Source organism: Entelurus aequoreus, linkage group LG20 (genome assembly GCF_033978785.1).
Source record: "Entelurus aequoreus isolate RoL-2023_Sb linkage group LG20, RoL_Eaeq_v1.1, whole genome shotgun sequence".
Classification (NCBI taxonomy): Eukaryota; Metazoa; Chordata; class Actinopteri; order Syngnathiformes; family Syngnathidae; genus Entelurus; species Entelurus aequoreus.
The window spans coordinates 324838-467775 of NC_084750.1; the positions used below are offsets into that span (position 1 = coordinate 324838).

The following is a 142938-nucleotide window of genomic DNA, read 5'->3' on the forward strand; positions in this document are numbered from 1 at the left end:
TCACGAGTGACCGGTGCAATGGATGCCGAGTGGATACAGTTAATAATGTGAGAGTCCAGTCCATAGCGGGGCCAGCAGGGGACCCTCCTGCATGTAGACACGTCGGGATGCAGAGACGTCACCGACTGATGAATAAGGAGTGGTCACCCCGGGTGCCGACTTCATGTGAAAGTCCAGTCCATTAGGAGACCAGCAGGGAATCATCTTGAATGTAGACAAGTCAGCAGCGCAGAGACGTCACCAACTGATACAAAGAGAAATGGTCCATCTTGTGTCCCGGCTTTGAACAGCTATTAGTTATCCGTGGTCACCTGATAACCTCTCCACGCAGAAGAGGGGGGCAGAGCAGAAAAGAGAGACAGCACATCAACTGGTCTAAAAGGGGTCTATTTAAAGACTAGAGTATACTAATGAGTTTTAAGATGGGACCTAATGCTTCTACTGAGGTAGAGTCTTATATTATATATCCCGGCAAGAAATCTGCGTTCAAAGAACTCCGGCTTATTAGTGATTCCCAGAGCCCAAAAAAAGTCTGCGGGCTATAGAGCGTTTTCTATTCGGGTTCCAGTACTCTGAAATGCCCTCCCTGTAACAGTTAGAGATGCTACCTCAGTAGAAGCGTTTAAGTCCCATCTTAAAACTCATTTGTATACTCTAGCCTTTAAGTAGACCCCCTTTTTAGACCAGTTGATCTACCGTTTGTTTTATTTTCTGCTCTGCCCCCCTCTCCTTCATGGAGGGGGGGCACAGGTTCGGTGGCCACGGATGAAGTGCTGGCTGTCCAGAGTCGGGACCCGGGGTGGACCGCTCGTCTGTGCATCGGTTGGGGACATCTCTGCACTGCTGACCCGTCTCCGCTCGGGATGGTCTCCTGCTGGCCCCACTATGGACTGGACTCTCACTATTATGTTAGATCCACTCATTATCTTCTCCGCTTCTGTCATTATCTTCTCCGCGGTTCAGAAAATGTTGACTTTGATTGCACTTAATCCTTGAAATTGCCACAAATGCGCCAGTATTGATACGACAAGAATTGAAGCATGTTTACTTTCGGGTTTACTTCCGTGAGCACTACAGGACGTGCAAAGTCATGACGCCATATGTCTGTATTCGGGTCAGTTTGCATTCACATTGGAGTCTGGACACATTATTTTTGTAATGTGAACGACTGCATAAAAAGATTAGATTTGACCAAAAAAAAAATCTGAATTGAACATCCTACCCTGCAGTGTTGTGAACGCACTGAATGTAGTCTCAATGCTGCTGTGGTCTGGCTCCACCTTGCTAAGGTAACAGTGAAAACGTGGACCGGATTTTTAGTCTAGTAATAGGGGCGTTACTGATGGAACGGATTGGATTGGATAATAAGCGCTGACAAAGGGTCTTCAGATGGTTTATAATCATGGTGAATAATGACAGGTTATGTTAATATTTATTGAAACTCATATTCCTGCATATTCATTTTATTTATATTCATATTACATTTTGTGTTTTTTTTTTGTAAAATAAATAAATAAATAAAATCACACCAAATTATTTATGGGTCTTAAGAATATTATTTCCCCCGACCTATTTATAAAAAAATTAATAGGCCCAACGATGCCAAAGGCAACATGTGCATGGACAACATTTATTTAATGTGATCATAATTCGGATTAGAATGTTACTGTCTACATGGACCCTGAAAAAATGACTACGACAACCATTTTCATGCATCACACCTTAAATCGGATTACTTTGTCATGCGCAGCACATATCGTAAACGGAAAGGTGTTATTGTTTGTGCTCTGGCGCCATCTTTTGGATGAGTCTGCGAACTGCAGGTGCTGTAGACGAAGGAGAAGCAGTGACTTCCACTGTAAACAAACATGGTTTTGTGCATTACTGCGTGTCTGAGTTGTCACTTTATTTATTTATTAATTTTTCATTCAGTTTGCTATTTTTTTTTGCCTCTCTTTTTGAAAAGGAGCTGATCTGTGCCCTCCATGTTGTGATATGTACGGGTTGTCACAAGTCTTCATGTTTCGGCCGGAGGCCAGCAATTATATGACTAAATCCAATCAACCTTCCCTAGTCATGGTGCAAAAAAAAAATGCAACCACCACAAAATGTCAACACACATGGTCACACAACACAACTTCACCTTTGCCCCCGGTGCCGCTCACACTGGTGAATGAATGATGAATGATAGCTGGTGGTCGGAGGGGCCGTAGGCGCAAACTGGCAGCCTCGCTTCCGTCAGTCTACCCCAGGGCAGCTGTGGTTACAAATGTAGCTTACCACCACTAGGTGTGAATGAATGATGAGTTCCCACTTCTCTGTGAGCGCTTTGAGTATCTAACAATAGAAAAGCGCGATATAAAATCTAATCCATTATTATATATATATATATATATATATATATATATATATATATATATATATATATATATATATATATATATAGTTACTTTACATGCAATCGTCTTTCAGCCATCTATCAATTTTTTTTAGCCCAATGCGGCCCTCAAGTCAAAACGCGAGCTATACAAATTGCTATTATTAGCTAACAACACTTAAAGATAATGCCATGCATGTGTTACGTATGTACGTAATTATGTCACTATGGACGAGAAGCCATGAGAGGGCGGGATATACTGTGTAAAATACATTGGAAAGTTGCCGCCCTCCAGGCATCTGTTTAAATGTTGCAAACAGCCCCTTTAATTGATTCATCTAAACAGGAGGAATACACACATTCCGTCAGTCGGCATCCCAGTGACAGCAAGCATTGTACAGTAAGTGATTTCTTAATGATTACTGTTTGTTGTCTCTCATGAAGTCTGCCATGATTAGTAGTGTTGTTGAAGCAATACGCCTGTCAAATTAATGTGCCGCCACATGCTCAACATTTCACCAAAATATATAAATATTCCATGTTATTATGAATGTTACTACATTACATATTTATTTACATCATGTATATAACAAATTGGAGGTGTTTGGATATTTGTAGAGTACTTCATATGCAGAAAGACTCCTATTGACTCCAATGTTTCAGTAGCTGACTTTTATTTATGAGTTAAAATGCAAAAAAAGAAAGTAAATCAAATCAAATCAACTTTATTTATAAAGCACATTTAAAATTGACCACAGGGGTAGCCAAAGTGCTGGACAATGGGCAGGTTAAAAGATAACATAAGAGAAACGAGCAAACACAACACAACACAAACAGAGCACGATAAAAAATAAATACCTAAAATAAATCGAACATAAAAACAGGTTCACAGCAGGTGTATTATGGGGCGCCATGGAGAGCAATGTTTTCTTGTCTTACATAAGGATTGTGAATGATAGGCAAAATTACCCCCAAAAAGTGCAGTTCCCCTTTAGAGGTTTGACAGTTGATTCCAAATCCTGCAGTTTTATTTACTGCTGCTGTTCTCACCAGGACACTTGTGTTCCTTACACTGGTACTTATAAGAGAATCTTTCACCACACACACTGCAATTAAACACTTTCTCACCTGTGTGTGTTCTCATGTGTTTTACACATGCTGATCGGTAACAGAAGCTTTTGTTACAACATGAACAGGAATATGGTTTTTCACCAGTGTGTTGTCTCATGTGTCTTACAAGTGTTGAGTGGTCAGCAAAGCTTTTGTTGCAGCTTGAACAGGAATATGGTTTTTCACCAGTGTGCGTTCTCATGTGTCCTTTCAAACATTTATTTTTTGCAAAACCTTTACCACAGACTGAACATGAAAAAGGTTTTTCACCCGTGTGTATTCTTTTGTGTCTAACAAGTGCTGATTGGTCAGCAAAGTTTTTGTTGCAGCTTGAACAGAAATACTTGTCTTCACTAGTGTGTGTTCTCGTGTGTTTTTTCAAATTACTATTATGTGTAAAACCTCTACCACAGATTGAACAGGAAAACGGTTTTTCTCCAGTGTGTATTCTTGTGTGCGTTATCAAATGTGCCTTCTGGGAAAATCTTTTACTACAAACTGAGCACATAAATGGTTTGTCTCCAGTGTGTGTTCTCATGTGTACTTTTAAATCAGTATTTTGTGGAAAACTTTTACCACAGATTGAACAGGAAAACGTTTTTTCTCCAGTGTGCATGCTTGTGTGTGCTATCAAATGTACCTTCTGGGAGAATATTTTACCGCAAACTGAGCACATGAATGGTTTTTCACCCGTGTGTATAATCATGTGTACTTTCAAATCGGTATTTCGTATAAAACCTTTAGCACAGATTGAACAGAAAAAAGTTTTTTTACCAGTGTGTATTCTTTGGTGTATTGTCAAATTACGACGGTGTTTAAAAGTTTTGTCACAGTGAGAACATGTAAAGTGTGTGTTGTCAGTGTGACATGTTTTATCAGCTTTAGAGTCTTCATCATCAGTGTCAGGAGAGTGTGACGTTGTGTCGTCATTATCTGATAGTGGAGCTAAGATCTTGTCTGCTTGTGATCCTCCACAGTGGTCTCCATCAGCTTCTGTTGTCATGTGTTGAGTTGAGCTGCTGCTTGGAGGCTCCACCTCTCTCTTCCCCTCACTTTCACCTTTGACCGCATCATCTTCACTCTTCACAATCACAACAGTCAATGGCATCTTGGTGACATCAACCTCCTCCAGTCCTTCAAGATAGTCGCTGTGTTCCTCGTCTTCCTCCTTAATGTGGGGCGGCTGTGAGTTCTCGTACTCTCTAATATAAGGGGGCTGTGGCTCCTCCTGCTCCACTCTGGAGGTCCACTCCGGCTGTTCAGGGAGAAGATGTTTTTCACAGACGTCTGACGGACACAAGAAGGCAAACACATGCTTTAGAAAAGTCCAACTTCTCTCACTCACATGAGACATTGTCCTGCACCAGCATGTGTTCTGATAATGTCATCAGTCACCACGTTGACATTCAAGCTGTCATAACCATACCGTACATCAGGGAATAACAGCAGCAATATAACAAATTATGTAAAAAAAAAAAAAACGAAATGAACAGAGCAGTAAAACCTTACATACAAACAAGACGGCTGCTCGTACACGCAAAGGACATAGTAGAACATGAAAAAAAAGTTACATTTACAAAATTCAGTTCAGGTTTGTTCTTGCTTTTAGAGTCCTGTCTTTCGTGTTGCGTTTATTGACTATGTGCAGGGTGACATCTACTGAATTGAATTATTGCAGTGGTATTCTGTGAGGCCAAGGAGCGGTTTTATTATTTCAATGAGCGCTTTTGATAAATGATATGTAACGGAACCTATACCGTCTGCTATTGGGCATAGTGGAGAATCTTTTTTTGTCAATTTTGGGGGTGCCGAAAATTCTTAGGCTGATATTTGCTGTGGATATCAAAAAATATTTTTTATTTTTATTTTTTGCTTTCGACTAATGGTTTGAGGAGAGTATTGAGCATGTTTTTCTTTTCCTCTGTGGGACATTTTTTTTACTATCTCATGTGTGTTGTAATCTCTCAGAATTGTTTCCATTTGTTTTTCATATGCATCCGTGTCCATTATCACTGTAGTTCTTCCTTTGTCTGCTAGTATGATGGTGATAGTTTCGTATTTTTGAGTCTAACGATAGCCTGTCTTTCCTTTTCTTTAATGTTGCATTGTGGGAGTTTTGCCGTTTGGCCACGCCTATAAAAACAGCTGATAGGTAACACGTCGCAGTGGTCAGGTGACCCTTTTGAAGAAGACTGCAGATGACAGTTGAAACAGGTAAAAACTCCATCTTTTTTTATTTTTATTTTTATTTTTTTATTTTTTTTTTAATGTCCTGCCCAGCTTCTCGGGCAAATCATATAGCAGATGTAGATGCCCATATCGGCTGTTCAGATTTACTTTACAAAAGAGAAGTGTAGGATACTTCTCTTGTTGCCTTACTTGTATTTTGACTTTATTAAATGTATTTATATTATCATTTGGTGCAGCCGGGCCGGAGCAGGAGGGGATAGAAAGAGAGAAAAAGGAAGACAGAGGGGGGAATTGTGGGGACAAGAGGGGGATTAGACAGAGAGACAAAAACAACAACAGCAAACACAACAACAACAACAACAACAACAACAACAACAGAGCAACATCAGCAAATACGACATGTACAAATATGATGGTAAAAGTAATAGCAAATAAGCAGTTAGCGAAAAAAAAAAAAAAAAAAAATACAGAAATGACAATGAGCATTATTACACTAAAAATGGAGCAATATGAATACCAATAGAAATAGTGCTATTGATAATAAACAATACCAGTACTTTACCTTTAAAAAAACTCCATCTAATATACTGAAAATATAGTCTGGCGACAAGAAAATTTGAAACGTATATGAATAAGAAGACATAATTAACCTTTTTGAGCAAAGTGATGTTATTGATGTGAGACTGTAATGACAGTGAGCCATCCAAGATGACACCCAGACTCTTAAACTGAGTGGAGGGGACCACAGGGGGAGTTGTCGATAGTTAGGGTGAATCTGTTGACTTTGGAAAGTGTTGATTTTGTACCTATGAGAATTATTTCGGTTTTAACACTGTTTACTTTGAGGAAGTTTGAGGTGAACCAGGATTTTACTCTAAATAAGCAGGAGGTGAGGGAAAAGGGTGGAAGTGTGGCATTGGGCTTGGTAGAGAGGTAGAGCTGGGTGTCATCAGCGTAGCAGTGAAAGTGGATGTTACATTTACGGAAGATATGGCCAAGGTTGGGGAAGGTAAGTGATGAAGAGAAGGGGGCAAAAGACAGATCCTGTTGTGACTGCGGAATGTTCGGATTTAAAGGATTTGAGCTGTAGGAACAGTGTTGATGATGCCAATGGACAAGAGTCTATTGAGGAGAATCGGATTAAAACAAACAAAAAAAAAACCTTTCACATTGCCATTTTGGGGTATTGTCTGAAGAATTTCGGGGACATAAATGAACGTATTCCATTTTGGAATAAGGCTGTAACATGAAAATGTGGAAAGAGTGAAGCACTGTGAATACTTTCCGGATGCACTGTATCAGACACGTCTTTGGCCCAAAAAAATCCTTATTACATGCGGTATTTATGCATGTCTATGAGAGGTGGATGGATATGGTGTCCCTCAGTGCACGGTAGTCTGTACTTGGGTACCCCCGCTTCTTGTAGCTGTTTGTCGAGGCTTTGCAGTGGTGGGTAAGCAACCATAAGCTTTACGTCGCGGGCAAACGATGGTGGTTATAAATAAATAAATTGAGGAAAGAAGGGACGTGTTGGTAATACCTAACGTGTCCTCGCAACTCGAGGACTTGTTTGGATGTGCACACCAACGCAGATTTGCTGTGGAACTCGTGGTGTACCCACTGGTTCATTTTACGGGTTTCGGGGAACAAGCGGGAGTGCCTAAAGAGCGGCGAGGCATGTGTCCGTGTTCCGAGATTAAAATGTGTGCCTGTTCGCATCCTGTGGGTCACTTTGCGGTTGGGGAGGGCACCGAGGTAATAATGCTTTCATTTTTCTTAACACTTTCGGCAGAGAGAGGCAACCCACTGATCTACTGTAAACCTCCGGTGTCACTCCCTCTTACTCACTCTCGCATGAGTCCACTGTCTTTCGGATGTCCCCTGGTGGTTGGCTGACTGTTGTTTGTAAAAATGCTTGACTTGAAATTAGAGATGTCCGATAATGGCTTTTTTGCCGATATCCGATATTCCGATATTGTCCAACTCTTAATTACAGATTCCGATATCAACCGATACCGATATATACAGTCCTGGAATTAACACATTATTATGCCTAATTTTGTTGTGATACCCCGCTGGATGCATTAAACAATGTAACAAGGTTTTCCAAAATAAATCAACTCAAGTTATGGAAAAAAATGCCAACATGGCACTGCCATATTTATTATTGAAGTCACAAAGTGCATTGTTTTTTTTAACATGCCTCAAAACAGCAGCTTGGAATTTGGGACATGCTCTCCCTGAGCATGAGGAGGTTGAGGTAGGCGGGGTTGGGGGGCGGGGTTGAGGTGGGGAGGGGTAGCGGGGGGTGTATGTTGTAGCGTGCCGGAAGAGTTAGTGCTGCAAGGGTTTCTGGGTATTTGTTCTGTTGTGTTTATGTTGTGTTACGGTGCGGATGTTCTCCCAAAATGTGTTTGTCATTCTTGTTTGGTGTGGGTTCACAGTGTGGCGCATATTTGTAACAGTGTTAAAGTTGTTTATACGGTCACCCTCAGTGTGACCTGTATGGCTGTTGACCAAGTATACCTTGCATTCACTTGTCGGTGTGAAAAGCTGAAGATATTATGTGACTGGGCTGGCACGCAAAGGCAGTGCCTTTAGGGTTTATTGGCGCTCTGTACTTCTCCCTACGTCCGTGTGAACGCCGGCGTTTTAAAAAGTCACAAATTTTACTTTTTGAAACCGATACCGATCATTTTGAAACCGATACCGATAATTTCTGATATTACATTTTAAAGCAATTATCGGCCGATAATATCGGAAGTCTGATATTATCGGACATCTTTACTTGAAATGCAGCGCAACCTCATTTTTAACTGTTAAAATCGCAGACGAACACTCTCGTTTAATCGTCACTGCCAAAATTGTGATCACAAATAAAATTAGATTAATTGTGCAGCCCGATTGTCACTAATGGACGCCAAGACGTGACAGAAAAGCAGCGGACGAACTGGTTTGCTTAACCCGGCAGTAAGACGCCAACGCGCGCAGATCAGAGATAAAACAAATTATGAATCACTGATATACTTGTCTGCTGCGATATCAGAGATGCAGAAGACCCCGCCCCCCACCATCACTAAAGACATTGGACCCCTTCAGCCTGCAGACCACCTGGAGTCACAGTTTGTATTTCTGAGCCGCCGCAATTTTTCAGCTATATGTTTGCCAGCAAAGAACGACATGATGGTTACACTCCTGCACACACTGATAGATGGAAAAAAGGACATCAGATTCATGACTAGTTTATGGAAGTGATGTTAGCTCTACCTCAGGAGTGATGTCATATTTGGTTAGGACAAATCCACAGGTACACTTTGTCTTATCCACCTTTGTCTTACTTCCAGCTGTTCACAAACTACACTTGAATGTTACATGTAAAATTAATAGATATCAATACTTTTTCAGTATCTGTCTTGAGGAGCAGGAAGGTATCAGTTTCTGATTGGAAAAAACATTGTGTTTTCCAAATGCAAGACAAAACAGAAACTGATTCATAACAGCGGTGTCCGTGCACGTCAACAAAAAATGGTTAAAACCGAGGGGGGACACTGCAGAGAGGGATTTTTGTGTAAATGTCATCAGATGTCTGAGTTGGATCAGTAATTATATCACTAATCGTTTCATTCTGACACATGTTGCGTTGTTCATTTAGCATTTTCTGTATTGTAAGATCTGAATTGCCACGTTCCGCATTGGCAAATATAGCAGCATTGCTCATTGAGCTCTTATGTTACGTGAATGTGGAGATAAAAAGCAAGTATATCTCCACCTTTAGTCATAACTGTGGTCCCTGAATGAACATCTGTTACAAACATTGTATTAGATGATATGTGGATGTTGTGCTTACTTGGACTGTGATGAAGCTGTGAGGACTCAGGTGGTATGTCTTCATGTTCTTCAGTCTTCACAGAGACAACAGTCAGTGGAAACTTGGTGAGATCAGCCTCCTCCTGCCCTAGAAGACACTCTCCCTCCTGACTGATCCACACTTTCTCCTCTTCCTGTTTTACATTAAGGTGATGTGGCTCTTCCTCCTTAATGTGGGGGGTCTGCTGGACGTCTGTTGGGTAAATAAGTAAATAAGATTAAGCGAGAATATAAATAGTTTTTGACTGACACTGTTAACCCAATGAGATTGTCTTCTTGTGTGTGTTGTGTTAAAAGTGTGTAACTAAACAACCAATAGAAACATGGGAAATCAGTGTTTCCCATAAACTGCCAAGATACCTGTGGCGGTGGGGGCGTGGCTATGGGCGTGACTATGGGCGTGATCACCATGACATCATCGAGTAATTTGCATAATTTACTACAATGATATGATTTTCTCTAAAAAGGCTAAAAAAAATGTATACTTACTAATTAATAATAACAGTTTTGCTTTAAACGTCCATCCATCCATCCATCCATCCATTTTACAATATAATTACAACACTTTATGTACATATTTATATACAGATTTGAACAATAAGTTATTCACTGAAATATATTTATTAATTGTGGTTCTTACAAAAAATATATCTTATAAAAATATAAAAGCTAAAATGTCTCTTAAAGCTCTGCCCCTTTAATTCGTGCATACTAAATAATTTAACTTTAGCCTACTACTACAACCATATTATTTACCAGCAACATAAAGTGAAACAGAGGCAGAGGTGTCCTGCCACAGTCAGTAACAAATAAACAGAAAACAGTAGTGGTGGTAGATAGACACAAAGCTTCATCAAACATCTGATCCACTGAACAAAGAGCTCCAAAAATCTTGATCCTACACTTTTCTTTTGTAAAGTAAATCTGAACAGCCGATATGGGCATCTACATCAACTATATGATTTGCCTGAGAAGCTGGACAGGACAAAAAAAATAAAATAAAATAAAATAAAATTTAAAAAAATAACAATAAATAAATAAAAAAATAAATAAAATTTTTGTGGCGGCCTTAATTCTTTCATGGCGGGCCGCCACAAATAAATGAATGCGTGGGAAACACTGGAAATAGTTTATTTTGTCCCACACATAAGTGATTTTAGGGATTAGCCAGCATGGTTCAAAACATTCCTAAAAGACAAATCAGAAGTGAGTAACCATTTTTTTTCTGTATACATGTTTGTCTATTACACCTAAGCCTTATTTCTAACTTTAACATTGCAATGGTTTAGTCCTTACCATTAGCTAAATATCATGGAAATAAAATAAAATTCTCAAAAATGCTTAAAAACATTCCTAACATGTTTTTGTCATTAAGTCAATTAAGTTTATCGTCTAAGTGATTTTCTTGGCTGGTCCAAAAGGAACTCTTACAAATCATGTGTTACTAAGTAGTGTTTTTATGGAGTATGTCCATCAACAATTCCTCTTTAGAGCACAGCTCCCACATTCACTTGGAGACCATCTACGACACGCTGAAGGAAAGTCATTCCTTTATGTTCTTTTCATAAATCAACTGTTGACTACTTTGCTTATTGGAAGATGATTGACAATAAATGTTTACTTTCACTTATTGATGCATGTAGGTCAGAATCAGGAAGTGAAATTCGCCATGAAACTATGAATGATACTGATTACAATGTCAAATATATTTGGTGACTGTTTGAGTTTTGTGTAAACATGTTGATACAAACAGAGGAACATCAACCTCTCATAAATATTGTGTAAAAACAAGCAGTCCATCATATTCACTGCCTTTTTGGCAGAATAGGAACGCTTTAAGAAATGGCTTACATTTTGCCAGAAGGAGATAAACACAATGAATACATGTTGAGGAGGTTCATTTATCCTACTGATGTGTATTTAGAAATAGTTAATTTATATAGGCTAGTAAGGTAAAGTTTTGTACCTGACAAGTCTCAGCTACCCTGCTTCTGCAGCCTTCATCAGAGGTGTCACGTTTGGTAAACATCCAGAGGACAGGGGGCGCCCCTCCCTACCCCCCGGTGCACGCCAGATGTTATATGGATTTTTCCATTCAAACTGAGGTGGTGGAATGGAAAAATCCATATAACACATCACAGACGACATCACGCTAACATCACGTGACACCTCTGATGAAGGCTGCAGAAGCAAGGTAGCCAAAACTTGTCCGGTACAAAACTTTACCTTACTAGCCTGTATAAATTATCCATCCATCCATTTTCTACCGCTTGTTCGGGGTCGGGGGGGGGGGGGGGGGGGGGGGGGGGGGGTTGCTGGAGCCTATCTCAGCAACAATCGGGCGGAAGGCGGCGTACACCCTGGACAAGTCGCCACCTTATCGCAAGGCCAACACAGATAGACAGACAACATTCACACTCACATTCACACACTAGGGCCAATTTAGTGTTGCCAATCAACCTATCCCCAGGTGCATGTCTTTGGAGGTGGGAGGAAGCCGGAGTACCCGGAGGGAACCCATGCAGTCACGAGGAGAACATGCAAACTCTGCACAGAAGGATCCCGAGCCCGGGATTGAACTCAGGACCTTCGTATTGTGAGGCAGACACACTAACCCCTCTGCCATAGTGCTGCCCCCCTATATAAATTAACCATTTATAAATACACAATGAATACACCGTGTGAGCGTTGGACAACTGGACCAAAATAAGTGATTTAAAGTTGGGTCAAGGCAAGTTCGTGGACTGTGTGAATTGAAGTGAATTATATTTATATAGCGCTCTTCTCTAGTGACTCAAAGTGCTTTACATTGTGGAACCCAATATCTAAGTTACATTTTTAAAACTGTGTGGCGGCACTGGGAGCAGGTGGGTAAAGTTTCTTGCCCAAGGACACAACGGAAGTGACTAGGATGGCGGAAGCGGGGATCGAACCTGCAACCCTGAAGTTGCTGGCACCGCCGCTCTACCAACCGAGCTGTACCGCCCCGTGGACTGTGGACGTTCCAATGGCGACGGATGACTTGACGCTAGTACTACTACTTGTTAAAGCTCACACACTGACACACACACCATTATTAATGATGTAATGAGGTAAAGTCCTGTGAAAGAAAGCGATGAAGGAGAATGTGTGTGATTTCTACTTGAAATTGACCACAGTGTGGCTTGGCGTGCCGAGGCCACGGCCACTTATGAATACGCAAATAATTTTGAAAGTAGCCACACACTGCCCGATGAGGACTCAGTAGGATGTGCTTCTTTTTCCTGTGGTGGAAAAAAAGACAGATTCTAAATTTTTCTTTTTTTTTTAATTTTTTTTTTTTAAATAGTCGGGCATTAGGAACAAAGTGAAGAAGAAGAAGATGGACGTACATCGCCAAAACAGATGAGCGTTTGAAAAGATCATCGCCGCAACTGTGTTTCTCCCACTCTCCCGTGGTAGTACGGTATTTGTGCATACGCAAGCTTTGTACATGAGCCCCCGACTATCTCTGTTGTTTATTTTTTCTTTTATTTATTTATTTACAGACAGACATAGTTTTGTATTTCATTATTGTTTCTTTTGTTAATATCAGAGTCCGTCCTGCAAAAAGGTCATCCCTAGAAGCACACATCTTATGGACAGGGACCTGCAGTTAAAATATACATCATCATAAAATATACAAAATACAGTACAATACAATAGATTTCAAAATCTACCCACCAAATACCCATTTACAATTTCATTTATAAATGAAAATGCATCTTTAAATCTACCAAATCAGTCTCAATATCCTATTATTCAAATTTGATTAAAATGTTGCATCTTGAAGATCTGCAATAATCTCATCATAAATAGACTAAAATTATGCCACTAATGTGAATTCCTCGACCATAAGGTGTGTGCTAAATGTACTAAGCATAAAATCGCAATAAATTTAGCTTAAAACGCTTTTTAAGAATGTTTAAAGAATGTGATTATTTTATAGAGCTATCGATCTCATTCCAGATCATCGGGCCTCTACAGGCTATACTAAAGCTTATACACTTCAGATGACGATTTTTCCCTCTTAATAAAGGTTTACTTCTAGTGTTATATCTATGAGAAGTAGTGGTCACTGGAATGAGCTGGCAGAGTCTAGAATTTAATCCACATACATTATACATAATCCAAGCACTGTGGAATCTGTTGCACTCAGTACGTTTCAGAAGATTGTACCCATAAAAAAGAGGATTTGTTTTTACTCCTATTTTGTAGAATAAATTGTTAAACTTTAGTTTTAGTCACCTCTCAATATTTTAGACAGCCTTAGAACTTAAGAATCTGCCCTCCTAAAAGGGAGAATCCTAACCCTGGATGTCCACTGAATCCCAAACGGCCGCGGAATGGCTTCACCGCGGGAGGGCGCCGCCATCTGCCGTGCGGAAATCCCCACCGCCTTTCTGTTGCGGCTCCGTCGTGCAGCGAAATAGCACATACTTTTATAAGATCTCGTGAATTCACGCGTAATCACGTGGTAAGGGAAGTTGTAATGGAGCAAACCACAAAACGTTTATACTTTGCTTCCAGAGGAGCAGAAGCAAATAAACTCGGTCCTGTCTTCATAAACCACTTTATATTTATATATACACATTAGGGCTGCAACAACTAATCGATTAAATCAATTAAAATCGATTATTAAAATAGTTGGCGATTAATTTAGTCATCGATTCGTTGGATCTATGCTATGCGCATGCGCAGAGGCAATTTTTAATTTTTAATTTTTATTTTTTTATAAACCTTTATTTATAAACTGCAACATGTACACACAGCTGAGAAACAATAATCAAAATAAGTATGGTGCCAGTATGGTGTTTTTTTCCAATAAAATACTGGAAAGGATAGAAATGTAGATTGTCTATTTTATCCGATTATTAATCGATTAATCGAAGTAATAATCGACAGATTAATCGATTATCAAATTAATCGTTAGTTGCAGACCTAATACACATATATAAACACACACATATATATATATATATATATATATATATATATATATATATATATATATGAACACACACACACACACACATATATATACATGTATATTAACATATATAAACACACACATATATAGATGTATAAATATATATATATATATATACATCCTATACATATATGTGTACATATTATATTAATATAATGGATATATAATTTAAATAATTGGATATTAAGAGTATGTGAAAGTTTGACCGCTTTATATTTTTCAACAAGCAACAACAAAACAGTAACATCATCCCAGACAATCGGTCCTTCTATATGATATTTGACACAGGCCTCCACATCCCCATTTATCTGCCTGGGATATGCCTGTACATGATACTTTAAATTGGACCTCAAGAATCAGCATGTCCTCATTCATTTGTGTCAACAAGATGAAATGAAGTCTGAAAACTTTTGTCCGTCGCCTCCCATTTGGACCTTTCAAAGTGTAAATCCGTCTTGAGGACTAAGTATTTTATTTTGAAAGTAAACCGCATTCTTTATTTTGTGTTTGTGCATGACTTCCTGACCAACACTAGCAGATTTGAGCAAAATTAAACTGAATTGTTGTGGAGTCTGGCAAGAAAAGAAGCTCTGCATATATTTAGCGCTGCATATATTTAGCACTAGAATGCAGAACAGCAACGGCATGTCTGTGACGTTCTGCAGGCGGTGGAAACTGTAACATTGACTTCAATAGTGTCTATTACCATGAATTGATTTACGTGGACCCCGACTTAAACAAGTTGAAAAACGTATTCGGGTGTTACCATTTTGTGGTCAATTGTACGGAATATGTACTGAACTGTGCAATCTACTAATACAAGTTTCAATCAATCAATCAATATGAATGTTCTCATTCATCCAGGTCATTGTCATCCCAGGACATTCAATCGATCGCAACTGGACTGTTTGGTTTGTGTTCAAAGACCTTTCGCCTCTAATCCGAGTAGGCTTCATCAATTCTTGCTCATAGACTTAGATTGGTCGGATTGACTTGAATAAAAACACAAAGAGTCCGCCGGCGCGCATGAGCCGGTCCGCGGCCGTTCCGCATTCAGTGGAAATTCGGGGCATTTCAAGACAATTCACCTTCCTACAGACACCATATTTGATAATAGTGTTAATAATCAAATATTCAGTTAGTAAACATGTGAGAGTAAGAAGTAAACAAACCTGTTCTGTGTAACACAACTTGATGTGTCTTGAAAACAGCGTCGAGTAGTTGATGTCGCTCCTTATCCTCTTTTGTTGGACGAAGTTCCTCCTCGTACTCTGCTATCGTTCTTTCGCACATTTTCACACAATCACAACACTTTACACTCACACTTGATCTCTGCTTAGCGATGCGTTGATAACTTCCGCCTCTCTTTGTTAGCAGCTAACAAGCTAAGCTAAATAGCACGCTAAAATAGACTAAGAAGCTTCAAAGTTCACTGAGACGAGTCAAGATTATCCTGACACGACGAATTAATAAATTGTAGTTTTTTATACGATAGACAACTAAATAAAAATGTAGAAATTAAAGATTAACGCAGACTAAAACCAAAATGCACAGTCTGCATGCTGTCAGAAAACCCGATAAATCCACGCATGCGCAACATGTGACTTCCGGTTGACTTTTTCTTTTTTTTACCAGATATTTATTTGTATATAAACTTGTATATATCATATATAACATACCTATCAATGCAATCAATGTACAAAATGGGAGCAATATTAAAGCATACATACGAGAAAAAGAGGACAATATATGAGAATGTTTTAAGCCTTTGAATGAGATTCACAAAGAGTATGACGTGTTTCCTTATATTTATTTTACGACAAAAATAATACATATAAATGTTGTCTTGTACAGGTACTTATCACCGATTACACTATGATTTTTTAAATTTAAATTAAGGCCTCTACAAGCTCTGCAGCTCAGGTCTGTGTCTGCTCGTGTTTACAATTCTTCATCTCTCCTCTCAATCGCGTGTCTTTTCCATTTATTGAAAGTCATAACGAGAGCGAGCAGAACAAAAGTTTTTAATAAGTTAGTCTTCTGAAGAGATGGAAAAAATGACATGTACTAATGATGATCTGGGCTGCACGGTGGCCAGCTGCAACAGGCCTGGGCAATTATTTTGACTCGGGGGCCAAATTTAGAGAAAAAAAATGTGTCTGATTTTTAGGAACACTAATACGAAACCTCACAATAATGTCTGATTGAATGCGAAAAACGTTATGACAGGCCGCCTTAAAAAACGGAATGGAATTTAAATTTTTTTTTACTGAATGAGACACTCAGAATGTACATGAAAATAAAGAATGTGGGTTTTACAATGTTAACTATGAACGATAAAACACTAAATATATTGACAACATATAAACGCCACACATCCTCTCGATTTACAATTTTTTACAATCAAGCGAAACGCAACAAAAATGCAACATACACAGCAAAATATGAACGTGAAAAAAACGAAAAAACCCTACCTACAATCTGATGCATCTGATATATCACTAAGCTTTGGAACTTTGCTGTAAAAATCTCCTTCCGCGTCTGTCCCTGACACCCGCATTTCAGGCTGGCCGCTCTGGAAACACTCTGTGGAAACGCTCCCCGCCCACACTGCTTGATGCCTCATCTGAGTTGCTGTGACTTAGATTACCATAGTAACTAGTATATCATGCAAAAGCGCAGATTGCAACCATTGAAATACTTTGTATAGTTCAAGACTTACGGTAATTTGAAAACATCACTGCACATCATAATGGCAGCTACAGTTTCCATTTTAAAGATCTAAAACATTTATGTGGGAATGTCCGGCTGGCATAACGGGCCGCATGCGGCCCCCAGGCCTTAATTTGCCCAGGTCTGGCCTAGAATGTACACATTCTGGAGAACTGGGTTAGACTCTCCGTTTAGACACCCTCCGTGTGGAGTTTGCATGTTCTCCCCGTGCGTGCGTGGGTTTTCTCCGAGTACCACATTCCAAAAATATGCATGTTAGGTTCATTTAAGACTGTACATTGCCAATAGTTATGAATGTGAGTATGAATGCTTAATATGTGCCTTGCCATTGGCTGGCGACCAGTCGAGGGTCTCGCACAAGTCAGCTGGGATAGATAGATAGATAGATAGATAGATAGATAGATAGATAGATAGATAGATAGATAGATAGATAGATAGATAGATAGATAGATAGATAGATAGATAGATAGATAGATAGATAGATAGATAGATAGATAGATAGATAGATAGATAGATAGATAGATAGATAGATAGATAGATAGATAGATAGATAGATAAGCGGTATAGAATAAGCATGGATAATTAATATCTGTAATTAATCTACTTCATTTTTAATCTCACCTATATTTTTTCAGTCATGTGTATTACATCCTCGAGGCAGATATGTGGCCTATATAATAAAAAAGTGCCACATGTAGTCATTTAATGTTCATGTTTAATGCCACACATATTGGTGTAAACATAATTACAGTCAATAAATCACACAAACTCATGCAGATTACAACAATAACGTTACCAAATCTGTGATTTACTATAAATGTCAAAGTCATACATGTTTTTAAATACAAATCTTGGTGTTCTTTTGAATGATTAGTGTCCACATTTCACATTTCTGTCATTACATCAGTGGTTTTTAAATTATCTTTGTTTGCACTCTAATATTCAAGATATAACTGAACACAAGCCTACAGCTAGGTGGCAGCAGTGCTCAATCTAATTCAAAGCTGTGTATAGAGACAGTATGGAGGGCTTGGTTTCGGGGGGGGGGGGGGGGAAGCGGGCAACTTCACACAGGTGGCTGTCACCCATTACCCATTTTTGGGCCTCCCAAAAATATCTCTTTCTCCGCTGTGGTCTGTATGGTACTGAGCTGTAATACACTTTTCCACCACTTGTGGCAGTAATGGCAATATGAAACAAACAGAAGAAGTCTGGAGCTAAAGTTTCTTAAGCGCAAAAATTATGACTAAAGTGGTGAAGCTGTATTTTTATTTAAACTTTAATTTTGACAATTTACTTAAGAAAGATATTTGTTATTAATTTTGTTTATTTATTTTAGAACAACATACTTATATGCACATGTATTTTTGTCAGTTATTTGAGTCCCTTCTTAAATTTGGTTAGTACCTTTTTTTTAGTACCAGGTAAGTTCCTGTAAAAGTTTCTGAGGTGGAAACGAACCTATTAATGCAGTGAAATGTTAGTCGATAGGTGTCCCACAAGGTTCTGTTTTAGGTCCACTTCTTTTCTCTGTTTTCAATCAATCAATCAATCAATCAATCAAAGATGATCTATTTAGCCTTAATCACAGGTGCCTCGAAGGGCTGCACAAACCACAATGACATCACTGGTCTGAACTCACATCCTGGGTGCCCGGCTGCAATGGATGCCAAGTGGGGACAGTTAATGCAAATTATTATTATTAAATAATTGTGTGAATGCTTCAAAGCATTCACACATATGGTTTTCTACACCAAAATTCATCTATTTATTAAACTTCTTCAACTTCTTCTTCTTCTCCAGATTTTGGCGCGCTCTACCTTCCACATTTTTCACCCGATTCAAACCGTTCCTACTTCATACTGTTCAGCCTATTCAGGAATCGCGGGCTTTCCTTTGACCAATTCCAAAAATTCCCAGCTTTCCCAGAATTCCGGGTTTTCCGGAACATTTTTCCCATTCAAAATGAATTGGCCATATTTTAGACTTCTGCCATTTCCACATTTTTCAACCGATTCAAACCATTCCACCTTTAACACATTACACCATCCTGGAAATTTAAACTACTTTTTTTTCAAGTTAAAAAAAATTCCAGGATTTTCCAGAATTCTTGGTTTTCCAAAGCCCTATTTCCACCCTTTTTTCTGGCAACTACTCCTTTCACATTTTTCAACACATTCCACCATCCAAACATTTTTCTTAATCAGGACAAATTCCCGGTTTTCCCTAAATTCCAGGAATTCCGTAATACCATTTCGCAATTTAGCATGTTACTGGCGACTTGTCCAGGGTGTACCCCGCCTTCCGCCCGATTGTAGTTGAGATAGGCTCCAGCACCCCCCGCGACCCCGAAGGGAATAAGCGGTAGAAAATGGATGGATGGACTACTTCAACATTTCTTGACGGATTTGGAAAAATTCCAAGACCAACCATTTCAACTCATTCAGATTTTTTTTTTTTTTACAATTTTCAAAAACATTCCAGATTTTCCCAAAATTCCCAAATTTTTTGGAGATACCCATTGAAATCAATGGGACATTTTTCAAAGTCCCACAACTCCCACATTTTTCATCTGATTCAAACTGTTCCAACTTCAAAATATTCAGCCTGTTTTGGAATTGTGTGCTCTACTTCAACAATTTCTTTAAAAATTCCAGGATTTCAGTTAAACTTCAGCATTGAAGCATTCAATGTCAATAAAACAGAAGAAATATGGTTAGCCCCCCCCCCCCCCCCCCCTCACCTCAGTACCCCATCATCATAAACACACAAACAGTTAAAACAGTTGACACTTTTAAATACCTGGGAGTAACCTTGGACAATAAACTCATCTTTGATCAGCAAACCACGGACATTCAAAAGAGAAGTCAACAAAGACTGTCAGCCATCCGTAAACTTAAAGGACTATACGTTGCACATCACCTCCTGTTATTACTGTACCAAAGCATCGTTCAACCCATCCTTCTGTACTGTTCCACATGTTTTTTCACTATGCTTTCTGTAACCGACCGGACCAAACTCACACGCATTACAAACACAGCAGCTAAAATCATCGGCCTACCCACACCCAACATCTCAGATCTAAACAACAGGTCCATCATTCGACTGGCAAACACAATAGTCCAGGATATGACTCACCCACTACACCAATACATCATCCCACTACCATCAGGGTGCAGGTACAGAACTATCAAATTCTGGAGGGCCCGCCTCGGGAAAAGCCTTATCCCTGCAGCTATAGCCACCCTAAACAGCAGGCCCGGCCGACCTGTCTGACAAGCCTGTAAATGTGTTGGTCATGTATGATGTCTTTTTGTTATTTTTGTTCGTGATGTGTAATGTCTATTGTTTAGATGTACTGCAGAGAAAATGAATTTCCCCAACGGGGACCAATAAATCTAAATCTAAAAAAAAAAAAATTCACACGTAATTCCTTCAGGAATTGCCTCATCTACTGAATAAATGAATTCATGATTTACCTCAAATGGGACTGTGCAGTGGCAGATCTTTGACGATGAATCAAGAGATAGGTTTGTTCAATTAGCACTTATATATCTCTCTCGTTTTCCATGTATTAAACTTGTGTATGTGACTAATACAAGCAAGCATCTGTGCAAGAATGACACATATTAGTGTTAATGATAAGACATGAGATCAACTTGTTTAATGTTTAACTGCTTCACGCTTTATGCAAACAGACTCTTTAGTATCGCTTATTAGACACAAGAGTCTCCTGAATGTTCACCTTTGGGTTCTGGGTGTTATCCCAGTGACTGCACCCAGGAGCTGATAAGCTAAGAGACAAAATCGATACAGGGGAATCACCACTCACCACTCGGCAGCTATGAGTGAAGAAATGGAGGCAGGCGATGAGACAGACTGGACGCAGTTGGAACCCAAGGACTCGGTCAAAATCTTCTTGACTGTCTTGTACAGTCTTCTTCTGGTCACAGGAATCCTGGGCAATTGTGTCACCATCCGAGTGACACAAGTGCTGAAGCGAAACGGTTACCTGCAGAAGAATGTGACCGACCACATGGTCAGCCTGGCTTGCTCTGACTTGTTGGTGCTCCTCGTCGGAATGCCAGTGGAGCTCTACAGCGCCATCTGGTTCCCCTTTACGTCGGCGTCAGGCGACGCCGCATGTAAGATCTACAACTTTGTTTTTGAGGCTTGCAGTTATGCTACCATCCTCAATGTGGCCACTCTTAGCTTTGAGCGCTACGTGGCCATCTGTCACCCTTTTCATTTCAAAGCCTTGGGCTGCAAACGTACGTCGGCCCTCATCACCTTCGCCTGGCTGGCGTCGGTACTCGTGGCACTGCCGTTGCTGGTTGCTACGGGAACACAAGGCCACATTCCTTTTTCGGCAGACACGCCTGTCCAGAACTTGACTTTCTGCACAAACCTAAAGGAACGCTGGTTGATGTACCGAGTCAGCATCTTTGTGGCTTTTATCGTCTACATGCTGGTTTTGGTCTGCGTGGCCTTCATGTGTCGCGCAATGATCCTGGTTCTGCGGGGAGTCCCAGGTTCTTTAGATGACGGAATCCCAAGATCGTCGAAGCATGAAAGCTCGAAGGTCAAGATAGCCAGGAAGCAGAGCATTATTTTCCTTGGTAGGTTCCAGCTTTTAAATAAATAAATAATTATTTTTATTGCAGTGATTTATATATATATATATATATAAATATATATACAGAACATTTACCATTTTATTAATCAAATTTACAATATTCTGTATTGTCTCAAGAAGCTAGAAGGAGCTCAGTTGCGTTCTTCTTTTCCGCAAATTGTCTGCTAGTTTATGCAACATTTTTTTAATTTAAGTCAGCTCTTTTGAAAATATCTGATGAATCTTTTAATGACGTATTTGTGTCCCATCTGGACCATCTTTATCCGTGCTTGGTTTGGCAACGCTGAAATAGACAACTCAGCAAAAAAAGATGTACGTACATTTTAAAGCATGACGTCAGTAAGGGTGCGCTCAGTGGCCGTTTGAAGGCAGCATTGGCAGTCCGGAGACTGGAAGGAGTAGTCCACGTAGGAGTAGTAGTAGTAGTAGTAGTAGTAGTAGTAGTAGCAGTAGATGTATTGATGGCAGCACCTGAGGAATGTTTTCACCTGTCCACAAACAATATTGTTGGATTATTATTGTTGATGATTGTCACTTTATTTAATGTTCATTATTCCCACGTAGTAGTAGTGGTTTTGTGCGTGCTTGTCTGCGTGTGTGTGTATGTGTGTGTGTGTGTGTGTGTGTGTGTGTGTGTGTGTGCGTGTGCGTGAGAGTGTGTGTGTGTGTGTGTGTGTGTGTGTGTGTCATTTCAGACACAAAGGTTGGTCTTATGTTTGCAGTTAGAGAAGTTAATGATTGGTCATTTCAGCACTAACTTGTAATCGTTTAGATCAGAGGTTCTTAACCCTTTTCACCTCAGGGCCCGCTCAAATAATAACACTGAATTAGTAATCTCACTCTGGATTTTACTGCTATTCAATAATTCTATCTAACCTATTTAGGGCCTGATTGACTAAAGGTTTGCGCGTACTAAAACTTGTGCTAACCTGATAGCACACACTGAGCTGATCTACTAAAGTTAAAGTTAAAGTTAAAGTTAAAGTCCCAACGATACTCACACACACTAGGTGTGGTGAAATTATCCTTTGCATTTGACCCATCCTGGGAGGTGAGGGGAGCAGTGAGCAACAGCGGTGGCCGCACTCGGGAATCATTTTGGTGATTTAACCCCCAATTCCAACCCTTGATGCTGAGTGCCAAGCAGGGAGGCAATGGGTCCCATTTTTATAGTCTTTGGTATGACTTGGCTGGGGTTTAAACTCACGACCTTCCAGTCTCAGGGCGAATACTCTAACCACAAGGGGTGTGCTGAGTGGATTGTGTCTCTTAAAGGAGCTGAATAAGGAGCGCAATCTTTTGCATCTCTGTCTTTATTAACATGCAAAATATATGCTGATCATCAAAAACGCCCACAAAAGGCCCTTTTCCATTGCAGGAACTTTTACAGGAACCTCCCCATTTACCCAGGTAAATAAAGTTCCCCCTGTGTTTCCACCAAAAACTACCGGGGTAGATTTAGTTCTTCATGAACTTTTCGGAGTTCCTTCCAGCTAGATGGGATTTCTGGAAGGTTCTTGGAACGTTATCGGGGGTGCCTTGTGTTGTCGAACGCTGATTGGTTGAACACCTTTGGGGGCGTTCCTAAAACATATTTTTCAAACGCACAAACTTTCGACTTGCAGGAACGTTTGTGGGGCATCTTTATGCTGAAGAACGCTGATCAGTGGAACTATCTTGCAGTGTTTTTACTCAGCCGTACTTTAAACTATATGCAGTTTATTTTTGTTTATTATTTTTACAAAGTTCATTTCGATACACGAAGCTACGAGAAGTGAACAGACTCTTTTAAACGTATTTACGAGGGAGTATGAAGCCGGACTCGAAGCAACGATCTCAGCTGCTTACTACTTTGACTTTGTTGGATAAATGTGAAATAAAGGAGGCAGCACACACGTGGAACGAAGGTAAATAACACCAAATATTAAGTATTTACTTTATTACATGTTGTAAAAGTACTCAGTGACACTCCATATGTGTAGTTATTAGCCTCAACTCGAGTGAACAGAATGCCAATGCTAACAAGCTAACGCCAGATTAGGGAAGGCTATGCAGAACGAAACTAAGACTGAACTGGCTACAAAGTAAACAAAAACAGAATGCTGGACGACAGCAAAGACTTACTGTGGAGCAAAGACGGCGTCCACGATGTACATCTGAACATGACATGACAATCAACAATGTCCCCACAAAGAAGGATAAAAACAACTGAAATATTCTTGATTGCTAAAACAAAGTAGATGCGGGAAATATCGCTCAAAGGAAGACATGAAACTGGTACAGGAAAATACCAAAAAAAGAGAAAAAGCCACCAAAATAGGAGCACAAGACAAGAACTAAAACACTACACACAGGAAAACAGCAAAAAACTCCAAATAAGTCCCAGCGTGATGTGACAGGTGGTGACAGTACACCTACTTTGAGACAAGAGCTATAGTGATGCATGATTGGTTATGGTGTAAAGTCATATCCAACAATTGCGACGACGACTTTTTACTGTCAACTCAGTTGAGTTTTTTAATGATTTCTGCTGGTGGTGTGCCACCGGATATTTTCAACGCAAAAAATGTGCTTTGGCTCAAAAAAGGTTGAAAAACACTGGTCTAGACTGCGACTGAGAAAAGGTGTTACAGATTATAGACGTGTGCTGCTGGTTCAATACCTGGCACACAGGTAGAAGCACGAATGTGCATAAAATGATCGTCTCCGTGGTAAAAGCAAAAGTATAGTACACGCAAAATCATCACTAATAGTACATGCCATTTCATTTTTTACGTTGTTTTGCGTGTGGTATTAGGAGCTTTGTAAATCAAACCCTTAGAGTTGTAGTAGCTCTTTACTAGTGCAAGTGGCAGCCACCACACATACACACGCACACACACACACACACATACATGCATGCACACACACACACACACACACACACACACACACACACACACACACACACACACACACACACACACACACACACACACACACACACACACACACACACATACACACGAGACCTCTGAAAAATGCCTACCTCTTTAGGACCACCCTTTCTAGATATATAAACGATGCAAATATAAAAAAGGTTAGCTTTTAGTTATTTTTTTTGTTATTTTTTTTTTTTTGTAATTGGTTTTTAATCTTCATTATTTACTTCAACTTATTACAGTAGGTCTCTATAAACATATTTTTTTATTTTTTATTAATAAGGGGGCACATTTCAATTTCTTGCACACACTTGTTATTACATATGTTGGCCAGAGAAGGAGAACTTCAGATTTTTACACACACGTGTTATTTCATATGCTGCCCAGAGGGGTGCACTTTTGAAAAATCCCTAATCTTGGGACCACCCTAATTTTCATAGAATTCACCACCAGGGGTGCAAATGAGACATTCTCTATTAGATGCAATGGTTTTCTGTATTGGGACCATGATTTATGTCCTAACTTGTTCACCGGTCGTCATATGGAAAGTACTTTTCCTTGTTGATGTCTCAAGAAGGGCAGAAATACAAGAACACACACACACACGCACGCACACAAACACACACACCTTTTAGAGGTTTACTTGTGCACATTTTCTCTCGTAAAATTCCACTGACAGACGGACGAACGGGTGGATGGATGGATCAAAGCTTAATTGTCGTACAACGTATGAAAGGAAATCGAGGTTCTCTCAAGGAATGTGTTTAAAAAGTAATAAGTTACTAAAACACTGGCAATACATGTCAATGTTTGAATACACAGTATACTATGGGTCTCATGTACTAAATATCTTATTGACCTGATCACTGACGTACAACAGCGCACCTGTCAGGTAAACATGCACAGTTTTGTTAAAAACGCATGTTGGATCTAAGAAAATTGCATGAATTTTTATACATGAATAATGCCACTGTTTTAATCACATGCGTGAACTCATATAGTCGATTATAAATAAATGTATGTATGTATGTATATTGTAAATACACTCACAATTCACTGCACTCTGAAATTACCCCTGATTTGGCCTCTTGTCTATTGAAAAATGTAATTTTACTGACTGAGCGTAGTGTATTTCTGTCACCTTTTGAAAAGAGTTTCACGTGGGTTTCTCTTGTCTTTCTGACCCTTTAGGCCTGATTGTTGGCTCCCTGATGGTGTGTTGGTTCCCCAATCAAATCCGTCGTCTTATGATGGCCGCCGTTCCTAAATCCCGCTGGACTGCAGCCTACTTTTGGAGCTACGTCACCCTCCACCCGGTGGCCGACACCTTCTTCTATCTCAGCTCAGTCCTCAACCCGTTCCTGTACAACGTGTCCTCCAGACAGTTCAGGGACGTCTTTGTCCAGGTGTTGCGGTGCCGCCTTACGGTCCAACACGTCAACAAGCGGGCCTTGAATTACTCCGGCGTGGCTTCAGCAAGCTCCCTCTAGCCTCTGCTGCTCAAGTCCTTGCGTCGCAGTCAGAAGGTCCGCTGCACTTTAGCAAAAGGTTCCTCTCAGGACCAAAGTGGCTCAGGGATGCGTTTGGATGGTCTGACAGCCCCAAAGGAGTTAGCTGAGGCTCTCACAACAAAGACATGTTAAAAACAAGAACAATGTAAATACTAAACGACTTTATTCATGTAGAAATCAGTGTTAATTTTGAGAGCCTTGACAAATACTTTTTTTTCTAATTTTAGTCATTTAAATTGTTTTAGTCGACTAAATTCCTCAATATTTTAGTCAACGATATTTACAGTAAATTGTCGGCCAAAATATAAAGTATTTTGCATATTTGAAGTTGCCTTGAAACCACTTTTATTAAAGTTATTGCAGGGCATCTCAAAAACTAACTTCACCAGAATTGTATCAATAAGTACATTTCTCACTAACCTCACTGAGTTATTATTTTAGAAGAAATTAAGCATTTTTTAAAAATGTTGAATACTATAGGACTAAAATTGTCATATCAAGAAACAAACTAGTTTCGTTCTATGTTGTATACAGCAACCAGTGTTGTAAATCTAGGGCGTGTATAAATATATTTATATATACATATATGTATATATACTGTATGTATATGTATATATATATATATATGTATATATACTGTATATACTGTATATATATATATATATATATATATATATATATATATATATATATATATATATATATATATATATATATATATATATATAAAATGTGTTAGTTAAGGTGGTGTCTCTCCAGGGGGAAGGGGGTGGGTGGGTGTAAGGAACAGCGTAACTCGGCCTGTCGCCATCACGTCTCCATCTCATCGCTGCCACCACAGCCTGGGGGGTTGGGGGGGCGGGGGAATAGACTATAGACTGCGGTGAAGTAGGCCGGCTTCGTCGCGTGAGGAAGCCTACAATTTTTGGTAGTGTTTTCCGCTCCATATGCTGAATGCCGATATACTATAATAATGCTTATTATATCAACTATCAGAGACAGCTTAAGGAAACTCTTCATTTAACATAATGTCCTTTTTTGCTGCTTCAACACAGCTCAATCAACACAGAAAAAGGTAATGTGAAATAACTTAGTTGTTAACTGTAGGTCAATAATGCTTGTCTTTCTCTCAGACAGACACACACACGCATGCATGCACACACCGCACAGTGAGCTAACGTTACGCTAAAAGCTAATTAGCCTTCACCTCAAGGACTGCGAGCGAGCTGAGCTGCCGCTTATGTTTCTAGAATGTCAACGGGCTCATAGTGATGTTACTAGTAGTTGACTGGGAGGTGTTTATTATAATTTGGGGAGAGTCCGCTGCCTTATGCTTACCTGCTAAACACCTTTCTGCTAACCCCACCACAAGAGCACTGACTCCATAACAAAAACAACAATATGATTAGGTTATATATACATGCGTATATCTTACATAAACAATGTATGAATACATTAGATATCTATATATCTTAGGGACCTATAGACTATATCTCTGTTGCTGCAGCAGCAGAGTTTTTTCTGTCTTGACACTTTGTATTGATATTTTGTATTACATTCTTCCTTTAAATTATGCTTAAGATTGATACACAAACAAAATAAACATTTTCATGAAGTAATTTATTGTTTTTAACACACTTTAAACAGATGCAGTCTTAGCCACTTACTAAAATAAAACATCATACGTCCATCCATCCATTTTCTACCGCTTATTCCCTTCGGGGTCGCGGGGGCGCTGGAGCCTATCTCAGCTACAAAACATCAGGTCAATATAAAATGCTGAATTTATCAACACATTACAAAACAATAAAAACACTTTTTTGACGAATACAAAAGCAATTTTTCAACATGAAACTTGTTGATTTCTATATAAGATAAAATGTTCAAAAGAGACCCATCATAAAAACCATTTAGCATCACAACATAAAGTGATGATGAATAAAGAAGCAATCACTTCTAGTAGGCTCCAGTGCACAAAGCTGCAATCATCAATCAATCAAAGTTGACTTATATACTCGTTAATCACAAGTGTCTCAAAGGGCTGCACAAGCCACAACGACATCCGATCCCAGATCCCACAGCAGGGCAAGTTACCTCGAAAGTTGGAGCTGGGAATGACGTCACAGCCAAGTTGAAAATCAAGATGGCCACATCCACGAAAGGTATTTTTGCGCTCGCATTGTATGAATATAAACAATTTATGGAAAATTATGGACACTTTCTACAACTTTCAAGCACAGTGGATGAGGAGGAAACGGAAGCTATTGCTAGCGACTGACAGCGTATAAATCATGTGAAATAAGTGTAGTTAACACTGCAGTGACATTAGAAGATAAACAAATCGAATATGGATGGTTTACTGCAACAAAAACTCATCAGAAGTGCCAATATAGGATATTATAGAAGCTAAGCAGCCATCTTTAAAACAAACTCGGGGGTGGTGAGAATGCTTTGACTTTCCCAGTTAAAAATCTGACCTCGAGGGGCGTTCCAGTTAAAATTCCGACTACGAGCTCGGAAATTCCAATTCCGCACTACAAATGAGACACACCATATGTGTTTTGTTAACTAATCATAGCATTTTGGATGGCTAACATGAGCTATCATTGTTTATACATTAGATCAGGGGTCACCAACCTTTTTGAAACCAAGAGCTACTTCTTGGGTACTGATTAATGCGAAGGGCTACCAGTTTGATACACACTTAAATAAATTGCCAGAAATAGCCAATTTGCTCAATTTACCTTTAACTCTATGTTATTATTAATAATTAATGATATTTACACTTAATTGAACGGTTTAAAAGAGGAGAAAACACCAAAAAATGACAATTAAATTTTGAAACAGATTATATTCAATTTCGACTCTTTAAAATTAAAAATTCAACCGAAAAAAAGAAGAGAAAAACTTTAAAAAAGAATTTATGGAACATCATTAGTAATTTTTCCTGATTAAGATTAATTTTAGAATTTTGATGACATGTTTTAAATAGGTTAACATCCAATCAACACTTTGTTAGACTATATAACAAATTGGATCAAGCTATATTTCTAACAAAGACAAATTATTATTTCTTCTAGATTTTCCAGAACAAAAATTTTAAAAGAAAATTCAAAAGACTTTGAAATAAGATTTAAATTTGATTCTACAGATTTTCTAGATTTGCCAGAATAATTTTTTTGAATTTTAATCATAATAAGTTTGAAGAAATATTTCACAAATATTCTTCGTCGAAAAAACAGAAGCTAAAATGAAGAATTAAATTAAAATGTATTTATTATTCTTTACAATAAAAAATTTTTTTTTACTTGAACATTGATTTAAATTGTCAGGAAAGAAGAGGAAGGAATTTAAAAGGTAAAAAGGTATATGTGTTTAAAAATCCTAAAATCATTTTTAAGGTTGTATTTTTTCTCTAAAATTGTCTTTCTGAAAGTTATAAGAAGCAAAGTAAAAAAAATAATGAATTTATTTAAAAAAGTGAAGACCAAGTCTTTAAAATATTATCTTGGATTTTCAAATTCTATTTGAGTTTTGTTTCTCTTAGAATTAAAAATGTCGGGCAAAGCGAGACCAGCTTGCTAGTAAATAAATAAAATTAAAAAAAATAGAGGCAGCTCACTGGTAAGTGCTGCTATTTGAGCTATTTTTAGAACAGGTCGGCGGGCTACTCATCTGGTCCTTACGGGCTACCTGGTCCCCGCGGGCACCGCGTTGGTGACCCCTGCATTAGATCTTAATAACAACATGACTGCAATTTTCAAGTTGCTTCTCTTGGATTGCTTTTGTGTATGTGTTTCATTATTTATCATTATTAGGTAATTGTGAAAAATATATACATTTGATACATATGTATATTATGTTAAACCACTAATGGTAACATTAGCTCACTGGTGGCCTTGATATATTATTTGGTTAGAAACATTTTACTTTGAGGAAGTTTTAAAGCGCTGGCTGAGAATCATCATTAAAAACAATGAATATAAAATAGAAAAATATATTACTGATTTATTTTTAATGAGTACTTCATAGTAACTTAAAAGTGTTATGTAATTCATAGCATAAACTGGCTGGCTGGGTCCTGACTGGCTAATCTAAACCTAAATCCAGATTTTAGAGAAGCACTCCAATAGACCTGTAGTCACTATTGGGTCCATTCAAAGAGGACTTCCAAATAAGAAGTTATTTTCCTTTGTGTGTTCCCATGTGTGTTTGCATGTTACTACTGTCAGAAAATCTTTTATTACACACTGAACAACTGAAAGGTTTTTCTCCGGTGTGTATTCTCATGTGTCTTTGCATGCTACTATTGACAGAGAATCTTTTCGCGCAGACTGAACAACTGAAAGGTTTTTCTCCGGTGTGTCCTCTCATGTGTGATTGCATGTTACTTTTGGTAGAGAATTTTTTATCACAAACTGAACAACTGAATGTTTTTTCTCCGGTATGCGTTCTCATGTGTATTTCCATACTATATTTGTAAGAAACTCTCCTACCACAAACTGAACAACTGAAAGGTTTTTCTCCGGTATGTTTTCTCATGTGTATTTGCAAACAATATTTGTGAGAAAATCGTTTACCGCAAACTGAACAACTGAAAGGTTTTTCTCCTGTGTGTTTTCTCATGTGCATGTGCATACTATATTTGTGAGTAAATCTTCTACCGCAAACTGAACAACTAAAACGTTTTTCTATTGTACCCGTTTCCATGTTCGTAGTCAAGTCATTGTTTCTGATAAGGCCTTTTGCCCAAACTGAACAACTATAGTGGGTTTGCACATTATGTGTGTCTTCAACTCTTTTACCACGAACTGAACAACGGAAAGGTTTTTTGCCTGTGTGTGTTCTCATGTGTTTTTGCATTTTACGTTTTTCAGAAAATATTTTATTGCAAACTGAACAACTGAAAGATTTTTCTCCTTTGTGTGTTCTCATATGTCGAGTCAAATTGGAATTTACAACAAACCTTTTTGCACAAACCGAACAACCAAAGGGTTTTTCTCCTGTGTGTGTTCTTATGTGTATTTGCATTTTACTTTTGGAGGAAAATATTTTACCACAAAATGAACAACTGAAAGGTTTTTCTCCTGTGTGTGTTCTCACGTGTAATTCCATATTTACATCAACGTCTGATGTTATGTCGTCACTATCTGATAGTGGAGCTAAGAGCTTGTCTGCTTGTGATCCTCCACAGTGGTCTTCATCAGCTTCTGTTGTCATGTGTTGAGTTGAGCTGCTGCTTGAAGGTTTCATCTCTCTCTTCTCCTCACTTGGACTGTGATGAAGCTGTGAGGACTCAGGTGGTTTGTCTTCATGGTCTTCAGTCTTCACAGAGACAACAGTCAGTGGAAACTTGGTGAGATCAGCCTCCTCTTGCCCTAGAATACACTCTTCCTTCTGACTAATCCACACTTCCTCCTCTTCCTCTTTATAATGAGGGGGCTGGGGTTCTTCGTCTTTCTCTTTAAAGTTAGGGGCATGAGGCTCCTCCTCTTCCTCTTTAACACATACGGGCTGTGACTCCTCATCCTCTTTATCATGAGGGAGCAGTGACTTCTTCTCTTCCTTTTTAATTTGAGGCGACTGTGGCTCCTCGAGGTGTTGTGGAGCCTTCTGCTCCAAAGTGAAGCTCCCCCCCTGCGGTTGAGGCACACTATCTTCTTGACGTCCAATCAGCTGGTGGACGTCTGCAGAACAAAACAGCAAAATAAACACATTTTAACTCAGACATGTCAAATAATAAATGTCTGCAGAACAAAACAGCAAAAGAAACACATTTTAACTCAGACATGTCATATAATAAATAGGGGACAGTATGATGTTCAAATATATAACTTATTTCATCTTGTGAGTCAAAGTAAGGCACTTTTTACTTCACGTTATTTGTACTGGTTAAAGCAAATCAACAACAGAGCATTTTCTTCATTGTGTATAATGTATAAGAACAAAGCCTCAACAAACAAAGTTCAATACCTTGAACTCACCAAATAAAATGGTACTCAGACCAGACTCGGCAGGGAAGTTTCTTTTGTTACATACAGTGAAAGTGTTGAAATACAAGAATCAAAGACCATCGCCTGAAACCCAGATGTGCCTCTAGATCACATGATTGCAACCCAGCGATTATGTTTATACAGTACTTTTTTCTCCAGAGACTCAAAGAGCTTTACATAGTGAAACCCATTATCTACATTTGAGCTACAATTAAACCAGTGTGGGAGGCACTGGGAGAATGGTTAGAGCAGGGGCTCCCCAAACTACGGCCCGCGAGCCGGATACGGCCCCCCAGCGTCCAAAATCCGGCCCGCGGGAAGTCCCAAGTTAAAAAATAAAATAAAATAAAAAACATTTTTACTATTATTTTTTAAAAATTTGTCATTACTAGTCCATTTTCTAACGTCTCCTAGCCACTCAGGCAAATCATATTGTCTAAAAATGCATTTTACCATCGATAACGTGACATGCAGCAAGTGCTCTCTTTAAGTCAATTAGTGCGCGAGGAATATATATATGTATGAATACACACATATATATATATATATATATATATATATATATATATATATATATATATATATATATATATATATATATATATATATATATATATATATATATATACATATATAGTGCGGCCCCCAGACAAATTGTTTTACCCCAATGTGGCCCCGGAGTCAAAAAGTTTGGGGACCCCTGGGTTAGAGTGTCTTGCCCAAGGACACAACGGCAGTGAATCGAATGGGGGGAAGCTGGAATCGAACCTGAAACCCTTAAGTTGCTGATATGGCCGCTCTATACTAACTGAGCCAAAACAGCCTCATTTCTAATTGTAAATTATTCCATATATGAAAACCCTTATATGATATACATATTTGTTTAACATTTGTTCATACCTTTGCTTTTGAGTACACATCAATCCCTCTTAGTTCATATTTACTGGTTCACTTCTGAAACATCTTCTGGAAGCATATTATTATTTACTTTATACATTATTTGAGCAGTTGTGTTTTATACAAGATCATTTACTTTTAAAATGTGTGACTTTATGAATCATTTGTTGGGTCTTGATAATAATTTCCATTAATTATTTGTATTACTCTCTTTTTGTAGTATGAATATTGTTTTGTGATTGTTTATATGTATGTCCCCAGACCTTTACAAAGTTGGTAATGTATACGTCAACTAAAGTTGCTTACAATAAATGCAGTTAATATTTGTTATGGCTGTATTTTGTTCTATTTAATATTTTGTTGTGTTCTTTATATAATTTTGTGTAGATTACATTTTAGCTTTACTTCAATAATAACTCATTTTACTTTTACTCTTTTAATTTCAATTTTATCCATCATAATATGTGTTTTACATATTTGCAATATACAAATATGATATATTTAGTTTTATGGAAGTTTAGTGATAGTTAATTAATGTCGGCCATCTTTTTATGGTCAAGTTCTCTCTGGATATAAGATGAGAGCTAAATCAAGCAGTATTGAAGATGAAGAATGGAAGGTTATTCTATACATAATTATATATAATTACACTCAGTGGCGACAATTAAAGACCACTTTCATCCAGTTCATTTGAGCAAAAGAAATGACGAAAGTGAAATGCTTATTGATTGTAATCACTGCGCTATGTGCATGTGCTTTTACTGTTATTTTCTTACTCTTATTTAATGTGAAAAACATGTAGTGTACAGTATGGGATTGCACAGGGTTAGGATTATAGCAAATGTTTTCAATTACCTTCTTGCAAAAACTACAAAATTTACATTACATATTTTTATTAATCAGATATTACTTTGGATTCTTGGTGACACGCGCAGAAAAGGTGCAATTTTGAAGCAAGGTTTTGTCAGGCCGAGTGTTACTGAGAGTGGAATTACCACGTTTGCTCAGACAAGATAATGTTGTTGTTGGATCTCTCGGCCTCCCGCATAATCTTTACTTCCGACACTTGTCTTTTTCTGGGTCGTGGGAAACTGTTGCAAATGTTTCACGCATTTTTGGCGAGCGGAGCATCCCCATGCTGCACAACATGGAATGTTTACTTGGCAAAAAACTCTTCAATTCAAAGAGATGTCGAGTGAGGATGTGCAGTGTAAGCTTAGCAGCGTCTTCAAGATGGTCTCCAATGTGGCGCCCCGTAGTCACGTGAGGGCTTTTGACAAATCATACCCTCTCAATATACGGCTTTGGTGGAAGTTGGAAAAAGACTTGTCTGCCTGCACTCACACTCGTGTTGGCGTAGAAGCCAAGAACAATGGACTTACCATTAATAAAACTTCATGTTTTAGCAGTAATTTAGTTGTCAGAAGTATTTGATACTCAAGTAAGTTATCAGTAATTTTATGACTTATAGCGGCCAAAATTATCGCGTTTCCTGTGTTTGGGGGCGGGGCTCCCTTAGAGAGTAAGAAGTTGTGGTATTCGGAAGGACTTAAGAGTAGAGCCGCAGCATTGAGAGGAGTCAGATGGGGTGGTTCGGGAATCTGGTCCGAATGCCCCCGGGACGCCAGTCCTTGAGGAGATGTTTAGGGCACGTCCAACCGGTAGGAAGCCACAGGGAAGACCGTGGGTCTCACAATCACTCTTTTCACTAAGGAAACCCCGCCCCCTAAAGCAGGAAAAGCGATCATAACATTACTGATAACTTATTTGAGTACCAAATACTTCTGACAACTACGTTACTGCTAAAATGTTTATTCACGTAAAGTGATGATAAGTCCATTGGTCTTGACTTCAACGCCAACACCAATGTGTTGTGAGGACGGCGGAAAAGATCATCAGGACTCCTCTTCCTCCTATCCATGAAATCGCAAAAAGCTGCTGCCTGACCAGGGCTCAGAAAATCTGCGGAGAGTCCTCCCACCCCCACCATGGACTGTTTCTACTGCTGGACTCTAGAAAGAGGTTCCGCAGCCTCCGTAGCAGAACCTCCAGGTTCTGTAACAGCTTCTTCCCTCAGGCCATAAAACTCTTGAACGCATCATAATAAGCCCCTCAATTCCCCCCAAAAACGGATTAACTCGCTGGAATATAAAGACATCCATAAACGTGAATGCATATGCAAAAGTGCAATATATTTATCTGTACAGTAATCAATTTTTTTACACTACCGTTCAAAAGTTTGGGGTCACCCAAACAATTTTGTGGAATAGCCTTCATTTCTAAGAACAAGAATAGACTGTCGAGTTTCAGATGAAAGTTCTCTTTTTCTGGCCATTTTGAGCGTTTACTTGCCCCCACAAATGTGATGCTCCAGAAACTCAATCTGCTCAAAGGAAGGTCAGTTTTGTAGCTTCTGTAACGAGCTAAACTGTTTTCAGATGTGTGAACATGATTGCACAAGGGTTTTCTAATCATCAATTAGCTTTCTGAGCCAATGAGCAAACACATTGTACCATTAGAACACTGGAGTGATAGTTGCTGGAAATGAGCCTCTATACACCTATGTAGATATTGCACCAAAAACCAGACATTTGCAGCTAGAATAGTAATTTACCACATTAGCAATGTATAGAGTGTATTTCTTTAAAGTTAAGACTAGTTTAAAGTTATCTTCATTGAAAACTACAGTGCTTTTCCTTCAAAAAATAAGGACATTTCAATGTGATCCCAAACTTTTGAACGGTAGTGTATATCTGCACCTTATTGCTCTTTTATCCTGCACTACAACAAGCTAATGCAACAAAATTTCGCTCTTATCTGTACTGTAACGTTCAAATTAGAATGACAATAAAAGGAAGTCTAAGTCTAACACGAGTGTGAGTGCAGGCAGACAAGTCTTTTTACAACTTCGAATCGCTGCACGGACAAACAAATCTTACACGGCAGAAATTACGTATAAAAAGACAGCCAATCAGGCTTCCTGCTTCACACACATCTGATTACAGACACACACATTTTTTTAAACACATGCACACAACTCTTCAGTACGGACACACACATTTTATTACGCACACACAACTCTTGCAAAAGTCACATGTAAAAATACAATGTTTTTGTCAAAACAAAAGCCTATCGAGGTTTTCTGGTTCACACAAATTTGAATACAGACACACATTTTTTACAAACACACACACATCAAAATAAGGACAAATGTCTTTTTACCCACATATAAATCATAAATCATAATACAGACAGACAACTTAAAACACACGGCTCTGATTACACACACACATTGAGATACAGACACACACATTAGTACACCGACACGTGAAGAACAAAGATGTGCAGATTAAGAGATCCGTTTGCAAATACTTTTGCTACAATCATAATTCCATATTCCGCAGCCAAGCAGGCTAAACTGTCAATCATGGACGCCAAGATGTGACAGAAAAGCAGCGACCAAACTGGATTGCTTAACCCGGCAGCAAGACGCCAATGCGAGCAGATCAGAGATAAAACAAAACATGAATCATTTTTTGTTACTACTATACTCGGCTCACACGTACAATGTTTCCAGTTTTTGAATATTTTGAAAATTCCAATCATCCAGGGATGTTTGGTCATGTAACCTAAGCCCCCATAACCACTTTTATATTGTCTCTATATCATTATAGTTAGCTATACCATTGGTTTTATTTATAAGCCATCTAACCACTAATAGTTTTTTAGTCATGTGACCAAGAACCCCAAAACCACGTTCATATTATTGTTGTTGTTATTTTGGGTTGTTTTTTTAGTTTTTTTTTTGCAATGTTATACTCAGCTTGTGTATTGGTTTTTCCAGTTTGTGATTTTTTTGGGTATTTTCATTTATTTATTATAATCGTCAATAGCATTTTAGTCATGTGACCTAGAACCCCAAAACCACGTTCATATTATTGTTGTTTTTGCAATGGTATACTCAGCTTATGCATTTTTTTCTCCAGTTTATTTATTTTTTTGTTTTAATCATCAATAGCATTTTAGTCATGTGACCTCAAACCCCAAAACCACGTTCATATTGTTGTTGTTTTTGCAATGGTATACTCAGCTTATGCATTTTTTTACAGTTTTTGAACATTTTGAAAATGCCAATCATCTTGAGATGTTTGGTCATGTGACCTAAGCCCCCATAACCACTTTTATATTGTCCCTATATCATTATTATACTCAGCTATACCATTGGTTTTATTTTTAAGTCATCTAACCACTAACAGTTTTTTTACTCATGTGACCTAGAACCCCAAAACCACGTTCATATTATTGTTGTTGTTATTTCTGAGTTGTTGTTTTTTGCAATGTTATACTCAGCTTATGCATTCAGCTTATGCATTTTTCCAGTTTGTGATTATTTTTTTGTATTTTCATTTATTTATTATAATCGTCAATAGCATTTTAGTAATGTGACCTAGAACCCCAAAACAACCGATACACTTGTCAGCTGCGATATTCTCTTATGTTATGTGACTGTGGAGTAAAAAGCAAGTATATCTCCACCTTTAGTCATAACTGTGGACATATGTTACAAACATTGTATTAGATGATAATATATGGATGTTATGCTTACTTTGAGTGTGATGAAGATGTGAGGACTCAGGTGGTTTGTCTTCATGGTCTTCAGTCTTCACAGAGACAACAGTCAGTGGAAACTTGGTGAGATCAGCCTCCTCCTGCCCGAGAAGATACCCTCTCTCCTGACTGATGCACACTTCCTCCTCTTCCTCTTTAATGTGGGATGGCTCTGCCTCCTCCTCTTTTACACAAGGGGGATGCAAATATTCATCTTCAATGTGGGGGGACTGCTGGATGTCTGTTGGTTAAATAAGTAAATATTAAAAGTAGTTTTTGACTGAAACTGCTGACACAATGAGATTTGTGTTCTTGTGTGTTGTGATAAAGGTGTGTGATTAAACAACCAATAAAACATGGAAAATAGTTCATTTTGTCCTAGCCACTAAAATGAGTTCAAAAGCAGTCCAGTAAATAAAAAATAAAAACGGGCTAAGAAATTTGGGGGGCGGGCAGCATTGATCAAAACATTTCTAAAAGACAAATCAGAACTTTTTAAACCTCCGGTGTAAAGTGATTAACCATTTGTTTTCTGTATACATGTCGGCCTATTACACCTGAGCATTATATATACCCTTAATCTTGTAAAGGCATAGTCCCACCATATGTTAAATATCATGGATATAAAAAAAACATTGTCCCTAAAATATTCACAATATGTTTTTGTCATCAATTAAAAATACCTTTCTCCCTTTTTAGGGATTTTGTAAGCCATATTGATTACAATGTCAAATGTATTTTGTGTAAACATGTTGATACACTTTGTTACAAACTGAGAGGAACATCAACCTCTCATAAATATTGTGTCTGATACAGTCTAGTTTTCATGTTTAATATAAAAACAAAGCCATGCATCATCATCCTAACAAGACAATTCACCTTCCTAAAAACAATATAGTTAAGAATAGTGTTAATAATCACATATAAAGTGAGTAAACATGTGAGAGTAAGAAGTAAACAAACCTGTTCTGTGTAACACAACTTGATGTTTCTTGAAAACAGCGTCCATAGTTGATGTTGTCGCTCCTTCTCCTCTTTTGTTGGACAAAGTTTCTCCTCGTACTCTGCTGCCGTTCTTTCGCACATTTTCACACAATCACAACACTTTACACTCACACTTGATCTCTGCTTAGCGATGTGTTGATAACTTCCACGTCTCTTTGTTAGCAGCTAACAAGCTAAGCTAACTAGCAAGCTAAGCTAGCAGGAAAATCGACAAAGTACGCTCAGACTAATGTATCTGAATACAAACCATTAATATTTACTATTTAGATATTTAACCTATTACACGACATATGTGTGTGCATGTACGCACTGATTAAGAACCCAGTCTTTCCGTCAAACGCCATCTTGTTTTTCCTCGTCTTTGTTTAGTTATCGCGCAGTGTTGTCAGATCTCGCGAGAGAAACAAAAACCAACACTTTTTCTTCTTTTGATTTTCGTGTTATGTAAAATTACTATTAAAGTATCGGTTCATATCCGGAACACTGGCATTAAACATACAACGGTGTGGCTCGGCGAAGTAAGTGTGCATCAATTATTAATGTCCCAGTGAAACACACGTTGGCCAACATTCATTCCAGGTTTGAGACCTTGTAGACGCCAAAACAGGAGGAAGAAAAAACAAGATGGCGTTTGATGGAGAAGACGTTATTGTGGTTAATAACGTTACTTAAATAATCAGTGCATACATGTACACATATATGTCGTTTAACAGAGTACACATCGTTAATATTTATTTATATCCGGATACATTAGTCTGAGAGCACTGTGACGCTTCTCGTGCTAGCCTGCTAGCTAGCTTAGCTTAGCTTGTTAGCCGCTAACAAAGAGGCGCGGAAGTTATCAACACGTCGCTAAGCAGAGATCAAGTGTGAGTGTAAAGTGTTGTGATTGTGTGGAAATGTGCGAAAGAACGATCGCAGAGTACGAGGAGGAACTTTGTCCAACAAAAGAGGAGAAGGAGCTACTGGACGCTGTTATCAAGAAACATCAAGTTGTGTTACACAGAACAGGTTTGTTTACTTCTTACTCTCACATGTTTACTAATTTTATATTTTATTGTTAACACTATTCTTAAATATGTTGTTTTTAATAAGGTGTATTGTCTTGTGAGGATGATGCACTGCTTTGTTTTTATATTGTTCATGAAAAGTAGACAGTTTCAGACACAATATTTATGAGAGGTTGATGTTCCTCTCAGTTTGTAACAATGTGTATCAACATGTTTACACTAAACTCACACAGTCACCAAATATATTTGACATTGTAATCAATAGAATTTATAATTTCATGGCTAATGTCACTTCCTGATTCTGACCTACATGCATATATAAGTGAAAGTAAACATGTATTGTCAATCATTTTTCAATAAGCAAAGTAGTCAACATTTGTTTTATTAAAAGAAGATAAAGCTGACTGACTTTCCTTCAGCGTGTAGTAGATGGTCTCCAGGTGAATGTGGGAGCTGTGCTCTAAAGAGGAATTGTTGATGGACATACTCCATAAAAACACCACTTAGTAAAACATGTTTTGTAAGAGTTCCTTTTGGCCCAGCCACAAAATGACCATAAAGAACATTATTTTATAAGATGATAAAAACATAGAATTACTGTGTTTAAGTAGATTTGTAATTATATTTTTTTTCTATGATATTTCAATAAATGTAACGACTATACCATTACAGGGTTATGAGGTTTAGGTGGACATGTGTATGTTGCAGGTCCCAGGTAGCCAGGACAAGCAGTCAGATAATAATGTCCTGTTAAACAGGAGGAAAAAGCACACAGAACGTTTCAGTTGTTCACAGACTGGTCGCTCTCATCAGAATTTATTAACAGAAATTACAAATCCACAATTCACTTCCCATATCTTTTGTCACTTTGTATTATCATGTCAATGTCTTTTACTTTATCTTCACCTCTATTTTCATCAAAACACTCAATAAACTATCATTAAACCGTTACTGTATCACTGGAGTTATAATGACCATAACAATACTGTATGCCTTTGCCATATATTTTCACATAACCCACATCATCACTCCAAAACATACAATATAGTGCCCAATTAGACATTATTTCACTGTCTTGTCTTTCTCAGGAATATTCACCTTTAAATTAATGCACTTTTTAGCAACATTCATTTAAACACTTTACTTGTCTTCATATTCTTCTTCTTATAATAGCAGCTTTAAGTTACTGTACTTGAAATGTTCATTGACCATTCCTGAGAGCTTAACTTATATAACCATGTCTAAACACAACAAAATAGCATGTAAAACCTCTTTCAGAACACACACATTATAAATAAAAAAAACATTATAAAATCAATAAGAAAACGGGAGCTCTAATTTGGGAGTCTAAATTAGGATCAGAAGTTCCTATATAAACATTGCACACTCACGTCGCCATTTTGTATTGATTACTGCAGCTGTGCACTGGATTCATTCACAAATACTAACTACAACTCGCAAACACTTTAGAGTTAGGCTCCACCATCAGAATGTGTACTTAAACTTATAAAGATCACATGGATATTATTCAGTGAGTTGATTCACCAAAACTAACCTGTTAAACAGGAGGAAAAAGCACACAGAACGTTTCAGTTGTTCACAGACTGGTCGCTCTCATCAGAATGACAAGACACTTCCGGTCTGCAGGTAATAGCTTTCAATTGGGAAGAAACGCCCTACTGCCCCCTACTGACCAATGTGAATACTGATAAATGTGGAATGACAGCTCCAAAAACGAATTCAAACCACAAAATAAAATAAATAAATCAACACAAAAATGTGACACATTATGGGTGGGTCACATATACAGAATAAAATGGTTACTCACTTTACACCGGAGGTTAACAGTTTTAATATGCATTTTAGGAATGTTCAATCACTGCTGGCTCATCTTTTTAAACGCTTTTCAAATTGCCCCTACCTCCAAATTCCAAGTCCTATTTCTACCTACCTCACCAAACTTACTGTACTAATTTTGAGGTGATTTAGTGGTGAGGACAAAAGGAACTCTTTCAAATATTTTATTTGGTTGTTTAGTTACACACTTTTTAACACAACACACAAAATAACACAATTAATCTAATTGGGTCACAGTGTCAGTCAAAAACTCATTATATTCTCTCTTAATCTTATTTACCTATTTACCCAACAGACGTTCAGCAGCACCCCCACATTAAAGAGGAAGAGTCACATAGCCTTCATGTAAAACAGGAAGAGGAGGAGCCACAGCCTTTCCACTTTAAAGAAGAAGAGGAGGATCTCTGGGTCACTCAGGAGGAAGAGTGTCTTCTAGGGCAGGAGGGGGCTGATCTCACCAAGTTTCCATTGACTGTTGTCTCTGTGAAGACTGAAGACCATGAAGACAAACCACCTGAGTCCTCACAGCTTCATCACAGTCCAAGTAAGCACAACATCCACATATCATCTAATACAATGTTTGTAACAGATGTTCACAGTTATGACTAAAGGTGGAGATATACTTGCTTTTTACTCCACATTCACATAACATAAGAGAATATCGCAGCTGACACGTGTATCAATGATTAACATCCAGGCACCACAGTTATGACTATAGGTGGAGATATACTTGCTTTTTATCTCCACATTCACGTAACATAAGAGCATATCATATCGCAGCTGACAAGTGTGTCTACTGTGTAGTTAAAATTAGAAGGTCAGCCATCACACTGACTTCCAGTCCCTATTAATGTGTGTGCTGTAGCGTGACGAAAATATGTATGGAGGTGGGGACTATTGGTGCAATTAAAATTGGGGCATATCAGTGGCATGGTGGGTCCATACCATGTTGAGACCCCCAAACCCTGAGTGTCTAACATGCAGTTAAAATTGAGGGATGGACGAACAGGGGCCAAGTCAGACAGACTGGAGCCCCATAGAAGCATCCTCATCCCCACGTCACGCCTTTCCACAGGTCAACCCCTCAAAGTTTTACAGGTGTGTGTGCTGTAAGTAGGAGGAGCTGGGAGCCCACAGAAAGCCCCCCCAGCCGATGCAGAAGGCAACCGAAACATACTGCCAGGAAGTCAGCCCCCACAACCCAAGACCCTGGAGGCGTCCCGAGGCAAGCAGAATCCCACAACTATACAAAAACCACAACCAAAATTAAAAAAAAACAGCCCCGCTGTCAGGTTCAAACACCGATGACATCTATTAAACAGACAAGAAGCAAGGAATTAAACAGAGACAGGATTCAATTTGGCTCAATGAGGAGAAACGTCTGAGCTGTACTCCTTGTACAGGCTTCCACCACGCTCTGGCAAGAGGATTGCACGCCTCCTCTTTTATTTGGACTTTCCCTGATTACATGGCCACAGCTGTTTCTAAGGGTAGAGGGGGGTCATAAACAGCCGTTGCCCTCGGTCATAAAACAGTTCAAAGAAAAGATGCCTGGAGCTTGCGTCAGGTCCCGCTTCCTCTCCACTTTGTAGATCTCGGGTCAAGACAAGATCTTCCTGTGGATTACAATAGATCAAAGAAACTGAACCCCTCCTGTCTCCTCCCATCGTACACAGTGGAGTTTTACAAGCCTTCTGCTTGGTAAGATCAAAGACAGCTTTTGTCCTCTCGCCGGGAACTCATGGCAACTAAAAGTTTTGTGATAACTTAGATACAATTATTCTGACACCCGCCCCCTGGCAGGGGATCCTCTAATACACACAACTAAAACAAAAAACAAAACGACCAAACAAATCCACTGCCAGCAAAACCATCAATGCGCACAAAAAGTACCACACACACGCCAAAATCTCCCAACCAAGCTGCACTTCTCCTAACAACCAAAATAAATAGCAGCACAATATGCCGTCCCAGCAGAGGAAACACCAAAGACCGTCCCTTTCCTACAAGAGCCACACCATCCCCATATGCGTGTCCGAACATGCCTTTCCTTCCCCACTTCAATCCACAAACGCTCCAGAACTTTCCCGACTAAATGCAAACCGGGCGGACAATCACTCCACCCCCAGCCCGCCCGCCACCAAACAAAGTCCGCGCCCGCCCGCCTCATCACGACTGTGCAGAGTCTACACTGACAACTTCGTGCAAAAACTGCACAGCCCCCTTGCTCAATGCGAACACCGCATCCAAGCTGCACAGACCGCAATGCGTTTACACAAGTCCAGACCGGAGAACGATGCCTCCCAACAGGGAAAGACGCCAACACATCCCGCCCACATGCCGGCACCTAAGCCAACCAGCAAGCCAACCCCAGCTGGCCCCCAATTACGGCCACCCGATCACTCCAATACAACACAGTAACGACAACCATAGGTAGCTCCATAGCGGCCACCACCGCCCGTCTGCAGCACAAACACCCATAGTTAAAAGCACACCAACCTCATGATATGACATTTCTACATAATTTAGGACAATAGTTTAACATTTTAAACATAATCATACATTTCAAACGTCTTCTGATTTACTTTATTTTTGGGTTCCTGTTTTTCGTTCCTTTTGCTCGTCGAACGTTGTTCTTATTTCTCCTGTTTACTGTTCAATTCTATTATCTGTGAGCAGCTGTGTAAGATTTTACTGCTGTTTTTTTTTTCTAATACTCATACTCAAATTGCTTCTGATTTCCCTGATGAACGACATGGTGACCATCTTGAATGTCAACGTGGTGACTGATGACATTATCAGAACACATGCTGGTGCAGGACAAGGTTTCATGTGACTGAGCAAAGCTGGAAAACCTTTTTATCTTCTTGTGTCCTGCAGACGTCTGTGAAGAACATCTTCTCCCTGAGCAGCAAGAATGGACCTCCAGGATGGAGCAGAAAAAACAGCTTCCCCCCCACATTAAAGAGGAGGAGGAGTCTCGGCCACCCCACTTTAAAGAGGAAGAAGAGGAACACAGCATCAGTCAGGAGGGAGAGTATCGTGAAAAACTGGAGGAGGTTGATGTCACCAAGATGCCATTGACTGGTGTGATTGTGAAGAGTGAAGATGATGAGGTCAAAGGTGAAAGTGAGAAGAGAGAGGTGGAGCCTCCAAGCAGCAGCTCAACTCAACACATGACAACAGAATCTGATGGAGACCACTGTGGAGGATCACAAGCAGACAAGATCTTAGCTCCACTATCAGATAGTGACGACACAACGTCACACTCTCCTGACACTGCTGATGAAGACTCTAAAGCTGATAAGACATGTCACACTGACAACACACACTTGACATGTTCTCACTGTGACAAAACTTTTAAATACCGTTGTGATCTTAAAGTGCACATGAGAATACACACTGGAGACAAACCTTTTTCCTGCTCAGTGTGTGGTAAAGGTTTTGCACGAAAAAATGTATTGAAAGAACACATGCAAACACACACTGGAGAAAAACCTTTTTTTTGCTCACTGTGTGGAAAAGGTTTTGCACGAAAACATGTGTTGAAAGAACACATGAGAACACACACGGGAGAAAAACCTTTTTCCTGTTCAATCTGTGGCAAAGATTTTGTAAGAAGACAGTATTTAAAAGCACACACGATAATGCACACCGGAGAAAAACCTTTTGCTTGTTCAATCTGTGGAAAAGCTTTTGTACAAAGTCAATATTTGAGTATACACATGAGAACACACACCGGAGAAAACTATTTTACCTGTTCAATCTGTGGTAAAGGTTTTGTACGAAGTCAATGTTTGAAAGTACACATGAGAGCGCATATCGGAGAAAAAACTTTTATCTGTTCAGTTTGCGGTAAAGGTTTTGTACAAAGTAACAATTTGAAAAAACACATGAAAATACACACTAGAGAAAAATCCTTCACCTGTTCAATCTGTGGTAAAGATTTTGTACAAAGACCGCATTTAAAAGTACACATGAGAAAGCACACTGGTGAAAAACCTTTTTCTTGTTCAATCTGCGGTAAATGTTTTACACAAAGTCAGAGTTTGAAAAGACATGTAAGATTGCACACTGGAGAAAAACCTTTTGCCTGTTCAATATGTGGCAAAGGTTTTGTACAAGGTCAAAATTTGAAGGGACACATGAAAATACATACTGGTGAAAACCCCATTCCTGTTCAAGCTGCAACAAACTTTTGTGAGGGATCAAAACGGATAACACACATGAGAACACACACAGATGAGAAAGTGTTTAGTTGCAGTGTGTGTGATGAAAGATTCTCTTATAAGTACCAGTGTAAGAAACACAAGTGTGCTGGTAAGAACAGCAGCAAATGAAGCTGCAGGATTTTCAATCAACCATCAAGACTTTGATAACTTTGAGTTTCTAATAACATCAGCACAAATTAAATGTGTGACACTGTTGTGTATGTAACACAATGTTGTTAGTATGCTTCTATCATTAATAGATTATATATTTTAGATGAGTGGTTTTTCAGTCAAGTACATGCATTAATATTCAATATTGTTTACATTTATTTAAAAAGGAACAGCAGAATTTGACTGAAAATGTGAGAGTAAACAGTACAAAACATGTGTTACATACAATGAACATTGAGTGTGTATATATAGATAATCATAATGCCCTTTTATACTTATTTATAGACGTGTGTTTGTATGAGTTTTTGATTTAATAAAGTGTTACACATTTTCATTTGTTTATTTCATTTGTAAATGATTCAATAGATGAACTCCTAAATTTTCAGCCAAGGCAATAAGTCGGTTTCCCATTCAAATTTGTACTCATTTCAGCGAAGCTGATGTTGAAAGTGTATGAAATCTTCTTTTATCCAAGACCCCTGGATTGCAGCCAAAAAGCAACAGCCTTGACCACCTTCCAGTTAAAGTGGAGATCATCGGAGAAGGTATCTGCAATAACCGATAAAAGGTGGGATTTGCACCCCACCCAAAGCATTTGTTGTGGCATGGCAGCCATCAGTTTATCCACATGTCATATACTCGGTTCTTCATGAGGTGCTCAGGTATGTTGCGAAAGAATTCATGATGAAACACAGGACCTATACTATTTTTTTCCTTGCCTATTTATAGAGGTCAGAGGGAAGGCAAGACAAACTTATTTCAAATAGCGGACCTTTTGTGGGATGCAAATGTGATAACCACTACACTATGGAAACTGCTGCAAAGAAAATGACTTTAACAAATTAGTCCCAGTCTAAATTTGTCTGTTTTCAGGCCCACACCAATCATTACAAAACCACCCTTTGTCGCATTCCTCTTATTGTTCCCCAAGTCTTGGTGCAATCAGTCAAATTGAAGATCACCTGCGTATACGCCAGCGATCTCCACTTAGACTGTAAGGTGATCGAGACGATTGCTTTTCGGCTGTAATCCAGAGGTCTTGCATTTCCCACAAAAACGGATTTTGTACTTTTCCCAACATCAGCTTAGAAAAAATTTGTAAAAACTCCAAGGAAAAACAGACCTATAGCGCTGGCTGAGAATCAGACCCAGGTCTCTCGCATGACAAGCCGGTATGCCACTGATGTGTATTACTGGTCTTGTCATCCTCGTCTGGACAGAAGGATGACACGGCAGTGCGGCTGGATCAAAAGAGACGTCGGAGACGCTTTACTGAACTAAAAGTTGCTTTATTACAAGCGAGCGTCATTATACAGGACTGCAGTTCCTGGAGGAGGTCAAGTCAAAGAAAATGAGGCACTCCTGACTTGTTTTTATATTCCCAAAGTAGAGGTGTTTGTTTCCTCTTGGTACTGGACTGCCAACACTATAGGTACGGACACAGTGGACTTAAAATGACTAAATGCTGAGAAATTTGTCAGGAATGAAGGGTTAGAATCCCACCTAATTGTTTTCATTTTTTCGCTGTTTAAAATTCACCCGCAATCCTTATTTTGAGTCACTGACTCTGACGAATGATTTTCACTTTGGAAAGACTTGCATCTGAATTTTGAGTTGTGCAACAAACAGTACTAAAGTACTGTGTTTTACTTCTGTGGGACCATGCAGCATTACTGAGTCCACACATCACAACATTCAGAGAGGAATGCTGTGATTACTTCTCAAAGTTCAACAAGATGATAACTGATGAAATAAGAGGTACATAAATAATCTCCCCATTATGAGATTGAACCCCGGTCTTCGGCTTGACAGGCATAGATACAGTCCCGGTTGTGTCTAGAATAAAAGAGGGCATTTCCTTAGAGTCATCAGGCCTCCGTCAGTTGTAACGACTATGGAAACTTCTTTGAGTAAAACATTGTAATAAACATCATGGAATCAAAAAAAGATGGAATAATTCTCCAATGGATCTGGGATGATTCCCTTTTCATGGTGGTTCCACGGGAACTCCCATTTTCCCTGGAAAACAGTATTTTGGTCAGCAAATGGGTCCATCTTAAAGCTGTAAGGGAATAATGAGATAAACAAGGGGACGTAGTGTTCCCCTTCACACCTTATAGACATTGTTCAAAGGGAGACATTGTTCTGTCACACCGCTTGGAGGCTCCAATGAAGGATCACTAGAATGTCAGGCTTTAAAATATTCAAATTATTATTGCGATATTTCTTGTGAATTTGTTGTTTTTGTATTGACTTATATTCTTTTTAACATAATTTCTTTGATTTATCGTAAAAAAGAAACCTTCTCCAGCCAAGTGACTTTTGACCTATTTTAATTTACCAGTTCATGACCTTTTAATTAATATTTCTGCTTCAACTGTATAACTTCTAATAATACTTGTAGATCATTAATTTAATGTATTTGTTCTTGGGGTTTTTTTTAGGGTTATTTTATTTATTTATCCTATGTCCTGTAAAGTAACATTTAAAGGCTTCTCAAACGTGATGTTGATTAGGAGTTTTTGTTATCTACAAAACATTCTTTGATAAATCTTCTGGTAATGTCAAGGAAAGAATCGTCATTAAAAAGCGATAATACGATGATTTTGCAGTAACCACGTCCCCTGGAATATTGTTGCTCATTGATGTAACCAGACTATGATCTGATATCAAACTGCCACCATATACAACGGTTTATTATTCTAGGAACCAATAAAAAGGGAATTTAAAAAAAATCAACTTGCCTGTTGTCCATTGCACCATGTATATGTATTTTATTTAACAAACACCAGATATCATTAAGATCTAATGATGCAACCATTTCCTGAATTGCACTAAGTGCATGGGCTTGGTTATTAATTGGGAAACACCCTACAGGAATGTGTGAACAATGTAGAGTATTAGAAACAGTAGAACACGTTGTTTTAATGGAATGTACTAAATATAATATAGAAAGACTGACTATGACGGCAAAACTGAGGGTACTGGAGTCTGGGACCTGTGGATGCGGCGCAGAAGAGCCTGATAAATCTTGCAGACACTGAAAATGGAAGGGATCTTGCCTTCCTTCATACTTCCTCCAAACGGTCCATTTGGAATTTTGTTCAAGTGTGACGTCAGCGAATTATCCATAAATTAAAGAAACTTACCTAACATCCTTGCGCTGTGCCACATCTCCACAATAAAACTCCCCAAAAATAATATGGAAGATTTTGAATAATACTTCACTCGAGGAAAGACTATCCTGCACTACAACGAGCTAATGCAACGAAATTTCGTTCTTATCTGTACTGTAAAGCTCAAATTTGAATGACAAGAAAAGGAAGTCTAAGTCTAATGTAATTATAAAATACAACTGAAGATGGCAGTAATGCAACACATATGGATGCCCGCTGCCGTAAAACTGTAAAGAAGAAGAATAACCTGTGGAGGGCAGTGTCACGCCAAATTTCTTTCCCCTACAAATCCCCCCCACCCCCCACCCCACCCTCCACCCCCATTTACTTCCGTGGTCATGTTTCCTCTTACGTCATTGACAGCTATCGATAGCACTTCGGCTTTGACTGCCCGTCGCTGGATGGATACTTCGTCTTTAACAGCTGCTGGAATCAGAAGAAATCGACTATTGTTTTTTTTGTACAGGCGCGAAACAGGACAGTCGCGTGCCGGTTAAGGACCCCGGCAACTTTGTGACTTTATTGGACGCAGCCCCGGAAGTAAATGGGGGGGGGGGGGGGGGGGAGATTTGGCGTGACTGGTCTGCTGGAAACTGAAAGAAGAAGAAGAAGAACGAGGAAAAAGCAATATGGCGCTTGATAAGAAGGCCTAAACGTTGGCATTATAGTTCTGTATTTTTAATTAGTGCATACATGACGTTTAGTGAAGCAAACATTGTTTACAGTTGTTTGTATTCGGATACATTAGTCTGGCGCACTTTGATGCTTCTTCCTGTGCTATTTTAGCTGGCAAATGAGCTAACCTTGCTAGTTAGCTTAGCTTGTTAGCTGCTAACAAAAATACGCCGAAGTTATCAACACATCGCTTATCAGAGATCAAGTGTGAGTGTGAAGTGTTGTGATTGTGTGAAAATGTGCGAAAGAACGATAGCAGAGTACGAGGAGGAACTTTGTCCAACAAACGAGGGGAAGGAGCGACAACATCAACTACTGGACACCTATTATAGGAAACATCATCAGATTGTTTTACAAACAGGTTTGTTTACTTCTTACTCTCACATGTTTATATTTGATTATCAACACTATTCTTAAATATATTGTCTATAGGAAGGTTAATTATCTTATGAGGATGATGCACTGCTTTGTTTTTATATTGTTCATAACAACGAGACAGTTTCAGACATCTCAGTTTCTAACAATGTATATCAACATGTTAACACAAAACTCACACAGTCACCAAATATATTTGACATTGTAATATAATTAATAGTTTCATGGCTAATTTCACTTCCTGATTTTGACCTACATGCACCAATAAGTGAAAGTAAACATGTATTGTCAATCATTTTCCAATAAGTAAAGTAGTCAACAGTTGTTTTATTAAAAGAAGATAAAGGTGAGTGACTTTCCTTCAGCGTGTCGTAGATGGTCTTCAAGTGAATGTGGGAGCTGTGCTCTAAAGAGGAATTGTTGATGGACGTACTCCATAAAAACACCACTTAGTAAAACGTGTTTTGTAAGAGTTCCTTTTGGCCCAGCCAAAAAAATAACCATATAGAAAAGTATTCTGTATAATGACAAAAACATGGTATTACTGTTTTATTGTTTTCCATTATATTTAATTTATGGTTAGGAAATTACCATAACAAGTTTATGGTTAAAATTAGAGGTAAGGTTTAGGTATAATAGGCGGACATGTATACAAAAAAAATGGTTACACGGTTTACACCAGTGAGTGTAAAGTTAAGAATGTCCCCAACCCCAACAAAATTCCCAAGCCTGTTTTTACTCACTGTACCAATTTAGAAGTAATTTTAGTGGCTGGGACAAAAGGAAGGTTTTCCTGTGTTTTTAATGGTTGTTTAGCTACACACTTTTAACACAACACACAAAGAACACAGATAATCACATTGTGTTAACAGTGTCAGTCAAAAACAATTTATATTGTCTAATAATCTTATTTACCTATTCACACAAACAGACGCCCAGCAGCCCCCCCACATTAAAGAGGAATATTTACATCCCTCTAGTGTAAAAGAGGAGGAGGCAGAGCCATCCCACATCAAAGTGGAAGAGGAGGAAGTGTGTAGCAGTCAGGAGGGAGAGTTTCCTCTAGGGCAGGAGGAGGCTGATCTCACCAAGTTTCCACTGACTGTTGTCTCTGTGAAGACTGAAGACCATGAAGACAAACCACCTGAGTCCTCACAGCTTCATCACAGTCCAAGTAAGCACAACATCCAGATATTATTTTATTCTCAGGGCATTCAATCCATCACAACTGGACTGTTCAGTTTGTCTTAGAAGACGTTTGGCCTCTCATCCAAGTAGGCTTCATCACTTCATGCTCACAGACGTAAAGTCTTAAATCTAATCCTTTCAATTTAAGACCTTGGGATGTCTTAAGTTATATCACAATCTTCTACAATAGGTCCTGGAAATGTCCCAAAAATATAATGATATATATTTTTTAAATAAATATATAAACTAATTATCTGTTCAGCCCGGTCAAAATTCTGGAGCAGGACGAGTGTGCGGTGCTGTGTATGTTACAGCAGAGTTAAGCTCGCAGCGGATATTAGGAAAGCCCACAGCAAAGCAGAGTTGTAGAACAAATCATGTGGAGGACAACGTTTGTAAACATTGTGGTCAAAGGGAAAGATGATGAAAAGGTCGAAAATCCTTGACAAGTTTGTGTCAAATGATGCTTAAACACCTGCACATTATACATTATACTTGATATCGCTACTGTCGTTCTATGTATCGATTGGCCCACCTTTGTTTACATCCAAGAGCTGTAGCTTGAAGTTACCATTTCTCCCTACGGTGTGTAGTGTAACATGTTTAACTGGGTAAGCCGCTAGCAAGGACCATACTTTGCGTTGAGGATGCATTAGTTGGATTGTCACTGTCAAATTAGCAGACACAGCTAGAATGATCTAGGTAAGGGTCATCCACATGACCCTTGCCTAGGATAGGCTGTGTACAAAACACTAAAATTTAACGTTTTAGTTAGGGCTGTGCGTCTGTACCTTAAATGGCGATCTGATATGAATCTCGATACATGGGTTACGATACGTTTCACTAACAATATTTTTAAAACATTAAAACTCCATATTATTCGATGTGATACGATTCGATGCAGATGGAAGCTTTGCATGGTGAGAAGAAGATCCATTGTATCATGTCAGAACAATGTCATATGTTTATTTTTTTATATAGACACATACAAAACAAGCAGTGCCTGCATTAATGAGCAAATAGCATAAGTATCAATTAAGGCATTGCCATCCATAAACTTAAAGAAAATATGTGTGAGTTAAAAATGAAAATTATAATTACAATTGTAAATTAATTTTCTTCTGTAGATTTTAGTTTAGTTGTATTTTTATTTGTTATACATTTGTTAAATGTTAGAGTGTCAAATTTGGTCAAAAGACTGACAGGTTGGGATGTTCACAAACAAACCAGATCTATCGACTGGTCCATTAACATGAACGATAGTTTTTTTTTATTTGAAGCCTGACAGTGACGAAACATTTACATCTCAACCAAGGCAGAAACAGCGGCAGCTATGCACAGAGTGGGTGTGGTCTCCTCTCTGCTCTGACTATAATGGAATGGACTTCATTGTCATTGCACTTAAAAGTGCAAGGAAATGTGTGTTCAGTACAAGTTGTGCAAGAGCAGACATTCAGTAGACAGGACCGCCTGTGAGGAAAAGGCTTACAGCAGCACATTGTCATTGCACCTAAAAGTGCAAGGAAATGTGTGTTCAGTACAAGTTGTGCAAGAGCAGACATTCAGTAGACAGGACCGCCTGTGAGGAAAAGGCTTACAGCAGCACTGCTTGTACGTTGAGGATATTAGAGTGTTACGCACTTTTATGTCTCCAAACATCCCAAAAAAAAGTTGCTAGATTTGTCGCTTGTCGCTTTTGAGAAAGAAAGTCAGTAAGAGGAGTTGGAAATGTTCTAGATTTAGTCAGAAAGTCGCCAAGTTGACAACACTGCACTGAAGTGTGTGTGAAAAATAAAGACGCAAAAACCCGCCATAGGTTGCTTTTGATGGGTTTATACTGCATGGAGCTTTCTGTGGTTGGCCAGATTTAGGTACAATAACTTATGGATTGATCTGTGATTGGTTCCTTCAGTAAGTCAATCAGAATTACTGTCTGTCTGTCACATACACACCCATATACACACATATGCAACTAAATGAACAAATGAATGCATGGTTGAGTACAGAGGAGATATGTGAGTAAACACTATCACAGAAGCCATCTACAAGAGGAGGTCATCTGACCACGGCCACTAGGACGATGACACAAAACGCCCCCACAGCAACGCTGACAACCCCTGAAGCAGATGGCTCCCTCTGAGGAACGTTGGAAAGTAAAAATAATGAAACCTGTAAAGTAGTAAGAACCATGAGTAGAGATAAAGTATAAAATACAAGTAAGAAACATGAAGACAAAACAAATAATAATAATAATAATATACAGTAAATATAAAATAATCTAATATAACTAAATAAAATCTTGCATAACTAATAATGTAAAAAGTAAAGTACGAATGACTTCAATAACATTAATTAATATTAGGTAAAAGCCAAATCAACAAGGAGGGTGTTAAGCCTGCTCTTAAAACATGAACGTTCTCCACAGCCCTGAGGTCTTCCGGCAAGCTTGTCCCATAGACGAGGGCCATAATGTGAAGTGAATTATATTTATATAGCACTTTTCTCTAGTGACTCAAAGTGCTTTACATAGTGAAACCCAATATCTAAGTTACATTTAAACCAGTGTGGGTGGCACTGGAAGCAGGTGGGTAAAGTGTCTTGCCCAAGGACACAACGGCAGTGACTCAGATGGCAGAAGCTGGGATCGAACCTGGAAGCCTCAAGTTGCTGGCACGGCCACTCTACCAACCAAGCTATACCGCCCCAATGGTGGAAAGATGCCATCCCGTGACTTTGTGTCCTGACTTTTGGAATAATTAGGAGATGAGTGCCGCAGGATCTCAGGGCACGTGAAGGTTGGTAGGGTAAAAGCAAATCTGAAAGATAAGAAGGCCCAATACCATAAAAAACATTTATAAACCATAAGAATAACCTTAAAATTGATCCTGAAACACACGGAGAGCCAATGCAGAGATACCACTGTGTTACATGGCCTTTCATTTTAGCCGGCGGCATTTTTGGGTGTTGTTGATAAATGGATTTCGCTTTGCATAGTAGAGTTTTAACTTGCACTACAGATGTAGCGACAAACTGTAGTTACTGACAGTGTTTTTCTGAAGTGTTCCTGAGCCCATGTGGTGATATCCTTTACACACTGATGTCGGTTTTTAATGCAGTACCGCCTGAAGGTGTTGTTCCCAGGACAACACGCTCAGAAACACCGCCGGCTTCGCTGGGCCGAGCTCATCTAAGATGGACTGATGCAAAGTGTAAAAGTGTTCTGTGGTCTGACGAGTTCACATTTCAAATTGTTTTTGGAAATTGTGGACATCGTGTCCCCTGGAACAAAGAGGAAAAGAACCATCCAGATTGTTATAGGCGCAAAGTTTGAAAGCCAGCATTTATGATGGTATGGGGGTGTATTTGTTGTGTATCAGAGAAGGGAAGGAGGCGACAACCAGGGCAGGACTGCGGTTTACAAGGTTTATTTGAAACCTTTGATGAATACGTGGCGTGTGTATGCTACTCAAAGTGAGTGAGTGTTGACTATGTGTAAAATTAATAATGTAAATGTTACCAAGGGTTGTTGTCTGTAAATGTTGGTTGTATCTTTCGTCGTTATCCAAGGGGGCAAGGCGAAGAGGCAGTTCGTGGACAGGCAAGTGGTCGTGGGCAAGAGCAGGGCAGCGTGGTCTAGGTCCGAGCAGAGAGGTCGTGGATCGAGGAGGGCAGTTAGGAATCCGGATGGGTGTTGAGTGACAAGGCACGATCACGGAGGTCAGGAGAGTCACTGTGGAAGTACAAAAGGGCATGAACAGGGGGAAACACTGAGAGATAGAGCAAAACAAGGACGAGGAAATCACTGGGAAAGGAATGCCAGACGTGATGCTTACTGGAAGGTTAGCGACGTTCTGGCAAAGGTTCCTTGGGTCCGCTGGTCTTTATGCCGCTCCCCCTCGTCAAGTCCAGGTGTACTGATGAGTGATTGTTTGCAGGCTTGTTGCTGTGTGGGCGTGTTGTGCTCAGCGCGAGCAGAGGTGTGTTTGAGTGTGCTGCCAGCAGAGGGGTTAACAGAGGTGCCTGCAGCTCCAGCTGCAGAGGAAACGTGGGTTCGACTCCGCGTCATGACAGTACCCCCCCCCTTATGCGAGGCCTCGAACGAGCGCCGGGGAGCATCACGATTGGCACGGTAGAAATCCTCTAGAAGTGAGGGATCGGCAAGGTAGGAGGCTGGCACCCAATATCTGTCTTCAGGTCCATATCCCTCCCAGTCGACCAAATAAACGAGCCCCCTACCTTGTCGACGGACCCTGAGGATCTCCTTAACCGACCAAACCTGATCTCCATTGGGTAAGAACCTAGAGGGTGGGGGGGCAGGGACAGGAGGGGACAGAGCGCTCTCCGCTACCGGTTTAATCTGGGAAACATGGACCACTGGATGCCGCTTGACCGAGGGTGGGAGAGCCAATTTAACGGATACAGGATTAATGATAGACATGATGGAGAACGGACCAACATAACGTGGAGCCAATTTCTTAGATGGTAGCTGGAGGCTGAGGTCCTTAGTGAGAAGCATCACTTGTTGTCCTGGTTTATAGGACGGAGCTGGAATGCGATGACGGTTGGCGTTGCGACACATTTTCTCAGATGCTCTTTCCAAAGCTGCACGGGCGGCTCTCCACACCCTCTGACACCGTCTAATATGAGCTCTAGTAGATGGTACAGCGATCTCCAGTTCTTGTTGGGGAAACAAAGGGGGTTGATAACCTAATGAGCACTCAAATGGAGACATACCGGTAGCGGAGCTCTTCAAGGAGTTATAGGAAAACTCCACCCATGGCAGAAACTTGCTCCAGGATGTGGGTTGACGACTGGCGACACATCGGAGCATGGTCTCCAAGCCTTGATTCGCCCTCTCGGCCTGCCCGTTGCTTTGGGGATGATATCCCGATGTGAGGCTGACCGAGGCCCCGATTCCCTTGCAGAAAGCTCTCCATACTTGCGACGTAAACTGAGGGCCTCTGTCAGAAACGATATCCACCGGAATACCATGCTGCTTGACGACGTGAAGTGTGAGGAGGTCAGAAGTCTCTGAAGCAGAAGGTAACTTGCGCAGCGGAATGAAATGGGCTGCTTTGGAGAAACGATCAACAATTGTAAGGATAGTGGTGTTACCTCTGGAAGCTGGAAATCCTGTGACAAAATCCAGGGCGATGTGCGACCAAGGATGGGCAGGAATGGAGAGAGGGCGAAGAAGACCAGTAGGAGGCCTGTGTGACGTCTTACTGCGGGCACAAGTTGAACAAGCAGCGATAAACTCCCGAGTGTCCTTGGCCATGGATGGCCACCAAAAACGTCTTCGCAGCAGTGATAGGGTTCGTTGAAAGCCAGGATGGCATGAGAACAGGCTTGAGTGCCCCCAATCCAGGACCCTGGGTCGTAGCCCCCGATTGACGAACAGTCTGTTGGGAGGTCCACCTCCCGGTCTTGGATTGGAATGCAGTGCAGACTTAACCAGGTCCTCCACTTTCCAAGTTACCATCCCCATGATGCAAGTGGGAGGAAGCATGGGTTCTGCCACTACCGGACCGGTAGGTTCTTTCAGAAATAGCCGAGACAGTGCGTCAGCCTTAGTGTTCTTGGACCCAGGTCTGAAAGAAAGCACGTAATTGAAGCGAGAGAAAAACTGCTGCCACCTTGCCTGGCGATTGTTGATCCTCTTGGCAGCTCGGATGTGTAGGAGGTTGCTGTGGTCGGTAAGAATCTGAAACTGGTGTCTAGCTCCTTCCAACCAGTGTCTCCATTCCACCAGGGCCTCATGGACCGCCAGTAATTCTCTATTCCCAGCATCATAATTCTGTTCGGCCATGGTCAGGCGCCTGGAGAAAAAAGCAACAGGGTGAACCAAATTGTCATTCTTTGACCTTTGAGAGAGAATAGCCCCAATCCCCGAGTCTGAGGCGTCAACCTCCACCAAAAAGGCAGTATCTAAGTCGGGATGGACTAGAATGGGGGCAGAAACAAAACGCTCCTTTAACTCCTCGAAGGCCTTCCTCGCCAAAAGAGTCCACACAAAAGGAACGTTTGTAGACGGGAGTGAATGGAGTGGTGCCGCAATTCTACTGAAGTCTTGAATGAATCAGCGGTAGAAGCCAGCGAAGCCGAGGAACCTCCGAAGTTCCGTCCTAGTAGTGGGTTGCGGCCACTTCACCACGGCCTCCACCTTCTTCGGGTCTGGCCTTATGTGACCCTTTTCGACCACGAATCCGAGGAACTCCACCGAAGAGGAGTGGAAGCAGCACTTTTCAGCCTTAACAAATAGACAGTTTTCCAAAAGACGTTGCAGGACAAGTCGAACATGTTTCTGGTGATCAGAGAGGTTACGGGAGAAAATTAGAATATCATCAAGGTATACTACCACAAATTGGTCCAGCATGTCCCGAAGAATGTCATTGACAAGAGTTTGAAAAACTGCCGGTGCGTTGGTGAGTCCAAAAGGCATCACCCGGTACTTATAATGCCCCATATGAGTGTTGAAAGCCGTCTTCCACTCGTCTCCCTCTTTGATCCGGACCAGGTGATATGCGTTACGAAGATCCAGTTTGGTAAATATGGTAGCAGGTGCCAAAGGTTCAAAAGATGAGTTGAGTAGTGGAAGAGAGTACTTATTCTTAATTGTGATGTTGTTAAGGTGACGGTAGTCAATGCAGGGACGAAGGGATCCGTCCTTCTTGGCAACGAAAAAGAATCCCGCCGCCAGTGGAGACTTGGATGGTGTAATGATGCCTGAGGCAAGGCCCTCTGTGATATAGTTCCTCATAGCTTCTTTCTCTGGCAGAGACAAATTGTATAGGCGACTAGACGGCAAAGTAGCGTTAGGGAGTAACTCAATGGCACAATCATAAGGTCTATGAGGGGGTAGTCCCAGGGCACGTACCTTGCTGAAGACCTCGGCTAAGTCATGGTAGCAAGCTGGAACCAGAGATAGATCTACCTGGGGAGTCGTGGTAGTGGAATGGTAGACCGGATGAGATGCCGATCCAAGACAGTTGGCCATGCAGGGTGTGCTCCATGCCAGAATTCTGCCGGAAGACCAAGAGATATGAGGGTTGTGGTGACGAAGCCAAGATCTTCCAAGTACCAGCGGGGCTACCGGAGCTTCCAGCACCCATAAACTAATGGTCTCCCTGTGATTTCCAGAAATGGTCATGGAACGGGGCTCAGTGCGGTAATTGATGGGGCCCAATGGCCGTCCATCCAGGGCCTGTGCTGGCAGCGTCTTGTCCAGGGAGATCAGGGGAATGCCCATCTGCCGGGCGAACTTGTAGTCCAAAAGACTTTCATCAGCTCCAGAGTCCACAAATGCCTGTACTTGAATGCTCCTCTGGTCCCAGGCCAGAATAGCGGGTAGCAGTATGTCGGGGTTTTCCTCATTACGGGGAAATAAAGTATGGCTCACCAGGACTGCCATTGAGGTAGTTATCTGGTTTCGTTCTGCTGCTCGCTCACAAAGTCTTAGGTCAAATTGGAGGGCCAGTTCGATGAGATCCTTGCAGGAAGTAGGTCTGTCTCTCAGTAGACCGTCCTTAATCTCTTCAGAGAGGCCGCGGCGGAATGCGCTTTGAAGCGCCCGGGCCCCCCAACCGCTGTCCACCGCTAGGGTATAGGCTGCGACGGAACGTGAACCCTGTGAGATGGAGTGTAGACGTCCGGCCGCGTCCCCCCCATCCTTGGGGTGATCAAAGACAGCCCGAAATTCTGCACGGAACGCAGAATAGTCGGCGTAGAGCCCAATGGTCCTGTCGACTGCAGCAGTAGCCCACTTGAGAGCCGGGCCGGAAAGTAATGAGAAAATAAATGCAATCTTAGCGCCGTCTGAGGAATAACGGGAGGGCTGATGCCAAAAAATGAGGTCACATTGTACCAAAAACCCTCTACAAAGTTCAAAGTCCCCTTCAAAGGGTTTAGGACTGGCAATCCTGGGCTCTCGTTCCAAAATGCTGTGTTCGGGTCCAGGAACTGGAAAAGCACGTGGAGGTACCACCGGTCCAGAACTGGCCCCGGGGCACATGTTGTCCAGCTTGGAATAAAGTCTGGTAAAAGCTCTCTCAAGATGATCCTCAAGGGCAGTAAACCGAACCTGGTGTTCGCTAACGACAGAGCTAAGGATAGCTAGGTCGGAAGAAATGGCTATCTGGGCCTGGGGCTTGCTGCTGTCGCCTGGTTCCGACATGTTGTTGGCCAGAACGTACTGTTGTGTATCAGAGAAGGGAAGGAGGCGACAACCAGGGCAGGACTGCGGTTTACAAGGTTTATTTGAAACCTTTGATGAATACGTGGCGTGTGTATGCTACTCAAAGTGAGTGAGTGTTGACTATGTGTAAAATTAATAATGTAAATATTACCAAGGGTTGTTGTCTGTAAATGTTGGTTGTATCTTTCGTCGTTATCCAAGGGGGCAAGGCGAAGAGGCAGTTCGTGGACAGGCAAGTGGTCGTGGGCAAGAGCAGGGTAGCGTGGTCTAGGTCCGAGCAGAGAGGTCGTGGATCGAGGAGGGCAGTTAGGAATCCGGATGGGTGTTGAGTGACAGGCACGATCACGGAGGTCAGGAGAGTCACTGTGGAAGTACAAAAGGGCATGAACCAGGGGGAAACACTGAGAGATAGAGCAAAACAAGGACGAGGAAATCACTGGGAAAGGAATGCCAGACGTGATGCTTACTGGAAGGTTAGCGACGTTCTGGCAAAGGTTCCTTGGGTCCGCTGGTCTTTATGCCGCTCCCCCTCGTCAAGTCTAGGTGTACTGATGAGTGATTGTTTGCAGGCTTGTTGCTGTGTGGGCGTGTTGTGCTCAGCGCGAGCAGAGGTGTGTTTGAGTGTGCTGCCAGCAGAGGGGTTAATAGAGGTGCCTGCAGCTCCAGCTGCAGAGGAAACGTGGGTTTGACTCCGCGTCATGACAGTATTAGTGCCCAAGGCATGGGTAACTTACACATCTGTGAAGGCACCATTAATGCTGAAAGGTACATACAGGTTTTGGAGCAACATATGTTGCCATCCAAGAACGTTATCATGGACGCACCTGCTTATTTCAACAAGACAATACCAAGCCACGTGTTACAACAGTGTGGCTTCTCAGTAAAAGAGTGTGGGTACTAGACTGGCCTGCCTGTAGTCCAGACCTGTCTTCCATTGAAAATGTGTGGCGCAATATGAAGCCTAAAATACCACAACAGAGACCCCGGACTGTTGAACTACTTTAAGCTGTACATCAAGAAAGAATGGGAAATAATTCCACCTGAAAAGCTTCAAAAATTGGTCTCCTTAGTTCCCAAACGTTTACTGAGTGTTGTTAAAAGGAAAGGCTATGTAACACAGTGGTAAAAATGCCCCTGTGCCAACTTTTTTGCAATGTGTTGCTGCCATTAAATTTTAAGTTAATGATTATTTGCACACAAAAAAATAAGTTTCTCAGTTCGAACATTAAATACCTTGTCTTTGCAGTGTATTCAATTGAATATAAGTTGAAAATGATTTGCAAATCATTGTATTCTGTTTTTATTTACGAATTACACAACGTGCCAACTTCACTGGTTTGGGGATTTGTAGATTTTGAGCCATATTGCCCGTCCATACTAAAAAGTCCACCCGCCTTGGTCTTATTTTATTGTGAATAATGTTTTAAAGAGTGGCATTTTTGTCCCCCACAGAAATTTCAGGCCAGTTCATAAAATAACTTGGTTTTCCTCAGTACATGTACGTAAATGTTCTGAATGCCTCATGTGACTGAATAAAGCTCAACGTTTCTAAAGCATGTGTTTGTCTTGTGTTCTGCAGACGTCTGTGAAGAACATCATCTCCCTCTACAGCAGGAAGACAGCTTCAAGACAGAGCAGGAGGAACCACAAATCTACCACAATCATGAGGAAGAGAAGGCACCACCGACTTTACACTTAAAAAAGAGAGATGTTGACGCACTAACCCCCAACATTAAAGAGAAAAAGGAAGTGACACATCCCCACCACTTTAAAAAGGAAGAACAGTACCCACTGACCCTGCATGTTAAAGAGGAAGAGGAGGAACAGAGCACCAGTCGGGAGGAGGGAAAGCATCTTGAATGGTCGGAGGAGTTCCCAGTGATTGGTGTGATTGTGAAGAGTGAAGATGATGAGATCAAAGATGAAAGTGAGGAGAAGGGAGAGGTGAAGCCTCCAAGCAGCAGCTCAACTCAACACATGACAACAGAAGCTGATGGAGACCACTGTGGAGGATCACAAGCAGACAAGCTCTTAGCTCCACTATCAGATAGTGACGACACAACGTCACACTCTCTTGACACTGATGATGAAGACTCTAAAGCCGACAAGACATGTCACACTGACAACACACGCTTTAAATGTTCTCACTGTGACAAAACTTGTAAATACCGTTGTGATCTTAAAATACACATGAGAAAACACACTGGAGAAAAACCTTTCACCTGTTCAATCTGTAGTAAAGGTTTTGCAGAAAGTCAAAATTTGAAAGTACACATGAGAATACACACGGGAGAAAAACCATTCAAATGCTCAGTTTGCAGTAAACGATTCTCTCTGAAGCAAGCTATGATTAGACACACAAGAATACACACTGGAGAAAAAACGTTTTTCTGCTCAGAATGTGGTAAAGGTTTTATACAAAATAGTGATTTGAAAATACACATGAGAACACACACTGAAGAAAAATCTTTTTCCTGCTCAGAATGTGGTAAATATTTTCTCCAAAGACAGTATTTAAAAAAACACATGAGAATACACACTGGAGAAAACCAGTTTAACTGTTCAATCTGCGGTAAAGATTTTGTAAAACGTCAATATTTGACAGTACACATGAGAATACACACCGGGGAAAAACTTTTGATCTGTTCAATCTGTGGTAAAGGTTTTGCACAAAGTAACAATTTAAAAGTACACATGAGAATACACACTGGAGAAAAACTACTTTCCTGTTCTATCTGCGGTAAAGATTTTGTACAAAGTCAACATTTGAAAGCACACATGAGAACACACACAGGAGAGAAAGTGTTGAGTTGCAGTGTGTGTGATGAAAGATTCTCTTATAAGTACCAGTGTAAGAAACACAAGTGTGCTGGTGTGAACAGCAGCAACACATGAAGCTGCAGGGTTTGAAATCAACCGTCAAGACTTTTATTAACTTTGGCTTTCTGACATCAGCACATATAACATGATTGACATCTTTGTTGTGTATGTAACACATACTTGTTAATATGCTTCTTACATTAATAGATTATATATTTTAGATTAGTGTTTTTTTCAGTCAAGTACAAGCAATAATATACAACATTGTGTACTTTAATTAAAAGCAGAGCAATTTGACTAAAAAAGGTGAGAGTAAACAGTACAAAACATGTACGTTACATACAATAAAAATTTAATGTGTATATAAATATTCATAATTAAATTTTATGCTTATTCATAACAGTGTTTTAATATAGGATTTTGAAATAATGAATTGTTGTATATGTTAATTTCTAATTGTAAATGATTCCATAGATGAACTGTATATGATATACATATTTGTTTTACTTGTGTTCATACCTTTGCTTTTGAGTACACATAAAGCCCTCTTAATCATGTTTACTGGTTCACATCTGAAACATCTTCTAGACCACTTCTGGAAGCATATTATTATTGACTTTATACATCATTTGAGCAGTTGTGTTTTATACAAGATCATTTACTTTTGAAATGTCTGACTTTATGAATCATTATGGGTCTTGATAATGCATTCTTTAAACTTTATTACTCTTTTTTTGTAACATGAATATTGTTTTGGGATTGTTTTATAAGTATGTCCCCAGACCTTTATGCAATATGTAAAGTATGCTTCAACTAAAGTTGGGGACAATAAATGTAGTTATTTGTTATGTATGTATTTTGTTCTATGTTATGTTGCTGTAATTTTTTATATTTTTTTATTTGTATGATTTTTAAATGTAGTTTCGAGTTTAGTTTTCTCAACTACAAAACCCAAAACCAGTGAAGTTGGCATGTTGTGTAAAGTAATCACAAAATAATAAGAATTGTAGAAATGATTGGAAACTCAAGACAGCCATGACATTGTGTTCTTAACAAGTGTATGTAAACTTTTGACCACAACTGTATGTATATATATATATATATATATATATATATATATATATATATATATATATATATATATATATATATATATATATATATATATATATATATATATATATATATATATATATATATATATATATATATATATATATATATATATATACTGAAGGTGTTGGGCTTTAAAGGTTACAATAATGACTCTTGCAAGCGTTTTTTCATCTTTATAATCCTAAAAATATTTAAAAAAAATATTAAATCTGTGTTCTTGTCTCTCATAATGATTGTAAATAATGGGCAAAATTCCAAAAACGTGTTGGGGGGAGGGATATGTTGTATCGTATATTTGAAGGTCGTTGCAGCGTTAAGACACTAGATGTCAGTAATGTAAAAGCTATAGAACACTGCAGAGAGTATTTTGGGGCGTTTCAAGTTAAAATGGAAGATCTGAACAGTTCCACTGCCGACAAGATGTTACAACTGTCAAATAGCAATAATGTGTAAAGCAAAGCAACATTTTGGAAGGTGTGGAGGAGAACACGAATATGGAGTACAGTAATGTCATAATATAGTAATAATGATAATAATCATCATAATCATGTTATTCGGCAGTTTATGGGTTTGTGTATGGTCAGGAAACAAGAATCAGAAATGTATCAAATCAAAGCAGAGTGAAATCTTGCATATGCCGACGTAGTTAAAATGTAGAAGCAGGAAAATGTATCAGTGGAAAGTAATGAGAATATCAGCAATCAGCAATTTCAATGATAACCACGGACAAAAAGGTCATATTCTTCCATATGCAAGCAAAAAAAGACAACAAAAAAAAGATTATTGTGTCAAAGCTGCAGCTAAATTGTTGGATTTGAAATATTTATCATGTGAAAACGTGCAGGAGGAATTACAGAAGGCGGTGGTGACGAGCACAAGTCACAATCGCACCTCATAAATAGATGTTTTTTTTCTGACATGGGAGAGTCATTTGGACTAAAATAAATCATCAATTTGTGGCAGTAATGTACGCGGAGTTGGTTTGCCAACCGCCAAAAAAACACAAATAGCAAGTATGCAAATAAAGTTATGTAAAAAAAAATGGACAGGAAGTCGCTTGTTCCTTGCGCATGCGTGAAGCGTGTGTCTTCCAGTACCAACCGTGTTTTGAAACGCAACATCACAGTGTTGTCTTTCAGTCTGCGTTGATTCCTTCATTTGAACATTTGTACTTATTCGTCCACTGTTTGAAAAACTAAACTTTATTAATTGTTGGTGTGAGGACTAACTGAGCTCGTCTCGGTAAACAGAAGCGTCTCAGACTTAGCTTGCTAGTTAGCTTAGCTTGCTAGCTGCTAACAAAGAGACTCAGCCGCGATCAACACATCGCTAAGCAGAGATCGAGTGTGAGTATAAAGTGTTGTGATTGTGTGAAAATGTGTAAAATAGCAATGATGAGAGTGTTGGTGAATCAGCGAAGAAAAATGTGCAGTGTTGTCTATGAATGTTCTCATTCATCCAGGTCATTGTCATCTCTCGGCATTCAGTCGATCGCAACTGGACTGTTTAGTTTATCTTAAAAGACGTTTGGCCGCTCATCATAAAATTGTGCTCATAGACTGAGATTGGTCAGATCTAGTCAAGCGGTGGGTGCCAAAACCCCACATATTTATACTCCACAACCAAGAGGGAGTGCCTGGGCAAGGATGGTTTCGCCCTATCTTGGTGAGAAAAACAACTGTTGAGATACAAGCAAGCAATCATAACTGTCAAAGCCAACGACAATCGTTGAAGAGTAATTTCCCTTTGTTATCATTGAGGCATTGTGTGACAGAACGATTGCTGTGGATCGACTACTACCAGTCCAAAATAAATGGCACAAATGGCATTCTGGCCACCTTCTGTGACCAGAATGTTTCTAACTCCTGTTATTTGTTGGAGACTAAATTGCAGAGTCTTTTAGGAATGGTTAAAAGGACGGTGTTGTATGTCGGAGACAGGTGGTGTCGCAAACCACCTCCTCTGATTAGGGATGGTTTTTCAACCTTGACATAGATGGTTTCCCTCACTCCTTTTTGGCAACATCCATCCTCCCTGTCCAGAATATGTACATTTTTGTTCTCAAAGAAGTGTTGTTCCTCCTTGAGGTGCAGGTAGACAGCTGAGTCTTGGCCTGAAGAGTTTGCTTAGTGGTTGTTTTGTTTCCCCAATATATGAATCAGTGCACTCATCATTACACTGGATGGCATACACCAGGTTGTTTTTGTGGGTGTGGGGTGTCCGGTCTTTAAGATGCACCAGTCTCTGTCTCAGGGTGTTGCCTGGTTTGAAGTGTACTGGGATGTTGTGTTGGTTAAACATTATTGTGAGTTTTTCAGATGGATAGGTAGGTAGGTATGTAGGTAGATAGATAGTACTATATTGATTCCTTCATGGCGCAGATGAAGGCTGCCTCGGTGCTCTCGTGCGCTCTGTTTTGTTTGTTGTTGTACATAAATTGTGTTTCCGGGTGCTCTTACACCCGTGAAGAGCTACTGAACATCAGATCCACCATCCCTATGGACTTGTTACCGGTCATCTTAGCGTCAGCTGCGGATTTGGTCCATTATGTGCTCAAAAGAGGGAAACCGCATCGAAGAGGAAAGCGAGCGGGCGCACTTGTCCGTCTTCGCGGACGGGGATTACGCACGCCTCTACCAGGCATCTTCCTCTCCAACGTCCGCTCACTTGCCAACAAGATGGACGAGCTAGCATTGCTGATGAGAAGGAACAAGGACTTCTCCTCATCCTGTGTGTTGTGTTTCACGGAGACTTGGCTGAGCGCAAGTGTCCCGGACAGCGCGCTTCAACTGGAGGGCTTTCATCTCCTCCGCGTGGACCGAGACGCGGCGCTCTCTGGCAAAAAAAGAGGCGGTGGACTATGCTTCTTTATCAACAATAGCTGGTGTACAGACGTGACTGTGATTTTTAGACACTGTTCTTCTTCTCTGGAATATTTATTCATCCACTGTAAGCCCTTTTACTCACCGCGTGAGATTGTTTCATTCATTCTCGTGGCTGTTTACATCCCACCCGGCGCGGACGTGCGTGACGCTCAGCGCGCGCTCGCAGGACAGATCTTACATGTGGAACGGTCTTTTCCTGACTCTCGTTATCGTGCTTGGTGACTTTAACAAGGGAAATTTGAGCCAGGAATTACCAAAGTATAGACAGTTTATTAAATGCCCGACCAGAGAGGAGAACACGCTGGATCACTGCTACACTACATTGAGCAAGGCTTTTCATGCAGTCCCGCGCGCTGCTCTTGGACTATCAGATCACGTGATGGTGCACTTAATCCCTTCATACAGACAGAGACTGAAACTGGCTAAACCTGTTATGAGGAACATTAAGTGTTTCACCGCCGAGTCTGTGGACGAGTTGCGTGCTTGTTGGGAAACGACAGACTGGGAGGCAATTGGAGCGGCCACGAACAATCTGGACGAGTATACGGACACTGTGACCTCATACATACAGTTCAATGAGGCGCGCATCATTCCAACGCGCACCAGGGTTTGTTATAACAATGACAAGCCCTGGTTCACACCCAAGCTCCGACAGCTGCGCAAGAAGAAGGAGGCTGCGTGGAGAAGCGGGGACCGAAGTACATACAGAGAAGCGAAGTACCACTTCACCAGGGAAGTGGAGAAAGCTAAATCTGTGTACTCTAACCGTCTACAGGAACAGTTCCGCTCCAATGATTCTGCGGCAGTTTGGAGAGGTCTAAGGGCCCTTACGAACTATAAGCCCAAAACCCCCCAGGCCCTGAATGACCGGACTCTCGCTCAGGGCCTCAACACACATTACTGTCGTCATGAACGGCCTTGAGCTCATCAAAGCCATGCTCCCCCCACCATCACCCTCCCCACCAATGCCAGCACATCATCAAAGGAGTTAAAGGACTCCAATGACATCACAGGACTCCAAAAACATCATAAGACTGTAAAGACCCTCTCCAATAAAGAAGAGGATGTACGCCGGCAGTTCTTGAAGCTGAATACGCGGAAGGCCCCCGGGCCGGATGGTGTCTCCCCCTCCACTCTCAGACACTGTGCGGACCAGCTGGCTCCTGTCTTCACTGACATTTTTAACACCTCTCTGGAGCTATGCCGCGTGCCGTCCTGCTTTAAGACCTCTACCATTGTCCCTGTCCCCAAGAAAGCACGGATCACAGGACTAAATGACTACAGGCCGGTCGCGCTGACGTCTGTGGTCATGAAGTCCTTTGAGCGCTTTGTCCTGCCCCACCTCAAGGACATCACCGCCCCCCTCCTGGACCCACTGCAGTTCGCCTACAGAGCCAACAGGTCTGTGGATGATGCAGTGAACCTGGCCCTCCACTTCATCCTGGAGCATCTGGACTCCCCAGGAACCTATGCTAGGATCCTGTTTGTGGATTTCAGCTCTGCCTTCAACACCATCCTCCCTGGACTGCTACGAGACAAGCTCTACCAGCTCAGCGTGCCCGACTCCCTCTGCAGTTGGATTAATGACTTCCTGACAGACCAAAGACAGCACGTACGGCTGGGGAAGATTGTCTCGGACAGTCGAACCACAAACACTGGTACTCCTCAGGGCTGTGTACTCTCCCCCTGGCTCTTCTCCCTGTATACAAACTGCTGCACCTCCAGTCACCAATCCGTAAAACTGCTCAAGTGTGCGGATGACACCACCCTCATCGGGCTCATCTCGAATGGCGATGAGTCCGCCTACAGGAGAGAGGTGGACCGGCTGACGTCCTGGTGCAGCCTCAACAACCTGGAGCTGAACGCCCAGAAAACAGTGGAGATGATCATGGACTTCAGGAAAGTCACAGCCCCACCATCCCCCCTCACCCTGATTGACTCTCCCACCCCCGTCCCCATTGTGGACTCCTTCCGTTTCTTGGGCACCACCATCACCCAGGACCTCAAGTGGGAGCTGACCATCAGCTCCCTCATCAAGAAGGCCCAGCAGAGGATGTACTTCCTGCGGCAGCTGAGGAAACTTAAGGTGCCGACCGAAATGCTGGTGCAGTTTTACTCAGCCATCATAGAGTCCATCCTGACCTCCTCCATCACAGTGTGGTTCCCCGGCACCACAGTCCAGGATAAGAATAGACTGCAGCGCATCGTACGTGCTGCTGAGAAGGTGATTGGCTGCAAGCTCCCATCCCTCCAGGACTTGTTCTCCTCCAGGACCAGGAGGCGTGTGGGTCGGATCACGGCTGACTCTTCTCACCCTGGACACACACTATTCTCCCCTCTCCCCTCAGACAGGAGACTACGCTCCATCCAGACCCACACCTCCCGCCACCTGAACAGTTTTTTCCCCTCGGCCATCAGGCAAATGAACAATAACTCCTAACAGCAGCTCCTTGAATTCCTTGAATCCCTTCTAAGTCTATCTGATAGCTCAGTCACAGCTCTTTTTATACCAAATATGTGTTATATGTGTTTTATGTCGCACGTTTGCACCAAGAAAAATTCCTAGTTTGTGAACCCGTTCTCAAACAATGGCAATAAAACTATTCTGATTCAGATTCTGATTCTGATTCAGAAGAATTCCCTCAGGAACATTTAAATTCCAGCAGCAGTGTACAGAATTGGGATCAAATTTAAAAAGTAAATAATGGGTCTATAAATGGAAATAAAATACAAAATATAACAATAAGAATAAAAAGCAACAATAAGAATCAAAATATAGATAGATAGATAGATAGATAGATAGATAGATAGATAGATAGATAGATAGATAGATAGATAGATAGATAGATAGATAGATAGATGCATACGTAGACCTGATACATATGGAATGACAATATTTTTGCATCTGTTACCTTTTTCCTCCTCATCCACTCTGTTCTTTTTATTTCTGGATCTAGATACACTTTTCACAAACGACCAGCTGGGGTAACCACATGTTTTGAGGGCTTCCCTCAGATGCCTATGCTATTTCTTTTTGGCCTGTGGGCTGGTAGGAACATTATCAGCTCTGTGTTGTAGGGTTCTGATAACGCCCAGTTTGTGTTCCAGTGGGTGGTCTAAGTCAAAAAGTAGGTATTGATAGGTATGTGTGGGTTTTCGGTAAACCCCAACATGGAGGCCCCTATTTCTCCAATGTGGACATCATAGTCCAAAAAAGGCAACTTACTGTCTTTGACATCCTCATGTGTGAACTTGATGTTTTTGTCCACTGAGTTCATGTTCTTGGTGAAGGCTTGCACTTCTTGGTTTCTGATTTTCACCCATGTGTCATCCACATATATGTACCAATGACTCGGTACTGTTCCCTGAAAAGAGCTGAGAACTCTCTTTTCCATGTCCTCCATGTAAAGGTTTGCCACTATTGGGTATACAGGTGATCCCATGGCACAACCCTGTTTCTGTCGGTAAAACGTTCCCTTTAATTGAAAGTATGTAGTGTTAAGGCAAGGTTCCAGGATTAGAGGATTAGGGTTAACCCCCCTAACTGTTCACAATAGTAATGTAGTGCGCCACTTCTGGTTTGTCTGTGCTAACAAAATTAAGGTTTCAAAAAAGTACCTCACACAAGCATAATGTAATTAAAGCACTTATTGATATATTTACACAAGTATTGTGCTTTGACCTAAAATACTGCTCAAAATTGTCCAAAGATGTATTGCACCAACAAATGTGAGGATGATTGCATTTACTGTAATTAACAAACATTTTATTAAATTGTATTTGACACAATAAGCACACAATCTATGGTGGTAAAATAGGTTTAAAAGGTAAAAAATGAAAAACAAAACGGAAAAACAGAATTTGATTGGGGTTTTTTTTTTCATTTAGCTTATAATTATTTAAATGTATATGTATATATAATTATATTACTTGTTGTGGTTTATTTGTTACTAATTTATATAAATTTTTATTTTAACTATATTTAAAGTTGAGTTTTGGTGGCACAATAAATACCCATGTTTTCAAATGAATGAATAATTGTGTTATTAATCGTGATTACAATATCATTCCAAATAATCGTGATTATTATTTTTGCACTTAAAGTCTAGCAGAGCAAGTAAGATATGATAACTGTGAACGTCCTGTTTGTGCAGCTTATTTCTTTAGTTTTTACTCACTGTGTTTTTTCCGTTCTGTTGCTCGACAGTCACTGGTCACACTGACACGAGCATGTTCGCTTATGTCTAAAAAAAGACGTCACCGACTATTATCGACAAAGGAATTTATCTGCGACACATTTTATTGATGAATTTGTTTGTAACACGTTTGTTGCGACTTACTTGTTACTGTGATTTTAAACACAGGGTATGTTTTTTCATGGGAATGGTAAACATGTTTCTGAGCCACATTTACACTTAGTTTTTACGCTTGGCTTCAACATTTTAAACGTGTCTGTAAACTATGTCCATTTGAGTGATAATAGTTTTGTTTTGTGTGATCTGCACTTTAGTCCTGAGCCTAAGCCTTCGGGAGTCAGGTCTCAGAGGCGTGTTATCGCTGCTAATACTGCAGATAGATTTTCTGATATGTTTGATCCTCTTGTAGTTATGAACTGTCTTGATGTGGACGATTTCATTCACTGTTTTAACAATCACTGTGTGACAATTTTGGATCAAGTGACTCCTGTGAAGTCCAACTTGTCTGTACAGAAAAAAGTGTGCCCTTGGACTAATGAAGATATCTTAAAAGAGAAGAGACTATGTCGAAGGATTGAATGTCAGTGAAAATCCACTAACCTTGAGGTGCACAGGCCAAATGCCAGATCTGACTATATCCGTCGACTAGTAACATTGAATAAGAAAAATCCCAAAGTGTTGTTTGACACCATAAATTCTCCTGTATGTCATGCTGCTCCAGTTACCCCTGTTTTTTTGTCAAGCTGACAGCAATGCCTTTTTTAGATTTTTCACTGGCAAAATCAAGATGATTAAGGATAAAATCCTGTCCCTTCCATGTGGTACCCCTGCTGCCTTTGAGCCTGTCTCCAGCATATGATCCTCATTTAGGACTGTGACCTTCGCTGATATTTGATACCGGTGACAAAAAATGAAGCCTTCCTCCTGTTCATCTGATGTTCTTCCTTGTAGGCTCTTCCAAAAAGTGTTTGAGTAAATTGGCCCTTGTGTTACCAAAATGGTTAACCTCTCTTTGTCTACCGGTGTGTTTCCCAATGCTTTCAAACATGCCATAGTGAATCCAATACTAAAAAGAAACAGGCTTAGAATGGATGGATCTCAAAAGTCATAGGCCAGGAGTCGGCAACCCAAAATGTTGAAAGAGCCATATTGGACCAAAAATACGATATACGTGTTATAATGAAGGCAACACATGACGTAAGTGTCTACATTAGCTATATTAGCCTACTATCAAAGGCTGACACAAATCTTAGTTGACAGACATGTTGTATTTTAATTTTTATTTTACACATTTTTGCAACATTAGAAATCATTAGTAAAATGGAGGCTTCTCACAGGATGAGATAACTTCTGGAAATTACTGGCTCAGAATGGCCAAAGGTATACATGTGTGTGTCTAAGTTAAAGGAAACTGCAGACTGTCTTCTTCTAATGTATTTATTACAATCTTTGCAAGCTGAGTAACGTTTGCTGTGGTCTGGAACAACATGGCGCACAAACAACTATCAGAAATGCAGCCAATATTACATACAGATAATGTGTCATGAGACATGCAAATATAAATTAAATACACAAAGGACATAAGTAAAGGAAATTAAATGAGATCAAATATACCTACAAACGAGGCATAATGATGCAATATGTACATACAGCTAGCCTAAATAGCATGTTAGCATCGATTAGCTTGCAGTCATGGATTGACCTACACTACCGTTCAAAGGTTTGGGGTCACATTGAAATTTCCTTATTTTTGAAGGAAAAGCACTTTACTTTTCAATGAAGATAACTTTAAACTAGTCTTAACTTTAAAGAAATACACTCTATACATTGCTAATGTGGTAAATGACTATTGTAGCTGCAAATGTCTGGTTTTTGGTGCAATATCTACATAGGTGTACAGAGGCCCATTTCCAGCAACTATCACTCCAGTGTTCTAATGGTACAATGTGTTTGCTCATTGGCTCAGAAGGCGAATTGATGATTAGAAAACCCTTGTGCAATCATGTTCACACATCTGAAAACAGTTTAGCTCGTTACAGAAGCTACAAAACTGACCTTCCTTTGAGCAGATTGAGTTTCTGGAGAATCACATTTGTGGGGTCAATTAAACGCTCAAAATGGCCAGAAAAAAAAAACTTTCATCTGAAACTCGACAGTCTATTCTTGTTCTTAGAAATGAAGGCTATTCAACAAAAATGTTTGGGTGACCCCAAACTTTTGAACGGTAGTGTATATGCCTGATAAGCACTCCGGCAAATCAATAAAATCAACAAAGTTAATTTTTGTGCATTCACGCACAGCATAAAACGTTTGTTGGACAAAATGAGACGAAGAAGGAGTGGCATAAAACACGTCTTTCTGTGGCAGCATTGGAGAAAGTTGTACATGCAAACAAACTACGATGAGTTCAAGGATCACTGAATAACTAGGACAAAACATCCATCCATCCATCCATTTTCTACCGCTTATTCCCTTCGGGGTCGCGGGGGGCGCTGGAGCCTATCTCAGCTACAATCGGGCGGAAGGCGGGGTACACCCTGGACAAGTCGCCACCTCAGTGCTTGCCAAATACTCTCATCAGTGAAGCATGTATAACAAAAACAATGGGATTTCTAACAATTATGAAGGTTTTTGTAATGTTTGTTCTCCTACAGAAAATATATTAAAACAAAAACTTTTTTTTTTTCTTAATCTTTTTCCATTTTCACACATCTCTGAGAGAGGTCCAGGGAGCCACTAGGGCGGCGCTTAAGAGCCGCATGCGGCTGTAGAGGGCTGAGGGCTGTAGTAGAACTGTCATGGTCAGTTCTACAGTGGTTCTCCTCATGTTTATCTGGGCGTAGCTTCAGTGTTACAGCTTACCAAATAAGGCCTGAGTCAGCAGATTTGTTGTGTGGAGTCCCTTAAGATTCCGTCTTGGGTCGTGTATTATTTTTGCTGTGTTTGAACCCTTCGGGAAAGCTCATCCAAAGGTTTAGTGATGTTTCTTTCTACCAAGTTGCTGATCATATCCAGCTTTACTGTTTCTTAAAGCCGTAAAAGATCCAGAAGCTTAACGCCTTGCTTAATTGTTTAGTGAACATAAAACAATGGCTCACAATTCCCTGCAGCTCAATGCAGACAAAACAAAAACACTGGTTATTGCACTTGATGATTACATTCAGGGGATTAAACAACACTTGGGTCACTTAGGCCAGTCTACTAAACCAAGTCTCAGAAACTTGGAAGTTATCTTTGACAAAGACATGTCATTAGTGCAGCATTGTAAGCAGCTGACGAGGAACTGCTTCCTTCATCTAAGGACATCTCTAAACTTGGGAAAATGGCGTCACAGAATTATTTGGAACTTTTACATTCATTGTTTGGTGACCTTGCGTTTAGACTGTGTAACAGTCTGTTTTCATGTCTGAACAAGAAGGAGCTCTCGCGACCGCAACTAGTCCCAGATTCTGCAGCGAGAATTCTGAACCGCACAAATAAGAGGAACCACATATCCGCTGTTGTAAAAGAACTTCACTGGCTGCCAGTGTCCTATAGGATCAGGTTTACAAATCTGGTTCAAGCCTTCAAAGACTTGTATGGTCAGGCTCCCTCTTACATCAGTGATCTGATCCAGCCTTATACCACAACTCTGAGGTCTGTGGATCAGAATCTGCTGAAGTTTTCACACACTCGTTTTCGGACAAGAGGTGACCTTCTAGGCTGTTGCTCTCATGCTTTGAAATGATCTTCCACCCTCATTGCACCCTATTGACTCTTGTTGACACCTTCAAAATGGGCTGCTACGATTGTTTCCCTTTAACTTGTGTTTTTATAATGTTTTATATTGGGTTTTTGTTTGTTTAAATTGGCCTTTTATAATGTGTGTATTTTCTATTTTAACTGTGTTGCGAAGCACTTTGTGGCTTTTTGTCTATGAAAGGTGCTATATAAATGTTACTTACTTTATACTTACTTACTTTGTCAGTTACACATTTCTGAAAAAATAGCTGTGTTATGAAAATTACAAGTCTGCGCTGTCGTTAACGTTAAAATTGCAAATTAAGGATGTGCCAATGTGTTTACATGGTCTAAGTTCCTCTAAACAACAGGAACAGTCTAGTGTTTTAGGTAGTTGCTGTAAAAATGTTTGTCCCCCAAGTTTTAAACTGAACACTAGGGGTGGTGTGGTGTCATTTCACGGCCAGTTTAAACCTAATGCACAGAATCTGGTCGGCAATAGCTCGCTTTAGCTCATGCTCCTTGGCCTGCAGTGTAATGTAAACACCAACCAGAATTAATGAAGTGAACTCGCGGGAAGGATAAAAAGTTTTGCTATAAATGTAAAAATATTCCGGCCAAGGAGATAAGTGCTTTTAGATCACTGTGACATCAGATCAGATTTTGCCACACTTTTTATTTCCAGGAAATATGTGTCTCGAGTCTCTCTGAAGAGTAGGATTCCTGCCAGCTGCAGCACAGAGTCCAGTATCAGTTCACACAGTCACGTCTCTGTAAAACACAGAGCACAGGATGAAAAAAAGTCCCTGTCCATCCCCATCAGTAGCTGAAGTTTGTTGAGTTTGTTCGCCAGTGAGCGCGCATTGGAGAGAAATATACCTGGTAGAGCAGTGCATGGTCGGCGCTGGCGGTACGCACAGGCACTCCCACCCACCTCCCACTTTTGCGTCGTCATCTCACAACACCAAATAAAGGCAAGGGTACCTTTGACCAGGACATCCAACAATTCCACTTATTCTGTCAGAAAAGTGGGAATAAGTCCGGTGGAGTTGTAGCTTATATTTATAAGCTCATCCTTGGTGACAAAGCTCCATAAATGTTGACATAAAACTGATTTAACACACAAAAAGGAGAAAAAACACTCAATGTAGAGATCGTCCTCTGTGCCATCTCGATGTCCTGGTTGTATTATTAATTCTGTATTAAACAATATATTGGGTAACGCTTTAGTATGGGGAACATATGAACCATTAATTAGTTGCTTATTAACATAGGGTTAGGGTTAGGGTAAGGGTTGCGGTTGGAGTTAGGGAAGACTCTTAGTTAATGGCTGACTGGTTGTATAATAAGGCCATGCAGAATAAGGCATTAATAAGTACTTACTAATGACTAATTAACAGCCAATATGTTACCAATTTGCATGTTAATAAGCAACTAATTAATGGTTTATATATTCCCCCATACTAAAGTGTTACCATATATTGCAATATAGATTTTAGGTCATATTGCCCTTCCCTAGTAAAAAGTATTTTCCGCCATGGCTTGGTCTTTTTTTCCTGTGAATAATGTTGTAAAGAGCTGCGTGTTTGTCCCCCACAGAGATTTCAGACCAGGTCATACAATAACTTATTTTTTTAGTACATGTGACTGACCAAAGCTTGACGTTTCCAAAACATGTGTTTGTGTTTTTTGTGTCCGACAGACATCTGTGAAGAACATCTTCTCCCTGGGCTTCTAGAGTGGAGCTTTAAGATGGAGCAGGGAAAGCCTCAGCCCTCCCACATTAAAGAAGAGGACGAGGTGCCACAGACACCTGACAACAACAAAAAAGAAGAGGACCCACTGACCCCCCACATTAAGGAAGAAGACGAGGTGCCGCAGACCCCCAACCTTAAAAAGGAAGAAGAGGAACCCCTGACCCCCCATGTTAAAGAGGAAGAAGATGTGCCAGAGACCCCGCACCTTACAAAGAAAGAGGAGGACCGACTGACGCCCTACTTTAAAGAGGAAGAGGAGGCACCACAGCCCCTTCACATTAAAAAGGAAGAGGAGGAACACAGCATCAGTCAGGAGGGAGAGCATATTGAATGGTTGGGGGAGTTCCCAGTGATTGGTGTGATTGTGAAGAGTGAAGATGACGAGGTCAAGGATGAAAGTGAGGAGAAGAGAGAGGTGGAGTCTCCAAGCAGCAGCTCAACTCAACACATGACAACAGAAGCTGATGGAGACCACTGTGGAGGATCACAAGCAGACAAGCTCTTAGCTCCACTATCAGATAGTGACAACACAACGTCACACTCTCCTGACACTGATGATGAAGACTCTAAAGCTGATAATACATGTCACACTGACAACACACGCTTTACATGTTCTCACTGTGACAAAACGTTTAAACACCACAGTTATCTGAAAGTACACATTAGAAAACACACTGGAGAAAAACCGTATACCTGTTCAGTCTGTGGTAAAGGTTTTGTACAAAGTCAAAATTTAAAAGTACACATGAGAATACACACAGGAGAAAAACCATTTTCTTGTTCAATTTGCGGTAGATGTTTTGTAGCAAGTCAAAATCTGAAACTACACATGAGCGTGCATACCGGACAAAAACCTTTTACCTGTTCAATCTGTGGTAAAGGTTTTGTAACAAGTCAAAATTTGAAAGTACACATGAGAACACACACAGGAGAAAACCCTTTTACCTGTTCAATCTGTAGTAAAGGCTTTGTACAAAGTCAAGATTTAAAAGTACACATGAGAAAACACACCGGAGAAAAACCTTTTATCTGTTCAGTTTGTGGTAAAGGTTGTGTAACAAATCAAAGTTTAAAAGTACATACGAGAATACACACTGGAGAAAATCCTTTTACCTGTTCTATCTGTGGTAAAAGTTTTGTACAAAGTCAAAATTTGAAAGTACACATGAGAACGCACACTGGCGAAAAACCATATTCCTGTACAAGCTGCAACAAAAGCTTTTGCAGACAAAGAAACCTTGTAGTACACATGAGAACACACACAGGTGAGAAAGTGTTGAGTTGCAGTGTGTGTGATGAAAGATTCTCTTATAAGTACCAGTGTAAGAAACACAAGTGTGCTGGTGAGAACAGCAGCAGCAAATGAAGCCAAGACTTTGATAACTTCGACTTTCTAACAACATAAACGTGTGACATAATTGTTGGTGTGTTACACAATCTTGTTAATATGCTTCCACCATTTATAAATTAGATCTTTTCGTTTAGGTTTTATTTTTTTTTAATTATTCAATAACATGCATCAATATGCAAAATTGTGTATTTAAAAAAATAACAGCAATTTGACTGAAAAGGTTGAGATAAAACAGTGAACATTGTATCCGATATTGCATATTCATATTGGCCCTAGCGTGTGAATGTGAGTGTGAATGTTGTCTGTCTATCTGTTGGCCCTGTGATGAGTTGGCGACTTGTCCAGGGTGTACCCTTCCTTCCGTCCGAATGAAGCTGAGATAGGCTCCAGCACCCCCCGCGACCCTGAACGGGACAGGCGGTAGAAAATGAATGGATGGATAATTCACTTCTATACTTATTCAGAACAGTGTTTTATATAGGTTTTAGAAATAATTAAGTGGGTTTTTTTTCTAATTGTAAATGATTCCATAGATGAACTCCTTTGTATGATATACATATATGTTTTACATGTGTTCATACCTTTGCTTTTGAGTACACATAAACCCCTCTTAGTTCATGTTTACTGGTTCACATCCGAAACATCTTCTGGACCACTTCTGGAAGCATATTATTATTTACTTTATACATCATTTGAGCAGTTGTGTTTTATACAAGATCATTTACTTTTGAAAGGTGTGACTTGATGATACATTATACAGTATTTATTATCATTATTACTCTTTTGTATTATGAATATCGTTTTGTGATTGTTTTATATGTATGTCACTAGACCAGGGGTCGGTAACCCGCGGCTCCGGAGCCGCATGCGGCTCTTTGACCACTCAGATGCGGCTCAGCTGCATACTTGCCGACCCCCCCAATTTTCCCAGGAGACTTCTGGATCTCAGTGCCTCTCTTAGTTAACTCCCAGGGCAAATATAATCCTATTTTCACTCTGATTACTAAATTAAGGGCGTGCCCTGAATGCACTGCAGTAATTGTCCTCTATAGCATTTACAAACAGCGTGCCAGCCCGGCCACATGTTGTATGTAGCTTTTACTTACACACGTAGGAGACAGCAAAGCATACTTACTCATCAGCCACACAGCTTACACTGGCGGTAGCCGTATAAAACAACTTTAACACTGTTACGTTACAAATATGCGCCACACTGTGAACCCACAGCAAAAAAGAATGAAAAACACATTTCTGGAGAACATCCCACCGTAACACAACATAAACACAACACAACCAATACCCAGAATCCCATGCAGCCCTAACTCTTCCGGTCTAGATTATACACCCCCGCTACCACCAAACCCCCCCACACATCAACCCCCCGCCCCCTCCGTGCGTCGGTTGAGCGGAAGAGTTAGTGCTGCATGGGATTCTGGGTATTTGTTGTGTTGTGTTTATGTTGTGTTACAGTGCAGATGTTCTCCAGAAATGTGTTTGTCATTCTTTTTTGGTGTGGGTTCAAAGTGTGGCGCATATTTGTAACGTAACAGTGTTAAAGTTTTTTTTTTACGGCTACCGTCAGTGTAAGCTGTGTGGCTGCTGACCTAGTACGCCAGCTGAAACTGCATTCTACATGCGGTCGAGCAGGTACACTGTTGGAGCAGGCTGTAGAGGGCGCCAAAAGCAGTGCCATCACGTCCTGATAACCGGGAGTCTCCCGGAAATAATGAGAGGATTGGCAAGCATGACGCTATCAAGCGCCATTCATTCAAAACTCGCGGGCCGCCCTAATATCAAATTGACATATTAAAGTGCGTGCCGGTGCGTGTGTCTGAGACCCCTGGTTAACATAGCACAAAGCAATTTAAGCTTTGTATGCGCGGAGCCCCTAAAGGGACATGGGAATTTTTTTTTTTTTAGACATGTATCTCGTGGCCACGAGAAAGTATCTCGTGGCCACGAGAAACTTTCTCGTGGCCACGAGAAACTTTTTATAAAAAAAAAAAAAAAAAATATTTTTTTTTTTTTTTTTTTTTTTTAATAAAAAGTTTCTCGTGGCCACGAGAAACTTTCTCGTGCGCACGAGAAACTTTCTCGTGGCCACGAGAAAGTTTCTCGTGGCCACGAGAAACTTTCTCGTGGCCACGAGAAAGCATTGGATGCGTGCTGATGGTTTAGTGTGTGTTAAAATGGCAGTTTAGGAGTTAATATGGCTGTATTTCCAGATAGGACTTTCCCCCATGTGTGTTGTGGCAAAATGTGAATGCTTGATTAGTAGGTGTGAGACAAACACTTTATCTTCCTGGTTATTGTAACGCTACGTGTTTGACATTATTTAAGACGTTATCATGCCCGGGAAAGGACAGTTTTCCTCTTCTGTGGCTGTGGGGGGTGGGCGTGGCTTGCGGACCTGCAGCGAAGCGGAGTGTGTCAGTTAGTCCGATGTTGATGTGATCAAACTTCTTTCTTGCTTGGAAGATACACACACAATTGTAACTGTTATTTCTTCCTGCAAATAATAAATATGTACAACGTGTTTGGATGTATTCATTTATGTAAAATTGTCATTAAATGTAATATTGCCTGACAAAAAGTGATACGACGTACGTAATATTTTGATATTTACACATCGCATATTTACACACGCGCATCTGACTAGAATACCCTTATGTGCATTACATATATCAACATCACCTACCTACTGTACTGTTTACTTGTTGAAATACCCTTTTTAGAACAAATATCTACCCACATAATTTATATGTGTATGTATAATATATATATATATATATATATATATATATATATATATATATATATATATATATATATATATATGCATATACATACATACACGTATATATATATGCATATATATATATATATATATATATATATATATATATATATATATATATATATATATATATATATATATATATATATATGCATATACATACATACACGTATATATATATATGCATATATATATATATATATATATATATATATATATATATATATATATATATATATATATATATGCATATACATACGTACACGTATATATATATATATGCATATATATATATATATATATATATATATATATATATATATATATATATATATATATATATATATATATATATATATATATATGCATATACATACATACACGTATATATATATATGCATATATATATATATATATATATATATATATATATATATATGCATATACATACGTACACGTATATATATATATATGCATATATATATATATATATATATATATATATATATATATATATATATATATATATATATATGCATATACATACATACACATATATATATATTATATATACACATATAAATTATGTGGGTAGATATTTGTTCTAAAAAGGGTATTTCAACAAGTAAACAGTACAGTAGGTAGTTGATGTTGATATATGTAATGCACATAAGGGTATTCTAGTCAGATGCGCGTGTGTAAATATGCGATGTGTAAATATCAAAATATTACGTACGTCGTATCACTTTTTGTCAGGCAATATTACATTTAATGACAATTTTACATAAATGAATACATCCAAACACGTTGTACATATTTATTATTTGCAGGAAGAAATAACAGTTACAATTGTGTGTGTATCTTCCAAGCAAGAAAGAAGTTTGATCACATCAACATCGGACTAACTGACACACTCCGCTTCGCTGCAGGTCCGCAAGCCACGCCCACCCCCCACAGCCACAGAAGAGGAAAACTGTCCTTTCCCGGGCATGATAACGTCTTAAATAATGTCAAACACGTAGCGTTACAATAACCAGGAAGATAAAGTGTTTGTCTCACACCTACTAATCAAGCATTCACATTTTGCCACAACACACATGGGGGAAAGTCCTATCTGGAAATACAGCCATATTAACTCCTAAACTGCCATTTTAACACACACTAAACCATCAGCACGCATCCAATGCTTTCTCGTGGCCACGAGAAAGTTTCTCGTGGCCACGAGAAACTTTCTCGTGGCCACGAGAAACTTTCTCGTGCGCACGAGAAAGTTTCTCGTGGCCACGAGAAAGTTTCTCGTGGCCACGAGAAACTTTTTATTAAAAAAAAAAAAAAAAAAAAAAATTTTTTTTTTTTTTTTTTTTTTTTTTTTTTTTTTTAAAGTTTCTCGTGGCCACGAGAAAGTTTCTCGTGGCCACGAGATACTTTCTCGTGGCCACGAGATACTTTCTCGTGGCCACGAGATACATGTCTAAAAAAAAAAAAATTCCCATGTCCCTTTAGGGGCTCCGTAGTTTTTCATTTAAAATTTTTTTTTTTTTTTGTGGCTCCCATTATTTTGTTTAATTTGTGAAACTTGCCAAAATGGCTCTTTGAGTGGTAAAGGTTGCCGACCCCTGCCCTAGACCTTTATGTAATATGTAGATGAGAGTAGATGGCAGAATTATTTGTGCAAGGTAAAGAAGGATGATTTTGTTTTCAAGAATCTGCATTTGTGAATTAAAGCAATTACTGTCAAATGTCGTTAGGCAATGTAGCTTCCCACACTTGAAAAAAGACAGAACTTCCAACTTGACCGGATTCCACTCAATATTTTATTTGTAGACAATGGTGGGGTATGGGAATAAAGATGATTTTGACAGACGAAATGAGTTGGCTTAAGCAGTATGCACCTGAAAGACAGAAAGGCAAATATGAATAAAAGTAATTCACATTAAGTCTCTTAAGTAAAGTAACCTTTCATTCATCACAGGATTGAACTCAAAATTATGTTTAATGTAGGATAATATAACTTATTTCATTTTATCATAAAATTCAAACAAATTAAATTATAAGCATGCACTTTCTTCTTTCCTTCATGCATCTAAACTTTACCGCTGTCTGTGTTTTTTTCTATATTTTTATTGTAATATTTTCAGAACGTGTTTCTTCTATTTTTGGCCAAAGTAAGACAAAGAAAACAATCTGAAGTTCTTTATTTTTTTGTTTTAATGCCATGATTTTAATAGTCCGGTCCCTGAGCTAAAATGAGTTCGACACCCCTGGTCTGTCGTATTACAAACTATCGTAAGACTTCATAACGGTCTATTTTAGAGGGCCATCTGGTGCGAGACTTCGAGCTGGAACCCAGAAGTTATTTCTGGGAAAAGGGATGACCCGGAAGTCCGAAAGTAGGCGAGACTGACTAACTTCGAACAGCAGGTATAATGCTTTTGCACAAAGTGGAGAGAGTTGGGGAGAGAATGCTGAATCTTCAGCAGGAAAAGGACATGACAAAACATGGAGAAGTGTGGGGGATAAACATCAGGAAATCCCTGTGTCAGTGGCGGTTGAGCACGACTGCTCTGCGAATGGGTCAGAAGTAGGCAGCGTGGTGGAAATGGACTCTGATGGTGAAGGGGGGGATGAGTATGTGGGAAGAATGGATGGGAAAATTACCTTAAGTGGCCAGAGTGTCCGCCCTGAGAACCTTAAGGTCATACCAAAGACTATAAAAACGGGACCCATTGCCTCCCTGCTTGGCACTCAGCATCAAGGGTTGGAATTGGGGGTTGAATCACCAAATGATTACTGAGCGTGGCCACCGCTGCTGCTCACTGCTCCCCTTACCTGCCAGGGGGTGAACACAGGAATGGGTCAAATGCAGAAGATAATTTCACCACATCTAGTGTGTGCGTGTGACTATCGTTGGGACTTTAACTTAACTTTTACATAAAGTATAGATATAAAGGAATGCAAGCTGAGGAGCATGTGGGAGATGAGAGTGAGGAAGACATTGGAAAAAAAAAAGATTGTCACAAAAAGATTTAATGAAAAGGCTTAAGTAAACATGAAAAAATGTAACCAGTTTACGTTAATTACTACGCCAGATAGGCGAGGTTGAGCATGCAACAATCTTAGTAAACGATGGGAATGTGAAAGACACTCTGTGTGAAAGAGATAGGGAAGAATTAAGTAGAGAGCACAAGGAGAGTAGGAGCACAAAATGGTGGTGGTGGTGGTAGCAAAGGAGTGATCACGGTGGTTCCAGTGAGTGTGGGAATGGAAGAGCTAAAGAAAAACATGAGAGGAGGAAGAATATTAAGTGTGCAAAGAATGAAGACATCAAGAGAAGGACCGGTGAAGAAGGACACAGAGACAGTATTATTTCAGTTTGAAGGGGAAAATGTACCTCAGAAGGTGTTTTGGGGATTTGTGAGCTATCCAGTCAGAGTTTATATACCAAAGCTGTTAAGATGCTACAACTGTTAAAGGTTTGGACACATAGCTACATAACATAAAGAGCAAAGAAGATGTGTAAGCAACCATGAATATGGGAAGTGTGTGGAGGGGGTGCAACCAAAATGCTGCAACTGTGGAGGAGCCCATAGCGTATGGTGGATGTGAAGTCATGAAGAAGGAAAACCAGATTCAAAAAGTAAGGTTAGAGAGGAAAAAAAATCATATGCAAAGGCGACGAGAGTGTCGAGAGAGCAAAATAAAGTAGACAAAACAGCAGGAGAGAGCGAAGCAGCAATGTATGAGTGACAGAGTGCATGTGGATAAAAAAGCATTGCTAACGTTTATTGCAGGAGTCATTAATTGTACTGCTCAAGTCACATCAAAGAGTGAATTCATTCAGTTGGTCGTTAACGCAGCTATTAACCACCTGGGATTAGTAGGGTGTAAATGGGAATATGTGAGGGCTGACCCAGCAACTCAGTCTAGCCAGGAACATATTGCTGGGTATTGTGGCCAAACAGCTCAATTTTTGTTTCATCTGACATCACATGGACAAAGATAAGACCTTCTGGAGGAAAGTTCTGTGGTCAGATGAAACAAAAATTGAGCTGTTTGGCCACAATACCCAGCAATATGTTTGGAGGAGAAAAGGTGAGGCCTTTAATCCCAGGAACACCATCCTACCGTCAAGAATGGTGGTTGTAGTATTATGCTCTGGGCCTGTTTTGCTGCCAATGGAACTGGTGCTTTACAGAGAGTAAATGGGACAATGAAAAAGGAGGATTACCTAAAATCATCAGCCCGGAGGTTGGGTCTTGGGCGCAGTTGGGTGTTCCAACAGGACAATGACCCCAAACACATGTCAAAAATGGTAAAATAATTGCTAAGTCAGGCTAGAATTAAGGTTTTAGAAGGGCCTTCCCAAAGTCCTGACTTAAGCGTGTGGACAATGCTGAAGAAACAAGTCCATGTCAGAAAACCAACAAATTTAGCTGAACTGCACCAATTTAGTCAAGAGAAGTGGTCAAAAATTCAACAAGAAGCTTGTGGATGGCTACCAAAAGCGCCTTATTGCAGTGAAACTTGCCAAGGGACATGTAACCAAATATTAACATTGCTGTATGTATACTTTTGACCCAGCAGATTTGGTCACATTTTCAGTAGACCCATAATAAACTCATAAACGACCCAAACTTCATGAATGTGTTTTTTGACCAACAAGTATGTGCTCCAATCGCTCTATCACAAAAAAATAAGTGTTGTAGAAATTATTGGAAACTTGAGACAGCCATGACATTATGTTCTTTACAAGTTTATGTAAACTTTTGACCACGACTGTATGTGTTCAGGAAACATGGTTAAAGCCAGAGATACAGTCAGGGGCGCCGAAAAGGGGGGGTAAAGGAGACGGATTCTAGGGGCCCATGATGGAGGGGGGCCCAGAGAGGCCCCCAATGATGATGAAATTATAATACAGAAAAAATAATGGGGGCCCTGTAAAGATTCTTTTCATGGGGCCCAAAATCCGTAGCGGCGCCCCTGGATACAGTATATACTTTTTCATTAACGTGTACACAGGGGTGAGGTGGGATAGAACCACCGGAGTTGGAAGTGGATGTGCTACATTCATAAAACAAGAGATTCCACATAGAGTTGTCAGCAAAGGGGTGGAGCAAGAATGGGTAGCATGCAGAGATATGGGGAAAAGGGGGAAAAGTATTGATTATAGATTATTACAATCCATGTAGAAGATTTGCATTGGAAGAATTGTTGAATATGCCAAGACAAAATAAACATATGTTGATCTGGTGTGCAGATTTTAATTTACACAGTACTTTGTGGGGGGCTCACACACAGATTCGAATGGAAGGGTAATTGAAGAATTGATGGATGAAAGGGGATTGATGTGTTTGAATGATGGCACAGGAACAATAATGAATGTGTTAACAGGAAATTAATCATTTTTGGATATTACATTGGTGTCAAATTCATTAGCAGCAGAAAGTAACCGGTGAGTAGTGACAGACACGACAGTAGGCAGTGATCATTATTATCATTATTATTGTGTGCAGTCGGTGAAAGAGCGGATGTGAGACCAAGTGAAAGAGTTCCAAAGTGGGTATTTAGTACAGCAGACTGGGGAAAATTGAAGGCAATTTTAGAAGAAACAGTGACTTAGGTAAATTTTGAGGGTGACGTCAATGATGTGAATAAACTAATGACAGAAGCAATTTATGGGGCAGCAGTTGGGTCAATACCCAGGAGCAGGAACAAAGTCAATAAAAGGCTGGTTCCATGGTGGATAGAGGAGGGCCTTCATGGAGTTAACAGAAACCAATTGTTTAGACAACTAAAAAGAACATACAACATGCAGCACCTTATTCAGTTCAAAATAGCCCAGGCACTGCTTCGACGTACAGTATGACATTGATATAGCCTATGTAATGCCCATAAGGGTATTCTAGTAAAATATGCAGAAATGAGATGTGTCAATATCAAAATATTACTTGAAATCAATTTTTGTCAGAAGCAAAGTGGTCGTTTGGGTAGATATTTAGCTTTGGAAAGGGTATTTCAACAAGTAAACAATACAGTAGTTACTTGATTTTGATATAATGTAATAGCTTTGGAAAGGGTATTTCAACAAGTAAACAATACAGTAGATACTTGATTTTGATATAATGTAATGCTCATAAGGATATTCTAGTAAATTATGCAGAGATGAGATGTGTCAGTATCAAAGTATTACTTGAAATTAATTTTTGGCAGTGGCCATTTGGGTAGATTTTAGCCCTAAAAGGGGTATTTCAACAAGTAAACAGTACAGTAGGTACTTGATTTTGATATATTGAATGCCCATAAGGGTATTCTACTAAAATATGCAGAGATAATATGTGTAATATCAAAATATTACTTGAAATCAATTTTTGGCAGCAGCAAAGTGGCCGTTTGGGTAGATTTTAGCTTTGGAAAGGGGTATTTCAACAAGTAAACAGTACAGTAGGTACTTAATTTTGATATATGTCTTGCCCATAAGGGTATTCTAGTAAAATATAAAGAGATGAGATGTGTTAATATTAAAATATTACTTGAAATAATTTTTTGGCAGCAGCAAAGTGGTCGTTTGGGTGGATTATTAGCTGTAAAAAGGGTATTTCAACAAGTAAACAGTACAGTAGGTACTTGATTTTGATATGTGTAATGTTCATAGGGGTATTCTAGTAAAATATGCGTGTGTAAAAGTCAAAATATTACGTTGAATCCTTTTTGCAATATTACATTTACATAAATGTACATAAAGGAATACATCCACTTTATCAATATTTATTATGTGCACGAAGAAATAACAGTTACAATTATATGTACCTTCCAAACAAGAAATAGGTTTTATCACATCAACATCGGACTAACAACAGTCCTTTAAATCTCGTTTGAAGCACTCTTTTAAAAGACAAACACGAAGGAACATGACTTTTTTTTGGAGCGAGCGTGCTGATATTATTTCAACTCACATCGCATCACAGTCGTTCTTCTGTGACGTCATCCGTGTACCAACACTCTGACACAAGACGAGTTAGGACAAGCGGTAAAAAAATGGATGGATGGACATTCTTCAATATTCCATCCATCTTTGGCGTATGCTGCCCTCCACGGGTTCTTAACGGGATTTCCTCGTTATGTTCTTTTACCCACACTACATTCTACAGTACAGTAGGCGGCGCTACAAACATTTACTGCCAGTCAGAAGAAGAAGAAGAAGAGCTGGTTGTTTGTTTCTCTCGCGAGATCTGACAATACTGCTTTCGAAACAAGAAAACAAGATGAGGTAAAAACAAGATGGCGTTTGCTGAAGACGTTATTGTGGCTATTATAGTACTGTCTTCCTAATTAGTGCGTACATGAACAAACATATGCTGTTCAACAAAGTAAACGTCGTCAATAATCCATTGATATTCGGACTCATTAGTCTAAGTGCACTTTGCTGCTTCTCATGCTAGCTTAGCTTGCTAGCTAGCTTAGCTTGTTAGCTGCTAACAAAGAGACGTTATCAACACATCCCTAAGCAGAGATCACGTGTGAGTGTAAAGTGTTGTGATTGTGTGAAAATGTGCGAAAGAACGATAGCAGAGTACGAGGAGGAACTGTTTCGAACAAAAGAGGAGAAGGAGCAACAACATCAACTACTGGACGCCTATTACAGGAAACATCATCAAGTTGTGTTACACAGAACAGGTTTGTTTACTTCCTACTCTCACATTTTTACTAACTATATAGTTGATTATTAATACTACTCTTAAATAGATTGTCTATAGGAAGGTGAATTGTCTTGTGAGGACGATGCACTGCTTTATTTTTATAATGTTCATAAAAATATTTATGAGAGGTTGATGTTCCTCTCAGTTTGTAACAGTGTGTATCAACATGTTTACACAACACTCACAGAATCACCAAATTTATTTGACAATGTAATCAATATAAATAATAGTAGATAGGTCCGATAATGGCTTTTTTGCCGATATCCGATATTGTCCAACTCTTAATTACCGATTCCGATATCAACCGATACCTATATATACAGTCGTGGAATTAACACATTATTATGCCTAATTTTATTTTATGTATGTATATTGTAGCGTCCCGGAAGAGTTAGTGCTGCAAGGGGTTCTGGGTATTTGTTATGTTGTGTTTATGTTGTGTTACGGTGCGGATGTTCTCCCGAAATGTGTTTGTCATTCTTGTTTGGTGTGGGTTCACAGTGTGGCGCATATTTGTAACAGTGTTAAAGTTGTTTATACGGCCACTCTGTGTGACCTGTATGGCTGTTGACCAAGTATGCTTTGCATTCACTTGTGTGTGTGTGAAAAGTCATACATATTATGTGATTGGGCCAGCACGCAAAGGCAGTGCCTTTAAGGTTTATTGGCGCTCTGTACTTCTCCCTACGTCCGTGTACCACTCCGTACAGCGGCGTTTTAAAAAGTCATACATTTTTCTTTTTGAAACAGATAAGGATAATTTCCGATATTACATTTTAAAGCATTTATCGGCCGATAATATCGGCAGTCCGATATTATCGGACATCTCTAATTAATAGTTTCATGGCTAATTTCACTTCCTGATTCTGACCTACATGCATCATTAAGTGAAAGTCATCATTTATTGTCAATCATCTTTCAATAAGCAGAGTAGTCAACAGTTGATTTATGAAAAGAACATAAAGGTGACTGACTTTCCTTCAGCGTGTCGTAGATGGTCTTCAAGTGAATGTGCTCTAAAGAGGAATTGTTGATGGACAAATTCCATAAAAATACCACTTAGTGAAACATGTTTTGGGAAGAGTTCCTTTTGGCCCAGCCACAACAAAAAAGAAGAAAATTGTAGAATTTTATGACAACATGTTAGGGATGTTTTTAAGCAGTTTTGAGAATATATTTTTTTTATTTTCATGATATTTAACTTATGGATATTATAAGGTTGAGGGTAGAGATAATGCTTAGGTGTAATAGGCCAACATTTATACTGAGAAAATGGACACTCACTTTATACCAGAGGTTTATACATCTCTAATGTATCTTTTAGGATGTTTTGATCAATGCCGGCATGTCCTTACAGAGGATAAGTAAACCTGCTGCACTGTAAAACCCATTATACGTATAGGTTGTATTCACCTGACGTCATGTCCGGTGTTCTGGCGAAGAGTGCTCCCCTTTGGAAATATACCCCCCCCCCCCCCCCCCCCCACTGTATCTGCGTATGAATCCAAGGAATGCGAAAGCGTGCACTGCATTACAACGTGCATCGACTGAACCTTTTACGTGAGTACAATCTACAATATACGCTATTAAACGATAAAACTCACAATGTATTATTTCCCTGTTTCATGTAAAGATATCAAATGTACGTACTCATATTACGTTAGATGCATAGCTTGTCGAAATGTTATTGGAGATTAATGTGAAAATGTCGCAAATCTACTTTTGTGGCGTTAGTTAGCTAGATACATTATATAGCATGGAGAAGACTAATGTAAATATTTCGGAAATGTACTTATATAACATTAGTTAGATGCATGTGCATGTCAAACATCTACTTATATGGCATTATCTACTTAAAGGCCTACTGAAATGAAATTTTTTTATTTAAACGGGGATGGCAGATCTATTCTATGTGTCATACTTGATCATTTCGCGATATTGCCATATTTTTGCTGAAAGGATTTAGAATAGAAAAACGACGATAAAGATAGCAACTTTTGGTATCTGACAAAAAAAAGCCTTGCCCCTACCGGAAGTAGCGTGACGTGGACAATTGAACATATCCGCAAAGCTCCCTATTGTTTGCAATGATGGCCGCCAGATCTGAGAGCGATTCTGACCGAGATAGCGACGATTTCTCCATTAATTTGAGCGAGGATGAAAGATTTGTGGATGAGGAAAGTGCAAGTGAAGGACTAGTGGGGAGTGGAAGCGATTCAGATAGGGAAGAAGCTGTGAGAGGGATAGAGCCATATCGCTTTGAACCCGACGCTGATGAAGACGGTCAGGAGGACGCTGCTGCTATTGATGCTGGAGGAGCACACGACATAGATCGCCTTGAGAATACAGAATGGTAATATGTTATTTATTTATAGACTAGTTTTAGTTTGTGGCCTAGTCTTGCACTGTTACTGTTAGTGTTACAACTTACACCCCAGGCCTATCTATACACTAAGTATCTATCATTGACACAATGTCAAACTTAATTAATTACCCATTATTTCTATGGGCCACAGCTCCATATACCGGCAATACTAAAAATATGCATGCAGATTAATAAGATCCACAACAAGACAATGATAATATTAATTATTCCACATGTTTGCAGATTGCAGGTGTCAATAATATGAATTGATTTACAAATATTATGAACATTTCTATTTCCAGGTGTACATGTCAAAACTGTGTGAACATGGAGACAGTGGCTGAGTGTGTCTGCTGTAGTGAAATAGAGGCAGTGACCAGAACGATGGAGGAGGAGGGGGTGAAGACGTGCATCATAGACCACCATGGCTTTCCATCTGTGTGTCTGGATGAATGGGTGCTGCAGACAGCGTATAACGCCTACAAACAGCAATATGGCATGCTGCAGCAACAGCAAAATGAGTGAGGCACTAATAAGTTTAAATAATTCTTTATTCTATCAACCTTTGGAAGATAAGTCAGAATGAGCACTTTCTTATCTTATTCTTATTCTGTGAAATGTACTGTGCTACAATGCACATGACATTATATATCATAGAAGTATTACATAGATGGACCGTAGATGTCAACAATATTTACAATTTACTGCAACAGTAAATGACAAATGAATAGAATGCATGACAATGTCTTTTGAATCTCAGAGAACAGTGAGTCACTGTGTATCCATGTCCGGATAATAACAGCTGCCATCATTTGCTACTTGCAGGCGGAGACGACACACAGCCTATCGACAGTTTGTCCGCTTCTGCTGGGGATATCTGGGAAAGGACATAAGGGTGGTACTACCAGCTTGTGTAGTACATAAGATTAGGACAACATTCCCATCGATGGACTACACGGGGTTCCAAGACGTGCAGTGACTGCAACAGAATCTACATGGCCACTGTACTTAATCAATAAAATCAATCAATCAATCAATCAGTCAATCAATCAATGTTTATTTATATAGCACTAAATCACAAATGTCTCAAAGGGCCGCACAAGCCACAACGACATCCTCGGTACAGAGCCCACACACGGGCAAGGAAAACTCACCCCAGTAGGACGTCGATGTGAATGACTATGAGAAACCTTGGAGAGGACCGCATATGTGGGTAACCCCCCCCCCTCTAGGGGAGACCGAAAGCAATGGATGTCGAGTGGGTCTAACATATTAGTGAGGGTCCAGTGGAGCCAGCAGGAGGCCACCCCGAGCGGAGACGGGTCAGCAGCGCAGATGTCCCCAACCGATGCACAGGCGAGCGGTATACCCCGGGTCCCAACTCTGGACAGCCAGCACTTTATCCATGGTCACCGGAATAACCCCTCCACGTGGGGGGGGGGGCAGAGGAGAAAAGAAAAGAAACGGCAGATCAACTGGTCTAAAAAGGGGGTCTATTTAAAGGCTAGAGTATACAAATGAGTTTTAAGATGGGACTTAAATGCTTCTACTGAGGTAGCATCTCTAACTGTTACCGGGAGGGCATTTCACACTTACCGAAGCGACTCCTGTGCTTGGCGATGGCTTCCTCCTTGTCTGGCTTCTCCAGTTCATCGCAGAGGAAGGGAGGCACATCCACAGTGACGCTGACTGGTGTTCTCTGGTCAGGGGTCTGTCTGCAGCCAGCAACAACCTCCCTGATCAAGTCATCTACGTAGCCTGCAAAATACAATTGTACATGTTCCTGCTCACAACATAATATACTCATGGAGAGTGAAACTTGACAGTATTATTATCATGATACAAAGTGTCAAGTGTTTACATGTTTTGTGTCCTCTACACTTACGGTATGTTGGCTCTGTCGCGATTTTCTTGACCACATGGCCCCCTGCTTTATACTTCGGGTAGCGTACTGCATAGCGCTCAGCACCCGCTTGTGTAGTGGCTATAGGGCGGCTCGAATTTTCGTTCCAGTGCAGCCCAGCAAGCAGGTTCCTAGGTGTGGTAACAGAATAATGTAATAATTAGTACTAAAGTATGGCACACACTAGTGACACTTAGATTAGTGTGGAAACATACCTGCACAGCATTCCGATGTATGAGAAGACATACATTTTCGGTGCGAACTGTATAAGATAAAAGACACTTTATTCAGTCATGCGTCCATACAATGTGTGTGTAAATTTATAAATTGTTTGTAAATTTGAATACAAATGTTTGTGTATTAAACTGTTAATAGTCAGCTATTAAAGCTTGATCTCCTGCAGTAATGAAGCTGTTTTGTTTTCAATGTTAACACCACGCCAGAATTGTTTGCAATCTTTCTCACCAAGATGCCAGCCACTATGTTGGACCTCCAACATTCTCTTGCTTACACTGACTGTATCAAGGCTTCATTTAGTATGCTCTAGTATTTTGCTCCCTGGCCACCAAAGTCCTAGTGGCAGGTGGTAACCACCGACACCACCTACAGGCGATCAGTCTAATTCTCACCTGTATGATAAGGCTATGGAACGCCTCCACCTTGGAAGTCTGGTGTTCACCCGACAGCATGGCGATATCTTTTAGCAGGGACTTGTTGTTGACCACCTCCTCCAGTTTCACTGCTGAGCGTGAACCTAAACATAAATTTAAAATAGAACAACGTTTCTACAAAAATGTTCCAGTCAACTTAAACTGGTTATTTACTTACAAGTTTATCTGAATTTTTTGACTTTCAAAAGATGTGCAGGAAAATACTGCTAGTCCCTCACTGCTTTCGGGCAACTTATTTGCCTACTCACTTTGTTTGAGCCATTTCTTTTGCCGTTGCAGTTGTCCATGAGTACAAATTGGGAAGAGGTCGCCATGGTCCTTGTGGATGTTCTGAATGTGTCGCTCCACAGACTTCCACTTGGCAACCAGAAGTTCCCCCTCTCCAGGCGGTGTAGACACTGCTGCCCAGTAGAGGTGGTTGATTATACTTTGCACCCAGGGCTTCAGGTCTTCACAGTCCTTATGCTTGGCGATGGCCTTCAGTTTCTTTCCGATGGCTACAAACAGAAAAAAACAGAAATTTGTGGATTAAATACAATATCGCATTCATCTGATCACTGATATGTACACACTACTTCACAACTTGTCATGCATACAAATAATCCAACTAACATTTTGCAACATGCCAGATGTCATAGCAGTGCCGTGTATTGGGCATGTTTTCACGAATCCATTTAGCGATCTGTCTGTGTCGGTCTGTCACCAGCACCCCGACATCCAGGTCCCAGCTGATCAGCAGTTCCACCATCCTCTTCAGTCCTTCCATCTCCATATGGTAGCTGCCAAGACATTCGTTGCTCTGAAATATATATAACAGAAAAGGAATGAGCAAAGAAAAAAATGAAAAAGGGGCTTAGTATACATTGAAATGGTTAATGTTATTAGACAAATTTACTAGGATAATTCTGGAAAATCCCTTATCTGCTTATTGTGTTACTAGTGTTTTAGTGAGATTATATGGTCGTACCTGTACAACCTGAAGGTCGAGAACCACATTGGCCACAAGCTCCATTGTGGTGTAGGTACCGAACTTGGCGCTGTGTCCCGGACTGTCTGCTCGCCCATCACCACCAAGGACGAGGGGTCGGCCTTCCACCTGCAGCATGGTGAGGTGCGTCCGTTGCTGTTCCTCCCACACCTTTTTGATGGCTGGCTGCAGGATGAGCTCCTGGTGGTTGAAAAATGTCCTCTTCACATACGTGACCACTCCGATGCTGTTCAGCACTTGCAACACCTTGCCAGAAGATGCCCCAGCGAAGAGGATGCCAGCAGACAGCAGGATGTTGCCCGCGGCATAAGGGCCAATGTTTGGCTGGCTGCTCCAACTACTCCTCTGGTCACATGATGCACATTGAAGAGTCATGGTCAGCTGTGTACCGTTCGAATCCCAAGAAGGGCTTATGTCCTGGCTGCCACAGACTGGACAGTGACACCACTTGACGAGACTCTGGAGGCACGACTCAAAGATGATGTACTTTGGTTCCTTGTGGCAGCCCTCTTCACGCATCTGGTGAGTACATGGGCGATCTGGCGACCCGTCAGATTGACACGGATCCGATGTCGTTGACTCACTCGGCACATAGCTGTCATCGGAAGAACCACCAACAAAAGGCGCAGTGGGACTTGATGCTGGTCCTTCATCAAACAATGCAGGAGGTGGTCGTAGCTTGGCTTGCATTCCAGACACACCTGGAGCTGCTATGTTAGTCTGCATCTCGGGGCTGTCAGATGGAGCTGCTACACTTGACAATGGGACTTCACTAACCCTGGCCGGCCGAGCTCTAACCCTCTCGAGGATATCTGGGGTCACCTGGTGTCCTAGCAATAAAATCAAGCACAAGTTGTTTTATATAATCTGTTAAAATTAAACTAGAATCACATAATAATTATTGTCTTTGAATCACCTAATTTATCTGTCTACTCTACTCTGCACAGGCAGCGTGCAATGTGTACTGTGATGTGCAGAATCATGTTCGTCACCGAAATAGACATACCCTTTGATCTATGATGTATTTTCCCTGTTTGGGTGCTCTTGCTACTGGTCATTGCTGTTGGTGCTGTCCCAATCGGTACCCAGTCCGTCTGGCATCCTTGTTCTCTTGTATTTCCCTGGAAATGGAGAAACAGCTACATGTAATATGGATACCTCATTTACATTAATTATGAATACTTTTGGATTGGGCTTGAACTGTAATCCATTTGAACATTGATTAGGAAAACAAATCGAACCTGATCTTGATCGCCCTCCTCATCAGGCAAATCTAGTGCCATTGCCATTGGTTCATCCACCGCATCCGCCACTGATGCCGTAGTCGTACTGTCCATGATCTGATCTATTGTCTGTAAATGTACAAATGTACAATACTTTATATTATTGTCTATTGTAATCTATTGACAGTATTGACACTATTGACAGTAATGTCAGTAAATGTACGATACTTTATACTGCAGAAGAACTTGACTAGAACTTGAAGCAATAATTATATGTAGACTATTTTATTGTTAATTTATTTCATTGTTCATGGAGTAGTCCAGTGGTTCTCAAATGGGGGTACGCATACCCTTGGGGATACTTGAAGGTATGCCAAGGGGTACGAGAGATTTTTTTTAAATATTATAAAAATAGCAACAATTCAAAAATCCTTTATAAATATATTTATTGAATAATACTTCAACAAAATAAATGTTTAGAATTAAGTTGATGAATCCAGATGGATCTCTATTACAATCCCCAAAGAGGGCACTTTAAGTTGATGATTACTTCTATGTGTACAAAATATTATTTATAATTGAATCACTTGTTTATTTTTCAACAAGTTTTTAGTTATTTTTATATCTTTTTTTCCAAATAGTTCAAGAAAGACCACTACAAATTAGCAATATCTTGCACTGTTATACAATTTAATAAATCAGAAACTGATGACATAGTGCTGTATTTTTTTTCTTTTTTTCAACCAAAAATGCTTTGCTCTGATTAGGGGGTACTTGAATTAAAAAAATGTTCACAGGGGAAAATCACTGAAAAAAGGTTGAGAACCACTGGAGTAGTCTATGACTGTGTGTGTTAGTTTTGGTTGATTGATTGAGACTTTTATTAGTAGGTTGCACAGTGAAGTACATATTCCGTACAATTGACCACTAAATGGTAACACCCCAATAAGTTTTTCAACTTGTTTAAGTCGGGGTCCACTTAAATTGATTCATGATACAGATATATACTATCATATATATACTATCATCATAATACAGTCATCACACAAGATAATCACATTGAATTATTTACATTATTTACAATCCGGGGTGCGGAGGTGGGGGGGTTTCAACAATTGAGAACAAAGAAATGGATATTGGAACAGTGTAGTCTGACTATGAAAACTGGATATCAAGATTCTTACCCTCTTCCTTTCCCTTTTGGCAAATGCAGACCTCATGTGCCCAGTCTGTCCGCTTGTGGAGGGGGTCGGGTGCTCCGGACTTGTCCGTGGTCTATCGAAAATAGTTGGCTTCGCACCTTTCTTCAGCACGAGTCGACGAGTGCTGATTCCCATTTCTGCCATTCGCAAGGGACCCTCTTCGAAACATGATCTTTCGAAATGTTCGCTGCATAATACACTGTACTTCGTATGTGTCGTCCAATCCAACCGTGTTCGCTTGACTTCTTTGTTCCATAGTAAAGCTTGGCCGCCATCTTTTGGGAAAAGAAACAATGAAACACCGGTTGTGTTTTGGTTTGTGTTGCTACATCCAGCAGCAACACACCGCTTCCCTACAACTCTCTTTTTTGCAGTCTCCATTGTTAATTGAACAAATTTCCAAAAGATTCACCAACACAGATGTCCTGAATACTGTGGAAATTAGCGATTAAAACAGAGCTGTTTAAATTGGGAGGGACCTATTCCAAGATGACGCGTTCAACTGCCTTCGTCACGCGCATACGTCATCATACCGCGACGTTTCAGCCGGATATTTCCCGGGAAATTTTAAATGTCACTTTATAAGTTAACCCGGCCGTATTGGCATGTGTTGCAATGTTAAGATTTCATCATTGATATATAAACTATCAGACTGCGTGGTCGGTAGTAGTGGCTTTCAGTAGGCCTTTAAACACTTTTTAGATAGCTGCATGGCCAAGTGAAAAACACTATAATAATTTAGCTTATAAATTTAAGCACTATATTTGAACTGTATGCATAGTTTTAAAAAACATATGAGCATTGTAAACACTATTTTCACTGCAATTTTTGAGTGTGTAACATTATGAAAGTCACAAAACAATCCTGTTATTTAGGTTATATGTTAATGACTACATCACAATGTATTTAAGCTATATTTTCTTTCTTCTTTCTAGCTCCAGCTTGCCTTGCACTTTGTGCCAAGCTCTCCAGCATTTTATTTTAAACTTCACCTTTCCTTAACCACGGCCACCTGTGAACCGCAAACCTTGGAGCAACCCGTGGGACAAGGGGCCGTACTTATCAAGCTTCTTAGAGTGCCATTTTACACTTAAGTCCTGAGAATTTGCGAAATTTAGTCCTACTCTCAAACTTAAGAATAAAAGCTTTTTATCAACGTTCTTAAGTCTAAGAATCACTCCTACTCTCCACGATATTTAAGAGACCTTCAGAGGTGTCTTAAGTGGTTAGGAGTTGCCAGCAGGGGATGGCACTGAGGCGAGAGAGACGTGCGCGAACGTTCAGGGAACGGAACAATGTTTTTGTTTTTTTTGATGACGAGCAGCTGATCAAACGGTATCGTTTAGACAGAGCGGATATTATTTTTGTCACAGATTTAATACTTTTCGATTCCTTGTTGATTTCTGCATGTGTCTGCAGTGGGCTAGTATATATAGAGCCACCCACACCAGTTTCAAATTAGTTGCCTAATTAATGAATTGGAAAGAAAATGTTATGACAGTAGCGTATGTGTGTGGCCGTGAGGTGAGTGACGTCAGTGAGTGTGTGGGCGATAGAAGAGAGGGAGCGGTAGCGTGAGTGCCGGCGGGGACTAGTTTGTTTTGTATTATTGTGTAGTTTATTGTCAAAATATACACTCCCATTGTCCACTTAAATATTTCCAAGATATTTCTTTATTCTTAGACAACGGATTCCCTTCCGTGATTGGTCATTTCTATGGACACAGAAATGACGTCACCTAAAATTCAGTTTACGGCACATAGTAATGTCGTAATTCAGCTCTGAGTGTGACACTTAAGATTCAGTCCTACACTTCGCTGAAAGTGTGAGTAAGACGCTTGATAACTAACTTTTAAGTGCAGCTTTCAGCGAAGAATTTATTTACTCTTAAGTCAACTCTTAGCAGACTTCTTAGGAGTAATTCTAAGAAGCTTGATAAGTACGGCCCCAGGTTTTTAATTACCTCTGTGACAGCAAATATCCAAAGGATTTTGCCAAGCCTCAGAAGTCTGATGAGATCTTGTAAAAGCTTTACAATCAAGGGTTAGTATTTCATTTTCCAGCCATTTTACAATATATTATTTTATTTATGACTGTTGTCTGTAGATGGGCTATCAAGGAAAGAGAGGAGGCCTGGAAGCTCTTTCTCGAGTTCCACTCTACGCCAATCGGTGGACATTCAGGAAGAGTCAAAACACAGCATGCCCTTTGCTCAAGATTTTACTGGATATTGACAAATGGGTATGTGTTTTGAAGTTATGAATATTAATACAACTACAGGAGATAGACTTAATGCTATACAGTATATTATTTTGTCTTAAAGGTTACAGAACGTGACACGTGTCAATGCCAACGCAAGCCTTTGGCAGCTGAATTGCCTCTTCAAAATATAAAGGTCCATTTCTGCCTTAATATCAAACCGCTTATAACAAATTAGTAGCTGAACCATTTTATGGCAGGTGTCTGCTGTCTGGGAACTGTTAGGTATCAATCTGACAGGACCCTTGCCCAAAACTCCTGATGGGTACCAATAAATTCTGACAGCTATGGACTATTTCTCAAAGTGTGCTCATTTATTTATAGACATGGCTGCCCAATATATGGTCAGATCGAAGCTGAGAATTTGTCAATGACGTACGTGGTCTTTTAAATTCCTTTATCATGACTTTGATATTAGTTAACATTTTGTATTTCTACTGTTTAAACATAAAACATGTACAATTTGGTATGAGGAGTTGTACAATTTGATGAAGTGATCATTGTATTCTTACAGGATGAATTGAGCCAGACTTCAGTGGGCCTTGCAAAATTGGGGAAATAAAAGGTAAAACTGTCTCCTTATTCAATTCAGCAAGGGCCATACTTAAACCAACATGTAGTGTGGATCACCTAAAGGCTAAAACCTTACAAGCAAACCAAATCAAGGGCAGATACCACTCCAAACGAACAGTAAATGAAGTAATCTGGCTTCAGTACAGCCCCATGTATGTAATGAATCAAATTGTAACAAAAAGTATTCTATCCTTGCAGTCCACAAAAAGAGGAGGCCACTGAGGGAAAATCTGTCAGGCCTTCGGTCATTGTGTATGCACCCCAAAGCTAGGTAATATCTAAAGAAACATAACATTCAATGTTTTGGGGTATCTACACTTCATCCATCCAGCTTTATTGTTTTAAGTTTCTGCAATCATGGTTCACAGTTTACTCACATTTCTCAATTATGTAAGTATGTAATTCTCTTAAAGGCCTACTGAAACCCACTACTACCGACCACGCAGTCTGATAGTTTATATATCAATGATGAAATCTTAACATTATAACACATGCCAATACGGCCGGGTTAACTTATAAAGTGACATTTTAAATTTGCCGCTAAACTTCCGGTTCGAAACGCCTCTGAGGATGACGTATGCGCGTGACGTAGCCCGGCGAACACGGGTATGCCTTCCACATTGAAGCCAATACGAAAAAGCTCTGTTTTCATTTCATAATTCCACAGTATTCTGGACATCTGTGTTCGTGAATCTGTTGCAATCATGTTCATTGCATTATGGAGAAGGAAGCTGAGCAAGCAAAGAAGAAAGTTGTCGGTGCGAAATGGACGTATTTTTCGAACGTAGTCAGCAACAACAGTACACAGCCGGCGCTTCTTTGTTTACATTCCCGAAAGATGCAGTCAAGATGGAAGAACTCGGATAACAGAGACTCTAACCAGGAGGACTTTTGACTTCGATACACAGACGCCTGTAGAGAACTGGGACAACACAGACTCTTACCAGGATTACTTTGATTTGGATGACAAAGACGCAGACGTGCTACTGTGAGTATGCAGCTTTGGCTTCTAAACATTTGATCGCTTGACCGTATGTGCGCAACTTTTTTTTGCGTATGTACGTAACTTTTTTAAAATATATAAGCTTTATGAACCTTGGGTTAGGTGAACGGTCTTTTGGGCTGAGTGATTGTGTGTGTTGATCAGGTGTTTGAATTGTATTGGCGTGTTCTATGGAGCTAGGAGCTAGCATAGGAGCTAGGAGCTAGCATAACAAACACGCAGGTGTTTTTATGCAGGATTAATTTGTGGCATATTAAATATAAGCCTGGTTGTGTTGTGGCTAATAGAGTATATATATGTCTTGTGTTTATTTACTGTTGTAGTCATTCCCAGCTGAATATCAGGTACCGTGAGTATGCAGCCTTGGCTGCTAAACATTTGATAGCTTGACCGTATGTGCGCGTCACGTACGTAACTTTTTAAAAATATATAAGCTTTATGAACCTTGGGTTAGGTGAACGGTCTTTTGGGCGAGTGATTGTGTGTGTTGATCAGGTGTTTGAATTGTATTGGCGTGTTCTATGGAGCTAGGAGCTAGCAGAGGAGCTAGGAGCTAGCGTAACAAACACGCAGGTGTTTTTATGCAGGATTAATTTGTGGCATATTAAATATAAGCCTGGTTGTGTTGTGGCTAATAGAGTATATATATGTCTTGTGTTTATTTACTGTTGTAGTCATTCCCAGCTGAATATCAGGTCACCCCCGGCTCTCACAGCATCTTCCCTATCTGAATAGCTTCAACTCCCCACTAGTCCTTCACTTGCACTTTACTCATCCACAAATCTTTCATCCTCGCTCAAATTAATGGGGAAATTGTCGCTTTCTCAGTCCGAATCTCTCTCACTTCATGCGGCCATCATTGTAAACAATAGGGAACTTTGCGTATATGTTCAACTGACTACGTCACGCTACTTCCGGTAGGGGCAAGCCTTTTTTTTTATCAGATACCAAAAGTTGCAATCTTTATCGTCGTTGTTCTATACTAAATCCTTTCAGCAAAAATATGGCAATATCGCGAAATGATCAAGTATGACACATAGAATAGATCTGCTATCCCCGTTTAAATAAAAAAAAATCTTTTCAGTAGGCCTTTAAAATCATCGTGCAACATGCCACGTGTTATTCTTCCAAATCTTTAAAATGAAAAGTTGTGATGAATTCATATTCCATGTATTCCTCATAAAACATGTTTGTGACATGAGGCCATTTGCATTTTAATTGTATTTTCCTATTAATTACCGTATTTTCTGAACTATAGGGCGCACCGGATTATAAGACGCGCTGCCGATGAATGGACTATTTTTGATCTTTTTTCATATATTAGGCGCACCGGATTATAGGGCGCATTAAAGGAGTCGTATCATTGTTATTTTTTTCTAAAAATGAAAACACTCAAAATGTTGCATCGTTTATGTTCAACAGATCATCTTCAAGCCGCTTTCTGACAGCCGCTTCCGGATGTGCCGTTTTGTGGGCGGTCATATTTACGTGGCTATATTGCCATCATAGTGCAGCCTACACTTATCTCTTATGTTTGACTGCCATCAAGGTGGGTAAGCTCAACCAAACGTATTCCTTGCATTGGGCACACCGGGTTATAAGGCGCACAGTCGAGTTTTGAGAAAAAAAGATTTTAACTGCGCCTTATAGTCCAGAAAATACAGTACAAAAATGCAGTTTTTGTATTACTACCCCACTCTTCCACAAGTAGGGTAAAAATGACCTCAAGCAGTTCCAATGGAATCTTCTATGAACTTTTAATTCTTAGCAACTCCGACTGTCCCACTTACACATCGGATGCAACATTGACTGTCAATACTGTCCCACTTACACGTTTGATGTCATCTTTCATATCTGACGCAACTTTGGTGGTCAATCCTGTCCCAATTACACATCTGATGTCATCTTTCACATCTGATGTAACTGGCCATCAAACTGGCAGGAGAGTCACGTGACTAGTTATGTTGGATGGCCATGTTGGCGGGGGAATCACATGACTAGTTGTGTTTGGTGGCCATGTTGGCAGGATAGTCCGGTGACTACCGGTAGTTGTGTTTGATGGCCATGTTGGCAGGATAGTACGGTGACTTGGCAGAATAGTCCAGTGACTAGTTGTGTTTGATGGCCATGCTGGCAGAAGCAGCAGATGAAATGAATGTACCATGTTACCTTCTAACGTTCAGAGTTTACTACCCATTTGACTCACACAAATATTGAAAGTTACATCACAAAATGTTAATAAGTTAAACATTACCAACCTGTATAATGTACCTGCCATGGTTTTTACATCTATAGTCAGCCATAAGAATGCATATAGTTCCAGATTTTACAGTATTTGGTATAACCTCATTAGCTTTCTGTCGTCCTACAGTCTTTAGTGGATCAGATATTTCCCCTTCATGGGTGGTGAGACTGCTGACAGCAGACGTGTAAGTGGGACAGTATTGACAGTCTATGTTGCATCAGATGTAAGAGATGACATCAGATGTGTAAGTGGGACAGTCAGAGTTGCTAAGAATCAAAGGTTCTTAGAAGATTCCATAAGAACTGCTTGAGATATTTTCTGACCCCACTTGTGGAAGAGTGGGTCGTGCTACAAAAACTGCAATTTCTTAAAATTAATGAAGCAATAAATAAAAATGCAAATGGCCTCATGTCTCAAAGATGTTTTATGAGTAATACATGAAATATGAAAATATTACAACTCTTCATTTTAAAGACTAACAACCAAGTTTATTGCAAAATGCATTGATTTTAATTGGGGACATTTTTGACCCCACTTGTTGAAGAGTGTAGATATTGGTAGGTTGTGAATCCAAGGGTTGTAAAGGACTGCATGGAAAATCGAGGTTTGAAAGTTGTAACAAAGTCGTGACATGTCTGATCAGTTTTTCAGCCTAAGTTCATGTTCAGGGTGGTGTGTAAATGTGTATATACTGTGAATACATACTGCAGCATCCACAATGCAGCCTTCAAAAAGACTACATAGAAGATCAAGGTTTGAGAGTCGTATCAAAACGTTTTTGATTTTAGCAAATGACTGCAATGAAATAAAAAGTGAAACATTTTAAGAGGTCTGAATGATTTCCGTAGTATAGTTTATTTGAATAGTTTTACTTCAAATTAATTGTAGTTTTTCTAGTATGCGGAAGCCTACCTCATCTGTGGAGACTTGACACACATAGACCCACAGCCAAAGGAAATGGCAAAGGCTCATCTCGCAGTGGCTTGCACCCTACTTCAGAGTGGAGGTTTGTAGGAACATAGTAAATCATTCAAAATTGGTCACATTGTTTTGCTTCTTCACAAGAATGAATGAAAAAGAATGCGTGGCGCAATAACTGTGAAAACTATTAATTGTATCGGGCTTACAAATAGAATTATTAAAGGCCTACTGAAACCCACTACTACCGACCACGCAGTCTGATAGTTTATATATCAATGATAAAATCTTAACATTGCAACACATGCCAATACGGCCGGGTTAACTTATAAAGTGCAATTTTAAATTTCCCGCGAAACTTCCGGTTGAAAACGTCTATGTATGATGACGTTTGCGTGTGACGTCGATGGTTGAAACGGAAGTATTCGGACACATTGTATCCCAATACAAACAGCTCTGTTTTCATCGCAGAATTCCACAGTATTCTGGACATCTGTGTGGGTGAATCTTTTGCAATTTGTTTAATGAACAATGGAGACTGCAAAGAAGAAAACTGTAGGTGGGATCGGTGTATTAGCGGCTGGCTGCAGCAACACAACCAGGAGGACTTTGAGCTGGATAGCAGACGCGCTATCCGACGCTAGCCGCAGACCGCATCGATGATCGGGTGAAGTCCTTCGTCGCGCCGTTGATCGCTGGAACGCAGGTAAGCACGGGTGTTGATGAGCAGATGAGGGCTGGCGTAGGTGGAGCGCTAATGTTTTTATCATAGCTCTGACGAGGTCCCGTAGCTAAGTTAGCTTCAATGGCGTCGTTAGCAACAGCATTGCTAAGCTTCGACAGGTGGCACAGCATTAACCGTGTAGTTACAGGTCCAGTGTTTGGTCATGTCTCCTGATAGTAGTATTGTTGATCTTCTGTCTATCCTTCCAGTTAGGGGCTTATTTCTTTTGTTTCTATCTGCATTTAAGCACGATGCTATCACGTTAGCTCCGCAGCTAAAGTGCATCACCGATGTATTGTCGTGGAGATAAAAGTCACTGTGAATGTCCATTTCGCCTTCTCGACTCTCATTTTCAAGAGGATATAGTATCCGAGGTGGTTTAAAATACAAATCCGTGATCCACAATAGAAAAAGGACAAAGTGTGGAATCCAATGAGCCCTTTTACCTAAGTTACGGCCAGAGCGAAAAAAGATACGTCCTGCACTGCACTCTAGTCCTTCAGTCTAACGGTCCTCATCCACGAATCTTTCATCCTGGCTCAAATTAATGTGGTAATCGTCGCTTTCTCGGTCCGAATCGCTCTCGCTGCTGGTGTAAACAATGGGGAAATGTGAGGAGCCTTTCAACCTGCGACGTCACGCTACTTCCGGTACAGGCAAGGCTTTTCTTATCAGTGACCAAAAGTTGCGAACTTTATCGTCAATGTTCTCTACTAAATCCTTTCAGCAAAAATATGGCAATATCGCGAAATGATCAAGTATGACACATAGAATGGATCTGCTATCCCCGTTTAAATAAAAAAAAATCCTTTCAGTAGGCCTTTAAATGGTTACTTTTTAGCTCTTAAAATATGTATGGTTTGCATTATAAGAGAAGTGGAGGCCAACTTGATGTGTGCTCCTTGCTGACCTCCATCGAGAGCAGTAGCTTTAAAAAAGTTAAGTATTATATTGCAATTATTTATTTGCATTTAATGATTTTGATTTTTTTCCAGACAGGTGCCATGTTCTACATGCCAAAGTAGGTCATCACATTCTGAACGCACGCCAATGATGGGAGACTTAAAGAGAAAAAATAATAAATCCACAAATGTTCTAAACAGTAAGAAAACCTGCAGGACTATATTCAACTTCAGGAAGCAAAGGAATTTCGACGACAAGTGAGTGTTATTGTATAAATGTTATTATCCACACCTTCAGGTTTCTGGGTGTCTTCATCCCCACTGACATTTCCTGGTTAGAGAACGTCACTCACATAATCAAGAAGCCTCAGCAGCATCTACACCTGAGTGTTCAGCAAGCACAACCTCAATTCCAACCTGCTGCTGACCTTCATCCACTGAGTGCTGATCTATTGCATCACAGTCTGATACGGCAGCTGCACCATGGCAGCCAGGGAGAGGCTGTAGACTTGTAAAGGCAGCTCAGAAGATCATTGGATGCCCTCTTCCCTCCCTGTAGTGCCTGTGGTCAAGGCTCATATCGTTCAGTTTCGCTCCCACACCAACGGCACAACATCATTTTTACTTCATAAAATAGATTTACTGGTAGTAAGTAAGATACCAAAAGTTCGGAAATTGACACCTAGCCCATTTTGTGTAATCGGTGTTGAAAGCCGGTACTATTTTTCAGTGAGGCGCAGTGATATCTAGTGGGGAGTGGCGCGGTTTTGGTCACATGGACCAATCAGGTAGCAGCTTTATTCTAACAACATACCTGCTATGGCGACGACAACATCCGAGAGTGAAGAGGAACGAAAGACCTCAAAAGTTAGAAAAAAAGTGCGTAAAGAGGAAAATAAAAGATGCTATATGCATCTTTCATCTGTGAACAATGAGGACGTCCAGCACTTCACTCGGACACGGTGGGACACATACAGAAACTATTTAAAACAGTGGCTTTGTCTGCAAGACCAGAACAAGCATCTGGCAGAAATCTATAAACATTGCTCGGATGTAGATTTTGACGCTATTCCTGACGACGCTGGGTTTCACGCAACATGCTACCGACGTTTTACAGATAAATCTGCATTGTTTTATGCCGAGAAAAGGACCGCACGGGCGGTGGGAGAACCATCTGCAGCCGCAGGTCAGTCAGCAGGCACGTCTGAAACTCCCCGAAAGAAACTTCGATCTCGTTCAGGTTTGCCCGTTGCTTCTGCCGGCCCCGTCCTGCCAGCCATCTGTATAATTTGTCAAAAAGTGGAAAAGTACACTCGTGTGGGAGGAAAACGCCAGAGGGATCAACTCACACAAGCAGAAACCGTGTCGGCAGGTATGTGACACACACACACACACACACACACACACACACACACACACACACACACACACACACACACACACACACACACACACACGTGTGTGAATCTATAGTAATAATGTTACAGTACATAGCGTAGGATTGAAAGAATGTGTTGTTACTTTGTAATAACCAAATGGACCATTTATACACTGTCAGAGTTAAGGGGAGACCTTGGAATTTAAAAGTTTGAGAACCACTGGCCTAGAAAAGGAAGCCCCACCCATCCCCCCATATACCTTCACACCACAGCCCCAATCTCTCTCTCCCCCCCACACACACACACACACACACACCCCTGGACTGATTTACACATCACAACCCCCACCCCTCCCCCCGCACACCTTCACACCTCACCCCTCATCCCTGAACTGACTGAACTGTGACCACTACCCACATCCCTGCTGTGACTTCATGTCACCTCCACTGCTGCTACAATAATTGAAGAATGCATAGTGCACTTTATACATCATCATTGTCATATCATCCATTATCATCTTCACTGTGAACTGAATGTGCAATACTGCTTCTGTCTACTCATGCCCACTATAGATCTGTTGTAAGATCCACACTTTAATTTACTTTATCTTATTTCTTTATTTTTGTTTCTTATTTTATTTTATTATATTTATTAGTATTAAACATCCTTAGCATTTACATTTTTAGTAAGTTTATTGTAAGTGTGCAATATAGTTTAAGTTTATTCTTGTTTAATTTTTATATTCTGTGATTCTTTATTTAGCTTAAGTTTATATTTATATTTATATTTTGTGAATTTGCAAGGGGGACCAGCAAAATAAGCTTTTCATTGTGCAGTGTGACTGTCTGTTTATCTGTGCATATGACAATAGATATCTTGAATCTTGGAATGTTTAGCTGGGAGTTCAGCAGCTCACATCACAGAGTCGTAAATCACAGGGTCATAAATACCTCTCCAACCCCCCACTCAAGACACACACACACACACACACTTTTTTACTTGTAAATCTCTGATTTTGCCAATAAAGCTTATTCTAATTATTTTTCTTTTAAAGGCCAGTTGCTGAAGGCAGCTGAGATTAAGAAAGATGCTGCCATTCTTCTGCACATCAACGACAAAAACTGTGTTGCTATAGAGGTCCGGTACCATAGGACCTGTTACAGACAGTACACCAGGTTCTTGTCACTGTCTACAGCAACGCACACTGCAACCAGAGATGAAGAAATGTGAGTAATTACACTGTACTGTCATTTTGCTCACATTTAAAAAGTAAAAAAAATTTCAACAACATGCAGCTTATATTTAGTTTTGCTTAAGATACAGCTTTGAAAGCATGACTCTTTGCACATGTTAAGTGTGTGTGTGTGTGTGTGTTTTCAGACAACCCTTTGCTGACAGCTACAACCTCTTCTGTGACCAAGTGATCCGTCAAAGGATTATAATTGACAAAGAGGTGCTGAGAATGGACAAGCTAAGGAAGTTGTTCGTGGACACCGTTAAGAAGCACGAAGATCTTGATGCTTCAGGCTACAGGTAACTGAAACAAAAATAATAAAATATTCATACTGAAAAGTTTATTATTTATAGATTTAGTCTCTCCCCATAAAGGCTATGAGAGTATGTTTAAAGTAATTTGATTATCATTGATGTGTGTGTGTGTGTGTGTGTGTGTGTGTGTGTGTGTGTGTGTGTGTGTGTGTGTGTGTGTGTGTGTGTGTGTGTGTGTGTGTGTCTGTGTCTGTGTCTGTGTCTGTGTCTGTGTCTGTGTCTGTGTGTCTGTGTGTAATGTGCTCATATTTCCCTTTAACTTTATGTTTCAGGAGGGATAAACTGAAAAGAAGGTTGGTCCGTGATTTCCCCCAGCTGGTTTTCCACTGCCCTCCCCAGCGCAACGTCTCTGAAATGGTTTTTGTTGAGACATTATCGTTAGCAGACAGGGTACCTCTGCCATCAGGCACATCACCATCAACTACCGAGTCAACTGAGGCGAGCCAAGCTGAAAGCCAAGCTGAAAGTGACAGTGAACACACGGCTAGTACAACAGCTGGTCAGAATACCACGGAGAACACAAGGACACTTTACAGTGCAGGGCTGATATTGAAGCGCCTTCTAAGTGACTCTCCCGGTATGAAATGCCCGTGGCCTCCCACAGCAGAGGATTTAAATGTATCTGAAGCTAAATCTGTTGTGCCTGTTGAACTGTACAACTTCATTGCCTGGATTATAGGTGCAACAGAAGAGCCAACACTAGCCTGTTATGTTGATGTTCCTGATGATGTGAATCTAAAGGTTATCTCTCTTTGTCAAGACATTGTGTATCTGGCATCTAAAGGTCGAAAGCAGACACCCAAGTCATTGTGTCTTGGTCTAACTGTTCGCCATTTAACAGGTTCATCAAATGTTCTGTCACTGCTGAATAGGTTAGGACATTGTGCTTCACGGGACACAGTTGTCAGTCTTGACACTAGCCTTGCTCAGCTACAACTTTTAGAGGGTAGAAACAAAATACCCAAGGGATTCGCACAGAAGGCACCCACAATACTGGTGTGGGACAACATTGATTTTGGGGAGGAGACACTGTCAGGTCATGGAACTACTCACCACACAAATGGCATTATGCTCCAAAGTTCTGTCACTGAAACTGTGTCGAGAACAGAGAGACAGCCACTACAGAAGGCAGTTAAATCATTCAAACCACCTCCTAGCTACCCCGTAGAACACTACCAACAGTCTAAAAGACACGGGCCACAGAACTTGAGTCACCATGGAAGTGTTCCATTGGATGCAGAAACATACAGGTTGAACACTGTATCTGCTGCCAAAACTGAACTGGCATATGTTTCAGTAAAGTACACAGATGCTGAAGCATGCACAGTGCCAAGCTGGACAGGTTTCCATACACTGCTCCAAAGTGGGGCCACTCTGCCAAAGTCAGCACTGTATTATCTTCCAGTCATTGAGGCTTCACCGACGGAGATGTCAACAGTTAACACGATTTTGAAGCGAAGTGTTGAAATTGCTGATCAGCTAGCACTGGACCATGTAGTGGTAGTTTTTGACCAGGCTATATATGCCAAAGCTCAGCAAATCCGCTGGAAGGACCAGGAATTGACAAAACGCCTTGTGATTAGACTTGGTGAGTTTCATACTTGCATGTCTTTCCTAGGGATTATAGGAAAAAGGTTTGGTGATGCAGGACTGCAAGACATACTCATTGAGTCTGAAGTTGTTGCCCCAGGTTCCATCAATGGTGTGATCAGTGGTCATCATTACAACCGCAGCATGAGGGCACAGAAACTTATGTATGAGAGCCTGCAACGTGCCAGATTCAGCACATTCTTAGACTCTTTGACACCAGCGGGGAGAGATGAGTGCATGGCTGTCATCAGTGAAATCAAAGACACATTCCCAGACAGAACAGTGGATGTTTTGTGTGCAAACCAGAAATTTGACCAAATGTGTTCAAAGTATGCTCTCTTTGTGGAAAAGAGAACTGCCGAAAACCCAACGTTTGCTTTCTGGAGTTCTTACATTGACATGGTGCAAATACTCCTTCTGTTTGTGAGAGCTACACGAGAATCAGACTGGCAGCTTCACCTGTCAACAGTGCGCTTGATGATGGCATGGTTTTTTGCTTATGATCGTGTAAACTATGCTAGGTATTTGCCTACATACTGGATGGAAATGGTCAACTTGCCTATAACACACCCTTCTTGTCACAAAGACCTCAGTGTGAAAGGTCAGTGGACTGTTCAACGTCAAAGTGCCCATGGATTTGCCTCCATTGCTTGTGACCAGGCTATTGAGCAAACATGCAACAGAGATTCAAAGACAAAGGGTGGCTGGACAGGAATAACTCTAAATAGGGCTGCAGTGTCTCGCTGGATATTGTCACAACATGAACGAGCTGCCATAGCTAGACAATGTGAGTCAATGTCTGGAAAATCCCCAGAAACACGAAGGCGAAAAGATCTAGACCGCTCACGGATTCATGCCGATGAAGAAGCTGTGACCAGAATAAGTTCCACCATTGATTCCATGCTGAACCCATTTGACTTACACCAAGATGGCATTGTTTGTCTTAGCTCAGGGACAGTAGCATCTGAAGGGGTCAAGAAGGATGTGCTTGCAGCACCAGAAAGGGGGGAAGAAGCTGTCAAAGTCTTTATTGACCAAAGACTGTTAACAAAATCAGTCGACATTTTTGCCCCCATCAAGGCTCAAAAACTGAAGACCTTTAGTGACCAGGCAAAAACAAAGACAAAATCTGCAGCAGCCAAAGATGTCATTCTGCGTGCAGACAAGAAACTTTTCTCCAGGCTACTCATTATTGGTCAAAGTAGAAAGGTAGACCTGAGGCAAATTCTGTCCTACTCCTTGGGAACGGTTTCATATCCCTTAGCCAGTACTGATGGGTCACTTGCTAAAACAGACAAATCTGCCTTGATGAATATATTGGAGAACAAAGACAAAGACTGCTTAGTTCAGCAAGTTCCGTCAGATGGAGCTATTCTCTTCGATGGCATGGCAGTCATTCAAGCCATGCATTCCAAACCAGCTACCTTTGGAGAGTTGGCTGACAACTTACTCCAGTACGTGGTCAAGATAGCTCTGCAGCACAAGTGTACAAGTACTTTGTCATTGACCAGTATCCAGAAATCAGTATTAAAAACCTAGAGCGGTCACGGAGAGCTGAGGGTGGTACACAACAGGTGCAGATCTATGGACGGGATCAGAAGGCACCCACACAGTGGAAAAAGTTTCTATCTAATGGGACCAACAAAGCAGCACTGGCAGAATTCCTCTTTGTTGCATGGCGAGATGCTGATCTCACCATTTTGGGCAGGGACTTCAGCTTGTACATAGCACATGGAGAACTGTGTCACTGTGTTACTGTGAAAGAGGGTTCACAAACTGTCAGTGCTGTTCACGAACTGACATGTGACCATGAGGAATGTGACACTAGGGTGTTTTTACATGCACAGCATGCTGCACAAGAACATCAAACTGTTGTCATCAAAAGCCCTGACACTGATGTGGCAGTGATTGCTGTAAGTCTTCAAAGAGCTTTACAGTGTAGCTTGTATTTTTTCACGGGAGTAGGCAACAGAACGAGGATCATAGACGTGGCTAAGGTGGCAGCAGCTCTTGGCAACAGTGTTTGTTCTGCACTCATTGGCATCCATACCTTCACAGGTTGTGACTCGACCAGTGCCTTTCATGGCAAGGGCAAAAGGAAGACATTTTCTCTTGCTTGTCAGAAAGACGAATACCTGACTGCGTTCTCAAATCTGGGCAGCAGTTTTAACCTTGACCAGTCTACGTTCAAAACACTGAGCAAATATGTGTGCCACCTGTATGGACAGGCATCTGCCAAAGACGTGAACGATGCAAGATACAAAGCATTCTGTATGGCATCGTCAGCTTTGCCAGAACTGTCCATTCCCCCAACAAGTGATGCCCTCCACCAACACTGCAAAAGGGCAAACTACCAAGCAGCAGTAATGCGACATTCCCTGACTGGTATGATGTGTGCCCCTTCACCCATTGGCAATGGATGGTACATTGAGGATGGGGAGTTAACAGTAAGATGGATGACTAGAAATCCTGCCCCAGATAGTGTGCTGCAGGTAGTCCACTGTGGTTGCAAGACAAGCAAATGTGAAACAGAAAGATGTTCATGTATGTCTGCAAAAATGTCTTGTACTGATTTATGTCACTGCCAGAACTGTGGAAATGTTTCAAAGGAAACAGAAGAAAGAGGTGCATGGGATGATGACACAGATGAAAGTGATATTGATGAGTAATTACGCACCATGTCACCATGTAAAATTTGCCACTTTTGTTTCTTTATCAAGATGTTTGATTATCGAGATGCCACACTTCCATTTTAACGGTAAAGCTTAAATAATGTCTGTATTACCTTTTTTTTCAAATTTGTTTTGGTCTTTTGTGTGTGTTTGTGTGTGTGTGTGTATGGGGGGGGGGGGGGGGGGGTATAAATGACACATGCTGTGAAACAATTTGCTACTTTAATAAATATTTATCATATTTTATACCAATTTGGGCCTTTACTGCATCTATTTTAATCTTGTCCATTTTTGCCTTATTCCAGTTTTGGGGTGCATGGTAATATTTTGCTAGATTTTAAGCCACTTTTGGCCACGGTGTGTTACTTCTTTTGTACCTTTGATTACATAGAAGGTTGTGACATTTTTTTAATGTATGATACATAAGCTTTTAGCTAAATTTAATAAGTGTGTGCTTCATTGTGCTGGGGCAAATCACTTCAGTTGAATCGTTTTTTAAGAAATTTGCTACATTTCATGATCTAAATTCACATATGAGTATACTAAGGCACCAATATTTGTTTCAGATGTTAGGTATATGTATTTATGATATTTGAGAAAGATTTTGTGTTGCCAAAATGAATAAGACATATTTTACAAGCCAAAACTGCAGCACAAGATTTTCGTTTTTTGTGATTTACCTCTATATACATTTCTGGCTTGTGACAAAATTTGGCTAGGTATCATGTTCTGAACTTTTAACCCAAAGTCCAGAAGGGTATTATCTATGCAAAAATGCATTGAACAAGTTGTGCTTAGACGTGGGAGCGAAATTCATTTTCTAGGCACTTTTTCTCATGTCAGCTCACCGTCTACTGATGGACTTCTACACTTACCGCTGCCTCAGCAAAGCCAAAGCAACAGCAATGACAACTGCCACCTCGGCTCTGAGCCGTTTGACCTGCTGTCCTCGGGGAGACGCTACAGATGCATTAAGGCTAAGACAAACCGACTCAAGAATAGTTTTTCACCCAAAGCAATAAACACCCAGAACTGTTGTATGCAGTGACTTTTAATAGATTACGCAACTAATCAAAACCATTAATGCGCAATATTCCATGTGTGCAATTAATGTATACATTCATATTCACCATATGTCTCTTAGGTCACAACTATGTAAATATGCATCTTACTTCTGTTTATATTGCACATATTTCTCAGTTTTTGCATATTTTATTAAACGCCTGATTTTTTTTCTTTTTTGCACTGATATTGGCAATTCAATTATGCTTGCATTTTATTTTAAAAATCCTGTTTTAATTTTCCCTTGGGTTTGTGAGCTTTGTAAGGTTTTACTACTATTTGTTTTCTGTTTTTTAATGACTAGTTGAATTGCTTCTGTTATTCCCTGATGTACGATATGGTTATGACATCTTGAATGTCAGCGTGGCCGCTTTATCCTAGGGCTGGGCCCGAGGTGGTTTTGAAAATTATTTATTTCATGAATACATCTCCTTTGTGACAGGCGCATGCACGTCTGTGTATGTGTAACAGAGGTCAGTCAACTTCAGGAATAGTGCTGACGACCTGGGAGATGGCCTGAGTTTTTAGCTCATTAGTCAGCACACTCGCCTCTCACATCGGCGACCTGGGTTTGCGCCCCGGTTGGAGCAGTAAGAAAAAACTAAGCAGCTGAGAGAGAGAGTACACAATCGCTACACAAAGCAGAGCTGTCTGTGATTGACAGCTATGAACACTATAATCCAGGGGTGCTCATTACGTCGATCGCGATCTACCGGTCGATCGCGGAAGGTGTGTCAGTCAATCCCGAGCCAGGCATTAAAAAATAGTCCTAAAAATGAGCGAGCATAAGTCTTCACTATGACGTCACTTTCGTCACTTGATTGACAGTCACGGCACCCGAGGGTCTTCTGAGATGATGCTGGCTGCTGTCAGCTCATTATTAAGAAAAAAATACAGACAGGAAGGCGAGAAACACATTTTATTTCAACAGACTCTGGCGCCGTACCTGCCGTCAAAACTCCAAAGACCGACTGCACAGTTGCACAATAAAAGCGCTGCGTCATGCTGCCTGCGCTAACAACATAAGGGTCTCAGAAAGCTGGCGTGCACAAGCTAGCAAGCTACGGAGTTTGCCGCCAATGTATTTCTTGTAAAGTGTATAAAAAGGAGTACGGAAGCTGGGCAAATAAGATGCCAAAAACCAACCACTTTCATGTGGTATTGGACAGAAAGGAGGACTTTTTTTCTCCTCCATTTGAAAATGCGGACGTTATCAGCACCACTGTCTGATTCCTATCAATGCAATTCATCAGAATCAGGTAATACACCAACTTATATTCTTGTCTTCATGAAAGAAAGGAATCTATATGTGTTAAACATGCTTGCATTACCTTTAAACACCTTTAACTTGTTAACAATATTAACTGTATGTGTTAAACATGCTTGTATTATCTTTAAACACCTTTAACTTGTTAACAATATTAACTATATGTATTAAACATTCTTGTATTATCATTAAACACCTTTAATTTATTAACAATATTAACTATATGTGTTAAACATGCTTGCATTATCATTAAACACCTTTAACTTGTTAACAAAAACATATATTTCATAAATAAGTAAATATAAATTATATATATGAATGAGGTAGATCCCCGCGACTTGATCAATTGAAAAGTAGCTCGCCTGCAGAAAAAGTGTGAGCACCCCTGCTATAATCAGTGCAATTGGTCAGCACAACCAGGGGCCCCTGCGCCTCAGCCCAAGTAAGCTTGTGCATTAAGGCGGCGGCCCTGGTGGGGACTGACAAGATCCTCAAAGACATATTCTGGTTGCTGAACAATGTCTCATGTGACTGAGCAAAGCTGCATTTTTCTAAAGCATGTGTTGGTCTCCTTGTGTCCTGCAGACATCTGTGAAGAACATCTTCTCCCTGAGCAGCAGGAGTGGACCTCCAGGATGGAACAAGATGAGACACACACCCCCCACATTAAAGAGGAAGCGCAGGAGCTACAGCCCCCCGACATTAAAGAGGAGGAGGAGTCTCGGCCAGCGCACTTTAAAGAGGAAGACGAGGAACACAGCATCAGTCAGGAGGGAGAGTATCTTGAAAAACTGGAGGAGGTTGATGTCACCAAGATGGCAGTGATTGGTGTGATTGTGAAGAGTGAAGATGATGAGGTCAAAGGTGAAAGTGAGGACAAGAGAGAGGTGGAGCCTCCAAGCAGCAGCTCAACTCAACACATGACAACAGAATCTGATGGAGACCACTGTGGAGGATCACAAGCAGACAAGATCTTAGCTCCACTATCAGATAGTGACGACACAACGTCACACTCTCCTGACACTGATGATGAAGACTCTAAAGCTGATAAGACATGTCACACTGACAACACACCCTTGACATGTTCTCACTGTGACAAAACTTTTAGTCACCATAGTGATCTGAAAAGACACATGAGAATACACACTGGAGAAAAACCTTTTATCTGTTCAGTTTGTGCTAAAGGTTTTATACAAAATAGTGATTTGAAAATACATATGAGAATACACACTGGGGAAAAGCCTTTTATCTGTTCAGTCTGTGCTAAAGGTTTTGGCCTAAAACAAAATTTGAAAGTACACATGAGAATACACACTGGTGAGAAACATTTTATGTGTTCAATCTGTGGTAAAGGTTTCTTACAAAATAAATATTTGAATGTACATATGAGATCACACACTGGAGAAAAAACATTTATGTGTTCAGTGTGTGGTAAAAGATTTTCTCACAAGCATCATTTAAAAGTACACACAAGAGTACACACAGGAGAAACACCTTTTTCATGTTCAATATGTGGTAAAGGTTGTATACAAAGTACAGATTTGAAAAAACACATGAGAATACACACTGGTGAAAAACCCTTTATCTGTTCAATCTGTGGTAAAGGATTTGGCCTAAATCAAAATTTGAAAGTGCACATGAGAACGCACACTGGAGAAAAAACATAATCTTGTTCTAGCTGCAACAAAAGCTTTTATGACCGATCAGCTCTGGTAGTACACACACAGGTCTAAAACCTTTTATCTGCTCAGTCTGTGGTAAATGTTTTATACAAAATGGCGATTTGAATAGACACAAGAAGACACATAAGTGACAAAATGTTGTGTTGCAGTGTGTGTGTGGTGAAAGATTCTCTTATAAGTGTAGGAAACACAAATGTGCTGGTGAGAACAGCAGCAGCACGATCTTGTTAATATTCTTTTACAATTTATAGATTACATATCTTTTTCATTAGAGCTTTTATCCACCATAAATTCATAAGTTCAGCCATAAATACACTACATTGTGTACATGAGTTTTCAAAATTGTCCCTGTTTAAAAATAAATATAAACTAACCCACCTCTGTCCTCATCTCTTCTTTTATTTAAATTTCAACTCAATGAAATCTTCAAAAAACTATTGAGACATACCCTTAGTAAGTAATAGCTCTTTGGGATGTGTGCTGAGGTTCATTGTGCTGTGACAGCATTACTTTTTTGTCAATGTCCTGTTTCAAATGCAATGCACATCATTTTACCAGCATTTAGTCGACAAAAATATTTTTACTTGGGTGTAAGTCTTTTTGAGATGTCCGCCACCTTCCCAAGCTGTGTTTACTCTGTGTGTGTGCGGTTGTACGTGTCTCCCTCTTCACTGTGTTTTATAGAAGTGCATACTTTTAAGCAAGAACACAATTACTGCATGAGCTTGCGCTATAGTCCCTTGTGCTTTGGTATTGGTGATCAACACAGTCTGTTCTGGTGTGAGCTGACGTAAATCTCTAACACAAAGTCTCCTGTTAAAATTCTTGTGTCTTTTACCTTTCCTTTCATGTCCTTCTGTACAACAGCAGAAACTTCTGGTACTTTTAGGTGTAGCGGGGCAGGGCGTTGGGGAACTGCCGCTCGAAACCTTCGGACCATAAGCAACCAGGCGGGGCTCTAGCCATTATAGAGTATTTTAGGTTGTTTTAAAAGCACTGAGCTGGAATGCTGTTCAATTTCGTTGTTTCCATGCAATGACAATAAAGGTATTCTGATTCTGACCGTTTTGGAAGGGGGACTATTGTAGCGGCTTTGAAAGTCTTTGAGCACCCGTCCCAGCGCTCCATCTGGTCCAGGTGTCTTCCTGTTGTTGATGCTGCGGAAAATTCATCTCACCTCGTGTGTGCTCAGGACTGGAGCAGGGTCAGTAAAGGGGAATGAGGGTGTTGTCCCTGTCAAAACGGCCATGAAAAATGTTTAGTTCCTCCGCTAAGGTGGGACTGTTAGCAGATAAAGATGGTGGCTTCCTCTAAGAGTCTGTGATGGCCCTGATGCCCTCCCATAGCAGCCTGGGGTTTGTGGTGTTATTAAACCTGTCTTCAATACGCCTCTTGTACTGTTTCCTGACAGTATGATTGCCTCTTCTCAGAGCCGCCCTGGTATTGCTGTACGCTTACTGGTCTCCAGACTTAAAAGCACTATTCCTAGCCCAGATCAACTGGTTGTCTCCACGATGTGACTTTGTCCACACAGAAGCAGCTGTAATTTAAAACGGTGGAGGTGTAATTATCCAAAGTGTCGCAAGTGCCTGTTCTCTAAATACATCCCAGTCTGTGTGATGAAAACAGTCCTGGAGCATATAGGAATAGCATCGTCCGGTCATAATCTCACGGTTCTGACAGTGGGCCCGGCGCTACTGATTTTTGGTGTATACCGTAAATACAGCAGGAGTGAGAGGTGGTCGACAAGCCCAGGTGGGGGTAGGCCTATGCCCTGTATGCATCTTCTACATTGGTATAGACCTGGTCCAAAGTTAATCTCCACTAGTAGCACATAGATGTATTCCAAAATGTATAATGCTGTGTTCACATTATAGCGCAACAAAATCACACTACTACATTTGAAATAGCATTGCCAACAGAAAACAACTTTATGTTGCTGTTTAGTCTCTTTTTTTGTGATAGCTCATTTTATTTTGTAATATACCGGTAGCCGACCGTGGCATGCATTCTTCATAGCCCAATGATAACAAAATAATTTTTCTTACCTTAGTCATCGAGTTTAACAAGCTGAGTGATGTGGAAGAGGACAAATATTCACTGGCCTTACTCTCTTGTTCAAATGTCCTGTGGTGAGAAAGTCTGCTGCATTAAAAAAATTATAATAATTAGATTTCACTCAATATTTTCTCTATTAAGAACTAAATGAATATAATGCTTATATTTTAATTAAATAGAGTGAGTAGATTTTATTCCAAACATTTTTACATGAAGTTTAATTAAATATTTGAAACACAATCATAATGATTATATTTTACCTAATAAAATTAATTAAAATTTACATGACCAGAGAATCTTTTTTTTTACAGTGTTATAGTTAGGAGATGCCTCGTTAAGTGGAAAAAATTCATTTGGTTTTAGCCAAGTTTCGCTGAGACCAATGACGTTAAGATTGTTGTCTCTAATGACCTCATTAACTAATAACGTTTTGGAAGACAATGATCTGATTTTTAAAAAAGCCCATATTGTAGGTAGTGGGCTGTTTTGAGGCATTTTTGTTAATTGTATACATAGTACTGATATTAATAAAGTTACGTTTATTTTGTGTAGTGCGCCTTAAATAATTTCGATAACATCTAGGAATTGATATGATGGGGATCTTGAGATTATTTGCTTGGTGCAGCGAGAGATTTAACACGTCATAATTTGCCACTTCAGTTGAATGCATGCTCACCCCTAGCACAGTCACTACAGAAGATTCATTATGTGAGTCATGTATTATTCTACGAGAAAATGCTATGGATGCAAGAATTTTTAAGCCTGGCGCTGGTTAGTTCTATCTTAACTGACTCCTCACCCGGACTAACAGACACTGTAATTTCCTGTGCCCGAGCTTGCTCTCGGGTAGTTAGTCAAGTGTGACTCAACCAGTAATCTATATTCCTAGCAAGCGTGATGGCACCTTCTCGGTTAGGGTGGAGGCCATCCCTCTTCAGCAAGCCTGGTTAGCCCCAGAAAGAGGGCCAATTATCAATAAACGTTAGTCTCTGTACTCTACAAAAATAAATAGAATAACAAGATCACTTCTAATTTCATGTCGTATTTTGTCAAAAAAGGACTTACGTGGCTCTACGACTATTTCAACTTGGGCGTTGGCATTGTCGTAGATAACGCAGGTTTGTTGTCGATCTTCAGACTTCAACTTGTTAAGTTCACGCACATTGTTGGAATAATACAGTGAGTTTGAAATATTTCTAACCTTGTCAGATGTCAACTGTAATTTTAGGCAATGTAATGTTGCTTCTACAACTTGAAAAAGGCCTTGCCAACGAGGTAGCAACTTGTTGAATCAAATTTGTGGACCTTGACCATTTGATCGCTCTCCTGGGTCAAGGTCCCAGGCACCTGTTTAGAGACACATCAACATTATCATAATAATTTGTTTGTGTTGACATACCATTGTTATCACCTTTAATTTGTTAAATGCTTCGCGTGGTCAGTATGCAACTTCTTTCCATTTTTCTTCTGTCTTTGTCCTCAAGGAGAGAAACTATTTGAGAGGTTCTTTTCACAGACCTAATACTTAATTTCTCATGTAATAACTGTATTGTTACCAAATCTCTCTGCACGATTGTTAGTAATGCTGTATGAATTAACAAACACAGCATAGCTTTGCTACTAAAACAAATAAGAATGTCAGTCAGTCTGCCATTGCTCTGCATTGTTTACCATTTAATATAATTTAAAATATCAAATATAATCATGATCAGTTGACACATGTACAAATTATTTGCAACTTGCCAAGATTTAAAACTTTTTTTTTAGATATTTTTTTTTGTTTTAAAAAGCTGTTTACTTATTTTTAGTCTGATTAATCTTGACTTGAGCATGAATAATTTTATTTTTGTATTGTAGTTTAAAAATGTTAAAAGTGAGAAAACAACTATACTAACTAAAATAACTAACTAAAATATTTTGGTTTCCCCCCACATTGAAAACCTTCTCTAAATATTCTGCAACAATCAAGGATGTTTAAGTATTGCAAGTTAAATAGTGCTTGTTCTCAGAATAGAATACTATTTTTATATTAACAGTCCTGCTAATTACTAGATATACAAAGTTATGATGTCTTACAGAGTAAAATTATCTATCCATGTAGCTAATTAATCTCAATAGTTTTTAGTGTGTTTTCCTAAAATCTCGTCTGTTTATCCTAAATTTTAATTGCGCTTTTTTACGAAAAAATGTATCTTTAACTTGTCATAATTTAGTAAGGTGGCCACCATTTGTTTTCTTCTTTCATGCCACTAAGCCTTTAAACATGGTCAGGAAAAAAAAAAAGGTTTAATTTCTTAATTCAAACTAGTTGACTGTTCAGGCCGGTCAAAGTCGTGTGATTTAAAATGTCAGCTGCAGACGACTGAACATTCTTCGGCATTAAATCTCTCCTTATTAGTACTGCTGCTCATATCTGCCCCTATATTTCAATAATTATGTATTGTAATAATAATTTAGGAAACCCTCGTCCACAATGCTGCCAATAGTAATGATGGACTCTTTGACGGCTCCAAAGGCCACCAGAGCCTTAGTGAGCAAGAAAACCCTGCAGCAACACAAGAGCATTGATAACACCAGGAGCACGTCCACCACGTCTCCATGGTGACATCATACATACATTGAGGTGGACCTGGATGACCCTGTCAAAGTGGTCTTCCTCCATGCTGGCATGCAAGGTATCTTTAGGACCAGTTGACTTTAAAACACATTCACAATTTTACACAGCATATATAAGTAGGGGGTCCCCGCTCCCTTTCTCCTCAACTAGTAAGATCAGAGTTGCCAACTCCTCAGTAAGGAAAGCAGCTATTGGTTGTCCTAAAAGTTCATAGAAGACGTCATTGTCTCATTTACATAATCCATTGCAATGGACGCTGTAGGAGAGAGGAACAATGTCACAAGGGACTTTAAACAAATCTAAATATGATTAGACACTCCTGTTGATTTTCTTTTCTTTAAATTTAAACCAATTTGCTCAGCCTTGTTAAATGTTAGTATATCACATTTGACCAAAAGACTGGAGGGTTGTGACATTGACGAGCAAACAGAATCAATTGACTGGCTCATTAACATGAACCATGTTCAACTAATGTGGCTTTGAGACAATTGTGGAAAAGTGCTATATAAATATATTTCCTTTATAATTGTATTTAAAAAATCATATAAATAACAATATCAAAAATGACTGCCATATTAAATAGAACAAAATACATACTCAACAAATAACTACATTTATTCCACAGCATTATTTAGTTGAAGCACACATTGCGTGTTGTATAAAGGTCTGGGGACATACATATAAAATAATCACAAAGAGTAACAAAGGTAATATATTGGATTATCAAGACTTAAATGATTCATAAAGTCACACATATTAAAAGTAAATTATCTTGTATTAAACACAACTGCTCAAATGATGTATAAAGTTAATAATAATATGCTTCCAGAAATGGTCCAGAAGATGTTTCAGATGTGAACTAGTAAATATAAACTAAGGGGCATTTATGTGTAATCAAAAGCAAAGGTATGAACACATGTAAAACAAATATGTATATCATATAAAGGGGTTTATCTACGGAATCAATTACAATTATAAATGAAAACATCTACTACTTCATTATTACAAAACTATACAAACACACAACTATGAATAAGTATAAAAGTGAATTATGAATATCCATATACACATACAATGTTTATTGTATATAACATATGTATTTTATTGTTTAGTCTCACCTTTTCAAATTGTTGTTTTGAAATAAAAGTAGTATATTAATGCATGTACGTGACTGCAAAGAAGCACCAATCTAAAATATCTAATTTATAAATGGTAGAAGCACAGAAGCAAGATCGTGTTACACACACAACACTGTAACACTCATGTTATATGTGATGATGTAAGAAAGTCAAAGTTAATCAAGTCTTGACAATTGATTGAAAATCCTGCAGCTTCATTTGCTGCTGCTGTTCTCACCAGCACACTTGTGTTTCTTACACTGGTACTTGTAAGAGAATCTTTCACCACACACACTGCAACTCAACACTTTCTCACCTGTGTGTGTTCTCATGTGTACTTTCAAATGTTGACTTTGAACAAAATCTTTACCACAGATTGAACAGGAGAGTAGTTTTTCTCCAGTGTGTGTTCTCGTGTGTATTTGAAAATACCGCCTTCGTACAAAATCTTTACCACAGATTGAACAAGAAAAAGGTTTTTCCCCAGTGTGTATCTTCATGTGTTCTTTCAGCACCGTTTTTTGTCCAAAACCTTTACCACATTCTGAGCAGGAAAAAGGTTTTTCACCAGTGTGTATTCTCATGTGTCCTTTCAAGTTTTGACTTTGTACAAAACCTTTACCACAGATTGAACACGAAAAGGTTTTTTCTCCAGCGTGTATTCTCATGTGTACTTTCAAATTGTGACTTTGTACAAAATCTTTCTCACAGATTGAACAGGTAAAGGGGTTTTCTCCAGTGTGTAATCTTGTATGTCTTTTCAAACACTGACTTTGTGTAAAACCTTTCCCACATATTGAACAAGAAAAAGGTTTTTCTCCAGTGTGGGTTCTCATGTGTCTTCGCAAATGGTGCCTTTGTGTAAAATCTTTGCTGCAGATTGTACAGGAAAAAGGTTTTTCTCCAGTGTGTATTTTGGTGTGTTTTTTCATATTACGACGGTCGTTAAAGGTTTTGTCACAGTAAGAGCATGTAAAGCGTGTGTTGTCAGTGTGACATGTCTTATCAGCTTTAGAGTCTTCATCATCAGTGTCAGGAGGGTGTGACGTTGATAGTGGAGCAAAGATCTTGTCTGCTTGAGATCCTCCACAGTGGTCTCCATCAGCTTCTGTTGTCATGTGTTGAGTTGAGCTGCTGCTTGAAGGCTCCACCTCACTTTCACCTTGGACCTCATCATCTTCACTTTTCACAATAACAACAGTAAATGGGAACTCCTCCAGCTCTCCCTTCTGACTGATGCGATGTTCCTCATTTTCTTCTTTAATGTCAGGGGGCTGTGACTCTTCCTCTTTAAGGTGAAAGGGCTGCGGCTCCCCTTGCTCCATCGTGGAGGTCCACTCCTGCTGCCCAGGGAGACTATGTTCTTCACAGACGTCTGGAGGACAAAATGAAATAAAACACTTGCTTTAGAAAAATCTAGCTTTGCTCAGTCACATGACACATTGTCCTGCACCAGTGTATGTTCTGATAATGTTTCTCAGGATTTCAGCAGTCACCATGTTGACTTTCAAGATGTTCATAATTCAGGTTGGGTTTCATGGCCAATCTCCCGAATCGATTTGATTTAGATTCATAAGGTTCTAAATTGATAAATACTGATGTTTTGTTTAAATTCGATTCGAGTAGATGTACACTTAAATACAAACTGTTTTAAATACACAAGTTTCTAATTTTCCCATAAACAACTTTGACCAGTTTAAATTTAATCAAAAGTCCTAAAAGTGTAACTTTTAAATAATAGAGGAATTGAAAGTGAAAGTATACTTGTATTGCAACTAGGGCTGCACTGTTTTGAAATTTTTTTTTTTTATATATTACACATAAAATGCATAAAACTGCAAAAATTACATTTAAATAAAGACATGTTGATTTTAGACTGTTAATCAATATATTCCAATCTCAAGGTGCCACACGTTAAAACAATATGCAATATTTTTCTTCAAAAATATTTGTTCTTATGCAGACAGACTCTGAGCTTTTGTCTACATAATGCTCTTAAACTGAAGAAATAATCGATAAAAAAAATATATATATATATATAATGTAATGTAATCATAATATATAATAATGCAAGTAACCATTTAAAAGGATATAAACTTTTATTTCTTATTACGAGTAAATTGTTTACCATTGTACTGTAATTAGAAGGTAATACCTTTGTCATCTTAAATAAATAAAAGAAACCAAAAATAAAATGGACTCAATTCTGTAAGCAAAAATGTAACCTTAATAGATATTGAACATCTTAAAGTGATTTTTTTCCTTTTGGAAAAATCAGGTCGGATGTTGTCTTTTTGTTTGTTGCCATCACATGATCACGGCATTTTCGCTCGTTCGTCCGTGTTGATGGGCTCATATTGCTCATCCAATTTGAAGATGACATTATCCACAACGGGACATTTGGCTTTGTAATCTCATATTTTTTCTCCTAATTTGTGTTACTTTACAGCAGAGTCGCAAGGCTCTCTGTACTGTGAGTGTGTACATTATATATATACTTGCAGTGTGTATATAAAACATATACATTGTTATGAAGGTGTCTGTTAACTACATTATATATATATATATATATATATATATATATATATATATATATATATATATATATATATATATATATATATATATATATATATATATCTACATATATATACTTACAGTGTGTATATAAAACATTATACATTGTTATGAAGGTGTCTGTTACTACATTATATATATATATATATATATATATATATATATATATATATATATATATATATATATATATATATATATATATATATATATATATATATATATATATATATACTTGCAGTGTGTATATAAAACATATTATATATTGTAATGAAGGTGTCTGTTACTACATTATATATATATATATATATACTTGCAGTGTGTATACAAAACATATTACATATCGTTATGAAGGTGTCTGTTATATATACTTGCGGTGTGTATATAAAACATATTACATATTGGTATGAACGTGTCTGTTACTACGTTATATATATATTGCAGTGTGTATATAAAATGTTGATTATAAATCATGCCTCTCACCGGAGGCATGAAGGTTGTAGACATAAACCCACAAGTTGGTCAACTTTGACATCAAACTTAGACACGGAGATGGCAAGAAACACATGAAAAGACGCTTGTTTTTCACTTTCTTGAGTGAGGATTATGCTGAATTCCTCATCAAATTGGGAAACACAAGTCTTGGCATCCCAGTGAGAGCAGACATTGTACAGTCTGTGATTGTTTTATTATGTCAATAGTTTGTATAGCTTGTCTAGCACTTAACAATACTGCTACATGATGGTTAGTGTTTCACTAAAGCTGCACCTGTTTAGCACACAGCTTCTAAAACTTGCAGATCATCCTCCTTATATTCAGGATCAAATATAGAAGTTTCTGGATCATAATTTCTCCCAAAGTAGTCTTTGTTGTCTCTCATCAAGTCTGCCATGATTAGAAGTAGCAGTAGTTGTTTTTATTAAGGAAATAGCGAACATCGTAATATTAATGTGAAGCAGTAATGCTGAAAATTACCAAAATACAGTAAATATGACATGTTGGTATGTATATGCTTGTAACTACATTACATGTATGCAAACATCATATTAACTTTTGGTCGTTCAGTTTTATTTGTCATGTACACAAAGCATAAACGGCAATGTGCAATAATATAATAACTCTTTACTGCCCAAACAACACAACCCTGTGACAAATATTATTAATAATATTAAATATTATCAAGGTATGCTCGCAATTTATAGCATAACATAAAGCTGAGAGACAGCTTGTATCTCAAGTTACTTGTAAATTAAGGTACTCGTAAGTTGAGGTACGACTGGATACGAATAAAAATGGACTTGACTGTTCTAAAATGTATGCATCATTTGTGCCAATTATGCAAATTGTACGATGACATCTTAAAACCGCCTAGGCTTGCTCCCACCGCCATTAATAGATTGCAGTTCTGTGGGAAACACCCAAGTTAGTTTTTTTAAACATTGTGTTGGAGCCAAAATTCCTTATTTGTTTATATTGTTTTTATTTTATTTTTCTCTAATTGATTGTTGGGTTCAGCATGTTTAATTTCCTTTTCTGCAGATTGCTCCGCCCACTTCCTGTTAAGAACCAGGAAGTGTTGACAGGGAGGGGACTGTTGCTATGGTGCGGTTACCATGGTAGCCTCCATAAATTGGGTTCAGGTGTGAGCATGGGCAGGGCGATTGGAGGACAAACAGTTTTCGACCGTGTCGTGACATGTCATGTGATGTGGTATCGTGTTGTGTCGTGACAATGCTGTAATAATGTGCCATTCAAGGTCAGCATTTTATGTTATATAACCTACATTTGATTTAATTTAGATAGCTTGGAATAAACGGATTGTCATATCCAAACACATTTCTACAGTACTGGACATTCTATCATTTACACGCGTCAAACTGGTCAACACAGTCGCCCTCGGTACCAGCCCAAAGGTAAGGGCTGTACACATTGTATATTATTATTACACTGCAATGTTTGTGTGTGCAAATAAATGTTACATTACATTTCCATAGCCGACTAAGCATGAAGTTATTCACAATGCGCCCACTCAATATGGACATTCCCGAGTATCTTTTCATGTTAATAATCCAATATAAAGTAGGTAAACGTGTGAGAGTAAGAAGTAAACAAACCTGTTCTGTGTAACACAACTTGTTTCTTGAAACGTGGTCGGTCCTTCTCCTCTTTTGCTGGACAAAGTTCCTCCTCGTACTCTGCTTTATTTCTTTCAAGTTTAACAAAATACAAAATATTTCTTCAACAGCCGCAGTTATTTGTTAGCAGCTAGCAAGCTAAGCTAACTAGCAAGCTCAGCTAGACGAGTCCAGTTGATCCTAACACGAAGAATTAAATAAATGTTGTTTGTCACACGATAGACAACTGAACACAAACGTAGAAAAGTCGGAATAACGCAGACTAGGACCAGAATGCTCTGTTGTTTGGTATTGGTTTGTTATGAGACGACGCGGTCAGTCGGCGCATGCGCAAGGTGTCACTTCCTGTCAACTTTTTTTTTTTTTTTACATATCTTTATTTGCATTTAAACAATTACAATTCGGAATAAATACGTGAAATCACTGTGCAAAAATGGGAGCAATATAAACGTATACATACCAGAATTGCTGGGTTGCATATGACGTCACATCCGTTTTTGTTCCTCGCGGCTTAATTGACACGATGGCCAAGCAGCTTGAGGGTAGCATTAACACAAGTAAAAGTGAATGTAGAGTTTCAGCAGAAAATGTGAAATTGCTGTTCTATTCAAGGGTGTTCCAGTCGTTCAAATAGAGAGATAGGAAAGAGCTTTCATAGAGTCCCCAAAGAAGTGTTCCATAAAGGTGATAAAGTCAGGAAATAAAAGGAAATGTCTCTTAAAATAATAACTTTCATCTACTTGTGGAATATACAATCGGACCATGCTTGTGTATGCAGTGATGACTTTGTAAAATGTTTGTTTGAACATTTGATTTGTTTGAGATACTTTTTGTGATGCAATCCAGTTTATTCACTCCAATATATTAGTAGTGTTTGAGAGCAGAACTAAACATAAAGAAAGGACAAGAGATCACATTAGTTTGTGTTCTTCTGTGGTTGCTATGCCTAAATATAGCTTGTGCAAATAAAGTTAAGTCCTAGTGAAAAATATTGTGATTGTTGGTCCAATCTACCGTATTTTCATTGTCCATTTTCTTTACAAAAACTAAAACTTAGTTTATTGTGCTTTATTGGACACGGATGACCACATTATAGCGTCTTTGGTGATATTTGTTAGCATCAAGAAAAAATATAGTAATATCAAAAATCTATCCATCCATTTTCTACCGCTATTCCCTTTGGGGTCGCGGGGGGCGCTGGAGCTTATCTCAGCTACAATCGGGCGGAAGGCGGGGTACACCCCGGACAAGTCGCGACCTCATCGCAGGGCCAACACAGATACAAAACTGAATCTTGATATCGCTAGCAAACACTGCTGAATAACAGGGGCATCTATAGCTAAATAATTAGACAACATATGAACATCACAGCATAAAAACAACTGCAGACATGAATTGTAGATGAGACTAATTTGTAGCAGGAAATCAACTGCAAACAAAGTTAGCAGTTAGCAGATCACAGCAGCACAGCACTCGTTATGTCAATCAAATACGTTACTTAGCGATGCATGAATAATTCATACTTTGTCTCTCATGTATTAATGCTTAACTTGTGGACCCCTCAGGTGTAAAGACATGATGTGTCAAAAGAAGTGAGGTATCAGTAACGTCTCGGTGATGATAAACAGTTTATATATATTTTCTTAAGAGTGTAAAAAAAACACTCCATCCCATTTTAAATATTTTTTTATGATCGCTTTCATATTTGCCTTTAACCCTTTTAAAATACGACAGCATTTAATAATAATAAATAAACAGTAGCCTCATGGGACTTAGACCATCGCCTGAAACCCGGAAGTACCTTTAGTTCACGTGATTGCAACCCAATTATACAATCAATTATTGTAATAATATATGTTATAATAATATATGTTACATAATCAATGAGTGTATTGACACCAAATCATTGTGCATGAATACATTTCTGAGTATGTTAGCTGTGCTGTATACGCATACTTGCCAACCCTGAGACCTCCGAATTCGGGAGATGGGGGCGTGGTTGAGGGGGGTGCAGGGTTGAGGTGGGCGGGGTTTGGTGGTAGCGTGGGTGTATATTATAGCGTCCTGGAAGAGTTAGTGCTGCAAGGTGCTCTGGGTATTTGTTATGTTGTGTTTATGTCGTGTTATGGTGCGGATGTTCTCTCGAAATGTGTTTGTCATTCTTGCTTGGTGTGGGTTCACAGTGTGGCGCATATTTGTAACAGTGTTAAAGTTGTTTATACGGTCACCCTCAGTGTGACTTGTATGGCTGTTGATCAAGTATGCCTTGTTTTCACTTATGTGGGTGTAAAGGCCGCATATATTATGTGACCATGCTGGCACGCTGTTTGTATGGAGGAAAAGCGGACGTGACGACAGGTTGTAGAGGACGTTAAAGGCAGTGCCTTTAAGGCACGCCCCCAAAATTGTTAATCGGGTGGAAATCGGGAGGAATTCGGGAGAATGGTTGCCCCGGGAGATTTTCGGGAGGGGTACTGAAATTCGGGAGCCTCCAGGGAAAATCGGGAGGGTTGGCAAGTATGTGTAATTGTGTACACATCAGGTGTCACATTTAATTGATGTTGGCCGGTAGCAAGTTCCCACTTTTGTTTGCAACGTTTTTAGTATTTTAGGCCAGGCGTTTAACCTTGGCATATTTTATTGAGTTTATTCAATCATTTGGCGACCCCGAAAGGGACAAGCGGTTGAAATGAATGGATGGATGGATGGCAATAGACAGATGGCGTAAAGACTCAAGGACAAAATAATTGGTTGACTTAGCTGTCAGTCTGTGATTTGGAGCATTCACTTTCTGCTCTCAGAAGTTTTATTTGTGTTTTCTGAAATTATAAATCGTTTCTTCAGTTTTTAATTTGGTTTGCGTAAGTAATCATTATTTGGTCTTTTGTTAATTCGTTTTTTTTGTCATTGTAATTTGTTTTATGAAACGTGAAAGTCCAATGTACCTGACATTAAGCACGCCCTCCAGTGGTTGGCTTTGGAATCCACCTGACCCAAATGAACCCAACATTGATTGATTGATTGAAACGTTTATTAGTAGATTGCACAGTGCAGTACATATTCCGTACAATTGACCACTAAATGGTAACAGCCGAATAAGTTTTTCAACTTGTTTAAGGTTCATGGTACAAATATATACTATCAGCATAATACAGTCATCACACAAGCTAATCATCACAGTATATACATTGAATTATTTATATTATTTACATTATTTACAATGTACAACATGTACATGACTGACGCAAGAGACACACGTGCTGTACAAAGAAGGTACCAACATGAACAAAATAAACTAAAATGAAACACAAGTTCTATTTTATTGTTACAGGAGTTGGCCACCTTTGTATTCTCCTGGAGTCAGAAATCTTCATAATACTAAAAATACAAATGTTAGTAAGATGGTTAAATGATATCCAGTAAACTTAAGAAAAACAGAAAAGAGTCTAAGCAGGCTCCAGACAAGGCGAGCTCCACATTCCAAGCCTTTGTGACTGCAATTTCTGTAGGCTTTAGCAAAACTAATGTAATGCTTTTTTAACAAACTCAACGCCCATGTCCTGAGTCAGATCGTTATTATATGTAGTCAGAAGCATGCAATTGTCCATAAAGACAAAATTGTAAGCATTTGACAATAATAATATTGAATAGCTGAATAGTATCCACTAACTGTGACCGAATTAAGTATTAATTATATACATAATAATACTAATAAGGCATCCCATTAAACACAATAAACATACAGTATTTTCATTACTGTAGTTGATTTTTACTATTGTAAAGTCAGTAACTTCATTATCCAAAATAGGTAAACAAACACAATAATAAAATAGACTCTTAATGTCTGTTAGCAAAATGTGTACTTCAATAAATATTGAACATCTTAAAGTGGAGTTTGTTCCCCAATTGGAAAAACTGGGTTGGGCGGTTTGTTTTGTTGTCTTGTTTAGTTGCAGACTTGCTAGTTGGGCCGTGCTGATGGACTCATATTGCTCATTCAGTTTGAAGATGAAATATTCCCAAACAGGAACATTTGGCTTTATGATCATCTTGTTTGCGCCTAGTGCTTCTTGTATTTTGTGTAAGCTAGCAGCCTGCCTGCTCACCGAAACAAAGATTGTGGATGATTGACAAGAGGCTTCTCTCCGTCTGTCCATTTAGGTCCATTGTCAAATAAACATGCTCAGGTGCTGAGAGTGATGCCCAGAGTGAGACCTCTTGTATCCATTTAGAAAGCCAGAGATGAAAAAATGAAATTTATAATTTATGGATGAATTTATGGCAAAGTTATCAAGTTAATTCTGATTTGTTGTTAAAATAATCGACTTATTGACTATCGATAACAATTGTAAGACATTTTTTAATGTCTCTGGACATCATTAATGATTTTTAATGTCATTTCAGGCCTAAAATGTTGCAAAATTCATTTAATGACTTTTAATGCTTTTTAATAACCCGCGGAAACCCTGGTCAGGATAACTGTTAAAGGTCAGGGTGTGATGTATTCCTGTGGAAGTATTTTAAACACTTTTATGAGAATGGGATATTATTCCAATTTTGACTTTAAGTGACACATTGAAACAGTTATATTTAACAGATTGTTGTGGATCATATTCAAATACACTAAACCATGTTTTTATTTAATTTGTAACCGGGAAACTCAACCATATTTTAATATTTATAACATAAAGTTGGAAGGCTGGGTCCAGATTGTGCCCAGGCTGACTCGTAGTCCAGACCCAAATTTATTTTCAAACTCTCGAGTAGCCCTGCAGTAGATTATTAGTGAAAGAGGACTTTCAAAAAGGAAACTCATCTGTGTGTTTTTAAGTGTAATTGCATAGTACGTTTGCGCGAGAATCTTTTGCCGCACACTGAACAACTTATAGGTTTTTCTCCTGTGTGTGTTCTCATGTGTAACAGCATATTAGGTTTGCGAGAGAATGTTTTATTACACACCGAACACATGAAAGGTTTTTCCCCCGTGTGAATTCTCATGTGTATTTGCATATTACATTTGTTAGAGAATCTGAGCCCACATTCTGAACAACTGAACGGTTTTTCTCCCGTGTGTGTTCTCATATGTATTTGCATATTACATTTGTAAGAGAATCTGACACCGCATTCTGAGCAACTGAAAGGTTTTTCTCCTGTGTGTAATCTCATGTGACGAGACAAATGAGCTTTTCTATCAAAGACTTTTGCACAAACAGAACAACTGTCGGGGGTTTCTCCTGTGTGTGTTCTCATGTGTATTTGCATGTTACATTTGAAAGCGAATCTTTCACCGCACACTGAACAAAAGAAAGGTTTTTCTCCTGTGTGTGTTCTCATGTGACGAGACAAATGAGAGTTTCTAACAAAGCCTTTTGCACAAACAGAACACATATAAGGTCTTTCTCCTGTGTGTATTGTCATATGTCGTGTCAACTGCCATTTTCTAACGAAGCTCTTTGTGCAAACTAAACAACTAAAGGGTTTTTCTCCTGTGTGTCTTCTCATGTGTGATTCCATATTTACATCAACGTCTGACGTTATGTCGTCACTATCTGATAGTGGAGCTAAGAGCTTGTCTGCTTGTGATCCTCCACAGTGGTCTCCATCAGCTTCTGTTGTCATGTGTTGAGTTGAGCTGCTGCTTGGAGGCTCCACCTCTATGTTCTCATCACTTGGACTGTGATGAAGCTGTGAGGACTCAGGTGGTTTGTCTTCATGGTCTTCAGTCTTCACAGAGACAACAGTCAGTGGAAACTTGGTGAGATCAGCCTCCTCCTGCCCTAGAAGACACTCTCCCTCCTGACTGATCCACACTTCCTCCTCTTCCTCTTCCTCTTTAATAAGGGGGGACTGTGGATCCTCCTGCTTTAAAGTGAAGCTACCACCTTGCGGCTGTAGAAGACATTTTTCTTGACAACCAAACAGCTGCTGGACATCTGCAGGCAAGTAAATAAATCAACGCTAACAAGAGTCAGCTAACATTGGAGCCAATGGGAGTCGCTCTATTCCGCCTATAAAGCTCTCTAAAAAAAACATCCAAAAACCTTCATCACGGTTTTATATACACACTGTAAGTATATAAGTCATGTAGTAACATTCATAATATGTAATAATTACGCATTAAGGTCTTTTTAAGCATACGGTGGTGTATTAATTTCACAGACGCATAACATTGTTTACTTTCCCTTTAACACCAACAACACTACTAATCATGGCAGACTTGATGAAAGACACCAAAGACTACTTTGGGACAAATGATGATCCAGAAACTTATATTTTTGATCCTGAATATAAAGAGGATGATCTACAAGGTTTAGAAGCTAAACAGATGCAGCTTTATAGAAACACTAAGCATCGTGTAGCAGTATTGCTAAATGCAATTCAAGATATACAAACATAATAAAACAATCACTTACTGTACAATGTCTGCTCTCACTGGGATAGAGACTGATGGGATGTTTATATCTTCCCCTTTACATCAACAATTCATCATAATCAGTTAAAAAAGTGTTTTTTTCGTGTCTTTCTGACCATCTTCAGGTCTAAGTTGGAGGTCAAAGTTGACCAACTTGTGGGTTTATGTCCGCAACCTCCTACTATCCAGGTGATATGCATGATTTATAATCTCAAATTAACTTTCACCAACTCTGAGGCGATGCAGCAGCTCATTATGTCAATATAGCAGCATAAGCTAGTTAGCTCTCTGTGATCACGCCGCTGCTAAAATAGTTTGTCTGTGTTAGTGCTTATAATAACCTTATCTCTAATACTTGTTAATATTTCGGTCATGTTGGCTCGGCTTTCAAACAAATATAAGCCTTAAGGGCGCCTCGGGATGGAATTCTCAACACGCTGCGGTATCACTTGCTTGCTGTCGTTTTGCTTGAAGATGTCCAGGTTGTAGTGGGTGAGTGTTTGAATTAGCAAAATACGTGTTGCGAGTGTATGCTATGTGAAAGTAAACAAACCAAATCAATAAACAAAACCAAAACAGCATCACTTAAACGCTTTGTACTTTCTTTTGATTTCAAACTAAGGTTCAATACTGAGCGGTACCGAGCGGTCGAAAACTATTTCTGCTGGCGTCTCTTGTGTGCGCAGCTCGCGCACCTGTGTCAGGTTGATTATCAAGGAGACAGCCTGCATTGATTGCGTCACCGCTCAAAACCAACGAAAATGCGTCATTTGTCATTTCTTTTTAGATGGCTCCAACAGGTCATGACATGTAAATGAAGTACTGCTGGTGGTTTTTGGATGTTTTTTTAGAGGGCACAATAGAGGACTCGTATTAGCTTCATTGTTAGCCACCTTGTACTTGCCGTATTTTAAAATTAGAATGCATAAAATGGAAAAACCTATGTGTTCTTGTCTTACATGAGGATTGTTTTTTAAATGCAGTTCCCCTCTAACAAAGTATACTTTTACTGGAAATGGTCGTGTTAACAAGCAAGTACTGTATATCTCCACCCTGAGAATGTTGGACCCTGGATGAACATCTGTTACAAACATTGTATTAGAGGATATGTGGATGTTGTGCTTACTTGGACTGTGATGAAGCTGTGAGGACTCAGGTGGTTTGTCTTCATGGTCTTCAGTCTTCACAGAGACAACAGTCAGTGGAAACTTGGTGAGATCAGCCTCCTCCTGCCCTAGAAGACACTCTCCCTCCTGGCTGATCCAGAGATCTCCCTCTTTAATGTGGGATGGCTCTGGCTCCTCCTCTTCTCCTTCTTCAATGTGAGGGGGTGAGTCCTCCTCTCCCTCTTTATCATGGGGGGGCTGTAGATCCTCTTGCTTCCAAGAGGATCTTGGAAGGATCTGCGTATGACAGAGACATTCTTCTTGACATTTAATCAGCTGCTGGATGTCTGCAGAACAAAAACAAAACAAACTAATTTTCACTAAAACATGTCAAATATTATAAAGTACATTTAATGTAAATGTCTAACAAGTGGACAGTGTGGTGGGAAAATGTATGACTTATGTCCTCTTGTAAGTTATTCAATATTTTGTGGAGAAGACTTTTTTTTTTTTTTACATCTGTAAAAACAACACTGGCGAGCTATGCACACACACTTCTCATTCAACTCTTGCTAACCGCAAAAAGGGTCTGTTTGCCACATGTATGCGGCCGCCGAGAGGGCGCTAACTTTCCCAAATGTTAAAAGCATTATATCACAGCCTCTTCCTGCTTTTAACATGTCACTCGTCACATATTACGAAACGGTTCAAAACATTGCAAAACACATTAAAAACACAAAAATACAACTAAAAGATTGTACATGAGTTCAAAATATAATCTATCCCTATCAATAAATGTATAAAATACGTTAAAAAAAAGATGAAATTGCGTCAATCAACATGAACATTAACACAGGTTCAAAATAGGACATAAAATATAACAAATTAATTGTGTTTAATGTTATTGTCTCAACTGTGGTCATTTCCATTCCATTAAATACATTTGTACTCTTTTTCTAGAGGCTGATTTAACTTTTATTAGACGAATATGGAATGGTTAATTATTCCAAAAAGCAATGGCTCTATAAATGACTGTTTTTTTCATTGAGTTTGTCTTTGAACGAGGTATGACAACATGACCGTTAACAGCATATGCAGGAGTCGATCTGGTCAAACAAAAATGAGGGCAATTTTTGTGTTGGTCACGCAACAGCAAAATGTGGCCAAAGCTGAAGACATCCTTTGCTAAATAGTGAGTCATGAGAGGCTAGAATGCATCTTATCAATACTAGTTCTAATATAACAGCCCAGTGCATGTCTAGCAGCCATGTTCTGAGAAATCTGTAATTTAACAATATTTGTATCAGCTGTGGGTGACCATACTGTTGAGCAATAATCCAAGTGACACATAATTAATAATTTACAAACTTGACCCTGGATGTTAGAACGTACATAGGAAAAACACTTTCCGGCGACTGCTATACCACGACCCACTTTGCTAACCATTGTATTCATATGCTCAGGCCATGATAGTTGACAATTGAGGACAATGCCCAGCAATTTTGCTTTGTCTGATGTTGATTGATTGATTGAGACTTTTATTAGTAGATTGCACAGTACAGTACATATTCTGTACAATTGACCACTAAATGGTAACACCCGAATAAGTTTTTCAACTTGTTTAAGTCGGGGTCCACGTTAATCAATTCATGGTAGATGTATGGGCTTAACGGCTATAGATGGGTTTTTAGATGGTTATTTATTGGGTTCTATGGGTAGAATAGAGTACCTCTCATTGACTCCATTGTTAGCTGACTTTTATTTACGAGTTAGAATACATTACAAAAATACATCCGTCGTCATGTATTTCATAATGATTGTGAATGGTAGGTAACATTCCCAAATAAGTGCAGTTCCCCCTTGAACTAATCTATGTGCTGTTATAGTTTTTGTTTTAAAAGATTATACTTAATAAATACTTAAGAATAGTGTTAATAATCAAATATAAAGTTAGTAAACATGTGAGGGTAAAACATAAACATACCTGCTGTTTGTAACACTACTTGATGTTTCTTGAAAACAGCGTCCAGTAGTTGAGGTTGTCGCTTCTTCACTTTTGTTGGAAACATTTCCTGCTCGTACTCTGCTATCGTTCTTTCGCACATTTTCACACAATCACAACACTTTACACTCACACTTGATCTCTGCTTAGCGATGTGTTGATAACTTCCGCGTCTATTTGTTAACAGCTAACCCGCTAAGCTAACTAGCAGGCTAAACTAGCACGAGAAGCGTGAAAGTGCACTCAAACTAATCTATTAAACGACATGTATGTGTGCATGTTTGTACTGATTTAGATAAATTAACTGTAATAACCACAATGACGCCTTCCACGTCAAACGCCATCTTGTTTTTTTTTTCCGTCCTTCTTCTTCTTCTTCATTTTACAGCGGATCGCAATCAACGTTATAGGTGCATTACGCCACCTACTGTACTGGAGTGTGGATTCTCAGGGTGAGTACTTGGATTACAGACTATGTTGTTGGTATATACCAGGGGTCACCAACCTTTTTGAAAGCAAGAGCTACTTCTTGGGTAGTGATTAATGTGAAGGGCTACCAGTTTGATACACACTTAAATAAATTGCCAGAAATAACCAATTTGCTCAATTTACCTTTAACTCTATGTTATTATTAATAATTAATGATATTTACACTTAATTGAACGGTTTAAAAGAGGAGAAAACACGAAAAAAAATGACAATTAAATTTTGAAACATAGTTTATCTTCAATTTCGACTCTTTAAAATTCAAAATTCAACCGAAAAAAAGAAGACAAAAACTAGCTAATTCGAATATTTTTGAAAAAAATAAAAAAAATAATTTATGGAACATCATTAGTAATTTTTCCTGATTAAGATTAATTTTAGAATTTTGATGACATGTTTTAAATAGGTTAAAATCCAATCTGCACTTTGTTAGAATATATAACAAATTGGACCAAGCTATATTTCTAACAAAGACAAATCATTATTTCTTCTAGATTTTCCAGAACAAAAATTTTAAAAGACATTCAAAATACCTTGAAATAAGATTTAAATTTGATTCTACAGATTTTCTAGATTAGCCAGAATGATTTTTTTTAAATTTTAATCATAATAAGTTTGAAGAAATATTTCACAAATATTCTTCGTCGAAAAAACAGAAGCTAAAATGAAGAATTAAATTAAAATGTATTTAATATTCTTCACAATAAAAAATTTTTTTTTTACTTGAACATTGATTTTAATTGTCAGTAAAGAAGAGGAAGGAATTTAAAAGGTAAAAAGGTATATGTGTTTAAAAATCCTAAAATCATTTTTAAGGTTGTATTTTTTTTCGTAAATTGTCTTTCTGAAAGTTATAAGAAGCAAAGTAAAACAATTTATGAATGTATTTTAACAAGTGAAGACCAAGTCTTTAAAATATTTTCTTGGATTTTCAAATTCTATTTGAGTTTTGTCTCTCTTAGAATTAAAAATGTCGGGCAAAGCGAGACCAGCTTGCTAGTAAATAAATATCATTTAAAAAATAGAGGCAGCTCACTGGTAAGTGCTGCTATTTGAGCTATTTTTAGAACAGGCCAGCGGGCTACTCATCTGGTCCTTACGGGCTACCTGGTGCCCGCGGGCACCGCGTTGGTGACCCCTGGTATATACATATAAAATATGTATTTACACAAAACCACACATAACAAGAGGAAAAACTTACAAAACAAAACAAAACAACCTACACTTTAAGTATTAAACCTGTGATATTAAGATATCCTATTAGAGCCTTGCTACATTATTTAGTGTTTTCCTCCTTCCCTAAAATTGCATTTATTACACCATATTTCCCTTCTATCTATCTCTGCGAAAATGTTGCAGACAAGCACCGATGATGGACCCACTGGAGCAGATAGCGGCGCCGTGGGACGGCCCGCTGGAGACGAAGATGGCGGCGCCGTGGGACGACCCACTGGAGACGAAGATGGCATGTCAATAGCTGAAACAGCAGGCGGCTGGGCTGTTGGCGTATCCAGAGCTGAGGCGGCTGGGCTGTCGGCGTGTCCAGAGCTGGAACAGCAGGCGGCTGAGCTGTTGCCGTGTCCAGAGCTGGAGCAGCAGGCGGCTGGGCTGTCTGCGTGTCCAGAGCTGGCATCCGCAGGCCCACTGGGGTTGCTGGTGGCGTCTGAGGTGGCCTCACTGGAAGAGGTGAGAGCTGTGCTTCCCCTGTCGTACAGCTGACCTTAGCCCTCCCCTCAATGGACGGATTCCTACATTTACTCTTTGCTCACCCATCTTATCAGTGCGTAGTAGTGAATAGAGTAGTGCTTTATATTTTGCAAAAATCAGCAGCCTCCTGTTGCTGAGGAATTTGGCAAACTTGATTTTGCTTGCATGCTTTTCTATCTCTTTTGCCATCTTGATTGGATGAAATTGCACTCCTTCTAAAAACGTCATCATTACTTTCCATTTATCTGGCTCATTTATAGATTTAATGTCAGACCTACTGGCTTTTACCCAGTGACGTGCGGTGAACTATACACCAGGTGAGGCATAGATACTTTTGGAGGGTTTTTTTTCTACTTTTTTTTTTAACTTAAATTCATATGTGCAGCTCTAATCATTGTTGATTTAGGTTGCACATTAGAATAACAGGAAAAAGAAGGGAGTAATTTGCTTTCATAAAAACGTTATCATAATGATATTATGATATAAATGGGTCCAAAAAGTATTTGAAAAAGTTGTTATTAAATAATTATCATATTTGCATATTGTATATATATAATAAATAGAGCTAAAACGACGTCATGCATTCTGTGCCGTTTTCTTCCCCTGTACCGTAACAATTTGCTTTTAACAAAATAAATAAAGTATTGTGAGTGTATCTTACCTTTCTGTATGTGTATCTCAAGCAGCAATAGCTATCCTCTATGAAAACGTACTTTGTATGATCACATTCATTTTGTCTTAAAGTCCAGTTTAGAGAAGTATTTAATCTTGGATACAGTATATAATCATCCATATTGGCAGACACATTCATTTATTTCAATTTCATTCCAAGCAATAAAACAATATTTTTTGCATCTGACAAAAAACACCCACAAACGGTGGCTTACTCTTAATAAAAATGCCATGTTTGTTATAAATACAGTTTAAAAAAAAGAGAAAAAAGGCTGGCTTCCGCTGGAGAGACATGTGTCTACTAGCTTGAGCGCCCCCACTTGTCCCAGTGTGGCGAGTCAGAGTACTGCTGAGGCATTGAACTGCAAGTTGACAATATATCGCCCCCTACCTTGAGGCAGAGGTACTTGCTGCCTCATGGCCTACCTTTTCCCAGTGGCAACAAGCACGCGCCCCCTCACATGCACACGCTCAATACACTTTGTGTGTAGCCGTGGAGGCACCACCTGTGTCTGCCTCACTTCTCAACTTCCGTGTTATTTTCATTAGGAAACAGGGAATTTCCGCGATTTTGACCATGAAAATGATCAAAATACACAGGAACCACACCAAAATCACATAGAAAAGCATAGACCAAAAGAGAAATATAAAAAATTATTTTATTTTATTACTTCGTTTTTGAACATGTCATGGTTAAGACTTTTACCCCCTGGTGGCAAAGTGAGGCACTGCCTCACTTGCCTCCCCTGACAGCACGTCACTGCTTTTACCGATCTTTCTGCTGCCGTACCTTCGAACTCTGATCCAGAGCTGTCACTTAGCAGAGTAATGCTTCTGTCTTTCTTTTTCCTTGTAACGTCCTGCCAAGCCATGTCCTCATTCCCTCAGTCCGTACTATCCATAGACATCTTATAAATAGACGCAGCATCGACCGCTACTGCCTACTGGCGCTGCTGAGACGCGGGGCCGCCATCTTGGAGTGGTGATCCGCTCCACTCAATGACTGTCAGTGCATTTAATTAATCTTACCTCACTGAATACCACTGATTTTCACGCGTTTTTTTGTCATAGTGTAGCTATGATAAAGGACACATGTTTTGACGTGTTTTATTATTTATAGTTTGCTAACAGTAATAGAATATTCTTATATGCTATAAGTGACCAGACGTCCGAGATCAAAACTGGGAATATAATCCCAAAGAAGGGGGAAAAAAACTGTCAGCTATTTTTAAATTGAAGAAACAAAATGATTAGGTTATATATACATGCTTATATCCTATATAAGATGGGGGGGAGGGGGGGGTGTATATTGTAGCCCGGAAGATTTAGAGCTACAAGGGATTCTGGGGTATTTGTTCTGTTGTGTTACGGTGCGGATGTTCTCCCGAAATGGGTTTGTCATTCTTGTTTGGTGTGGGTTCACAGTGTGGCGCATATTTGTAACAGTGTTAAAGTTGTTTATACGGCCACACTCAGTGTGACTGTATGGCTGTTGATCAAGTATGTCTTGCAGTCACTTACATGTCTGCAGAAGCCGTATACAACATGTGACTGGGCCGGCACGCTGGTTGTATGGAGTAAAAGCGAACGCGACAACCGGTTGTAGAGGACGCTAAAGGCAGTGCCATCACGGCACGCCCTCAATATTGTTGTCCGGGTGAAAATCGGGAGAAATTCGGGAGAATGGTTGCCCCGGGAGATTTTTGGGAGGGCCACTGAAATTCGGGAGTCTCCCGGAAAAATCAGGAGGGTTGGCAGGTATGTCTTAGGGACCTATAGACTGTATCTCTGTTGCTGCAGCAGCAGAGTTTATTCTGTCTTGACACTTTGTATTGATATTGTGTATTACATTCTTCCCTTAAATCATCATGTTTACAGTGATTTGTTTTATATGTATTTTTTATGTATGTCGCTTTGGATAAAAGCGTCTGCCAAATACTTAAACATAAACATATATAAACACCTGAAAGTCAGCTAAAACCACCAATCTGTTTCACTGGATTCAGAATAAAACCAAATTCTGTCTAACAATCTTTATCTTAATCATTTATTCAACTTTATGTTATTCCAGTATGACATTTTTAAATGTAATTAATTTCATTGACAAGCAATTCTGTTAGCGTCAAACTCGTGTTTGCTAGTGGCTACGATTTCAGTACTATTGAAGATCTTTGCTCCTTCTCAACTCTGTGGTAATATTCTTTTCACAAAACACAACCAATAGTACGTTCATGTTAAATCTTACTTGTGAAAAGTAATCCCCCGATTCCTATTTTCAACAGTCCGCTCATTTGAGCAGGAAAACGCTGAACACCAGCCCGGCATCTTTGTTTTCTACCTGTCAACTGTCAGTTTAGGCTGCTCGCCGGCTCCTCATCACCACTTCAAGATGGCGGCCAAATGTCTCCCGTCACAGCAGCCAATGCTGTGTCTACTTATAAGATGTCTATGGTACTATCACCCATGTTGGATACATTCACATTACAGTTGCTGCTTCCTCCCCCGACCTCTAGGGGCAACGGTTGCACTCAGTAGAAATCGCGATTGCCGCCAGCAGAGCTGTTGTCTTCTACTTCCGCCTCCTGGATTTCTATTTCCCTTCCTCTTCCCTGAAAGGCCGTTCAAATAGCTTCTTCTTCTTCTGCTTCTTCAAAGACCTTCTGTATGACTCCGAACTGCCGAGACGATACCCTGCTAGGTGTTGGCATCGCATGCTAAGTCGCTATCCTCAGTTATCGTCGACCTTTGACGTTAGATTTGGTTAATTTGTTACATTTGTTGGTGATTCCTCTCAGCACAGATGAGTCGGACACCCGACGCCCGGATGAGGTATGATTTATTTATTGTTTGTTCATCATGTTTTGCAAGGTTCGGTTCCAGTCGTCATGGTAATGACCATGTTACCGAACTAGTGCGAGCAGTGCCAAGTTGAAGTTATGGTTATGGTATTAGTTTATTGCGAACATGCATTCACTTACAATATGCTACAACAATATTGACACTTTCCCGTCACAACTTGTCCCGAAAAGGAGTACGAGGAAGCAGACGTAAACTTAGACTCTTAGACTTAGACTTCCTTTTATTGTCATTCAAAATGTGAACTTTACAGTACAGATAAGAACGAAATGTCGTTGCATTAGCTCATGGTAGTGCAGGATAAAAGCGCAATAAGGTGCAGATATAAATAAATAGATTACTGTTCAGATAAATATATTGCACTTTTGCATATGTTTCCACGTTTATGGATGTATGTTATATTGTCTTTATATTCCAGCGAGTTAATCCATTTTGGGGGCTAATTGAGGGGATTATTTTAATGCGTTGAAGAGTTTTACGGCCTGAGGGAAGAAGCTGTTACAGAACCTCTTTCTAGAGTCCAGCAGTGAAAACAGTCCTTGGTGGGGGTGGGAGGAGTCTCTGCAGATTTTCTGAGCCCTGGTCAGGCAGCGGCTTTTTGCGATTTCCTGGATAGGAGGAAGGGGAGTCCTGATGATCTTTTCCGCTGTCCTCACCACTCTCTGCAGACACTTCCAGTCTGAGGCACTGCAGGCTCCAGTCCAGACAGAGATGCAGTTGGTCAGTAGGCTCTCTATAGTGCCTCTGTAGAATGTGGTGAGAATGGGGGGAAGCTGTGCTCTTTTCATCCGACGCAAAAAGTGCATGCGCTGCTGAGCTCTTTTTACAAGAGCTACGGTGTGTAGGGACCAGGTCATATTGTCAGTTATCTGCACCTCCAGGAACTTGGTGCTGCTTACCATCTCCACCGCTGTACCATTGATGAAGAGTGGAGCATGGCTGGACTGGTGCTTCCTGAAGTCGA

General features: G+C 39.7%; 13 protein-coding genes and 1 long non-coding RNA gene across 19 annotated transcripts in view; 9 read left to right on the top strand and 5 right to left on the bottom strand.

The window, feature by feature from the left end:
- Positions 1-3068: 3068 nt before the first annotated feature.
- On the bottom strand, positions 3069-16127 carry LOC133635764 (gastrula zinc finger protein XlCGF57.1-like). Of its 2 annotated transcripts, none has more exons than XM_062029039.1 (3): positions 15725-16127; positions 9525-9737; positions 3069-4742 (listed from the first exon to the last, which is right to left on the bottom strand). In XM_062029039.1, the coding sequence occupies exons 1-3, from the start codon at positions 15843-15845 to the stop codon at positions 4690-4692; spliced, it is 387 nt and encodes a 128-aa protein (XP_061885023.1). In that variant the 5' UTR covers positions 15846-16127; the 3' UTR covers positions 3069-4689. The 2 variants fall into 2 exon arrangements, with proteins under 2 accessions (XP_061885023.1, XP_061885022.1); XM_062029038.1 differs by having other exon boundaries at positions 3069-4774.
- A 4986-nt stretch (positions 16128-21113) lies between these two features.
- LOC133635788 (G-protein coupled receptor 39-like) lies at positions 21114-26906 on the top strand. The gene is made up of 2 exons (XM_062029070.1): positions 21114-21904; positions 26034-26906. The coding sequence occupies exons 1-2, from the start codon at positions 21130-21132 to the stop codon at positions 26330-26332; spliced, it is 1074 nt and encodes a 357-aa protein (XP_061885054.1). The 5' UTR covers positions 21114-21129; the 3' UTR covers positions 26333-26906.
- Positions 26907-29666: 2760 nt separating this feature from the next.
- LOC133635761 (gastrula zinc finger protein XlCGF57.1-like) lies at positions 29667-39359 on the bottom strand. The gene is made up of 3 exons (XM_062029035.1): positions 38815-39359; positions 37850-38092; positions 29667-32040 (listed from the first exon to the last, which is right to left on the bottom strand). The coding sequence occupies exons 1-3, from the start codon at positions 38858-38860 to the stop codon at positions 30536-30538; spliced, it is 1794 nt and encodes a 597-aa protein (XP_061885019.1). The 5' UTR covers positions 38861-39359; the 3' UTR covers positions 29667-30535.
- A 38-nt stretch (positions 39360-39397) lies between these two features.
- LOC133635760 (gastrula zinc finger protein XlCGF57.1-like) lies at positions 39398-46389 on the top strand. The gene is made up of 3 exons (XM_062029033.1): positions 39398-39867; positions 42019-42267; positions 44604-46389. The coding sequence occupies exons 1-3, from the start codon at positions 39756-39758 to the stop codon at positions 46061-46063; spliced, it is 1821 nt and encodes a 606-aa protein (XP_061885017.1). The 5' UTR covers positions 39398-39755; the 3' UTR covers positions 46064-46389.
- Positions 46390-49842: 3453 nt separating this feature from the next.
- LOC133635765 (zinc finger protein 260-like) lies at positions 49843-63432 on the top strand. Its single transcript, XM_062029040.1, has 3 exons — positions 49843-50317; positions 51263-51505; positions 61293-63432. The coding sequence occupies exons 1-3, from the start codon at positions 50194-50196 to the stop codon at positions 62606-62608; spliced, it is 1683 nt and encodes a 560-aa protein (XP_061885024.1). The 5' UTR covers positions 49843-50193; the 3' UTR covers positions 62609-63432.
- A 1301-nt stretch (positions 63433-64733) lies between these two features.
- Positions 64734-78700, top strand: LOC133635778 (zinc finger protein 664-like). Its single transcript, XM_062029057.1, has 2 exons — positions 64734-64995; positions 76153-78700. Exon 2 carries the CDS (start codon positions 76203-76205, stop codon positions 77571-77573), a length of 1371 nt encoding a protein of 456 aa, XP_061885041.1. The 5' UTR covers positions 64734-64995; positions 76153-76202; the 3' UTR covers positions 77574-78700.
- Positions 78701-87369: 8669 nt separating this feature from the next.
- Positions 87370-132671, top strand: LOC133635783 (zinc finger protein OZF-like). Of its 4 annotated transcripts, none has more exons than XR_009822121.1 (3): positions 87371-88029; positions 132327-132488; positions 132575-132671. XR_009822121.1 is itself a non-coding variant. In XM_062029064.1 (3 exons), the coding sequence occupies exons 1-3, from the start codon at positions 87474-87476 to the stop codon at positions 116211-116213; spliced, it is 1347 nt and encodes a 448-aa protein (XP_061885048.1). In that variant the 5' UTR covers positions 87468-87473; the 3' UTR covers positions 116214-116697. The 4 variants fall into 4 exon arrangements, 2 of the variants coding, with proteins under 2 accessions (XP_061885048.1, XP_061885049.1); XM_062029064.1 differs by lacking the exons at positions 132327-132488; positions 132575-132671 and adding an exon at positions 115132-116697 and having other exon boundaries at positions 87468-87622; positions 87914-88029; XR_009822120.1 differs by lacking the exons at positions 132327-132488; positions 132575-132671 and adding an exon at positions 97340-97767 and having other exon boundaries at positions 87370-88029.
- Positions 89917-92363, top strand: LOC133635795 (uncharacterized). Its single transcript, XM_062029085.1, has 3 exons — positions 89917-90405; positions 90720-90938; positions 91243-92363. Exons 1-3 carry the CDS (start codon positions 90140-90142, stop codon positions 91394-91396), a joined length of 639 nt encoding a protein of 212 aa, XP_061885069.1. The 5' UTR covers positions 89917-90139; the 3' UTR covers positions 91397-92363.
- The window catches only part of LOC133635751 (uncharacterized), a 283249-nt gene continuing 231768 nt past the window's right edge, over positions 91458-142938 (bottom strand). The window contains exons 2-10 of the mRNA XM_062029009.1: positions 95221-95331; positions 94986-95100; positions 93959-94809; positions 93604-93790; positions 93240-93488; positions 92950-93074; positions 92536-92582; positions 92303-92451; positions 91458-92175 (exon numbers count right to left, since the gene is read on the bottom strand). Coding sequence (XP_061884993.1) covers positions 91988-92175; positions 92303-92451; positions 92536-92582; positions 92950-93074; positions 93240-93488; positions 93604-93790; positions 93959-94809; positions 94986-95100; positions 95221-95331 — 2022 coding nt within the window. The 3' untranslated portion in view covers positions 91458-91987. The remainder of the gene's footprint in view (positions 92176-92302; positions 92452-92535; positions 92583-92949; positions 93075-93239; positions 93489-93603; positions 93791-93958; positions 94810-94985; positions 95101-95220; positions 95332-142938) is intronic.
- LOC133635750 (uncharacterized) lies at positions 105689-112351 on the top strand. Of its 2 annotated transcripts, XM_062029008.1 has the most exons (5): positions 105689-106214; positions 106269-106400; positions 107462-107633; positions 107788-107940; positions 108228-112351. In XM_062029008.1, exons 1-5 carry the CDS (start codon positions 105848-105850, stop codon positions 111082-111084), a joined length of 3681 nt encoding a protein of 1226 aa, XP_061884992.1. In that variant the 5' UTR covers positions 105689-105847; the 3' UTR covers positions 111085-112351. The 2 variants fall into 2 exon arrangements, with proteins under 2 accessions (XP_061884992.1, XP_061884991.1); XM_062029007.1 differs by having other exon boundaries at positions 105689-106400.
- Positions 122023-127067, bottom strand: LOC133635787 (gastrula zinc finger protein XlCGF8.2DB-like). The gene is made up of 2 exons (XM_062029069.1): positions 126713-127067; positions 122023-123396 (listed from the first exon to the last, which is right to left on the bottom strand). Exon 2 carries the CDS (start codon positions 123344-123346, stop codon positions 122237-122239), a length of 1110 nt encoding a protein of 369 aa, XP_061885053.1. The 5' UTR covers positions 123347-123396; positions 126713-127067; the 3' UTR covers positions 122023-122236.
- LOC133635770 (zinc finger protein 391-like) lies at positions 129912-136579 on the bottom strand. Its single transcript, XM_062029049.1, has 3 exons — positions 136236-136579; positions 134272-134598; positions 129912-132666 (listed from the first exon to the last, which is right to left on the bottom strand). Exons 1-3 carry the CDS (start codon positions 136354-136356, stop codon positions 131546-131548), a joined length of 1569 nt encoding a protein of 522 aa, XP_061885033.1. The 5' UTR covers positions 136357-136579; the 3' UTR covers positions 129912-131545.
- Positions 134260-138396, top strand: LOC133635797 (uncharacterized). The gene is made up of 3 exons (XR_009822124.1): positions 134260-134475; positions 136642-136705; positions 138099-138396. It is a non-coding gene; the product is annotated as an uncharacterized LOC133635797 (long non-coding RNA).
- The window catches only part of LOC133635796 (CBY1-interacting BAR domain-containing protein 1-like), an 11251-nt gene continuing 10225 nt past the window's right edge, over positions 141913-142938 (top strand). Inside the window, exon 1 of the mRNA XM_062029086.1 lies at positions 141913-141947. Coding sequence (XP_061885070.1) covers positions 141919-141947 — 29 coding nt within the window. The 5' untranslated portion in view covers positions 141913-141918. The remainder of the gene's footprint in view (positions 141948-142938) is intronic.

What these genes read in the sequence shown, in the direction of transcription:
- LOC133635795 (XM_062029085.1), top strand. Translation starts at nt 90,140, where the DNA reads ATGATGGCCGCCAGATCTGAGAGCGATTCTGACCGAGATAGCGACGAT. An exon ending in CGCCTTGAGAATACAGAATG is followed by an intron (nt 90,406 to 90,719) that starts GTAATATGTTAT and finishes TTCTATTTCCAG; the next exon opens with GTGTACATGTCAAAACTGTG. An exon ending in CTGCAGCAACAGCAAAATGA is followed by an intron (nt 90,939 to 91,242) that starts GTGAGGCACTAA and finishes TGCTACTTGCAG; the next exon opens with GCGGAGACGACACACAGCCT.
- LOC133635764 (XM_062029038.1), bottom strand. Translation starts at nt 15,845, where the DNA reads ATGTGCGAAAGAACGATAGCAGAGTACGAGGAGGAACTTCGTCCAACA. An exon ending in AGTTGTGTTACACAGAACAG is followed by an intron (nt 9,738 to 15,724) that starts GTTTGTTTACTT and finishes TTTACCCAACAG; the next exon opens with ACGTCCAGCAGACCCCCCAC. An exon ending in ACAGCTTCATCACAGTCCAA is followed by an intron (nt 4,775 to 9,524) that starts GTAAGCACAACA and finishes TGTGTCCGTCAG; the next exon opens with ACGTCTGTGAAAAACATCTT.
- LOC133635787 (XM_062029069.1), bottom strand. Translation starts at nt 123,346, where the DNA reads ATGGAGCAAGGGGAGCCGCAGCCCTTTCACCTTAAAGAGGAAGAGTCA.
- LOC133635770 (XM_062029049.1), bottom strand. Translation starts at nt 136,356, where the DNA reads ATGTGCGAAAGAACGATAGCAGAGTACGAGCAGGAAATGTTTCCAACA. An exon ending in AGTAGTGTTACAAACAGCAG is followed by an intron (nt 134,599 to 136,235) that starts GTATGTTTATGT and finishes TTTGTTCTGCAG; the next exon opens with ACATCCAGCAGCTGATTAAA. An exon ending in ACAGCTTCATCACAGTCCAA is followed by an intron (nt 132,667 to 134,271) that starts GTAAGCACAACA and finishes ACTTGCCTGCAG; the next exon opens with ATGTCCAGCAGCTGTTTGGT.
- LOC133635765 (XM_062029040.1), top strand. Translation starts at nt 50,194, where the DNA reads ATGTGCGAAAGAACGATAGCAGAGTACGAGGAGGAACTTTGTCCAACA. An exon ending in TCAGATTGTTTTACAAACAG is followed by an intron (nt 50,318 to 51,262) that starts GTTTGTTTACTT and finishes TCACACAAACAG; the next exon opens with ACGCCCAGCAGCCCCCCCAC. An exon ending in ACAGCTTCATCACAGTCCAA is followed by an intron (nt 51,506 to 61,292) that starts GTAAGCACAACA and finishes TGTGTTCTGCAG; the next exon opens with ACGTCTGTGAAGAACATCAT.
- LOC133635788 (XM_062029070.1), top strand. Translation starts at nt 21,130, where the DNA reads ATGAGTGAAGAAATGGAGGCAGGCGATGAGACAGACTGGACGCAGTTG. An exon ending in GCAGAGCATTATTTTCCTTG is followed by an intron (nt 21,905 to 26,033) that starts GTAGGTTCCAGC and finishes CTGACCCTTTAG; the next exon opens with GCCTGATTGTTGGCTCCCTG.
- LOC133635760 (XM_062029033.1), top strand. Translation starts at nt 39,756, where the DNA reads ATGTGCGAAAGAACGATCGCAGAGTACGAGGAGGAACTTTGTCCAACA. An exon ending in AGTTGTGTTACACAGAACAG is followed by an intron (nt 39,868 to 42,018) that starts GTTTGTTTACTT and finishes TTTACCCAACAG; the next exon opens with ACGTTCAGCAGCACCCCCAC. An exon ending in ACAGCTTCATCACAGTCCAA is followed by an intron (nt 42,268 to 44,603) that starts GTAAGCACAACA and finishes TGTGTCCTGCAG; the next exon opens with ACGTCTGTGAAGAACATCTT.
- LOC133635783 (XM_062029064.1), top strand. Translation starts at nt 87,474, where the DNA reads ATGTTCTTTTACCCACACTACATTCTACAGTACAGTAGGCGGCGCTAC. An exon ending in AAACAAGAAAACAAGATGAG is followed by an intron (nt 87,623 to 87,913) that starts GTAAAAACAAGA and finishes AATGTGCGAAAG; the next exon opens with AACGATAGCAGAGTACGAGG. An exon ending in AGTTGTGTTACACAGAACAG is followed by an intron (nt 88,030 to 115,131) that starts GTTTGTTTACTT and finishes TGTGTCCTGCAG; the next exon opens with ACATCTGTGAAGAACATCTT.
- LOC133635761 (XM_062029035.1), bottom strand. Translation starts at nt 38,860, where the DNA reads ATGGACGCTGTTTTCAAGAAACATCAAGTTGTGTTACACAGAACAG. An exon ending in AGTTGTGTTACACAGAACAG is followed by an intron (nt 38,093 to 38,814) that starts GTTTGTTTACTT and finishes TTTAACCAACAG; the next exon opens with ACATCCAGCAGTCCCCCCAC. An exon ending in ACATCTTCATCACACTCAAA is followed by an intron (nt 32,041 to 37,849) that starts GTAAGCATAACA and finishes TTTGTTCTGCAG; the next exon opens with ACGTCCACCAGCTGATTGGA.
- LOC133635778 (XM_062029057.1), top strand. Translation starts at nt 76,203, where the DNA reads ATGGAGCAGGGAAAGCCTCAGCCCTCCCACATTAAAGAAGAGGACGAG.
- LOC133635750 (XM_062029007.1), top strand. Translation starts at nt 105,848, where the DNA reads ATGGCGACGACAACATCCGAGAGTGAAGAGGAACGAAAGACCTCAAAA. An exon ending in AGCAGAAACCGTGTCGGCAG is followed by an intron (nt 106,401 to 107,461) that starts GTATGTGACACA and finishes TTTCTTTTAAAG; the next exon opens with GCCAGTTGCTGAAGGCAGCT. An exon ending in CTTGATGCTTCAGGCTACAG is followed by an intron (nt 107,941 to 108,227) that starts GTAACTGAAACA and finishes TTTATGTTTCAG; the next exon opens with GAGGGATAAACTGAAAAGAA.